This window comes from Erpetoichthys calabaricus, chromosome 12 (assembly GCF_900747795.2).
Source record: "Erpetoichthys calabaricus chromosome 12, fErpCal1.3, whole genome shotgun sequence".
Taxonomy (NCBI): Eukaryota; Metazoa; Chordata; class Cladistia; order Polypteriformes; family Polypteridae; genus Erpetoichthys; species Erpetoichthys calabaricus.
The window spans coordinates 134,235,689-134,379,867 of record NC_041405.2 but is presented as its reverse complement, the minus strand read 5'-3'; the positions used below and the strand labels follow the sequence as shown (position 1 = coordinate 134,379,867).

Genomic DNA, 144,179 nt, shown 5'->3' with positions numbered 1-144,179 from the left:
GTTCACTTCCTGGGTTCTCCTCCAGGTGCTCCAATCTCCGGTATGTGTTCCCTGCGGTGGGCTGGCACCCTGCCCGGGATTTGTTTCCTGCCTTGCGCTGTGTTGGCTGGGATTGGCTCCAGCAGACCCCCGTGACCCTGTAGTTAGGATATAGTGGGTTGGATTATGGATAGATGGATTTATAAACCAGTTATTTTCCTCTGTTCTGGTTACCCCAGTCATAAAGAAAGACTGGGCTGGCCATGGCCACTTTGTGCAATGACACACCCTGCAGCAGAACCCGGGGCACTGTTGTTGATGACGTGGTCTCCATCATTGACTGCAAGCATACCAGCAGCAGATGTTTCCTTTCAGTGGAAGGAAATGTATGCTTTGCTGCAGAGGCCTATATTTGCACTGCTGACTCCACAAGCATGCAGCCCAAAGGTAAATATAGTACATCAGCTGACATGCTCCTCTTAAGTACAAGACATGAGGTCAAAGGGTAAAGAACTTCAACTAGTGTTGAAGTTTTATGGGGTTGTACCTGTTTAGTTTCATCCACATCACTCTAGAGGTAGACACTGTACCCTTATTGTTAGATTTTATTTTTTTGTAGAATACTTTGGATTTTGCGTCAGTCAGATTGAAGTATCTACTTACAGGAAATGCTATTGAGCACCTATGTGACCCTGTAGAAAGTCACCTCACCTGTCAGTCTTACAAATGTGAACAGCAATTAAATTCAGCACTCAGGATTGGTATTTTACTTTGGAGAAATGATAGCTAATTAAAGGTTAGGCAGGGTGATTAAGTGGTTATGGCTTTGGACTTCAAGCACCGAGGTTCTGGGTTCAAATCCAATCCACCGACACTGTGTGACCATGAGCAAATCACTTCACCTGCCTGTGCTCCATTTGGGAACAAAAAGAAATGCGACCATTTGTATCTCCAATGTTGTAATTCACCTTGGATAAAGGCATCAGCCTAACAGATACTGGAAATAGGCAAACGCAACTAATCAACACAAATTAATGTATGCTTCCCTAAAAGCACAAATTAAAAAACTGATCTTAAATTTGGGTAAAATCCATCCACTGGCTTTCTACAAGATGTCCTCTGAAAGACGTGACAACTTCCAATCATTTCAAGATGACTTTACCAGGCAAGACAAAAATGAGTTTAAAAATAGAAGTGTTTATCTCTTGTGCTTAGAAACAATGTGGCCTGCTGAAACACATTGCTCCATATTAAAATGTCTCACATCGCTGGAGCAGCCAGCTCATTCCATACCATCAAGGACAGGTCCTATCTCCACATGACAGCTGTCACAGTTACTGGTGCTCATGATATTCACATTGAGCTACACCCGCTCATTAGCTATAGAGCATACATACTGAAATAGTGGCTGCTCAATATGACATAAGCTTACCGTTGTGTAGAAACTGAAAAATACTTTGCAGAAGTACCCCACAAATGGGAATTTGGGAGTCCAAATGCAAATATGCAGGTACACATATGTAACAAACCTTGCAGATATTAGAGTAGAATGAAAAATCTCAGCAAGATCTCAGATGCCTTGCAGTCCACTCAAGGTTTTCTGCTCAGGTAAATACTGTAGATACAGTACTATGCCAGAAGAGCCAGTCAGTGTTCGAGAGATGGGGAAACCCTAAGTGTCTCACTGGATATCCTTTGTCTACAGGTCTGACTCAGCAGCTGCACTTCTATGAAATGTAGCCTGCTGTGTCACTGCTTTGAGCTTTACCCTTCCATCTGACACTGTGCCTAGACAGGGCAGTCACCCACACCTGTGCCTGCTCATCAAACCTCTAATCTATGGGAGCAAGATTTAAACGCCCAGGGACTTTCAGCCAACAGATAGTAAGAGCCAGGACTGAAAATGGCGACTGCATCTAAAAGTACAAGGTAATTAATGTGCAAAGCAAGTTTGACCTTTGCTTTATACTCATCCTGTACTACCATTTCTTCAGACTTTAATAGTTTATACTAGCAGCCTGTTAGCTTCTAATCTTAACATTGAAAGAAGCTAATTTTCAAATTACACAAGATTGCCTATCTACTTCATGTAGCTACTATCTGATGGTTGAAGAATTCCAATCATTTTGGCCAGACCTAGTAACGCGTACTGTGTGCTTTCACTTAGAAAGCCAAGCCTATTAGGTTTCTGTTGCGTCTGTAGCTTTAGGACACACAATATTACTAAGAACACTAGTGAAATATTCTTGGCACAAACCAGTGTTATTTTCAGTTTTCCTGCATGTTTCACTTGAGCCAAAGACAGAAAATATTGCTTGGAGTGCCTACCAGTAGGCTAGGCATACACACACATCATAGTGACTTGATAGTTTTAATCTCTCACTTCCCTACGCAAAGAATACAAAATATTCATGTAAATTGCTCAGACTTGCTACTCTGAATGATCCCATGGCAAAGTAGTTTTACCACCTATACTCTACCCCTGATATTGTACTTTTACTCTGGAAAAACATAGCAACATAAAATTGAGAGCAGCAGATCCTTCGAACAAAGAAAAAAAGTCTTATGACTGGATGTCAATATAATCTCAAGTGATGCAGATCAGTATCTGGACCAAAGACAGCAAAGTATTGAAGTAGCTATCAAGGTGAACCTCCCCAGTCCGGTCAGTTTAAGGCAGGTTCTCTGTAGCGGCATCTGTATCTGTTGACTCATTTTAGAGGCATCCTGGAATTGTATGATTAGACTGGTAGAAATAACTGCAGGTGACACCATCTGCTTGGCATAGCTTCCAAGTGGCTTTCTTTAAGAAACTTCACAGTATTTACTCTCATTATAAATTCTACATAAACATTAACACCTAAATTCCCTGTTAAATTCAAGAAGTTTCACTTTTCTGTGCAGAGGAACACTTCATTCCTTCTGGTATGTTGTACCAAATGTGTTATTGGTTTGATATTTTTATTCTACAACCATAATATAAAATGGAATTGATAACGCCAACAGACATAAAATACAAGTATTAAATTTAATATAAAAAAAAATCTAAAACTGATCTAGAGATCATATGAATGCAATTAAAAGCAGTTACAGGCAAAGTTTACAATTATTCATATAAACATGACACAAGATAATAAAATATGTCACATTAAAATCATGAGCTTGCAATTTCTTACTTTGATGTATCAAATAAAAAAAATAAAACATTTTCAAATGCAAATGTTTAAAATAAGTTATTCCTCCCTGACTATTTACATCAAGTAACCAAATAGGTGCCAGTATATCTTCACGCTTGACGAACTTCTATTTACAATTCTGTACACTGGTCAGCCACTAGAAAATGAGAAAAAAATTACATAATCAAACTCTGCAGTCAACAAGCAAACCAATAATACCCAAAGCTCCCAGGTATGCTCCTTACCTTTCAGCTATTCAACATGTTCCTAATTGCTTCATAAACCTGATTAAAGAGCTGCTCTCTGGTTTTCAAGCCATCCAGGTACTCTGGAAACATTACAAGTAGGATGGAATGTAAATTCCCAAGCCATATTCACAGACTAATGGATTAATCCTAAGAAAAATTTATCCACTAACCAAAGCAGAGGAGTATTAAAGATTGTACCTACCAACTTCAACAGGACTGCTTTCCATTTCCCTCCTGTATTTGAGATACATTGGCCAAACATGTCCATCAAAGAGGCCAGGAGGATCAGGGACTGTGTATTTTCGTGTGCTGAAAAGAAAATAAATTTATATTAAAGCAGAGTCATAGGCTAGAACATGTTCTACTAAACTGGGATGTCTACGCAGCATCAAGACTGAAGGAGTTTGTCGGTGTAGTTATGTCTTACATGAGTTCCTTTCATGTTGCAATGCATGAACTTAAAATGTTGGGAGAAGTTTAGGAAGTAAGGAATGCTTATTTAAAAAGGTTTTGACAACTTAAAGTAGCATTTTGTGTTCTGTTAAAATGCATGTACACAGTATCAATACGTTAGCATACTCAATATAAATGCAAATTAAGTATATATAAATGCAGGTTAAGTTGATATGCAATTTCAAATGGACTGTTTGAAAGTGTTGTGTTGGGCCTGAAAGACTAACGTCCTGCCTTGCACCTAGTGTAGCTGAAAAAACTTTAGCCCCCAGTGACCCTGAATTGGATTAAATGAATCTGAGAAACTTGTTAAAATTACCTTCGCCTCCTTTTGCACTCTTCATAGGGGACAACAATGTAGTAGCAGTGACTGAACAGCTCGATCAAAGGTCTGTTAAGACAAGAGGGAGAATGTTTAGGGTTTTTTTTCAAGGTATGTCACTTTAACAAAACAGGTAGATCACAACATTTAAACTGGAAAAAAAAAATGACACATTCTTGCATAGATTTTCACTATTGATGAAAAAGTGGAGAAGACAAAGTATTGTAGGCACATAGAGGACATTACCTGTAGTTATACAGCAGAAAACCTTCTACTATCAAAATATGTGTCTGTTCCTCAGAGTCAGGTTCCTCCAACTCTGGGGACACTTGGATACCATGAGAACGGGCAAATTTCACAGGATTCTCCAGCCAGGCTTTAACAGTGTTCACCATTGCTTCCATGTCTAAAGAGGTCATTACTGCAAAGGGACAGAAAAGTAAACATACCTCTCAAAAACACAAACTAGAAAACAAATTAGAAGTGTGATATTTTAACCTTACTTGTTTTATAGGTTATGCTAACAAAATTTATAAAAAGATGGTTTCCTACAGTGAAAGCCACTTCTTACCATCCCATTGCTTAAAGCCGTCCTCACCGACCGGTATCTGATCTTGTGGCTGAAATTACAGTGATCAATAAAACAATGCTGCAACCACACAAGGACCAGTTAGTTCAGACTTGATCACACCCTGTCCACTGGAAGACATGTGATCACTAGAGCAAAAGCAGCTCACTAAAAAGACAGCAGGAAGGATGGATAGTGGGGTCAGAACAAAAAGGACCCAGCAGTCTGGTCAACAGGTATTTATAAAAATGGTCATGTCCATATAAGAAGCACTTGGCGCTTTACAAGTCTTCCGCTCTTTAGCGGAGCTGATAGACAGGTGGCTGCAAGTAATATCATTGCAGTCATTCCACTGCAGTTCAAGTTGTTGAGCAGCTGACTGCAGAGTCCTGTAAACCTAACCCCAAGAAAGGAGGGTGAGCGTAAGACGACAACTGATAAGAATGAGAATTAAAGGCAAAGCTAAAGAAAATGAGAACAAAGTCTGCACTGTTATATTTGGTAAAGCAGAAGTCGTGGATGGTGATATATTTAGCATACAAAAAGATGATATAAAATATCATTCACTTTAATATATTTACTGAATCAGAAAATGTTATCGGCTAGATCTCACCCACCCTCCCATTTAACTGAAGGTATTCGCTAGACACAAAGACTGGACAGCACGATAAGAGCCCTGCACTCCTCAGATATGGAGAGGGAGAGACACTCACCTTGAAGAAATCGTCCTGGTGAACGACGCAACAGCCTGGAAACGCGTTGACAAGCTTGTTCGTCAGAGTGGTTTTCCCACCATTGGTCATGCTAAACAGAAGAATTATGTACATTGAAAAAAGAAATTAGAAATTTGTGCAGAACGAAGTGGAGAGGAGGGGGTGGTGTAAGAACATTTCATATTTGGCACAGGAGAAGGAAATTAGCAGAAATGCGAATCGTAGCACAATTTATCATCTATCTCCTGTTCAGAAAACAAGGCCCTCCGAGATAGGAGCGGGAGACAAATATAAATGACAAAAAAATAAAATCTAACGGCTTCTGCCGCCAAAACGCGACCGCCTAAACAGTAATGCCCGATGAGCAACGGCACCTAGCGCTAAGGGGAATCCGTTTTTAGTAATTATCTTTGGTAACGACACCACTGCTTAAAAATTATGAAAATCCGGCGGCAAAAAAAAAAAATAAAATAAATAAATAAATATTTTGCGCGCGTGACAAGTGCGAGTCCCGAGTGCACGCAGTTGGCGCGCGCCACACTTTCAAATCTCCCGCGCACCTTCACGTACAAATGTTTCACGGGAAAGAAGCCCGACTTGAAATACAAATTACAAAAATGAGAATGGTAATAAAATTAAATACATGCGTAAAAGTAGGAATCACCAACAACAATTAAAAAAGCAATTAAAAATAAACGGAACTACTATCCAGGCCCACGCGTGCAATTAAAAAGTCCTGTGGCTCGTAAAATACAGATGCAGAAATAGGTTGTGACATGCAAACAGTGATATTCACAAACAGCATTACTTTACTTCTTTAAAATTGCAACATGAATGGAAAAGAAAGCAAATCGACTTACCCGCCAATGCCTATAATGTACTTCATGTTTCTTTCTTTTTGGTCTTGAGCTTGAGAGTTAGGTAACTTAAGCAGAGTAAGATTCAAGGTATTTCGATTTTTTATTTAGAAGAGTTAATTACTTGCAGCTAGTACCTTGCCCCCTCTCTCTATTTTGCCAGCACTTTGTGGTCCTTTACTATTTCATTGATAAAAAGAGCCCCCGTCCTTTAAATATATAGCTTTTCCTCGCACCGCGTCATTTTTTTCATCACGCCCCTTTGATGGAGGAAGCCAATCAACGATTGGCGTAATGTTTATGCGTAGCTCTCCTCCCTCTCATGACGTGCTCGCGGCCCAATTTGTCCCCAAACTGAAAGACGCGTCGGGGGGTTTCACGCGTACGTGATACAGGAAAGTAAAAAAGGGGAATGGCATTTAACAAAGGTTGTGGAAGGTATGTCAGTCAGCACTACGATGCAATATTCTAACCTTTTTCAAAATATTCAAATTCTTTTCCCAAAAATCAAAAGGAAGAAGAGGCAGCACCTGATTGCCCTCAGTACGTTATCATCCTTTTGACTTCTGTTGTTGGTGATTGCGTGTGTTTTAGAATGTTAGTTTTTCGTCGCTTTTATGATTTTTACAGATGTAAGCCACAAAAGTTTCAAGGTCTCGGATTCCTCCAGACTTAATGTATAAGCCCGACTTTACCAAATTTTGGTATATTGTAACATTATTACAAATTAGTTGCTATTCGGCAGGCTGCCAGGAGGGGAACATTTGTCAGATTTGCGCTATTATTTAATAACTCGGGGAAGACCTGAAACCACAAATTCTGAGAGATCCCACAAAAGACCAACAGTTTCAGTGGATGTTTTAACAGTAAAGTAAAAATGTGAATCTCTTCAAGTCAATTGTCAGAACACATACTGTATGTTGTTGAAAAGGTAAATGTTGAGATGCACCACTTTTCAGCTATTATTATTATTATATATTAATTATAAAATATATTGTAAATTTTCATCTTAAAGATATTAATCTGTATTCAGCATATGAAATATACTATATAAATTTATTATTATTATCAATGTCACTATTTCTGAATTCACTTCTGTACAAAATATGCTTATGTGAATGGTCATAGCTTTCTAGTCTAGTATGAAATACACTTTACAATAACATCCAGAGATGGCAGCAACAAAATAGAAACATTTTTGACAGATTATTTTCCTAGTGAATAATATTTACATGTCCAATTCAGTTTTTTCCCTGACTAAAGTCCCCATACTTTTTTTTCTACCCTTTTTCTAAAAAAAAAAAAAAAAAAAAAAAAAAAATTTTGTACTAACAACTTACTATTTTCTTCTAGCATGGTTTTGTGTACAACTTGGTCAGCGGTAACTTGTTTAATGACAGTAGATTTAATCCTAGCCTTAAAGACTGAAGAACAGTCGTAGACTACTAAGCACTGTTGTAAGTCGCTCTGGATAAGAGCGTCTGATAAATAATGTAAATGTAAATAAGACTTTCTGACTTTAATTTCTTTCACTGAAAATGCCCAACACATTTGTTATTTCAGAACTGGGGCAGAGGCAGTTTATTATTTTGAGCAACTGAAGAAGTCCGCTGTGTTGACAAAAAATGCAAATCAGATGAGTCTCAATAGAGTTTTAAATATTTTGCCTCTATTATTCAATAAGCCTGTGTAGATAGGCAGATATTTTTATTATTATTATTTAGCTGACCACTTTATTGAAGTGGAACATTTAAGACAGATACTGTAGATAGACAGACAATTATTATTATCAAGGAATTAACCAAGTAAATATAGATAGACAGACAGATAGATTATTTGTCCGAAGGATGAAATTTGCATAAGTCTCAAATCAGCACACTACTAACATCTGTGGTCCTTCAACATAAACGTGTGGTTCTGTTTTGGTGTGACACATTGTGACTTCAGACACAAATGTATGTACAGGTAATGCCTGATGTAAAAAGTCATGAGTAGCTATTTAGACTGTCTTTGTCATTAAATCAAAGAAGCCAGGGTGTTTATGGTGGAGGATAGTTTTGGGAAGCCCTAGTGGTCATGGTTTGAATAGCCGGGATATTATGGCTGACTTTATTTTGAATTGCTAAATTAGCCTTGGCTTGTGTAACACAACTAGTCAGGCACAAGGAAATCCTGTTAATCACAATTAGGATAGTGTATTTAATCAGGTTTATGGTGGCTCATGTAATCAGGATCAGGATGGCTTGGATGACCATTTCCTACATGAGGCTGTAGCAGTGCTGGATAAAGTCTAGAGTAGAGCGACTAGGCTGATTCCAGGGCTATAGGGAATGAGTTATGAGGAAAGATTAAAAGAGCAAGGCATTTTGAGTTTAAGCAAAAGAAGATTAAGAGGTGACATGTTTAAAATTATAAAGGGAATTAGTCCAGTGGATCGAGGCTGTTACTTTAAAATTAGTTCAGGAAGAACAAGGGGACACAATTGGAAACTTGTTAAGGGCAAATTTCACACAAGCATTAGGATGCTTTTCTTCACACAGAGAACAATAGACCCATAGAATAAGTTACCAAGTAGTGGCTTGATATTATTTTGGAAAAATTAACTGTATAGTACTGGTGAACTTTGTTGGCCTGAATGGCCTGTTCTCATCTTGACTGTTCTAATAATCGAATTGATCGAGTTTATGGTGTACTCTCTGATGAAGATCAGGGCGATCTATCTGATGGTTCAGGATTAATGATGTTCAGAAAGTTAGAATTAAAGTGGCCCACCTAATCAGTTTCCGGGTGATCCGAGTAATCAGGCTCATGGTGGCCGAACTACTCATGGTAAGGATCACCTGGTTAATCAGGCTCAAGGTAGATCATCTAGTTTGGATTAAGATGGCTAAGTTCATCAGTCCTAAGGTGACCCAAATGATCAGGTTTTAGGTGATCAGATTCACATTGTTTCAACTATGTTTTCTTAATCTTAGATGGGAATTCAGTCTCCTTTGCAACACAATAAAGGACAAACTTAAGCCATTAACAGACCAGGACACAGCAGCTTAACATTAAAGTAGATTCTGGCACAGTGTTATTTTAATATTGTTTATTTAACTCCTGACTTTGGCCTCCTAAACTTGTGAAGTGGTACTCACATGTTCGCAATTAGTTCATGCGCAGAATGTGTGAAGTATTTTAAATGCATGTGCCAAGGACACACTGCTCTGGTACCCTTGATAAAATGGGGAAATTAATGGGTTAAGCTTAGCGCGATCCAAGTCCCCTCTCGTGCAGAAGCTCTATCTAAAAATAGAAGAGTCCAGTACAGAAAGATTGGCATACTAATCTGGGGGCAGTGGCCCAGGGGGCCTGGCCTGATAGACTAAAATTAGAGACGCACTTATGGCATCCACTCTGTGTAGGGAGACCTGCAAAAAGAATCAGGGAGTGGACCTGCGCCCCAAGTTTTTTATCCAATGCAAATTCTGTCAAGCAAAGTTATAGATAAAAAGCTTAAAAACAAATCAATGTTATGTACTGGTTTTACATTCTCTGATGAAAGTCATGACCAGGTGGAAGTTTGGCTTAAATTCAAGTGTCCTGCTAAAGGTGCACAGATGACCTATGAAGAACACTTAAACACTTAGACTCTGAGTAACCCAAATAAAACTTTTCTTTTTTTTCCTGTGTTGGCACTACCATAGCCCACTGGATCCTGTTAGTGACATATGCCTATCATGCCATACATGAAACACTTCTAAACTCATTTATTACTTTTCTTGAATGGGTCTGATGAACTGGGACCACTTTTCAATTTGAGCTGCAGAGCATTTACTCAGCACTGAATGCACATCTGTGGTAAGACAGAAAAAAACAAAAGAAAAAAGGGAAGGGAGGTGCATTGACACTGGCCTTTTTAACTGTGCCAGAAAAGAAACTCTCAAGAGGACGTGTATGTGCACAACATATTTAATGAGATTTTGTTGTCTTGGAAGCAGATTTTGAGTTCAGAGGACTTTTCCCAGTTTCTCCCAAAAGCTCTTAGCAAAACGCATATATGTTCATTTGTCATAGTAATAAAAGAAATGAGCACAGTTCAAGTTTGTTTCATCATCCATGTGTTTATACATTTATGCCTGTCTATGAAAAAAAGCTTACATTGTAGCCAGGAAAAAAAATGGACAAATAAATAAAGGAGGTTAGTGTCCTTGGCCAAACGAGTGTTTGTCTCCCCACAACATAAGCAATGTTTCCAGGATCATCTAGGATCTGTCCATCGAGCACTGAGATGCAATTGCATATGTGTGCAGTTTGGTGGACTGGGCCGGGTGTGTCTTTTGATGGACTCATGACATTTTTGTGTGTGCTGCTCTCAGTCACTTCTGCCGTCAACTCTGGTTGACTGGGTTCTCCCAATTCTCGACTGTGTACCCTGCCTAACGTCAACTTCTCACCATATGTCCTTAGTAAAACTCATTATTTTCTGTACATTTGTAAATACTCTATCATCATCTTCTACACCCTGTTAATTCTAAACATCCTTCATGCCCATGTAACTCAACTGTACAATTCCCAAAGCAGACTCTGACACCTTACTGCACACTTTTTACTGTACATTCTGTCACAGCCCTACACTCTGAAGTGCTGACCCAGTCCCTGACTGTATATTTTCACCCCGACACTATACTTTACACCCCTTTGTACACCCAGCCACACCCTCTGTTCACTTTCAGCATCCCAATGCTCACACCATACACCCCACGTCCTTCTTATTCATGCCCACTGTTTCCTTAATGTGTATGCCCCTGCGCTCCAATATCTACACACACTCCCCCTATACACCCCAAAATTCAACACCATTGATTACAATCCAGATAACATAGACTCCTTCACACCCCAAGACCTCCCGGTAACAGTGTATGTTGTATCACAGCACACCCGAGTGTACATTTCCATTAAATCCAGTGTCACAATTTATTTTCCCACTAATCCCTGTACATTACTGCATAGTTCCTCTCAAAACCTTAGTGTAGGCTGCCATTGGGCCAACATCTCAGTTTTTTCTGCTACTAATTCAGGCCATTTTGTAGCATATTCTTACCCTAACATTGTCAGATTTAGGCACCCTTTCCATCCTGACACTATTAGCCATGTCACCATGGGGTCTGACATTCTGCCCAGAGTAGGTGAAGACTATCCATAATTTAAGGGAAGCAAATAGGCTACAAACAACCACAGGGATATGTTGTGATGTCACACTGGAAAACTTAAAAAAAAAGTGTGGCTGAATGTCAGAACTTCAATGATTATAGTGTTATTGGAGGGTTTGAAGTATGGCATCTGGTAGGAACACAATCTCAAATGTTTGTGGCAGTGTGTAGGAATTTCCACCGCAGGGGAAGCATTTCCGATGTTTCCAGAAGATGTTTGAATTCCTTGGGTAGAGGATGCGGCCCAGCCATGTCTACCCTTGAATCTGATGGGCCACTGGCCTTGTGCATTGCACAAATGAAAATCAACATCTAGTAAATTAAAAGATTCTTCAAGGAAATAGGACCCCAGGAGGATGGCTGCAGGACACAGGCTGGGTCAGTCATTGACATAAGGAGAGGTCTGATGACACAAACAATGGGGGCTGGATTCATCACGAAGGTGCACTGTATCATCAAAGAAGAAAACACAAGGAAAGTTGGGCCTTTGGCCTTCTCTGTGTTTGAGTCCTGCAGCTCTGTAAACACATACACGCTTATATACAAATTAGCGACTCCTCCTTCTCTTGATTATCTCTGAAAAATAAAATAAAAATCAGAATTAGAAAGTCTGGCACTGATAAAAGGCCGGCAGGTCTGATGGAGTCGGGTGGAGCCTGATAATCCCTTGGTCATGGTTTATCCAGTTATCCCTCCCATCTAACTCTCCTCCTTCTGCTTTTGTTAAAGACTGCATTGTGATAATGGTTCATGAAGTATTTCAGACTGTAAAGGGAGTCATTGAGATGACAGAAACCTGTCCGGATCAGTTGGTATTACCTTTCCCAAACAAGAGGCCAAAATAACAGGGGGACATGAGAAGAGCATAGACAATGGTAATAACCTTGGGCTGCAGAGTGGGGTTCCTTATGAATTGTAGTTTAGGAAGAAACCCTACTTGAACCTCTGGGGCTGCTGTGGGGAGCTCTGGAGATGTGAAGTTATTATCCTTTAGAGGCTCTATCTGATCTGGAATTGCTTCCAGTTTACACTCCTGGAAGTACTCTTTAAGTTGTGCTTTAAAAGAAAGAAATTTTAAAATGTCCCATCATGTGTTTGAATGTTGGTGAGTGGACCATGTACTTCCTGCTTTGCTCCCAAAGCTTCTGGAACAAGCTCCAGCACACCATCACCAAGAGTTCCCATGCTGCTAGGAAATAAACACACACAAGCAAACTAGCTCACAATCCCACTTTGAAAATAATGCAAAATAAAATATAATGAACCACACCAAAAAGAAGGCTGAAAAATACAGCTCTTTTAAAATTAACATACAGTCACAACAGCTTTATTGCTAAAAGGTATAAGGCATGCAGAGTAAATGAGCCCACTCTGCTCCTCTGTGTCCAAATTGCATGCTTTTGCAGTTATTAGTGTTGTGTTTTCTATTAACTGTATTTTTATTTGTAAATATGTAAAGTACTCTGGGTTAGCAAATGAAAGAGTTCAATACAAGAACAAATTGAACTGAGATGAACTGTAAGAATCAGCACACTGTTCTGGGTTGGCTTCCATCTTGCACCCAATGCTGCTAGGACTGGCCCCTATCTCACATCTCCTGACTTTAAAAATGTGTGAGTGGCTAGATGAATTCCAATGAGTGTCACAGAATCCAGAGTCCAAATCCCATTTCTGCTTGTGTGTGGAGTTTGCATATTCTCCCATTTTTAATGTATGATTTTTCCATTATACTCTGTTTTTTCACTCACATCACAGACACCTTCATGTTAGGTTAATTGGCAACTCCTGGTAAAAATGAATGTGAATATGTGCTGGATTGTGCCCTGTGAGGTTTATGTTGCCTGTATAGCCTTTGGTGTATAACACATAGCTCTATTAAGTAGGTTTGAAAAGAAATGCATGTATGGATGGATTTACAATAAGACAACACAGTGGCATAGTTATGAGCACTGCTACCTTACACCTCCAGAATCCAGGGTACAAACATTGTCCCAAACAATGTTTATGCAGAGTTTGCACATTTGTCCTGTAGCTAAACTCAGGATCTTTAGATAGACTTACTGTTTGGAGGAGCAGAGCATTTGCGTTTGATAAAGTGAACCTACAGTATGTGGCCAACCTGTGCATAATAGATCGACAGACAGACAGACAAACAGACAGGTAGGCAGGCAGGCAGATAGGCAGATAGATAGATAGATAGATAGATAGACAGATAGATAGATAGATAGATAGATAGATAGATAGATAGATAGATAGATAGATAGATAGATAGATAGATAGATAGATAGATAGATAGATAGATAGATAGATAGATAGTACTTTATTTGTCCCACTTCTCAAACCTGTTATAGTTTAGTTTGAATGGCAAGTTTAATCAGGTTTAGTGTGAGTGTTCAAACTCTGCAACACTGCCCAAGGATGATTCCTGCCATATGCCCTGATGCTGCTCGGCTAGGCTCTGGTTCTCCTGAAAATGAATGAATTGCAGGACTGATAATTGGTTGTCTAAACTGCACAATGAGGACCTGTGTATCTAGCTTCAGTTTTCTATGCAGCTGACATGTTCCCATAGTGTAGCCAGACAATACTTTCAGCTGTTTTGTGTCTATATTAAAGTAACAGCAACTGTGGATTTACATTGCACAATCAACTTCCATGTTCACAGAATGCAGAATCAAGACTTTTCATTGTTACGTGTTCATATTGCAAACCTGGCCACCATGTGTGTAATACACAATTACCACATTGTAACTGGGCTATACATTTATTCACAAGGTGTCTACAACAAAATGGTATGCACTGTTTGGCACTGACTATCCACTCAGTCACTATGTGTGAAGTTTTCAGCGTTACCACATGAGTGTCCAGTTTAGATAATGATTCTTTGAGTGTCTAGAGTATTTCTCTGTCATGTGTCCTGATAGTACTGTTAGTTGTTTAGAGCCAGAATGGTGGCGGTGGTGGTGCTGTGGTTAACACTGCTACCTCTTAGCTGTAAAATCCTAGATTTGAATCTCAGGCACTGGCACTGTCTGTGTGGTGTTCACATGTTGTCCTCATGTGTAGGTTTTGCTCTAAGGTATGTCATGTAATTGCCAAATTGAATGTGTTAGGTGTGTACGTAAGTGTGCCCTGTAATGGACTGGTGCCACATTCACTTCACATCTTAGTCCACTTTAAAAGATGTTATATGGTCCATTATGTTTAGGATCAGAAACAAGCTTAGCCCTGTCCATTTTTATTACTTTGTTGTCATGTGTTCAAGAGTCATCATTATCAAAGAATAATGCTTTGTCTCTTTTAGATAGATAGATAGATAAATCTAAAAATATCTGTTTGGAATTTGTCAAGACTCATGCTAGGGTTCTTATCTTGGAATTCTCATCAGTTTTTATTCCCAACAAACACCACCTTCTTTTTGAAGGACTTCTGTTTTTTTATATGGACTTTAGCTTGGTGACTGACTTTTTACAAGACAGGATTGAAAGAGTGAAAGTCAATGGTAATCTGCCTGACATGCCCTCCTCATCTACAAGGTCGTCCCAGGTGTGTGTTCTTTCACTTCTTTTGTATGTTCTATGCACTAATTGTGAATTTCCCCTTGGGGATTAATAAAGTCTATCTATCTATCTATCTATCTATCTATCTATCTATCTATCTATCTATCTATCTATCTATCTATCTATCTATCTATCTATCTATCTATCTATCTATCTATCTATCTATCTATCTATCTATCTATCTAATGGATGTTGCAGTAAATCTGAATGTAGGTTCAATAATCCCCTATAAACTCATGACCAAGCTCAGGGACCTGTGCCTAAGAAGTGGACTGAGTAAGTTAGAAAATGGATTGGCAAAATTGTTATCTATTCGGACCACACAACTGACACTTTGTATCCAAACTATGAATTTAGTAGCTCTGTGTCAATTTCAGGCATTTAGAAATGTGCCCATGTTGTTCAGTAAGATGACGTGAGCCAATCAGCTCCATGTCACAGATTTGACTGCTGAGAATCAGCATGTGTGCAACAAGATTGGTTGCGTCCAGCCTCAATGACATTTTGGAAACAGTGCTCACTGTACAAATTAAGTTTGAGTCACCGGGTGAGTTTCTGTCACCTGCTGTCACTGAAGCAGCACATGAACACGTCTGACCTCAAGAATGTCCAGCTGTTTTCCTCCTGGCATTTACACTTCCTCTTCCACTGCAGACCCAGTCCTGTGTTTCAGAAATACAGACATCTGATATATTAGTTCGGTAACTGATATTTACAATTTGGCATATTATACTTTTAAGAGATTAAACAACAATAAAATGTTATAATAAATAGGGGAAGGAATTTAATTGCCTCACAGTTCTGAACAGAAGGAAACTCCACAAATGGTCTGCTAACTAGACTCAAAAGAAGACCCTAATTTACCTTTCTCTTGAAGAAGATTGTTGCTGTGGTTGTTGCTGTGGCTGCTGATGTTGCTGTTCTTCCTCCATCCTGCACAGGGCAAAAAAAGTCACACCTATGTTAGCCACCTGTCATTCCTACAACTACCTGTCTATAGTTGTTTGCAGTCCACACTTAGTGTATCTCTGACTCGTTTGATGACCTGCTTAGCTCATCTTATTCTTCCAATGAACTCCTGAGTATTTGTGAACCAAGTAACGGCACCTTTTACATCAATCATTGAGCTATGATGCCCCATCTCACAGTTTCATCACTTAGACCTGATGTAACACCTCCCCACCCTATTTAAATTATTCAGTTCTGCCATATTCCTCAACTAAGGTCCCTCACCTTCCAGTTCTGTCATTGAACCACAGAATATGTCTCTCAGACAAATCACCTACCAATTCAGTCATTTCATTCCATCCCCAAAATCATATCACTTCTAGTTAAATGTACTTGGTTCAAGTGTATACTTGGTCCATGTTTCTTCAGTACCGAAATTTAAAATGTAGTTCCTCAGTTCTACAGTGTTTCCAGGCCTAGCCCTTTCAACTGCCTCTTCTGATATTCATCTACCAGTGAATCTTTTACCCAGATGTCCTCAACTTCTAGTTCAGTCATTTGTTTTCAAGCTGTCCTTGAAATAAGTCTTAATAGATAAGACCCTCATTTATAGGGTGCATCTGAGCCAGGTTACCACAACCTGAAGTGGAATCACTTGATTCCAACTCTGATTCAAGTCACTTCATCTACCTGTTGGGTCCATCAGTTCTGTTGGGCTACTTGTTGAACTCACTTCATCTCTAGTTCAGTCATTAAACCCTGATGTACCCTTGATTCAACATACTTAACCTCTACTTCCATTTCCTTCATCCTAGCATATCCACTCCATGCAGCAGGCCATTTTACTTCTACCAGTCACTCATTTCTAGTATCTCCCCAAGTTATTTCCCCTTATATTCAGACTAATCTCTTAGTTTGAAAGTGTCAATGATTTGACAATTCAGCCAACTCCTGGGTGTTCCTGCCCAAAGCACATTAACCCTCTAGTTTAGTGTGTTCCTGAATTAAGGGACTTCACGTCCTAGTCCAGTCCAGTGATATCTTCATGTGCCTTCTGTGCCACATCACTGTAGTAATCCCTTTTAGTCATTGAGTATCACAGTGCCACTATTTCAATTTATGTAACCTCCCATTTTAGCCTGTTAATACTAGTGTATCAATTAATGACCAAATGACTGCCTTGTTGTCACTTGTGTCTAGTGTGTACCTGAGTCAAGTCAACTCACGTCCTCCTCCAGCTGGTCAGTTCAGGTGTAGGCTTGAGTCAAGTTATGTCAGTCCTGTGTGTGTGTGTTTGTGTGTGTGTGTTTGTAGGATTCAAGTGTTCTATATGCCAAATCAACTGACACCCTATCCATCCATTTTCCAACCCACTGAATCCGAACACAGGGTCACGGGGGTCTGCTGGAGCCAATCCCAGCCAACACAGGGCACAAGGCAGGAACCAATCCCAGGCAGGGTGCCAACTGACACCCTAGTGTAGTTTAAAGATTGTTACATGGGCCATTATTTTTAAGATCCGAAACAAGCTTAGCCCTGTCCATTTTTATAGTCACATGAATGGATTAATTTGATTCTTTCAGAGTCATCATCATCATTAAAGAATAATGCTTCATAACCTTTTTAACTCTCTTAATTTTATTTTTTATTTTTGGACTTTAACTTGGTAGGGTGGCAGATTGACTTTTAAACAAGCAGGCCTCAAAGACTGAAGGTCAATGGTAATCTGTCCTCATCTACAGGGTCTTCAGGTATGTGTTATTTCACCTCTTTTGTATGTTCAATGCAGTATTGGATGTCAGAGTAAAATTAAAGAATAGGTTCATCTTAAAATTTGATGAAGTCAGTGATTGTCCAGTGATTAATTATTTTGTTAATTGGTGTGATGGGTCTGTTCTACAAGGAAACATTACAAAAACTGAGGAACTAATAACTGATGGTAGGCAAAACACCATTTGTCCACAAGAAACAATTATCAAGGACCAAGCAGTGAAGTCTGTTGATGGTTATAAATACCTTGAGACAGTGAAAAAGAAAGACTCAAAACTATTAATCAAAGTACAGAAGCCGTTTGTAAAAATAGACAACACTTCTGCTGACTGAAGTAGTTGAGACTTTTTAGAGTGAATTCTAACATTATGTAATTTTTTTATCATACTGACTCTGTGTTAACTTATGTTCTACAGGCTGGGTTTGTAAAATCTTAATATCCATCCATTTACCCATTTCCTAAACCCAGTTATGCAGAGCAGGATCACAGGGAAGCTGAAGCCTATCCCAGCAACCATCAGGCACAAGGCAGGAACAATCCTTGGACCTAGGTGCCAGTCTATCGCAGGATGAACACACACACACACACTTCAGGGCTAATTTATCATCATCAATCTACCTAATCCACATGTCTTTGGACAGCACAACTACCACTGCAGAACCAAAGTGTTAATATTAGCAATGAAAATAGAAGATAACAAATCAAAATAACAATCTCCCAAGAGCAAATCTGACAACTCAATTTAATAAGCAACTATTTAAGAAAACAGAGAGACCTCACTGTCTACATTCATAACTGCAGTTGTTGCCATGCTGTCACAGGTTCAGGGTTGCAAGAATTAAAAGCAATTGGTTCAAATACTCCTTTATCCCAACTTCAATTAAGGTTCTAAATATCTTTTATGTTAATAAACAACTACACACTTAAATCATGGCTGACCAGTTATCATTCTTGTCAATCACTAATAATTATGGTTTAATTTTTACATGCAAGAAGTAAGATCTGATGTTACTGTATACCAAAGGTGGGCAGCGTCAATCCTGGACGGCCACAGTAGCTGCAGGTTTTCATTCTAACCAATTGTTTAATTAGAAACCAATTCTTTCCAGTTTCAGACCTTAATTATTTTTATGGCTTGTTTGTCTGCAATTTTAGGTTCTTATAGAGCGGGTTTTTCCTTTCCAAGGACATCATCCAAATGAGTTGAAGCCTAAAACTGATCATTTTCAGTCTGTCACATTTTTCTCTTAAGTGTTTTTATCAAACCAAATAGTGAATGATGAATCCACTCAGGAGTAAATGGAAACATGTTAGACAGAGAACTGCTGGTTCATTTGCATCTTGTTGCTAATAAGGAGCCATTAAAAATAGTGAATGCAGACTGAAGACTGAAATAAGCAATTAAAGGTGGAGAACCTTAACAAGAGAGACCACTATAATGAAGCATCAAAATGTCACTTGAACAGTAAGTGCTTCATCAGCAATAACTGACTTCTCATTAAGAAAATGGGTTTCAACAAAAACCTGTAGGCACCGCAGCCCTCCAGAACTGACACTGTCCACCCCTGTCTTATACCATAAACATTATGTTCAACGTTATATATTTTTTTATTTGTACAAAGGTTATGTTGGATGGCTGAGTTCTTACTTTCTGTGTTGTTAATTTGATATCATGGTGTCTATGTAAAAAAACTTGCCAACAATAACTTGAATTAAAGTGAAACTGACAATGTTAAATTAATAATAGTTTGAGGAAACAGAGGGATTTAATGAGTATTACTATACCTTTCCTTTCGAGCCTTAATCCTCTCCTCTTCGTACCTGAAAAAAGGCAACGGTGAACAACGCTGTTGTATGCAATGACTTAAGCATAAAAAGAATAACGTCAGATTTTCTAACGTTGTGCATTCTCATGGAGGATCTTGAATGCCCTCTGCTGGTGAAAGGTACTTACTGCAGGACACATTCAGGAATCTGCACATGGTCCATAGGGATGATCTGCTCCAACTCCTCCAGGCTATGCACGTATCTGATTTTGTTGATGAACTTCACACTAGACAATTGAAGAGAGGAAGAGGAACATACATCAGTTTGACAAAAGCACTTATAAAGAAATCCGGCAGCTAATCCTAATATGTTTAAGGCAGTGAGTGGTATGACAATAAGAGTTGCCAACAGATGTATGTAGCGAAAAGCCAAGCAAAATGACACCTTTTATTGGCTAACTAAAAAGATTACAATATGCAAGCTTTCGAGGCAACTCAGGCCCCTTCTTCAGGCAAGATGTAATCTTGAAGAATGAAGAAGGGGCCTGAGTTACCTCAAAAGCTTGCATATTGTAATCTTTTTAGTTTAGCCAATAAAAAGTGTCATTTTGCTTGGCTTTTCTCTACATTCATAATGGCTAACATGGTACAACACCCTAGTACTACAACAGATGTATGAAATTAATCAGAAAGGCTGGCTTTGTTCAGGGAGCCAGTCTGGACTCTCTGGAGACAGCAGTGGAGAGAAAGATGTTCGCTAAGCTGCTGCCTGTCATGAATAATATCACATGATCAGCCTGAGGAGCACTTTCAGCCCAAGGCCTATTCTATCAAGAACCTCTCAGGAGCACCACCAGAGGTTTTGTGTATTTTTTTTAGCAACTGCCCTCAGTCCTAACAATCTATCCTCTTGTCAAACAACAATTTTATGCAATTTTAATATGTAAAACTAAATAATTTATGTAAAAACCTATGTATTTCTTTCATTGCTTAGACGTTAGTGAATTAGGTGCAGTTTTTGTTTGCTGTTAATATGTGCGGACTGATGTAACAATGCATCAGTAATGTTTCCCTTTGATATCTACTGCATCTAAATGTTTTATTTTTCTTTTTTTAACATGTGGACAAATCAAGATTTTATCTTTTTATTTTATAATTTAAGCAGTATATATAGATAAAGATAATATACTGTACAAGAAACATCATGCCACATTTACATTTTGTAGTCTATTGTATAATTTAAATAAACATAAATGCAAATTTTACATGTGGAAAAAGTATGTTCACCCTTACATTTATCACTACATCAAAAACCTCAAATTAGAATTGGGTGCACCAGGTTAGGTGCAAATGATTTTTAGAACATAATTAGAGAAGATCTTTTCTTAACTGGTCTTATTTACACGTCAGACATTTACTTTGGTTTTCTCTTTGATGTTGAAGTGTGTGCTATCACCATGCTGAGATCTAAAGAGCTTCTCGCAGGCCTTCCGAAAAATTATTCTAAATGCCTGTGAGTCAGAGAAGAGAGTTTAAAACTAGAACTAGAAATTAACTATTTCACTGTCCAAAAAATCATCTACAAGTGGAGAAGATGACAATCAACCACCAGGCCAGGCAGCCTCAGCAAGTTTAGCCCAAAATCAGACCACAAGAAGATGAAAGATGTCTCTAAGAAGCTGAGAATTTCATCACAGGACATACAGGTAGCAGTTGCCACTGTTGATGTCAAAGTGCACAAGTCTACCATAAAAACGAGGCTGCACAAATTAGACCTACATGGAGGAAACATTTACTCTCCAGAAAGAATGTCAGGGCAAGACAAAAGTGTGTCCATGAACACCTAGGCAAAGAGTGGGAATCCTGGGACAATGGGCTCTGAACAGATGAGGCAAAGGCAGAGTTATTTGATCACAGTACCCCAAGACATATTTGTCGAAAACCAAAGGCTGTATTTGATCAGAAGAACTTGATACCAGCTATAAAGCAAGGTGGCGGGAATATGCTTGTTTGGAGCTACTTTCTTGCATCAGGCCCTGGACAGCTCACCATCACAAAATACACTATGAATTCCTCATTGTACCAAAGGGTGCTTGAGGATAACGTGAGATCATCTCTCAGAAGATTGAAGCTCAACCTAAAGTGGACATTGCAACATGACAGTGACCATAAACAAGCCAGTAAACCCACTAAGGAGTGGCTGAAAAGAAAGGAATGGAGAGTTCCAGGATGGTCAAGTCAAAGCACCAATCTGAATCCAATTGAAGTGCTATGGAGGGATTTCAAGCAGGCCGTGCACCAAGACATCCTTCAAACATCACAGAGCTGAAAGAATTCTGATAGAAAGGTAGATTTTATTTGTCCCAAGGGGAAATTAAATATTTTGTAGACACTGAAGAGAAAAACTTACTTACTTTTTTATGTGACTGTGTAGTGCCTTCCCTATCTGACAATTACAATTTTAGATTTTACATTAAAAAATGAAATTAAAGAACCTCATAATTCTATCTTTACAACACATTGTCTTTCTGATAAGTATACAGTGCCTATTGTAGATGCCCCAGAGGATGAGTGGGCATCCTGCCTATGATGGAGGCGAATTCCTTACCCGACTAGGATGCCATAATGGAATAAGTATGGGTAATACCCGGCCGTGATGCCTTATGATTCCCTTCCTGATGTCCAAAGACGTCAGGAACCAGCAGGGGAGCAATTCATCCCCCACCATTCTAGGCGGTAGTGTCCCTCATGTAGGGCCCCAGTTTTTATACCCGCAGGGCAGCATGGGAGTTGGAGTCCAGAAGTGCAGCCCTGTAGGGTTCCTGGGGGGACAGTGAAGGGTGCTGCTGGGGCAAGATCTCCCTGGCTTTCTTGTAGCCCGGAAGTGCTTCCAACTGATCATGTAATGTTCCCAGAAGTACTCCTGGGTTTGCCTTAAAAAGAGCCTGCTTCCATAGCTCTTAGAGTCAGGGTTGAGAGGAAGTGGGCATCACTCAGCTGGAGGATGGAAGGAGGAAAGATTGAGAAGTTTATTGTGCTTACAACTGTATTTGTAGCTTATGATTGGAAGGACAGCTGGAGAGGTGCTTCAGAAAGAAATAAATGATTATTCAATCAACGTGTGGTGCTTTACTGTCTGTGGTTTGGTGCTCTCTGGTGCCCCCTTGTGGTCACACTTTCAATTTTGTGTGTGGCACAACTGCAGGGTGATTAGGACTAAAAGACTAAAAAAACTTGGCTCAAAATATAATATAGTTTCTTTGCTCAGTAGGTTGTCATGAACACAACTGGCAAAGGAATGAAGATGGGAGACTTCCCTTGTACTACAGACAAACTCAATTTGAATGTTTGCTGTACAGAAAATTGGAAAAATACTTTTAAGAGAAAAGGGCATTCAGAAAAATGCTTACCTTATGAAAGGCCTGGAAATCGCCAAAACGGTGCGAATAAACCAGGAAGGATGAGCAATTATGAGAGACTTCAGATTTTTCCGCAGCCTGTACCAAGGGTTAAAAAATTAATGTGAGTAACCACCTAGCCATTATTTCTAAAGCCACTTTTCCAGTTAATATTGCACATTACATTTACTGTACACACGTCCTCCAACTACCTACCTCCTGTCAATCATCTGATAGCACTTCTTGAGCCAGCCCAGCCCTGGCATCCTGCGTCGTGGTGTGGCTCCATTTAAGTAAATGATCATGTAGTCCTCAGCCACCAGAAGCTCCAGGCTGCTGATCACATAACTGCAAATAAGAGATACAAGAATGCTTTGAGATGAAAGTAATAGATAGATAGATAGATAGATAGATAGATAGATAGATAGATAGATAGATAGATAGATAGATAGATAGATAGATAGATAGATAGATAGATAGATAGATAGATAGCGTGTCCTGTAGGAGGTATAGCAGAGCTTCAAACCCAGGACACAACTGGACCAAAGACAGTCACAGATTCAAAAGGCTTGTTTTATTTTTAACAAAATTCCTTATTACAGAATTCCTTCCTTCCTTCATTCCAAATAAAGCACAGCAGCTTCTTTTATGCTGGTGCCAGAGTATTGCATTTAGAAAGTAATTCCAGGTCAGGGGAAACAGATATAACAAGTGGGTTCCTTTCCTGGCAGCGGCCCCTGAAAAACCCGACAAAATCGCCCTGCACAATGACAGGACCCATGAAGCCCTAAAGGCATCCAAAGTGGAGCCACACATGACACACACTACCACCCATCATGTAGGAGGAACATTTGTCCTGGGATGGCCAGCTCCCTTTGTCCATCCAGCGCTGCTGCCCCCCAACTGAGGCATGGAACAGTGCCCATCCATCCTTGGTGTTGAGTCTCCTCTGATAGGGCCAACTAACCAGACAAGGAAGCATCATGTGATCTGGACAGGACCACTGTCCTTCTATAATTTTGTTCTTGTATAGAAGTCTCATGTCTGTGAGGCACATCAAGCACATCCCACAGATAGATAGATAGATAGATAGATAGATAGATAGATAGATAGATAGATAGATAGATAGATAGATAGATAGATAGATAGATAGATAGATAGATAGATAGATAGATAGATAGATAGATATTTGTCCTAAAGGGGGAATTCAATAAATAAACAATAATAATTCATACACACCAGAATTACTAATAATGAAGAAAACATCAATCTTGGCTAAAGTTAGGGTGGGCCACACAGGAGAGGTAGGTGCTGGTGTTATTTGTTATATATCAGATGGTCAATATTTTAGATGAACTTAGTGAGGAGGGCAGGTTGATGCCAGGAGCCTACCAGTTGAGACACTTTGTTTATGTGTGTTCCTGAATCCAACTGCAGTTTTTCTACCTAAATCAGTCACTATTTAAAAGTAATCACAACTGCAAAACTATTTTGCTAAAGTACAAGAAGTAGGTTGTGATGTTACGCTCAGCTACTTACAGGAAGAGGTTCTCCATGATGTAGTGATAGTCAGGGCAGCTGCTGTCAGGGAGATAACAGGCAGCAAACACGATGATAGCATTCAGACCTTCACCATAATAACCTATAAGGTAAAATAAATAAAATTTTGTTAAATTTGCTACCTTGTCCAGTCTTGTGGCTGCTTGGTCACTCGCTTACCTTTACACGTGCTCTTTTTCTGTCTATCTTGCTATCTCATGTATTTGCTCATTCAATGATTGACTGCCAAGAAGATACTCCTATACACTCATCAATGTCTCTTTTAGTTCCTTACTCAGTGCCACCACTCTTTTACACCTTCACTAGTCACTTATTCTGTCAATTTCTTCCTATTTTCCACCATCAATGGCTCAACATTCAATGATTTTCTTACATGTTCACACACAGTATTATCAATCCATATGTTTAAAAGGTGCTAACGATCTTCTTTTTTAATTAACCTTCTCACTCACCTGCTCACTATGTTGCTTGCCAGCCAATTCACTAAATAGCTCACTAGCTTCTCACAATAACCTTCTTACTTGCTCACTCTCTTGCTTACTGATTATTCACTTTGTCAAGTGCTTGCTCACTAGTTGCTCACAATCTGACTCGGTAGCCTTTTTGCTCAGTCTCGCACTTTTCTGTTTGCTCCTGTCAGTTCCTTGCTCATTAGTTTACTAATATTCTCACTCTCTGCCATTCATTTGTTCACTAACTATTCATTGTCTTTTCTTCTTCATGCACACAGGCTGCTGAAAGTCTTACTTAGTCAGTTTCTCACCCTAGCTGATGCTCACCAGATTACTTCATTTTTTTAGCTCATTCAGTGAACTTCTGACATGTTTGGTTGCTGATCAACTGCTCAGTCTTACAGAGCTTCTCAAGGACTCAGGCTACAACCACATTACTACATTTTTGTTTAAAAATGCAGACATTAGTATTTGTTTTTGTCATTTGTCCACATTTACCTGTCATTTTTAACTCCTGAAATTGGAGACTTTTGAAAATGCTGTCCAGAGCCGTATACTTCTGAAAATGCCAGCTCAGTTTTGAGATGTGAATGGATGAAAACTTTCTAAAATACAGACTCTAATTGTGCTCTGATTTTTTTGTGCTTATAGTGTAGCATTTCCTTGATTGGATCCTGCTCATTACAATGTCTCATTCCCTGATTGGTCACCTTTTACAAAAGAAAAACATATTTCAGCTAGTGGCGTTGTTAGAGGGAGGGTCTTCCAGAAACTTTAGCCACTGATTTCTGTCATCCAGCCCCCAATCCCACTCTTTGATCTGATCTTCATACATGACTTGCTTGAAAACCCCAAACAACCACTAAGGGCTCCTCAGTTTGGGGGGCTAAGCCCATGATATCTCCTGAAACTAATGACACGCCTGATTCCAACACAAAAAACATAGGCAGACAGGGACGAGTTGCTTTCCATGACGCTTGTTCTGTTGTTTATGTGTATCTTTCAAAGTTGCTTTCTGTACAGTCTGAATCATGCATACATGTGAATGGTTCCAGGGCTGGTGGTGTTATTGTCCCTTCAGGGATTTTTCCACTGGTGCACACAGGCACATTGTAGGCGAGTGTCTACAACATATGCATTTTAGTGTGGATGGTGATACTTTGGTAAACAATGTCAAAACACCAGTGTGGACAGAGATTGTTTGAGTTTAAAAGCACTGTTTGAAATGAAAATGTAGTAGTGTAGTAACCTCATGTACTCAACAACTGTTCACATTAACTCACGGGCCTTGCTCACTCCCTTGAGCACTAACTGTCACTCAAAGCTACTCATAATCTCAGTGAGTAACCTTTTCACTTCATTGCTCAATAGCAGTTCACAATTTCATTGGCATCACTCACTTGATCACTAACTGCTCACAATCTTCTTCATTACTAACTTGATCAATAGTTGCTGTCGTCCATGCTCACTGACCTTATGAATCAATTGCTTCATTAAATCAGCAGTTTGTAACCCTTACTTCATTGTTCACTAGCAGTTCTCAATCACTGGCCCTTTCTTTTAATCCTTTGCACCATAATGGCTAACTCTGCAACTTGCTCACTAACTACTCAAAATGTCACTCAGTTCTGGGCATGCACCAAATTAACAACATTTTGGACAAAAATCTTTGCATGCCTATCAGACATCACTCCTAATCCATTAACAGCTGTGTTTGGTGGACAAACAAACTGTAATTTCCTTTACTACACTACTAGCACATAGACTTCTCTTGCTTGACTGAAGAATCCCACCCCACCACTCTTAAGTCAGTGAATAACCGATGTTCTATACCAGGGGTCACCAACTCAAGTCCTAGAGGACTCACAGTGGCTGTAGGTTTTCATTCGAACCATTTTCTTAATTAGTGACCTGTTTTTGCTGCTAATTAACTTCTTTTGGGCGGAGTGGTGGATCTCAGGCTAGAGATTTGCACTGGCACCTCGATCTCCCTAATGTCTTTTGAATTAATTTGAATTGACTTGCTCTTGAAGACTCAGACCACTTAATTGTGTATTTTTCCTTAATTAGCATCCAAACAATAATGACATACAAAATGATCCAAAACAACTGGTGTCCATCATACAATATCTGAAAATAAAGAAAGATGAGGGTCTCAGGAATGTTGATCTGCTCAGGTCCCCAAAATATTTTAACAGTCCTCTGTAAAAAGAGAAAATCGACAATTTCAGAAATGTCTGCTATTGCACAATGAGAGCAGCAACAAGCCACAGAATTAAAGAACGGGTTTAATTAACAACAAGACTTGGCACCTCATTAAGCAACTGGTTGGAGTGAAACTGGTTGGAGTTTGAGACCCTGACTTAGTTGGTCTACTCTTGTCTCACTCACTTCACATTTAATTTCTGTTTGGGTGCCATTTATGGAAAGAAATGAAGCAATTCAGAGGAACAATGAAGAAATTCAGGGGAACAAATCTTAAAAAAACAAGTCAATTAAAATGAATTTACAAGAAGTTAATTAGCAGCACAAACAGGGCACTCATTAGAAAAAGGGTTAGAATGAAAACCTGCAGCCACAGTGGTCCTCTCTAAAGTTTTCACATACTCCGTTCCTAACGGAACAGTTTTCCTCATTCAGTACTAGCTCACCCTTCCATTTATATACTTAGTTGCTTAATCACGCACAATTATGGTGCATGGTGGAGCAGAAAGAGCAACTTACATGCATAGTCTGAAAGAATACTATGGTGTCAATAGTACACATAACAAAATCTAATCATTTCACTTGTAATATCTGATTAAAAACTCAGAATAGTCCATGTAAAGTTCATTATTTAACTCAGTTTGCAATCATGGCAACTTCACTACCTTGCCTGGAACTGCAATGTTCTTTACTCAGAAACCATACCCATCACCATACATTATCCAGTTACAGGAACGTGCGGTCAGGGGAGGCAACATCGTGAAAACTAAAAAAACTAATATTGATAACATAAAATAAATTTTTCCACTGGTCTGTGCTATAAATTTGTTCTCTGTATGATTCCAATAATTTTGATAATCTTTATAGTCAAAATTGCTGAATTTGTGCATTTTCTAATCAAATAAAGAGGAGAAACGTGAGGTGTGACAGTGACAAGCCTCACCTCACCTCGGACTGCACTCTCCCTCTCACACGGGGTTGATACATGCAATTGGCGCGTGCCTTTTGCTGTCTCTCTTTATGTCGCCAATGTAATGCTTGCACACGTGTTAATTATACACCCTGACTTTCCACAGTCTGGATAATATCTTTAATGAATGTGTGTGTGTGACATATTTAGTCTTGCTGATCGGACATAAAACCGCAGTGAAAAGGCACAAGGTGCGACAGACAGTACCGTGCCGCACTGAAGGGGGCGCATGTGAGCCCACCAGGTGCTTGTTGCTGCTGTTCTTCTATGCAAAGGCTCTGGCCGCCAATAAGTTAGCGATATCAGAAAGTGAAGTGCACTGCAGCGGTTTATTTTTATTTTTATTTTTTGTTCCAAATGACTGCCAAAACGGAAGATTAAGACTTTTAAAATTAAAGGAAAATAAGGAGGACTTTTACAAGAAAGTGACAGAGATTTTCGTGGAGAAGGATAAGCGCATGGACATCATTTACAAATAAAGGTAAGACCATAAAGGTTTTCAATTTTATAAAAAATGGAATCAGACTAAGAAAAAAAATTCCAGTATTTAAAAAACAAATTTTGACCTTAAATAAAATATTCTTTTGTTTTTCTTGTTATTCTTTTATTGAACAATCTGTATTAAAATTGAATTAAAATAATTAAAAGCTTTTAAAAACAACTAAATATTTCAATTAAGGTCACAAAATTGAAATCTGTTTTTTTATTTTAAATCACTCTATACTATATACTTTCATTTGTACTGAATGAGTATGAATTGTGGAATTGCAATGGCAAATTTAGAACACATGGAGGGTGAGGAGTAAATGTGCTCTCTCTGCTCGCTCTCTCTCTCTCGCCGCTATACATGTAATGCTCTTTCTTAGCCAAATATGTACCTTACCCATCTGTGTGTAAAGAATGCTGATGAGATATGAAACATAACCAGTAGTCAATGTGCATGCTGCCAACTGCATAGTGAATAAGCTACTCTTTTGGGTTCATATATCTGTAAATCTGACTCTGAAGGAGTCAGTGCCTCACCTGCCATGAACCGCACCGCACTTCCCTGTCCAGTTACCATGTTTATCAAACTCACTCTTTATAGGGCTATAATCGGACATGACCGCAATTTTACTTCAACATTGACCTGCATCCATTTAAGAATCTTCCCAGACAATTGTGATGGCTGCCAATGAAGAAGGGAAAGTCTAGGCTATATTTTTCAGCTTATTACTTCTACAACTTTATCCAGTATAAACTGTGAAGAAAACAGATGAGTTGTATGCCCATATTGTTAGATATGAAATGGTAAAGAACTGCAAGAAAAATTCCCTGAAGAAGAAATCAATTCTATCCATCCATCCATCCATTTTCCAACCCGCTGAATCCGAACACAGGGTCACGGGGGTCTGCTGGAGCCAATCCCAGCCAACACAGGGCACAAGGCAGGAAACAATCCTGGGCAGGGTGCCAACCCACCGCAGGACACACACAAACACACCCACACACTAAGCACGCACTAGGGCCAATTTAGAATTCAATCCAATTCAGGGTCACTGGAAGCATTAGGTGCAAGGTGCCATTTTAGAGTTGCTAATTAAAATTACTTGTGTGTGTCTTGGTAATGTGAGATGAAAGGCAACATCTGGGAGAAAATTCATCCAGACACAGGTGGAATATTTCAACTGCACACAGCTAGTGCCTAGCACCAGGTTTCAAACCTGTCTCTCTGGTAGCACTGTGAGGGAACAAGAAACTTTGTGCCACCTACCTGCACCCGAGTGGAACTCACAGAGGCCAAAATGATCAAGAATGTTTAATTCGATTATTTAACAGTTCCCAAAGGTTTGCCATAGTTTCTATTTTCAGTTGTTTCTAACTCTTGTTGGCCTATCTGGCAAATTTGCTCCAGCTCTCTCCATTTCCTTGGATGTTGCTTATAAATTACAAACTTCTATCTTTCAGTTCATCAACTTGCATTTCATTATTTTCCATGTCGGTATGTATCCATCTTGAAGTCTCCAAGTTTTCCAACTTCCAGAACCTTATCTACAGTACTAAGCCTTCTCCTCTCACACTGTGATCATACGTGACTTGACGTCAACTAGTGTTTGATTATTCCAGTGTGTTTGAAAGGCTGACATAAACTAAATTGATTCATCTTGTGACGCCTGTGTATTAGTCTTTTCTATAACATGAGATTATAGACATCGGTTTTTCTACTACTTTGCTTTACTGACTGCCAGGCCATCACCATAGTACTGTACATTGCTGCTAGAAAGAACATTCCTTTGACTAGAGTCATATCTTAATTGCCAATGCAACTCTTTTTCCAGGTTTTACAAGGCTTATTTTCTGGAAGGAGCTATCTTTTTATTTTTTTGCAGCTGTCTTCACCTAGGAGGATCTTGGAGACCAGAACAATATATTTCTTTAGCAACCACTGTGTCTCTGTTACCTACTACCACTTGTTTGACATAATCTTGATTATCTTAATAGTGAGTAGTAAGCCGACAATGGAGTATGCTTCTATTCTTTAAACCAGGAGGCTTTTCAAAGCTTTTTCACTTTCAGATAGCGAAATGGTGGCTTCTGTGTATGTAAAACTGCTGTTTCTTCCTCTACCAGTTCAAACTTCTTTGTGCAATGTTCTTCCAAAGGGAGTTACACTGAAGAACTGAGTGGTGAGTCTTTTCATACGAGTCCATTTGTTAAAATGCACTCTGAGTGCTGTCATCAGGTAAGAATCTGAACTACAGTAAATCTTCTTTGCTCTGCATTGAAATGTTGCTAGCTCACCGACAAAGCAATTTCTCAGCTTACTTTTCACAATAGCAATCCAGAGCAAAGTGCATTATTGTCTCTTCAATTATTTGTGATACTGCCAGACAACAGTTTTTTTCACCATTGGTAAATAATCTGGTCTCCATCCTGATAATTCTTCTCACTCATTGATTTCTTTATTCCCTTTTCTCAGTTACTGTATTGATTCACTATAGCTGGGTCCCCATGCCATAAATAACAGTGCTTCTAATCTTAGGCTTTAAACTGGATTGGGCATAAAGATCAACAAAAAAGGTATCACCTGAGACACACTATGGTGTAATCGGTCTTGAGTCAGGGCGTTCAGTTTTTTTGCTCCCTCGCTCTCAGGGTCAGTGAATGTTCCACTGTTCTTCTTTGTTCTTCTAGTTACAACTTTCAAGGCCAGTAGACTCCTTGTATTTATTCCTATAAATCTGGCAGTAGGTGCCAATATGCTTTAGGTTTTGGGCATGTTTAATACAATTGGCATTCATTCAATAGGCCATACCTGAGAGCGCTGCACTGCTCACCTCCATGGGTGACGACACGTAGGTATGGCCGAATGACTTGCATGTCAATACGGTGTTCCTGTTCTCCGATTATCACTGTCCTCCACAGCCGCCCATTGGAAGATTGCCCCTCATCATCATCGGCCTTGCACTCTGCTCCATCTTTGGGAGGCCCCTTGGCAGCAGCAACAGGTGTGTCATCTGTAAGAATTAAGGCTCCATTAAATCAAGTATTCTAAAGTTCTCCTTCTGCCCTCCTTCATTCCCTTCATTTATCTCACCTTCCCACTCTAGTTCATTGCCATTACTTATGAACTCCAGGGAATCTGTTTCATCAGGTGTCTCAATATCATCAACGTTGATATCCAGGTCATCAGGTGTGTCCAGGAAATCATCTGAAAGAAGTGATCCTTCACTTTGATCCAGAGATAGATTCATTTCAGGGGCCACAAGTGTCCTTCGTTTCCGGTGAGTTCCTCCTCCTCCTCCTCCCCCTCCGCCTCCCACATTTAATGAAGTCGGGGGAGCTGCGGAAGTGAAAAGACACAGAAATAAAGAGAGGGAAGCATACATTTCACATTTCTATCTGTAGAATTAATCCTGCAAGCAGCATACTCACAGGTTCTGCTGTCATCACCCAGGCCACCCATGGACTCCATGTCCATCTCTTCTGGAAGTGGTCTTTTTGGGAACAAAAATGAACTTGTCAGCACAATTAAGCAATGTGAAAACCTGAATACAGTAATCCAATAGCATTTGAAGCACAAAGCCTACTGAGTGCTGCTATTTGTTTACTGGGTAAAGCTCATTTTGAGATCTTCATGATGCAAATTAAGACATGTAAACAAACCAGAATACTTTTCCTACTGCCCCCACCTCAAAAAAAGAAGAAGATGCTAGCCAGCTATAAATGAGAAGAGACGGATGAAATGGCCTTCATGACCTACACTGCTGGATCATATTCAATCTTAGTCTAGATATTACAGTACCCTTCAGCTCCAGTAATACTTGCTGAATGCCTCTCTTGGCTTGAACAGGTCAGTGACCCTGACAAATGGACGAGTGATTGTTTAATTCAGCCCCAACAGTTCAGCAATCTTCACAAGCGTTGCTGGTAGAAGACTGCCCCCATAGGGCATGGCCTAATCATCATTACAATCTTATACCTTGACTGTGTTGCACTGTAGCCACCTCCTGCAGTAGGCAGCATATATATATATATATTTATATATACATCATCAGTTCTAAAGACTGACCTCTTGTCGAAATGGCTCGGTACCTTCCTGATTAAAACACTGTCCACAGCTTCGTAGTAAATGTGCTTTTCCGTATTGGGCCTCTCAGCCTCCTCCTACAGCTCTGTTGCTGCCTAAATCTCTCATATCTCCATTTTCCTGAGGATCATCTTGTTTTGTTAGTTGCTGTGGAGCATCACATGATGCTCTGTGCCCATATATGGCAAGACCTGCATCACCCCCCCCTTTCCCTCTCTCCCTCTCTCCCTCCCTCCCTCCCTCTTAATCTCACTCAGCCACTGCTTAGCTATATGACTGCCAGAACTGTTCCTCCCTCTCACATCCCTTCCCCAGCCTCTGTTGCCCCCTTGTCTTCCTCATATGTTCCTAGAGTCTTCGCACCCCTATGGATGCCCCACGTCTCTTTTTTTACTCTTTCTCCTCTGTATTTTTGTCCTAATGCTTAACTATCTGTCTCTTCCTCTGCATCAGAGTAATTTTCTCTTCGTGTTGCCATGACAACTGTTTTCTCTTCCTCCTCATCCTGCTCTCTCTCTGTCTTTCTTGCCTGCCTCTAACAACTCATTAGCTCTTCTCATCCCTCCTCCTTCTTTCCCTTGCTTCCCTACCTCCTTCCTCTGCTCCTGTCTCATTCTCTTCACCCTGTAATTTTCCTTCCTTTGCTTTGCATTGTCAGGACAGCTCATATCATTTTCTCTTGTTCCCACTGTAGCAATGCACATTTCATTTAAAAAATAAAGAATTACTAAAGAATTTACATCTTTCTAAGGCAAAAATATGTTCCTTTAAATGTATTTACATTTCACCTGTAGGACAAAAACAGTAAGAATGTTCAAATCTCAGTTTTCTAAAGAAAATTTTGTCCAGCAAAATGTACAAATGACGTCAAATCTTGAAAAATGTTCATGAAAATATTCTGTGTGGTTTCTGTGTTGTTTTTTTAAAGTGGCAATGATATATTGACGATTTAATTTAAAACTATATATACTGCAGTTACATGTGGGTAAATGGTAATGTCTTTCTCAGTTTTGGACATGAGCCTCAAACATAAACCTATGACATTTTATATTAAACTCAAATTCTTGAATTCTCAGTTCTGCTGACTTTTTGGTGGCACTTCCAAAATGTCTTTAACTCTTAAAATCAATTTATAGCAGTCCTGACAGAATTTACTTGCACCACATTGACATATGAAATATGAGCATAAAGCAAACAGATTATGTGATTTATCTTGTGGCCCGTTATGTGTTGGAGAAGAAACTTTGGGACAACTGAGTATTAGTTGCTGAGCTGGAAAGTAATTTAATTCAAAGATATGCTGTGGATCAGCAGCTGGGCCTGGAGGTCATTAGAATCCGAAACATGCCAAGATGTAATTTGTCTCAATTGAATACAGGAAGACAGTGGCTCACTTTACAATATTAGGTTACTGAATTTACACACCAGAAGTGAGTGCATAAACTGATAGGCAAAGAGACTTCTTACGTAAGGGGACCTGTTAGGAGGTAAGATAATTTGGTGGCATGCTGAGAGTTTTGAGCTGAGTTGAGTAGGGAAATGACTCTGCTCTAGTTGAAGCAGCCTTTAAAAGGTATCTGGGTGACATTTTGAGACAGCATAGCTAATAGCTAATCTAATAAGCTTAATGGACTGAATGGTCTCCTCTCATTTCTCAAAATGTTTATTTTCATATGTTCTCCAGTCTCTGAGGATGAGTGAAAGAGTTGTGAGGAGACTTAATTCAGAGAAACAAAAAGGGGTAGTAAATAAGCTTGTAATCTAAGTGAATCCTAATCATGTTGAGAATGATTCAGATGGTGGCGTGCTGGAAGACACTGACTAAAATGATTGGAAGGATTCAGTAACAATTCACATGTTACTGGTTGAGAGGGGATATTGAGGTGACTTAGGGACATAGTAGGATCTGAGGCTGAGGTGGAAAGGAGCCTGATTCAGTGATGCACACGACAACAACAAATCTACAACAACAGGTTGGCCACTCAGTCTATTCTGGAAGACAGTTGTCTCAATCAAAAGTAACCATCAATGGTGGACCTATGATTGGTTTCAAGGACTTTACCTGTGCTAATCTAAAGTTGATGTGGATAATGTTGAAAAGTGACTGCAGTTGGGCATTTTGGAAGAAAGGTGCTAAGATGAGCAGCAAGAAGACTTCATAACACTATGAGTTCTAATGGTTGAAAGGGGATGTAGTTATGATGGACGGACGTACGAGGATCCCAGGCTGAAGTTTGAGGAAACCTGATTCAGTGATATCACCACTATGATTCAGTGATATCACCACTAGTATCATCACTAGCTGAGCTGAAACTGATCTCAAAATCTACAACAATAGGCCGGCCACTCAGTCTATTCTCAATGACAGTTGTCTCAAAGGCACAGCAAGCATCAGTAGTGAAGCTATGACTGTTTCAAAGTGTTTTATCTGTGCCAATGTAAGGGACATGTGGATGCAATCATCTTAATCATCCAACATATGATCCATGACTGAGATGCATGGTAACTTGATTCACTATTGAAAAGGTGGACATTAGCTAGGCTTGAAGGACACATTTCTTAATATGCTGAGAAGTGACTCAGAGACGCAAGTGTTATTAACCACTCAGATGATGCACAAATGCAGTCCTACAAGTTTCAGTCCCTACAGTAGGATGGTCACACAGTTTGCTTTAAAAAATATGAGGGTGCAGCATAATGTGGATGAAAGACACATACTGCACACATGGGAACAATGGCTGAGCTAAAAGATAACTTGTCTTAGAGGCACATTGGTCATCAGTGGTCAACCTGAGGCTGAAAATGAAATCTTAATAGCATCAAAATCTCTTTTACTCATAAAACATCCCCTGAATGATGCAAAGATGCAAATACTCGTGAATACAGTGGCTGAGCTGGAACAGAAACTGAAAGGCTACCAATTTTAAGACATTCTCTGAACCTCACCACAATTAGTATGATGTTATTCTCTGATCCTACCTGGGAAAGTCATCATCTTGCCACTCATCCTTAACCTCCATATTTTCCATGCGAAGTGTAGCTTCTGTAGTCCCCATCCTTCATGCCCTTTGGGGGTTAAACAGATGATTGCTGAAAGAGACAGAGCTGGGTGAGAAATCAAAGCTTAGGTTTGGATCTCCGCTACAATCCCGGGCGAATTTTTGCGTTGGTTTCTACACTTTAGGCTTCTCATGAAGTGACCCACATTTCCCACAAACGAAATGCCATTTGCATTTTTCGGTGGTTTCCATTGTCCCAATCTCTGGGCGCGTCACCTGCGTTTTCTTTGTTCTGATCGCGCTGCCTGCCCCCGTGTACGCAGCTGCTTTCCACCGACCTGCTGGTCAACCCCAAGCAACGGGCAGTTATTTCGGCTCCGGTACTCACTGTTGATCTTTAGATCTGTTCCACCTGGTTCTCCTTAGAATGGATCGTGCTGAACAAAGGCGACAGTCGCGCTTTCTGAATGAAGGCGAAGCATCACTTCTAGGGTGCTCCGGATGCAGGTATGTGTGCCCACGACGTCTGCACCACGGGTCTGCTCCCAAATCGTCCCCCTGCAATTTCCACGTCTCCCCCCACCCTCTGTCGGGTTGGTGGTTTAGCTGGGAGGCATCTGCCCCCTTTAGTTCTGCCCCTCGCGCCTTCTATCTAGTGCGTCGCCACTCTGTTTCTTCCTCCAGCTACCTCCCTGTCCACTGACGTTCCTCTGCTCTCTATTTTGTAAGCTTCGCAAAAGAGCACATCTGGTAGCCGCCCCTTACCAGCGTCTCTCCCCCCTCTTCTCTCTTTCTCTCTCTGACTGACTCCAGCTGTGACTGTGACAGCCAGCAGAGGGGGTCCGCGAATCATCTTCTCAGATCTCATGTCTGCACCAGGCTCGCGGTCCAGCGAGTAGCATCTTGGTGATAATCTGCGACCTTTTACTCGTATGTCGTTCCCGTATGCATCCGGCCATCATGCATTGAACTAGGCAGGTTCAGAAAAAAGAAATCAATGCCCATATGTACAGATTCCATATTTATCAGGGAGGGTTTACGGGATGGGCTGTTACCTTTTCCCGTATTTGTTTGGTTGACTTCTAAATCCAAATCGACTTGCAAATTCATTTCAATTTATTTCCGTATACTGCATTTTTCACTAGACGAGCTCAGAGTGCTGTACACATTTAGTAATATCGCTGATCCCTAGAGGAAACATTATTGACAAGAAGCAGGTCAGTCGTGTGTAAAGATAAAAGCGATAGGAACCATGAAAGCAATAAAATGAGAAGCCCTTAGGGTCATTCTTTCAAAGTGGCTCTTGGAGACTTCACGTGGCTACTGTTTTTTGTTATCATTATATAGTTTGTCCCCGTCGTCAGCCGGCCGTCCGTAAAACGGTTATGACATCTGTTTTTCAAATCCTTATGCATGATCGGTAATTAAGCACAAGTACAAGTGAAGCGACCACCATTTAAAGCAGTGGTTTACAACCTGGGTGCTGCTACATCAGCCCTTGGATACCACAGAAGCACTTGTTCATTAATTAACCCTGTGCTTTAGTGATATTAATTTTACCAGCATCCAAGTCTGTGTTATATGGAGCTTGCAACAAGAGGGCACAGAAAAATAATGGAAATTAAAGAAGGATTAGAAAGATAATATGTATGTTATTATAGTAAGTTGGAGGTAGCATGTCCACTGTGGCACAGGTATTAGTTTGGCTTTACTTCAAAAATTCATAAAAACTCACTAAAATCACTTGATTGACTCTGGGATAAAGGTGTTTTAGTTTCTATCTGGAAGCCTGATTTGCAAGCATGATGGACCCCCAAAGCCACTCCCAATAACAAATCAGCAAGGCTGAGGTGCTGCTGCTTGTCCACTTCCGTGTGTGTCTGTACTTTTGTACACTGTGAATTGTTATGCTGGAAGTATCAATTAGAAGATGGGTAAATAGTAGCCATGAAGGGATGTGCATAGTCAGTAACAATACTCAAATAGGCTGTGGTATTCAAGCAATCACCAATTGGTATTTATGGGCATAGAAAACATTCTCCACAACATTACCTCATCACTACCACCAGTATGGGCTGTTCACACAAAGCAGTTTGGGCATATGAATTCATGCTGTTGGCACCAAATTCTGACCCTATCACTTGTATGCCTCAGCGGAAATTGAAATTTATCAACCAGGCAGTGCTGGCACCACCATTAAAGTCAATTAGGCATTTGCCTAGGGTGCAGATCATAATAAAAACCCAGCCACAAGGGTTAGCTACCGAACATTCGGTTGGTGCACTAATAAGCTTGGTCAACGGCGCAAAATAACCCAATACTGGCACTGCAACCTGGGGACGTTTTTCCAGTTTTCTTTTGTCTAGCTTTGGTGAATCTGTGCCCACTACAGCATCAACTCTCTTTTCTTGGCTGAAAGAAGTGGACTTTGTCTTCTGCTGTTAAAGCCCATCTGCCTCAAATTTGGATATGTTGTGCATTCTGAGAAGCTTTACTGCTCACCATTGTTTTACCGAGTGGATATCTGAGTTATTATAACCTTACATGTCAGCTCAATCTAGTCTGGTCATTCCCCTCTGATTTCATCAACAGTGAGTTTCCATCCACAGAACTACTGCTCAATGGATGTTTTTGTTTTTAGTACTATTCTGAGTAAACTTTAGAGACTCTTGTGCGTGAAACTCCCAGGAGATCCGCAGTTGCAAAAACACTCAAAGCAGTCCATCTGGCATCAACAATCATGCCATGGTCAAAATTACTGAAATGTCATTTTATCTCCACTCACTGGGGTGTTTGATGAGAACATTAACTGAAGCACCTGACCTTGATCTGCATGATTGTATGCATTGTGCTTCTGCCATATGATTGGCTGAAAAGATAATTTTGTGGAGAAGCAGGGGTACAAATGTATGTAGTTTTCAAAGGTCAGAACTTGATGACTTTGGCACATTTCTCAACATTGCTGCTTCACAGCTACAGACAGCGCCTGGCGTGGGCAATCTATGAAGTTTGCACTTCCCATATTTGTAAATAGTGGCATGGTGGCACAGTGGTAGCGCTGCTGCCTCGCAGTTAGGAGGCCTGGGTTCGCTTCCCGGGTCCTCCCTGCGTGGAGTTTGCATGTTCTCCCCGTGTCTGCGTGGGTTTCCTCCCACAGTCGAAAGACATGCAGGTTAGGTGCATTGGTGATCCTAAATTGTCCCTAGTGTGTGCTTGGTGTGTGGGTGTGTGTGCCCTGCCTGGGGTTTGTTTCCTGCCTGTGCCCTGTGTTGGCTGGGATTGGCTCCAGCAGACCCCCGTGACCCTGTAGTTAGGATATAGTGGGTTGGATAATGGATGGATGGATATTTGTAAATATTAGGTGGATGGGTAACTAAATTAAGCATTTGTGGATACACGTATGAGTATGCCCTGCAGAGGACTGGCATTCTGTCTATGGTAGCTTTATAGCCTGATCCCGATCCTGTCAGGATAGGCATGACTCAAAACAAACCTGTTTTTAAACAAAGCATTTTAAAATGGCTGAAAGAATCTACATAGCCTTTATTGAATCAACCAATACTGCAATTCATTGCAACTAGATGAACGTAATTGACATGTCATTTGTCTGAAGGAATGGACAAATACAGTCATCTGCATTAAACATACCAGTGTTCCATCAAGGAAAAAATGTTTGCAATGTGAGTGGTATAAACAAGCATTAAAACTAGGAGCACAGTTATGGTTATAGAATTAGTACCTCGTCTACTGGAACGCTAGTATGTAAATAAAAAATCACTCTCCCAATGAAATCTACCCTTGTAACTTTTAAAGAGTCTGTTTTGCTTATTCTTTGACTTCAGGACCTTTGGAATGCAAGTAAGAAATGCAGAAATGGCAGTCTGAACGCTAGAAATCAAATGGATTTTAGTGAAATGTAAAACATACTGTAGACTTAATTAACAAATGTATTTTTCTTTTTGGTCTAATATGCTAACACTGTAAAAAAATTTATGATAAACAACTTGCAGCTGTGGTTGCCAGAATTTTACCGTAAAAAAGAAGGTGACAATATTTTTAGGTCTACGGTATAACTGTATAGTAAATAACTGTTTTTTCTTTATAACACATTACAATTGAAGTCATTGTTTAACCATAACCTGAAATCCAAGCACTGTAATAAATATGCCAGTCATTAAACCATTAGAAAATGTTGTCATGATCAAATACCAATACACAGTTTGCATCAGTAAAGTAACAACAACCAATAACATTATCTAGTGGAGAAGTAAAGTTTGCTTTTGTGGTGTATGGTGTCCTACAGGTGTGCCAGCTTATCGAATACAACCCACCATAAATCAGCTTCCTTAACCTCAAAAACCCTGCAGCACACAGGGAAAAATAAGTCTGTGAACTGTGTTTAAGTTTTTATCCCTCCTGTTCAAAGGTATGCAGTTCACCAGGAACAATACGGTAAAAGGGGCGTGTCCTTATGCAAATATCGTAACTTCGGTGTTACTGAAACAGTGCTTTACTGTTTTACAGTTGTTTACCTTCACTATTTAAGAGTTTTAAACTGTAAAATTAACAGTGATTTTTTTCAGTGTAACTGTAATGTATCAGTAAATGGTATTAGCATATTTTGAAGGAAGAAAAATATTGATTTGTACAGAACTTGTCTGTAAAAAATAATGAAATGTATTGTTTAAGATATAACCCAGCCTATGAAAGCATGACAGGGTGCCTCGAATGAAGTGGTGGTATTGTATGAGGAAGTCGGGAGTGGCAGAGAAGTACGTAAGAGTTGTACAGGATATGTACGAGGGAAGTGTGACTGTGGTGAGGTCTGCGGTAGGAATGACGGATGCATTCAAGTTGGAGGTGGGATTACATCAGGGATCGGCTCTGAGCCCTTTCTTATTTGCAATGGTGATGGACAGATTGACAGACGACATTAGACAGGAGTCCCCGTGGATTATGATGTTTGCTGATGACATTGTGATCTGTAGTGAGAGTAAGGAGCAGGTTGAGGAGACCTTGAAGAGGTGGAGATATGCTCTAGAGAGGAGAGGAATGAAGTTCAGTAGGAACAAGACAGAATACATGTGTGTAAATGAGAGGGAGGTCAGTGGAATGGTGAGGATGCAAGGAGTAGATTTGGTGAAGGTGGATGAGTTTAAATACTTGGGATCAACAGTACAGAGTAATAGGGATTGTGGAAGAGAGGTGAAAAAGAGAGTGCAGGCAGGGTGGAATGGGTGGAGAAGAGTGTCAGGAGTGATTCGACAGACGGATATCAGCAAGAGTGAAAGGAAAGGTCTACAGGACGATAGTGAGACCAGCTATGTTATATGGGTTGGAGACGGTGGCACTGACCAGAAAGCAGGAGACAGAGCTGGAGGTGGCAGAGTTAAAGATGTTAAGATTTGCACTGGGTGTGATGAGGATGGATAAGATTAGAAATGAGTACATTAGAGGGTCAGCTTAGGTGGAACGGTTGGGAGATAAAGTCAGAGAGGCGAGATTGTGTTGGTTTAGACATGTGCAGAGGAGAGATGCTGAGTATATTGGGAGAAGGATATTAAGGATAGAGCTACCAAGAAAATGGAAAAGAGGAAGGCCTAAGAGAAGGTTTATGGATGTGGTGAGAGAGGACATGCAGGTGATGGGGGTAACAGAGAAAGATGCAGAGGACAGAAAGATATGGAAGAAGATGATCTGCTGTAGCAACCCCTAACGGGAACCGCTGAAAGAAGAAGAAGATTGTTTAAGATATACAGTACAGGTAATTTTCAGTAGAACATAGGGTAACTTTCCTTTCTTTCAGAAAAGGTATTTTACTTTCATTTCTTTGTATAAAAGTGTTCTTGTCCTTGCTTAACTTGTTTGCCAGCTATTGTGCATGTTGCTCAAAGTCAGGATGACAATTGTAATCAACAGTTTTCACTTTGACTTTCTTTATAAATCTTATGTCTTTTTTGTTAATTTTCTTTGACATTTTAATCTGATGATCACTTTACAAATCAAATTTTACCAAACCCACCAAATTTTCTAAAATCAGCCGCATATGCATTTTTGTGCAGCTTTTTGCATTTTGCATTTTTAAGTAAGCAGCAATCCCATATTTTATTAAAGTATATTTTATTAAAGTATATTGCTAGCTGGTATGCATGTTTTTGAAATTCACATTTCTTTCCCTGTTTGCTTTCTGACCCCTGATATGCACAGGACCATCGATATGCAGTCATTTTCAATTCTGTCTTCTTTTTTCCATGCTTTAGCTTTTCTTGGTATGATGTGAGTGGCCACTACAAAAACTTCTCTTTCTCAAGTTAACGTTCAACAGATTTCTACACAACAGGCTACACCCCTACAGCTACCCACAATATCTTGGGCAGTAATGGAACAAAGTAATTGCTACCATCAACAATCCTTCTGCCAGTTCATTCAGCATGAAAGTTTTGAATAAGTTTTAAATGCCAAAGTGAAACTCAAGCAGTCCTGGCCTTAATACTGCAGCATGTGCAAAATCAAGTGTGCTGGGTCTCAAGTGAATCAAATGATCAACAGTTTTGGCCTGTTTTGATTGTATTCAAATATATAAGAAGGCTCAACAACGTCTCTCTCTGTGTGCTGCGCTGCTTAGTTACCAGGAACATTTGAAAGCAAAAAAGAAGGAGAGCTTAAATTAGGAATTGTTTTAAACAATGAACCACAGAGTGCAGATGTAGTTGCAACATGACCTTTGTGAAATCTCCTGCCCAGGCGCTTCTGCAGTCCATATATATGATGCCAAACAAAAGAAGGTATGTATGTGAGCGCAATAATTGCAACCATTTAGGCGAACTAGGAGTTCACCTGAGGTGGCAAGATTTGGGGTTCAGCATTTTTTTAAGCAGTACAGATAATGACTTGTGAACACTCGGTCTCAATACAACTGTCCAGTTCTCAATAAATCATGTACTTAATGTTTGATGACCTGTGTAAGCCGTTTAAGTGTGGTCTTCCTAAATCCAGAGGCACTCTGCTCCTCAGAGGTTCTCTTAGCTCCAAACATTCTTGTTGTTTTATTTTTTTGAGGAACAGGTTTGTAGTTTTTAGTTTTGTTTGTCAAAAACCATAGGCCACAACATATCGTGGATAATAACAATAAAAATGTTCTACAGAATACAATAGCATAGGACACACAGACATGGCAAAATAAAACTAAACAATCAAAACAGCAACAGGACTGCAGCTCTTGAATGCATTACTAAAGGCTGCTTTAATTCCAAACTGGTATACATTCAAATGTATGTTAAAACATGTTATTCTCCATTGTGAACCAACATCTATGACATTCATAATTCTCCATAGTCTGTGTCTTACTTGAAAAACTCTTTGAGATCATGCATTGGTTGAACAGTTATACTGCATTATTTGCATGCATTGGCAAAGATGCTGTAAATTTTAACCATTGCTAAATATTTAAATATAATCATTATACTTGAATGTAATTTAATTTTTGTAATTATATTAAGCTTCTCAATTTATTTCAGTAACCTATGTGAAAAATGTATGTTTATGGAGCTAACTTGGTGAGATTATAGCCAGAATGTCACCATCATCATAGACTACCTACCTAGATAGATAGATAGATAGATAGATAGATAGATAGATAGATAGATAGATAGATAGATAGATAGATAGATAGATAGATAGATAGATAGATAGATAGATAGATAGATAGATAGATAGATAGATAGATGACTTCATTATTGGATTCATATCTTTTTTTTCTTAGAGAAAAATTAAATGCAAAACACAAACAAACAAACCAAAAATGAATTAAATAAACCCTGCTAATGCAGCCCAATTCCTATGTGTTGTCAGAACTGTCACCCCATCCATCCATCCATTATCCAACCTGGTATATCCTATCTACATAGTCACGGGGGTCTGCTGGAGCCAATCCCAGCCAACACAGGGCGCACACACCCACACACCAAGCACACACTAAGGACAATTTAGGATTGCCAATGTACCTAACCTGCATGTCTTTGGACTGTAGGAGGAAACCGGAACACCCGGAGGTAACCCACACAGACACGGGGAGAACATGCAAACTCCACGCAGGGAAGACCCGGGAAGCAAACCCGGGTCTCCTAACTGCAAGGCCACCGTGCCGCCTCTGTCACCCCTCAAGTACATATTTTTCTGAGAAATTGCAAACATTGATGTAAAAAACCAAATGCCCCCCTCATCATTCCCAAACTGTTAATTCACTGTTTTGTATCCCAGTCCTGGCTTCTCTCTCGTGGCTCCAGGTTTCTATGTACAGGTCTGGTAGTAATAATTTCTCTCAAAGCAAATTGGGTGGGGGTGACGCCATTTACAACTTTAGCAAAAATATTAGAGCCACTCTGATTGTGACCAGAGCAGGAGTGGAATAAACTGTCCTGTAGAAGTTAGTAGCTAATACCTCATGGGTACAGGTAGTCATATTTTTGATTGTAGTATATTCAAATGTACTCTGAGTTCAGTAACATTCCTTAAAAGATTTCATTATTTACAAATTTAGTTTTTCCCTCTTTTCAAAAGGGTGTCTGAAGAATGTGTTCAGTGAAGATATTACATCCACAGTCTTTAGTATGGAATTTTTCCACTAATTATTTGGTCCTTGTCTCAATTTTTTTCCATATATCTATGTATAGCAGCTATCCATAAAATATGCAGTGTTGCTTATGCTGACTGAAATGTCCACTCTAACATAACTGCGAATGTTGCTATGCTGCTCCAGTTACCATTAATAGTTTATCTTTTCTTTTCATACTCTTTCTCCACTCTTCAAACTAGGCAAGCAGTGAAGCTGAATACTAAACTAGGAAAAGCCGGCCCCTTCAACACACGCTGTGGTCATGACGTTTGCCACTGTAGCCACACTAGCATGGCAGACTAACCAGTACGGCCTATTGCACTGACCTTTGCTGCAGCAGTCCCAGTAATCCAGTGCCTGCCTTGTCCTGTCTTTCAGAGTCACCTGCAAAGTTAAAGAAAGCATCTCCTGTCAAGATCACATCTGTTGGCACGTTTAATTTATTTTAGCTGCAGATGTTGTACAGAAAGACCCTACTATAGAAATCTATGGGAAGCGAGATAGCTAAGAATACATTTAATTTTTAGAATTTAGGAGTGGCAGTGCAAAAGTGAAGTTCTGTATGAATGAATGATCAGCTGTATATTGTTATATTAATTCCTGCCTTTTGACACTGAATGTAAAGCTGGAACAAGTTAAGTAACACAGAAATGAAGTGGAGCAGGAGTATAATGGAGACAGCCTGAGACTGCAGGATGACATCCAGCTTGTGGGACATTACTGTGTAAAACAGGTAAGCCTGTCAATTATAAAACAGATGGAGGGTGTTTACTGTTCAGTGGAGCTTCATTTGATGATCTTCACTGTTTGAAAATTAATTCTTCTTATATGTGAAGCTTGTGTTCCTCAAAAAATACACATACACAAACACACAGAAAAGCTCTGTTTCATGTTACATAATTCAATATTTACCATCTTATTTTTCCATTAACAGTATGTACCATTTTCTAACCTGGTTCTGCATTTCTACATTTTTAATAAATAACTTTATTTATTTTGGTGCTTTTTTAATCCTTACAATTTGTAGCATCTTTATTTTTGTTCTTCAAACTGAACAGAGCATCAGTGTTATAAAGATTTCAATATAAATGATTTTCAGTGACTATTCATCTTTCTTGGATTCTACTTTATATTATTATCTAATACAGTAGCAGATTCATTTTGATCTTAAAATGCCTCTAGCAGGTCTTTATGCCACATGGCGTTAGTGCTGCTTGAGATAACACATTTTGAATCGTGTACATGACCTTTGTTGATGTTCAGCATTTTGGAGATGATCATTATTCACATTTTTCACTTTTGGTTACTTGCACAGTTTGAAGATTTAACAAACACATAAAAAATTCAAGTGCTGGGAGAGAATATCAGAAAAATTCAGAAGCAGTAGATGGGTTTGCAATATTTACAGAAAGAAAGTCTTGATTTTTATTTTATTTCAGCAAAAATGAATTGCTTTGTGATATTTGGTGCTTGGCTGCTGGTTTTTAGTTATAGCAGCCCCTCATTATGTAAGTGTGAGTAGCCTACTTTCTGTCTGCCATGAAACCATATGTTTAAACACACAGGAATGTGCAGGTGATGTCTTTGTTGTAAAGATGGTCATTACAATAGCAGAGTGTGGATTTTTGAACGTTTCTACATTCCTAAATATGTTAGAATAAAATGACATAGTAACCATGACTTTGCTTTTCCTCTCCTTTAATAACATGCCTTCTTGTTACTATTGCTCCTCAGTAGGCTGCTGGTTTGACTTTAGTCCCAAATGAGGCACATTTCTTGCATCTTTAGCTGTGCTTTTCACGTTTAAAAGGAACATTGTGTGATTGCTGTATGTAGGTGTTGACTGGTGTAAGGTTACCTGTACTGATAACAACAGCCATTTCTAGGGCCTCATGTATAAATGGTGCATATGCACAAAAATATTGCATACACCCATTTCCACGCTCACTTCAAGATGTATAAAAAGTAAACTTGGCGTAAAGCCACGCTTATTTTCACGGCAGCCTCACACCATACGTTCTGAAGTTTCTACTTGGTTTTGTAAACTGGCGGCACAAAGCAACACAACAGTTCCACTGTTTCTGTGTGGTGTTCCTTTCTTTTTTAGATTTGCATCCATGACACAGGATTTATCAAATACACTGAAATTAATTGCATATTGTTTACAAATTTAATTCACTTGATTGTAATAATTCTGTAAAAATATAATGGTACATGGAATGGCCAAACTACATCACAGGACATCACAAATGGAAGAATTAGAAGAGAGAGTGTATTTAAAGATGATGATGCCTGGCTTCTAAGTCGATTTCGATTTCCAAGAGCTATCCTCTTGGAGATGTGTGCTGAACTGGCGCCAGCTTTAAAAAGGCAGACTCAGTTGTGCTCTACCTGCTTCTTTGCAAGTTCTGTCCACCCTTGGGCTTTTAACCACAGGATGTTTTCAACATGAGCTTGTTGATTTCACAGTCATCACTGAGATGTGCCATGCCAGCTGTATAATAAACCCCTCATATTCCTTAGTTCATTGAACACATCTCTTACAGCATCCACTATTGCATTTTGTGACTCAAGATCAGTACACAGCCAAGATGGTCATCCAGTGGTTTCCAATCATAGATGTGTGAGCAGACAGCACCAGAAGATATGCTGGGCACAGGAGCACCATAACCACTTGGAGTTGTGTCCTCGGCACGGGGGTCAGATTTTGTAACCTTGTCTGAAACAGAATAAACACACGGTGCTTTTTAACATTGACTTTGATATCTGCCCACTTCTTTTTTATTTCAGGCATTGCGCAGATTCAATGGAGGCTCTGATCAGGGATTCTGAGCACCTGGGCTTGTGAGTATCCTGGATAAAAACCAAGATCCGGACCTTTAATGACCTGTTGGGTATGGCCATCAGCAGTGTGTCAAGAGGTTTACTTACCTTGGCAGTGACATTCATGTTTCTGGTGACTGTTCCTATAAAGTCAGTAGAGGGACTGGGAGAGTATGGGAGAGGGTCATGAGATACCTGTAAAGGGATGTGTTGCACTCCTGATATCTTTGCAAAAGGATGAAGATCCAAGTTTTTAGAGCCCGTCTCTTCAGAGAATCATTGGGTATCACTGGTTTGACTTTGTGTCAAATTAGTGGTTGCTCACGGAGTCCTGAAGGATGCACATTGTGAGGGAATGTCAGGTATGGCACTACGGCCATGTTTCACAGAGGGTGATCCAGCTTGAAGGATCCTTATTGTTGACACTCACGTAACACCTGGTTGTGGCAGATAGATGGTCATTTACAGAGGGTGGGACTGGACCGCGTGTCTGCCAACCAGGAACCCGAGCTGTTTCGTCATGTCGTGGGTGCAGCAACACGCTGTACTAGTCCATGCTCCCCCACCTGACCTGACCTGATCATGCAACTTTCTGAACTTGAACTTTTTAATGTCTCCTCCACGCTGTATCAGTCCATCACTTTCCTTTTGTTGCTTATACCACTGCTTAAGCCAACAAATTCTATGTTTTTCCATGCCTCCACTTTGCACTTTTTTCCCACGTTCTTTTGCAATTTTCTTTTAACAAAACACTGAATGGAAGGGGCTATTTATATTGATTTGCATATTGAAATATGCAAAATTCAGGGAGGAGTCAGAGTAGGACTGTGTATGTGTGTTAAAATTCACATTGGGATTTATAAAGGGAAACCGCATGGAACTTTGCTTATGCACAATTTTATGCATCTGAATTTTTTTTTGTGCAGACGCACATTTCCACTTTTGTCCCTACACCATGTTTCAGTGCACGGCATTATACATGAGGCCTCCGATTTTAAAGTTGATCTTATACTACATAACACATTTAACCACATAGTGTAAACAGACATAAAACAACATATTTGCATTGTTCTTTGAATCAGAGATCTAGTTTAATTTTGAACCAATTTTCTGTGTTATCTACGCACCAGGGTATCACCAGAAATATTGAGAGCATTTTATATGTCTGTCTCTCAAAGTAAAAACAAGCAAAATGAAGAATAAATAAATATATGTCCAAATTATATTTCTTTGAGAAAGTTAATATCATTAAAATAAATTATGATATTCATTTCATTGCTATAAAAGATTAGTGTGATTTTAGCCTATTAAAATAACACTGAAAATTCCATTTAGCACTTATTTGAAAAAAAAAGTATTTGCTCATTCCTTCACAGAGAATATTCTAAATGTTTGATGTTTGAAGATCTGCAGCCTCATTCAAATTCCATTTCATTTATTAGGATTTTGACTGAAGCTTTGACTGTTTTTCAGATTTTGCCATTTACTTTTTGGCCATTCTGCTGTTGGTATTTTGCATTGTGGTTCTTTTGAAAAATTCATTTTTGCTTACTCTTATTTATTTTGCAGGTTCCTAACAACCAGATGGCCAGGAAATCCTGCCAACTATGCCAGTTGTGGACCACTAGGGGGCGTTGCAGCACCACAAACTCCAGTTACAACAGTCCTGTATGTAAACTAGCTAATATTGTTTGTGTCTGTTCATAGGTGGGCATTTAAAGAGAAAATGGGCAAACTATGAAAACTGCTCCAGCTTCCAGCACAAAAGCTTTCAAATTGGAGACATGATGATTTAATACTAAAATATTGTTCACACAACAGAAAAATCTGTCAGTGCAGGATGTTGCATTTTAAGCCACTACACGCCAATGCCAATGTATCCTGCAAGTTTACATGCTTTAGTCTTATTCACTTGCCATTGTCTTTCCATTGTCATTGCATTGTCTTGCCATTCCATTTCTAGTGGATCTTATGTGTTTTCGCTGCAAAAAGAGCATGTATCGTACATGTCCCCAAAGTCAAACATATGCACCTGAAAGGATGTCGGCACAGACTGGAGCACAAACTAGTCTTGAGTTTGTTCCTCTTCAAGTGAGTATTTAGGGGTGTTGGTGGCAGAGAGTCATTTACTAAAGAAAACACCAGAGAAACACTCTGTTTTACTTTAAAAAAAAAATAAGATGTGGGTTTCTTCTATTTTCAAGTTGAATTGTAAATCTAATCCCAGAATATCTAAGCATGCATGGGATCCTAGTTTGCATTCCACTTCTGTGGTACTACATTTTCAAGTAATCATTTAAAGGAGCAAATTTTGAAAAACAGATGAGTAAAGAAGTGCCTCCTGGCTTTAGTCCTTACTTTCCACTGGTGTCCTCAACTATGTGATGCACCATTAATTTTGAAAGAATTCTTCTGTATATCTACTTTATCAATATATTTGACAGTTTTGAAGACCTGAATTAGGTCCTGTGGAAATACTTTGTAAGAGAAAGTAAAAAAAAGAAGCTCCACAAAAACGAAGTTTTGGGGACCGTCCCTGTATATTGTCCAACAGACAAAAATAAAGCAAAGAAAAGGGTTGTAGTGATCAAAAGTACTTGTAATTCGTAACAATTGACAGTTTACACGAAACAAAATGGCATTTATATAAAGTATCAAAATGGAGGACAAGAAGTGGTTGGCAGGAGATGACATCAAAAACAGGAGACGGAAGTGATGTCATCAGTGGTGGCCGGAAGAAGTTCAAAGTTTACTGTCATGTGCACAGTAAGGAAACATGTTTCCCTGTACAATGAAATTCTTTCTTTGCTGTCCACACCAAATGACAAAACCAACGTATAAAGATAAACATAAATAATAAGTAGCAGACAGATAATAAGTAACAGAGGACGCATAAAGTATAAAACAGAATAGAAATATAAAGTGTAATGTGCAGATAGGTGTGTGATAGACAAGTCAAATACAGTTGTGTGAGGGAGATAGAATGAGGTGAACCATGGTTATAAACTCCAGTCAGTTATTTAGGAGTCTAATGGCCTTGGAAAAGAAAGAATTTTTTAGCCTGGAAGTCCTGCATTTCATACTTCTATACCTCCTGCCTGAGGGTAGAAGTGTGAACAGTTCGTGCTGAGGATCGAGGCAGTTCTCCTGCGGACTCTGCAGTTGTAGATGCTCTGCAGAGAGGGCAGTGGGGTCCTGGTGATCTTCTCAGCAGTCTTTACCACTCTCTGCAGGCGTTTGCAGTCCATAGCAGTAGTGTTGCCGTACCACACGGTGATGCAGCTGGTCAAGATGCTCTCAACAATGCAGCTGTAAAAGTTGCAGAGGATCTTAGTTGACATATCAAATTTCCTCAGCCTCCTCAGAAAGTACAGCCGCTGTTGAGCCCTCTTAACCAGCTGTGTGGTGTTAAGTGTCCAAGTGAGGTCCTCACTGATGTAGACGCCCAGGTATTTAATGCTACTCACCCTCTCCACTTCAAGCCCTTGGATGAACAGTGGCCGGTGAGGTCTCCTCTCCTTCTTCATGTCCACTATCATTTCCTTCGTCTTGTCTGTGTTGAGGGTGAGGTTGTTGTCCCCACACCATGACGCCAGACTGTCCACCTCCCTCCCTCCTGTTGGAAGATTAAGAGATTTGGGTAAGTACCACGTGACAACCAACCCCCTGTCTCGCGATGTTTCACTCACCTTTGGGCTTTTTGACTGCCTCCTAAGCGCATGTGTGTGACAGTCCTCAAATAGTCTGTAATGCTTGAGATTAAGCTGTTGTAATTCTCAGAGTCTGACAGAAATTCACCATGCATCTTGCATCTGTGTACCTCAATAAAATGTTCTTTATTTGCTATCTAGTCAACTTTGTGTTTCATCCATTCAGTTATTTTCATAATTAGTTATCCACATCTTTTGGAACCTGGAGCCAGTCCCAGTAATCATTGGTTGCAAGGCAGGAAGAACATCTGGGCAGGACATAAAATTGTGTTCTTGCACAGCAAATAAATGGAAACAAAGCAATGCCTCTTGTTTGTAAAATCAAAAAGCTAGTGAAGTTATGAAACCCCAGCTGCCTTTTTTTTCACCACTAGAGGGCTGTCTTGCCCAGATAGTCTTTCCATCTATGCGTTTTTGTACACTTCCAGTTTATGACCGAGATGTATTTACCACTGGATACCAAGTCATACCTTCTGTTTCCTACATACTTTTTTGTCTTCTAGGAGGAATGATGTCACTGATGTTGGGTGGTGCTGTCAGGTCTCTTCATTTTCTCTTCTCAGACAATGGTTAATCCTCACCAGTCAACAGAAATGAAGTGCAGCATCTGGATTTACTAGCTTTAAAAAGGCATACTGTGCAAACAGAAGCATATAGTTTGTGGTGAAGGGGTAACGAGAAGCTGCAATGGAGCTCAGTGGAACACAGAAATGAGGTCAGTTCTGCAGCAGCTACATTTATTTTGTCAAAGTTTTGTATGTGCTATGTTTAGCTCAAGCGCTTTGAAGAAGACATTTACCTGAGGTAAGTAGAGAACATGCACATGTACTGCAAACTGTAGTGATGAAGGATACCACAACCCATGCTCTCCCTCCACACTATTTTTGATAATGTTCCTAGGGATGTCAGTATGAATCACCTTTTAACGATACCTGAAGGACAGGTGTCTGCCCAATACAAGTTTTCATTTTAAATAGCACCAGTTCTAATTTGTATCAGCACAGAAAACGTTGCAAAAAATACAACTGAAAAATAAAATTTATATTACCAGTAGATTGTACATTGTAAACAGTAGTATGTTTGAGTGTTAAAAGTGTTATTTTATGATTGAAGCAAGCCAGGTTTCTTAGTTTTGGTACATAGTTTCCTCAACTTTCTCTCTCTCATGATAGCAACCTTGATGCTCAGTGTTTCATACAAAGAGAGTGATGCTTTCTGGGATTTTTACTTAGGGTCTTTTGCTGCACAAAGACAAAAACATAAAGCGCCTTCTGTTCACTTCCCAAACACTCACCATAACCTTTTTACGTACTATATGATCACCAAGCTGGTGCCTGAACATCTGACATGGAGACGTTGTGACTGGCACTAGGACTCATGTCTCGGTGGAGTTCTGGTACATTTGTTTTGGCACTGATGGAAGAAAGACATTTCATGACACAGCTAATGGTATTTATAGTTTTTGTATATTTAGAAAGGTTTTCAAAATGCACATGTGAAGGAAAAGTTGTTTAAGTTAAAAGCAGCATTTGACATACTTTAGCATATTCCTGTGTATTGGATACTCAAATTCAATTTAGGCCAAAGCAAAACATGGCATGGCAGAAACTGCTCAGCATTCAGAGTTTCATTTCCATTTCTAGTAAGTAGCAGTATCAGTATTTAATTTCCACATTGTGTTTACTGCTTTGATTTCTGTTCATGTTTTGAAATGAAACCAGCACTGATAAAAAATATTTTTTTTCCTTTTGGTTAAAACTGTTAATTCAAACTCAGACATAACCCTTTGGATAAGCTGGCATCTCAGATGTTTTTCAGCTTTCCTTTCTGCACCCTGCCTATAGGGCACAGTGGACAAGCTATTGGATAAAATGAGTGAATAAAAAATACTTTTTTTACTTGCAATATATAGTTTATTGAATAACAAAGTTGTCACTATGGTAAAAAAATAATTGCCCTTTACACTTCATAACTGATTTTATCATCCTTAGCTGCAATTGACTTCACTCATCACCTTGATCATCTTTATCGACCAGAATATCAATTGTCAGCGCTCATTCCTTTCTTGCTCTTGCTATCCTTCTCCATGTAGGTGCCATCTGTTTTCGTATCTCATCTTCCCATCTTAGTGGGGGCCTTCTGAATGGTCACTTCCGCTTGTGTAGGTACCACTCAGCAACTGCAAGCGTCCACCGATTGTCATTTAGTTGTGTGATGTGTCCTGCACATCTGAGTTTGTTCTGCCGATACTCCGCAATCATGTCTTTCACTCCAGTTTTCTCTATGATGTCCTTGTTATGGATGTGATCTCTTAACGAGATTCCAAGCATTGACCATTCTGCTGTTGCTCATCCTTCTTCATTGTAGTCCAGGTTTTGCTTGCATATAGCATTGCAGGCAAAACCGTGCTGTCAAAGAGTTCGCCTCCATAAGGAGATCTATGCATTGCGCCGCAACTCCTTCCTTTTCAAGGGATTGAAATATCATTGAAATATGTCAACACCATCAAAGGGTTTCTAGTCGACAAATGTGATGCACACTGGCAGCCTGTAGTGTATTCTCTTGCTCGTTGTAGCAATGGGTCAAAGTAAATATATGGTCCATTGTGCTGTACTTCTTCCTGTATCCTGCCTGTTCTCTACATTGCTGTTTGTCTACATGGCATGACAGCCATTTAATGATGATCTTATTGAACAGCTTATATACGAGACAAGGGGCACATAGGACGATAGTTCTTAAGATCATCCTGATTACCCTTCTTATATCGCAAGATGATTTTCGGCTCTTTCCACTGAGAGGGTATTTGGCATTTTTCAAGATACCAGTTGAAGTGTATAGCAAGGATTTTCCAGAGCTTCTCTCCACTGGCCTGCAGAATCTCAGAAGTGATGTCATCTTTTCCTCAGTTTCAGGGTTATTTCTACTTTGTTGACCAGAGAGACAGCACTCTTTCTCGTTCATGTTCTAAGGGTGGAGGTTCAACAGTCACGGATGACTTGAAAAGGTTGGTGTAGAAAGTTTGACAGACCTCTTCTACCTCCCTCCTGTCTGTCACCACGATGCCTTCCTTATTCTTTAACATCGTTACTGCTGTCCTGTAGAGTGCCATTTCTCTCTTACATTTCTTGAGGCTCCTCCTTTCTTGAGTGGTCATCAGGAGCTTCTTCTTCTTGTATCTCTCTAAGTCTTCCTGCAGATGTTGTCTTATCGTCTTGCAGAGAACAGAATACTTGACGAGGTCTGCCACATCTTTCTTCATGTTTCTCCACTTCTCCATCATCTTCTTTGTCTGTTCTGAGATCCTGTTTCCCTTGGATTTGCAACTTTTTCTTTCCTCAAGCATGCCTTTAGCTTCTTCACCAGTAACTTGTAATCTCCCTCAATTTCCCTGAGCTAGTCCCACTCTTCCTTTCTGATGGTTTCCTTCAGCTTTATTTTATCTGCAACTTTCACTCTATGCTTCCTCTACATCAACTGCAACAGTTTTTTCTCCCTCCTCTCATCCAACACAATCTTTGCTTGCACAAGGCGGTGATCACTCCCAGCATTGAAAGGTGTGATGACTGAAACATCATGCAGAATTTGTTGCTTATCTACCAGGACATGGTCGATCTCGTTGCAGTCTCTTGCATTCGGTGCAATCCAGTTCCATCTCTTATCTTTCCTCTTCTTGAGCAGGCTGTTTCTGATGTATATAGCCTTTTTGCCTCTGCCATGGTAACTAAGTGTTCACCTCTTTCATTCCTGTCTCTAAGTCCATACCTTCTCACAAACTCTACACCTTTTCGTCATTTGCATTAACATCTCCCATCACAACGGTGTAAGTAGATTTGGGGACTTGTGCTTGTTCTAGTTCGTTATAAAACTCTACTATATCAATATCTGTGGCACTTGTGGGAGTGTAGGCCTGGACGATCTTCAAGGTGGACTTTCCTGACAGTTGAATGTTTAATACTCCAGTTCCGGAAGACACAAACTGGCAAGAGGCGATCTTCAAAGCCAATTCCTTGCTCACAATGAGTCCCACGCTATAGACTGTTCAAGCATCTTCTCCAAATCCCAGTCTCACAACGCTTCCATCCTCCCATCTCACACTCAGTGTTTCGCAGAGTCCCAACACGTCACACCTGATATTCTTTTTCTCCTCTATAAGATGGTTCATCACAGTCCACCTTGCCAAACACCTGCAGTTGTAGGTGCATATGGCAAGGTTAATCCTATTCCAGGGGTGGCGAACTCCAGGCCTGGAGTGCCGCAGTGGCTGCAGGTTTTCATTCTGACCCTTTTCCTAATCAGTGACCAGTTTTCACTACTAATTAACTTTTTCCCCATCACTTTAATAGCCCTGTTAGAAGAGTTCAGCCATCTGAATTGATTCCTTTCTTCATTAAATAACAGCCAAGCAGAAATGAGATATGAAATGAGCTAAGAGATGACCAGCTAACTAGGGCTTCAAACTCCAACCAATTTCACTCCAATCACTTTCTTAATGAGAAGCCAATTCTTGCTGTTAATTAAACCCATTATTATTTAATTCCATGGCTTGTTGCTGCTCTCATTCTGCCACAGCACACATTTTGAAAACTGTTGCTTTTCTGTTCTTTCTAAGAGCACCGTCAAAATGTTTTGGTGACCTGAGAGATCAGCCTTACCAAGACCATCACCTCTCCTTAATTTCAGATATTGTGTGATGGGCACAGGGGAGCTGGTCATGTGGTGGCTTGTTTTGTGTCTCATTATTGTTTGGCTGCTAATTAAAGAAAAAGAAACAACTAAGAGGCCTCAGTCAAGTTAATTAAAAGAAGTAATCAGCAGCAAAAACTGGTCACCAATTGAGAAGATGGTAAGAATGAAAACCTGCAGCCACTGCGGCACTCAAGGCCTGGAGTTTGCCACCCCTGTCCTATTCCATGGCGGCTTTTGGTACCTGAGATTCTTAGCAGCCTCTCATTGCTTGGATTACGTCCTGCTGCTGTGGAGCAGTCTGACTGAAGTGCGGGGTACTGAGGCCCACACATGTATGCTGTTTTAGCCATTGAATGATGCCACCCCACTGGCTAGGCAGACAGGCTGGTACCTCTTCAGTTTAGCTGGCTCCCAACTTCGGATGGATGGATTTTTTGCCCGCTTTTACTAACATAGTCCACGAGCATGGTCAGTAGTCTAGTACCTTTGTAGCATGCAGGTATTAATATACATGTGTACACCCTGCTACCATAGCTACTGGACAGCCAGTGTCACTGTTGCGCCACTCTTGAGTCACTGAAGTAGGATTTTGCAACAGTAACTTCACTCATACATTTCCTAAAATTCAGTATCACTCTTTTACATTGCTGTGGAGGATTTTTAGCCCACTCACTCTGGTAGAACTGCTTTAATTAAATAATTCTGCAATGTTTTGAGCAGGGCGGCACAGTGGCGCAGTGGGTAGCGCTGCTGCCTCGCAGTTGGGAGATCTGGGGACCTGGGTTCGCTTCCCAGGTCCTCCCTGCGTGGAGTTTGCATGTTCTCCCCGTGTCTGCGTGGGTTTCCTCCGGGCGCTCCGGTTTCCTCCCACAGTCCAAAGACATGCTGGTTAGGTGGATTGGCGATTCTAAATTGGCCCTAGTGTGTGCTTGGTGTGTGGGTGTGTTTGTGTGTGTCCTGCGGTGGGTTGGCACCCTGCCCGGGATTGGTTCCTGCCTTGTGCCCTGTGTTGGCTGGGATTGGCTCCAGCAGACCCCCGTGACCCTGTGTTCGGATTCAGCGGGTTGGAAAATGGATGGATGAATGTTTTGAGCATGAACTGCAGGTTTCCGATTCTACTAAAGCAGGGGTCTCCAATCACAGTCCTGAAGGGCCGCAGTGGCTGCAGGTTTTTGTTCTAACCCGGTTGCTTAATTAGAAAGCAATTCTGCCAATAATTTAATTTCATGGCCTGTCAGTGCTTTAACTCTGCTATGTCAGGTCATTCTCATATCCTAGACTTTCTTCCCCTATCTAAGGATATCATCCAAATGATTTGAAGGCTAAAATGGACGAGCAATTCTCAATCATTCACTTTTTTCTCTTTACTTTCCTTCCAAGTATTTAATTAAACCAAATAATGCAAGATAAATACACACTGGCGTAAATGGTAACAAGCCAAATGGAGAAATGCTGGTCTCTTTTGTCATTCGCATGTTATTGCTAATTAGGATCCATTAAAAACTGAATGAATACAGCTGTTTAAGATGAAAATAAGCAATAAGCATTCAAAATCTTAATGAGTGAGACAACTAAAGTGAAGCAGAAGTGTTACTTGAGCAATTAATGCTTCTTATTAAGCAATTGGGTTGGAGCAAAAACCTGCAGCCACTGCGGCCCTCCAGGACTGTGATTGGAGACCCCTGTACTAAAGCATCTCTTATCTGGTTTAGGTCTGGAGTTTACGTTTTAGAAAACTGTTTTGCTGCATGATCCAACTATGCTTTATTTTCAGTTTCAAGTCATTGACAGATGACTGGAAATTGTCCTCATGAATTTTTCTGATACAGCGCAGAGTTCATGGTGTCTTCAGTTATGGCAAATCATCCAGCCATTGTAGCTGTGAAGCACCCCCACACCTCAGATTAAATAACCATGTTTCACTGCTGGTATGATGTTTTAATTGTGGAACCATTACCCGACAGTGATGCTGGCTGGGTGGAAGGTCCAAGGAAGAGAACCTGTTTTGGACAGTATCTTCCTTGAGACACTACAGGGCAGCCTCCCTGGGTTGCTACAGCACCACGGGTCCCTGCAGGGTTTGCAGGGAGTTGTAGTTTGGAGCAGCCCTGTTGGGTTCCATGGGCCCCGCCAGGGGGTACTGCAGGCACAGCTGAGTCCTTTGTGGCACCACTTCTGCCACACCCAAGGTTGAGAAACACCTGGCGCACTTCTGGGTGCATGATAAAAGGAGCTGCTTCACCACCAGTCAGGGAGCCAGAGTTGGGACGTGGAGGACAAAGCTTGCGAGGAGGAGTGGAGGTGAAGAAGAGAGAGAAAGGACTGTGTGCCATATTAGCTGGTGCTTGTGTACTGTGCTGTGAAGGGGGGAGCAAATGAAAAACGCTTCCCCACCGGAATAAAATGTGCTATATTGATCTTTTGTCTCAGCCTGTCTATGTCGGCGTTTGGGGAGCAGTACAGCCCCTGGTGGTCCACAGTACTTTTGTCTTATTTATCCATACACATTTCTCTCAGAAGGCCTGGGGATAATCTTAGTGTTTCCTGGCAATTGAGAAATTAACATTTATGTTCTTTTTGATTAGCAATAGTTCCTACCATTCTACTCTACCAAGAATCCCATTTTTGCCCAGCATCTTTCTGATTGTGAAGAATATGAAAATTAGCCTTTGCTAATGAAAGAGAAGTCTGCATTTATTTGGATTTTAGATTAGATTAATTTAGACTGGATAAACTTTATTAATCTCTTGGGAAAATTCAGATGCATATAGCAGCAGAAAAAAAACAAAACAAGGAATGATACTCACAGAACAAATAATACAGCTAATTGATCAATCAATCAATGTATATTGTGCAGATTTTTCAAAATGAACTTAAAGAGAATGTTGGGAGGAAGCATTGAATTGTCTGATAGCAGTGGGCAGAAAAGACCCCCAAGGCCACTTCTTAGCATGCTGTGGTGGAAAGAGCTTGTGGTTAAAAGTGCTCCAAGAGAGCACCTCCCAGAGGGGACTTCTCACAATGGCATCCAATTTTGCCACCATCTTCAGCTTCCAGTGTTTCCAGGGTTCACCCTGTGATCAAGCAGTCCTTCCTGATAACTATATTCAGGCAATGTGCTTCATTTGAGCTCAAGTTGCTTCTCCAGGAGAACACTCTGGAGAAAACCAAACTGGCTACTATAATAATAATAATAATACATTTTATTTATATAGCGCCTTTCCCATGCTCAAGGCACTTACAGAATAAATAAAGAATGGCAGAATATACAGTATATAGCATTGTACAAACCAGATAAATAAACAAAGAAGATTAAGACAGTAAATTCTGAAAAAAAAAAAACACAACATAATTGATGGTCTAGCACACACACACAGGTTACATGAGCATCTTGACAGAGAAGTAAACTGAGAGAAGGGTAATAAAGTCAAGTTGAGCTAAAGGCCTTCCTGAACAGATGAGTTTTGAGTTGTTTTTTAAAAGAATTCATGGAGTCAGCTGACCTGATTAATTTTGGCAGGTCATTCCAGAGTCTGGGCGCTATACAGCTGAAGGCCCTGTCACCCATGGAGTGTAGATTAGTGAGGGGTACAAGATTGCCAGAATCAGAGGACCTTAGTGGGCGGGCAGGCACATAGTGATGGAGAAGGTCACTGATGTAGTTTGGCGCGAGGTCATTTAAAGCTTTGTAGGTTATTAGTAGGATTTTATATTCGATTCTGTAAGACACAGAGAGCCAGTGAAGACGGAGCAGGATGGGTGTGATGTGCTCGCTGCTGCTGGCTCGAGTAAGGATTCTTGCAGCTGAGTTTTGAATAAGCTGGAGCTGTGATATAAGATTAGAAGGGGCACCTGCCAGTAGGGAATTACAATAATCGATGCGGGATGTGATAAAAGCATGGATGAGTTTCTCAGCATTAGAGAAGGAGAGGAAGGAGCAAACACGGGATATGTTACGGAGGTGAAAGTAAGAAAGTTTCTTAATGTGATTTATGTGGGCGGAATAAGAGAGGGAGGAGTCAAAAATGACACCAAGATTTTTTACAGTAGAGGCAGGTCTGATGAGATCACTGCCAAGATGGACTGGGAAGGAGCTCATTTTATTAAGTTGCATTTTAGTCCCAATTTGCAGGAGTTCAGTTTTATTGCAATTTAATTTTAAAGAGTTCTGCTCCATCCAGGTTTTAATTTCACTAAGGCAGGTTGTGAGCTGAGAAAGCTCTGATGAAGTTCCACTTTTAACATTGAAGTAGAGCTGAGTATCATCTGCATAAAAATGATAACCCAATCCATAACTACGGATAATATGGCCAAGGGGAAGCATATAAATACAGAAAAGCAGAGGACCGAGGACAGAGCCCTGAGGGACTCCTTGTGTGACTGGCACTGAGCTGGATCTGCTGTTGCCAAGACTAACAAACTCTTGCCTATCAGTCAGCTAGGACTTGAACCACTGGAGGGCAGTGCCAGAGATACCCAGCATGTTCTCCATTCTGGACAGTAGGATGTCATGTCTGACAGTGTCAAATGCTGCACTGAGGTCTAACAGAATTAATATGCTGGTTTGTCCAGAGTCTACTGCCATACTAGCATATTAATTCTGTTATGGAGTGATAACTCATTTTCAGCAGCTTGCTGCACACATTTAAAGACCTGAGTCTCCCTAGCAAGTCCCGTCTGCTCTGGCCCTTCTTGTACAGCACCACTGTATTGTCAGACCAGTCCAGTTTGTGTTTATATGAACGTCAGGCATTTCAAAGATCTTGGACCACTTCCACATCCTCTCCCTGGATAGTGACTGGTCTCAGAGGTTTCCTCGCACTTTTAAAGTATTTATTTTGGATTCTTTGTGACTTCCTGGATGATTTTACACTGTGCTCTTGGAATAATGTTGTTAGGACAGCCAGTGAAGAAAAAATTCACTGTAGTTGCATTTGGATTTTATGCCTCACACTGCAATTTGGAGAAATCCATCCATCCATTTTCCAACCCGCTGAATCCGAACACAGGGTCACAGGGGTCTGCTGGAGCCAATCCCAGCCAACACAGAGCACAAGGCAGGAACCAAGGAACCAATCCCGGGCAGGGTGCCAACCCACCGCAGGACACACACAAACACACCCACACACCAAGCACACACTAGGGCCAATTTAGGATCGCCAATCCACCTAACCTGCATGTCTTTGGACTGTGGGAGGAAACCGTAGCGCCCTTGAGGAAACCCACGCAGACACGGGGAGAACATGCAACCTCCACGTAGGGAGGACCCGGGAAGCGAACCTGGGTCTCCTAACTCCATTGCACCACCGTGCCGCTGGAGAAATCCTAGAATCTTAAAAATTGTTTTATAGCTCCTTTCAGATTGATATCAGTAACGTTTTCTGATCTCTTCAGAAGTTTCATTTGATTGTGGTGTAATGTGCATGTTGAATCTTTGTTCTTGTAACTTGACTCTTTTGGTAACTAAGTTAGGTTCAAATTGAACAGCGCTGACTATAATCAATCTCGGCTGTATTCAATCAGCTGACTCTAATTATCCCTTAAATGATTTCACTTTAACTAGAGGGCAATTACTTTTTCATAGACCAACATGTGTTGGATAACTTTGCTTTAGATAAACTGAATAAGTTTGAAAAATATACTTGTTCATTCAGTTGTACTTTATCAAATATCAGAGTTTGGTTAAAGACTTTTTAAATATTCAGTGTCAGAAATATGCAGTAATTGAGGAAACAAGGGACAGTTTAAATATTTCCTTTTACAATCCTGTCTACAATCAGGTGCAAAGGTTTGTAAAAAGAAGTTAATACAATCCCTGAAGGCAACAAATAAAGGGATGTCATATTTCTGTAAGTTTTAATACACAATGATACAATGTATTTTTTTTTGAAAGTGACAGATTTGGGGAGTGTGGGGGTTGGAAAGGGGCCAAAATGTAGCATGGCTAAAAGTTGAGACACCATTCAAGTTGCTCCACTAGTGTTTCATTTTTTATTACATCTCAGAACTTAATTGACTTGTACGGCCTTAATGTAAGTAAGATAAAGCAATTTCAGAGCTTAAAAAATCTGTTGACACTGTCAGGATGTTGTACTAACATTCAATAGCCATGGCTCCTCTAAGAGCTGAAGGAGAATCTGAAAATAAAGACAACGGACTCTTAGAAAGTAAGGTAAGGGTACAAAAAACATACCTAATTGATTAAGATTTTCTTTTTCACATTTCATTAAGAAGACGATGTCACCGTCCGGGTGTGCCAGTTTCTTCCACCAGGTCTTCAGTTCCATGTAGTAGCAGTACATTTCAGTGTCTCGTATGTCTGTAGTAGTTGGGTGTCTAATGGAACAGATTACAATGTGCAACCTTTCGAGACCGCAACACAACCAGCTATATCCAAGACACCACTGACTTCCTAAAAAAGCCTGTCTGCTTTAGGCCCCTTACCTGCGGGAACCCTACTGGCCACAATAGATGTTGAGGCACTTTACACAAACATCCACCATGATGATGGCATATTGGCATGTGAAAAGTACCTAAAATGGAATTTACCCACAGAATCAGTTACACAAATGATAAAATTCACTCTAACATACAATTTATTCTCATTTGGACAGGACTTCTGCTTGCAACAAATTGGGACTGCATTGGGATGTCAGTTCACACCTCACTACACGAACCTTTTTATGTAAAAATTAGAGGATTTTATGTCAATGTCAATCTTAAAACCAATTTTGTATCAATGATACACAGATGATATCTTCATAATGTGGACTTACAGTGAGAAGGGCCTCCTCCATTTTCATAATGAATGTAATTCTTTCCACCCCAACATAAAGCTGAAGCTTAATTACTCAAAAACAGAAGTCAGCTTCCTTGACACCACCAATCACCTGAACGATAACACCCTTCTGACCTTTATTTTTCACAAACCAACATATATACAGACATACCTGAGAAGTGATAGTTTCCGCCCCAAGTGCTCCATCATTTTCAGCCTAGCGATAAGTTACAGTCATATTTGCTCAGACTCAACAGACCAGGATAAACAACTGCAGGAGCTTAGAGGAGATTTCATTAGACAAGGATATACTGTACTCCCAAAACAACAGACGCTCAAATGAGAGGAGCTATTGCTATACCCAGAGACAACCTCCTGAAATATAAAAAGACAACAATTACTTCAGCCAATACTAAATAATGATGACATGCTGAGAGATGTATTCCCATAACCTCCCCTCCTGGCATACAGACAATTACCAAACCTGCAGCAACTAATTGTCCGAAGCTCATTTAGTGAACCGACAGATAATGGGACATCTCCCTGCCTACAGAAAAGTGTGCTCACAGATCAAGTACATCCATTCAAATACATATGAACGAATGAACATACGAACATATGGAAATTACGAAGAATATGAACATACATATTGGTTGAGTTATATCCGTTTGGGTATAAATATATATGTATAGGTCAGATATATACTGTACATCGGTTTGAATAGAACGGTTGGGATTTATGGGCAGGCACAATGTGGTCACCCGAGTTTAGCATCACTTTTTTGCTTCATTACTGCTTCACCATTGTTGCCATTATTGTACATATTTTAAACAAGAAGCATAGGCCTGTCAGTCGCATTTTATTTTCTAAGCCGTCTTGGTTGGGGGTCCTCGATTACAAAGCACTTTTTTTCTTTCATTATTTAAAACAGATACCTGCTTCCTTGCCCTGCTCCATCACACCCCCACTCATTGTGCCTGCCTCACTCGTTCCCTCTTGTCCCTCATATGACAGATTCTTCTCAAAGGCCGAGTTATTAAAAAGCATTAACTGCAGGCTATGTATGTCCCATTTTTTCACCTCATCATTGACCGAAAGCCGCATGGTGATTATGGTATTCCTTTCATTAAAGGGTGTACTAATTCAGGAAGGATGAGCCCATCTGCTGAAAGGACGAGCCTCTTTATGGAGGAAAATACTGGAGTTATGCTGTTTTTTCTCAACGCTGATCAGGGATCAGAATGATAAGAATATTCCTGCTTCACAAACAGCCAATGTTTAACTTTTTTATAGTTAAACTGCCCCAAAAACACACACTATTGTTTTCAAGGTTCACCCTAGAAAACTCAATACAGTGTGTCCCATCGACAGTTGGAGTGTCCAGATTCATTCCACCACCACAGGTACTTTGATCAGATGATAATGCTACAAAATGCCACCTTGGAAAATTGGAAAAGAAAACAGAGGAAATTAGAATTTAATTAGAGGATAAACTGTTGTTGTTGGGTGTCCTCATTGCACTAGTCTATCCTGGTCATGACTATCGATGAACCAGAGTCAAAAAGGTGCTACGGTATTGGAGCATGCCAAGTAGACAGTTTCAATGAACAAATTGATTTATTTGCATTTTTTGAATTTGTTCCACAAACTGCTGACTTTTACGAACATGATGTTAACATCTGCCGTCTTGCATTATGTGGACTTGCAATTGCATGTGACCTCTGTTGGTGCTTTTCAACCTTTTCTTTTTCTTTGCCCAGGAATTGTCCAATCTGTGATGACTTTGTAGATGAATTTTAAGATTTGTGGGGTTTTTATCCTTAATCAGTACACCACACAACAAATGCTGGTTCAAGACAATGTTGTATTCAAAAAACTACCATACAGGAGTTTGTTGTTTTCTGCTCGCAATTGTTGATCTCAGATATTGTCTCAGTCAGAAATGCATCACTTATAGGCTCACAAAGGTCTGACAGATATAGTATGGCAGGGGTGCAAAGCTTGAATAATTGTTAAGGCCTCACCTAGCTGTATTGAGATACCCAGAAGGGTGAAAGCATGCAATTGGTGTAGAGAAATGGTACTCAAGATTACAAGAAATGTCAAAGAAAGTATAAAAAGAGAGAGGGAGGGAGAGAAAGACAGAGAGATTGAAGTATCATACATTAAAATTATACAACATAAGAACAGCTAGTGATCCCTCAGCAGAGACAGTATGATAAGTCATACAGCATGTTAAGAACAATGAGATCCTTCGACTGTTTGTTTTGAGGGAAAGTGAAAGAGAGAGAGGGAAAACAGTTAAAAAATGTTATTCTGGCATTTAATTACTGTATATACTCGCATTTAAGATCTCCCGCGGATAAGTCAGGGCTTGATTTTACTGTATATTTTCCAGTATTTTATAATGTCGGTCGTATAAGTCGAATGCGGAAAACTCACTCTATTGGTCCAAGAGATTATGATATGCTAACATCCACCTGAGAGAGGAACCACGACGCACACAGCCTTTTTATCTATGTATTGTGCCTACGTGACCACATGGTAATACCCGAACTATTCCGAAGCAACATTTCCACCGTTTTGTGTTTTTTATATCTCACACCCTCATACATCTTTATCGTAACAGCATCCCCTTATCTATGATAGAGTCTTCAATTAGAAGAAAATATTAAATATTAAATTAAAAGTCGTTAAAAAGTGGCGAAAGAAATTGGTAACTGCGCTGCTGCGACAAAATTTGATGCGTCTGAGAAACTGGTGCGAGATTGGAGGAGGCAAGAAGATATAAAAAAAAATGTAAGTGTAGCATTTCTGAATGGGCATTTTGAGTTTATGATCAATTTTTCAGGTTTCAAGACCCGAATTGTACACGAGTATATACGGTATATTTACAGTATCAGATATTTTAAGCTTTGAGTGTAAAAATAAGAAAAAGTAAGTACAAATACATTTAAAAATAAAATTAACATAAAACACACCAGCAGGTTCAGTTTTTCACCAGTTTGCAGTATCTAGACACTTTTGTCAAACTACCAATAAACTTTACCTCTACAAGTTGAGGTACAAATTTTTCCATTAGGATGTCCTTTCCAAAGAATACAATAAGTGATTTGTCCATATCAACATTCTGTTCAGGTATGAAGTGCTATTATATTTTCAAAAGATATTTCTCACTACACTGTGAAGTGACAGGTAAGTTGTTGTCAATAAAATACAAAAACCTGAGAAGTGAGCAGAAATGTCTTTCACTGGTGATCCACTGTCCATGAGGTGTTTCACGTGAAGGTTTTGTTGATCAGCACAATTCAGATTCAGACTTCTGAATTACGTCTTGATATGCAAGAAGTGTAAAGAAAGCCAGCAGTTCACAATAACTAACATCACATCACAGCTGTACTCTGTAATTTGGTTAGTTGCTGTGTTGGGCTCAGTAACAGTTACATTTAACACACTTGTCAACAGGCAGGTATCTGATACATGTGTCTTGAACCCTGGAGATCCACTGAACTGCAGCTTCAAAAGTTGCCCATCACTCTTATGATACCATGCACATTCAGTAGTGACATTATAGTTTACCAGTTGAGCAAAACCATTATCTTTGAATGCTTCACCATAACTAGAACTAGAATATATTATGTTATCAATGTTTATTTTTGAATAACCATCACTATTTTGTTGAAATGGCTGAAATGGGCTTTCACCACAGGATGGCTGGGCTCTCCTTAGAGAGGGTGAGAAGCACAGACATCCCCAGAGAATCCAAGAGTACAACCACTGACTCACCACATTGAGAGGAGCCAATTGAGGTGGTTCAGGCATCTTATATGAATGCCTCCTAAACACGTTCCTGCGGAGATTTTCCATTCATAACCAGTTGGGAAAGAGACCATATGAAAGACCTAGGGTTCACTAGGATGGTAATATCTCCCAGATGGCCAAAGGTACACCCTGGGATTCCACGGTATGAGTCGGCAAGTGTGGTTGGGGATAGACACGTATGGCCCTCACTGTTAAGACTGTTTACCCTGGTCTCAGAAAAGTGGTGGAAAATGAATGAATGTCACTATTATAACCTGATGGATCCCTTTCTTTTTCAAGCACTTTACGCTCCAACAGCCCATATTCAGCTCGGTCTACTGCCAGAAATGTTTTTCCTAGCTGCTGTTCAATAAGGACAAGTAAACTCAGGATGATAGTGTGCATCTGACTAGTGGTGAATGAATAATCATAGGTATAATTATAAAGAGGGTGGCACAGTGGGTAGTGCTGCCACCTCGCAGTTATGAGACCCGGGTTCGATTCCCAGGTCCTCCCTGCGTGGAGTTTGCATGTTCTCCCCATGTCTGCGTGGGTTTCCTCCGGGTACTCCTGTTTCCTCCCACAGTCCAAAGACATGCAGGTTAGGTGCATTGGCGATTCTAAATTGGCCCTAGTGTCTGGGTGTGCGTGCCCTGCCCGGGGTTTTTTTCCTGCCTTGCTGGGACTGGCTCCAGCAGACCCCTGCGACCCTGTAGTTAGGATATAGCGGGTTGGATAATGGATGGATAATGCTAAAGAAGATAAAGAGGACACAATCAGCATTTCTAGTGGCAGGAATATTTCTTTCATAAACAAAGAACAAATATTTATTCATATATTTTGAGTAATTGCAGGGCGACTACAACCCTTGGGCTAATAACCAAGGCTAGCCTACGTCTGGCCATGACGAAAACTAAAAATATTTGCTATAATTTATCATTTTAGTCTTTTCAGCTACTGTAGTAGTTTTGTATAGTTGACGTTTTTCATCTTTAGTTTGTTAATTATTTTAGTTCCGTCAACAAAAATGCATTTTTTGTTAATAGTTTTTTTCTTTGCTGTTGTTTATGATAGATGGATGGACCTGATTTTGTTAATCCTTGCAATCTTTATTAGGATGGAATTTATCAGGTTTCTAAGTTCAGTGGAAATATACCTAAACAGCTAAACCTAATTCAGACATTTCACTTGCTCTTTAAGGGACACTCAGAGACCATATTCCTGCATGTTTGGGATTCAAATTCTGAGGAATATGCCACCATGATGTTATTTGACAGGCAGGACAAAAATAAACACCCTTTTTGGGGCAAGACATATAAATTTGATGGTGCAGTGCAAAAGAATCACTGTTATATTCATCCTATCTGAACTATGTTTCCATTAATAAAGCAAAAAAGCAATTAAGGTATATCCATCTTATTTAGTTTTGTTGAGGTTTTTCAGATACAACAGAATTTGATGTCAGAGGCACAAACAGTTTTCTGTAGGGTTCATAGAGGTTTGATTGCTTCTTAGCATACCTGTAAATGTCTCTTTAGATTACTACAGTAAGTGTGCATTGCAAAGAGTGTTTAGAATTAACTGATTTCTCTGGGTCAAATGAACTTTGTTGGATCAATGTGAAAAGGTTAAAACTAATATGTTTGATAGTATGAGTAACTGGGCGTTGAAAGTATCACTTCTGACACTTCTGAGGTATGGAGTGATTTGGAAATTCTAGAGGGAGAAGTACTTCTTAGAATAAATAGGATGAAATCTAACAAATCACCAGGATCAGGTAATATTTAACGTTGAGTACTTAAGAAGGTTAGTGAGTACATATTGTGACAGATAGGGGGTGCTGTCGTCCCCTTGAACCCTCAGACCACTCGTCAGACACCAGGTAAAAGTCCAGAAGTATTATTTATTATAATAATAATGTACACAAAGCACCCTCCACTCCACAATACTCATAAACAATCAATAAATCAATACAATATCACAATCCTCCACTCCCAGCAGCTCAGTCACCCTTCCTCCCAACTCGGCTCAATCTGCTGGGGTTTCCCACAGTCCTTTTATAGTCTCTGACCCGGAAATGCTTCTGTCCTTCACTTCCGGATCAGATGAAATCTTCTTCTTTTCTTCAACCCGGAAGTACGTCATTTCCTCTGTCCCTGTGACTGGGAAGTACTTCCGGGTTATACGGAAAATATAAGTCTCTGAGCCTCCCTGCAGCGTCCCCTGTCGGCCCCCATGGTATCCAGCAGGACTGTGAATTAAAACTCCAAGGTCCATGATGCCCTGCTGGAATTCGGGGCATCTCCACGTTGCAGGAAGGGCTCCACCTGTCGGCTTGGGGGTATTGGCCAGGATAAACTGCCGGCCATATATCACAATATATAAACCCTTGACACATATTTTAAGGAAGACACTGTGCATGGGGGAAACTTCTAAGGACTGGAACATAATAAATATCACCCTTTTATATAAAAAGGGGGATCGGGAAGATCCAAGTAACTATAGGAGAGTAAGCTTAACTTGCATCACAGGTAAATTAAAGGAATTACTAAGAAAAAGACTGAGCAACACATGTCTAGAACAGGAGTACTAATGAACAGTTAACATGGGAGGTCATGTTTCACTAATATGCTGGAATTCTATGAGAAGCCAACAAAAGGATATGATCAGAGTGCTGCATATGATATTATTTATGTTGACATTCAGAAAGACCTTGATAAGGTGGCATATGAAATATTGGGCATCACACTAAAAGAAGTGGGAGTTCAGGGAGTAGTGTGTAGATGGGTGCAAAACTGGCAAAAACACAGGAAGCAGAGTGTTATGGTGTTAGGAACCTTATCAGAACTGGGTGAGGTCATAAGTGGTGTCTCACAGGGGTCAGTGCTAGGGCCACTGCTAATTTTAATATACACATATGATTTGGAAATGAATATAAACAGTGTAATGAGAGACAAAACAGAGAGAAAAGGGTTTGGGGATCCACCTAATTTTCTCCAATCTATCTCAAAACTGCATGATATACTCCAGTGTATTTGTAGATGGGAGGGCCACTTCCTCCGAGCTTTCTTTTAGTATATCTAATATCCCTCAAGGCTGATGTCCATACAATAATTCAAATTGGAAGAACCCTGTGGAGGCTTGTGGCTCCTCCTGGTAGGCAAAGAATATGAGGGAAGGTAACTGGTCCCAGTTCCTTCCATCCTCACTGAGCACCTTGCACATCTTTTTTTGATTCTGATTGAATCTCTCAACCAAACCGTTGATCTGGGGATGGTACACCGAGGTCTTTAGATGCTTTATTCTCAGTAACTTGGCCACCTCCTTGAACATTTCCAAAATAAATGATGTCCCCTTGTCTGTTAGGACTTTTTTGGGGATGCCAACTTGCGCAAAGACCTCTACAAGTTCCCGTGCAATAGTCTTAGAATTAGGTGAATGCAATGGGAACAGCCTCTGGGAATCGGGTGGCATAATTGAAAAGGACTAAGATATATTTATGTCCTTGCCGCAAGGGTTCAACGGGTCCTACGAGGTCTACCCCAATACACTCAAAGGGGATGTCAATTAAAGGTAGGGTAACTAGAGGAGCTCGGTCCCTCCTTGGGAATCTGTCACATTTGACACTCAGGGCATGAGGTACAAAAGCAACAGACCTCCTCATTGATCCTGGGCCAATAGAAATGGTGCTTAATGTGTTCTAATGAATTTTCGTTTCCCACATGGGCACCTAGGAGGTGTGTGTGCGCTGGTTCAAAAACCTCCCACCGGAAGGTCCATGTGACTAGGAGCAGGGATCGCATGCCCCCCTCATGTTCAGCAACCCAATATAGGAGATTGTTGTTAATTACAAAGTGTGGTCCCTGAGGCATGGGATGCTGCGTGTGTTTGCCATTTATGGATACAACTGCATTAATAGCATTCCTTAGGGAATCATTATTCCATTGCTCCCATTTAAAGGAGCCCAACATTTACCTGAATTGAAAATGTAAAGCATTAAGTGAATTGGGGCTACCCTTGAGGGGCGTGGTTTTGGGATGCCATGCCACGACACCATCTGATGATGGGAATGACGGCGCAGGATTGTGCACCACATCACACTGCACAGCCACATCAACTCTAGTTGCTGGTAGTGAACACAGCATGAAGACAATCTGGGACATGTTGTCACCATCCATGGTTAGGTTCTACTGTATAGCTGGAGTGGTAGTCTGGTTGCCGCATATACTTTTTGACCAGTCATGACCTAGTTCACGGGGTACGCAGATCAGGCATAACTGCCATCATGAGGCTTCGGGGATTATCCCCAACACTAACTACACAGGAGGCCGTGCCATATTTCCTCATCTCCCCATGAATACAGATTATACTGGTCTTTTCATCGAACCATTGTCACGACAACACGAGTCAGTGAGCAACAGTGGAAATGTTACTCCCAGAATTGTACAAAGCAGAGACTTTGTATCTATTTATTATAGCCACTCCTGTGTGGAGAAGAGACAAAGGGTTGACAAGGGCACGATACCTTTCTCCCCGGGGCCAGCCACAATCCATCAGTTCGCCGAGAAGGGGCAGGCCATCACGATGTGTCCGGGCTCCCCACACTTGAAACAGTGGGGAAGTGCCAGACTCTTCTCTTTAGGTCTTTCACCCGGGTCAGGATTGCAGCAAACCTGTCGGGCTTGGGGGGTGGGCCGTTCAGATCTCTTGAATTGGGATGCCGCATGATGATCTCAATGAGGGATTCTGGAAGGCCATTTATAAGCATATTACAGGCCAACTGCTCGACAATTTTCTGGGTGCCGGTTTTGCCCCAGATTTCAAAGGCCTGTGTGCAGGTTGACCGCTCCAGGTCAAAGTGCCACTCATGCCATTACCTCACCTGCTGGTCTGTGGATACATCGAACCGTTTGAGAACCTCTGCTCTGAGCGTGTCGCAATCGGTGGTGTCTTCCTCCAAGAGGTCGTAATAGGCCAGCTATTCCTTGCCCTTCAGGAAGGGCGCCAGGATGTTACCTCATTTTAAAGATCAGGAAGAAGGATTCAATGTCATCCTGGTCTGTAAGTGGAATGAGCACCTGTGATGGCATCCTGGCTTGATCCTTTTCTAAGGCAAGCCACGTCTCGATCTCTGCCTCGGATTCAGCCACCTGCACCTGTACGAACTGTAGCGCTGCTGCCAGATTAGTCAAAATGGAGTGCTGGTCCTACTCTTCCGACATTCTGAGCACGATTCTGCTGACTATAACACTGTAATAAGAGACAAAACAAAGAGAAAAAAGTTTGGGGGTCCACCCCATATACTGTAGTAAGCACTAGAATATTAGACAAAATCAAAGTAATCAATGAGACTGAGTCCGAGTGAGACTGACTGGAAGGTGAAGTGGTTGGGTCTTTTATAGGTGGTGTGCAGGAAGAGGTGGGTCCTTGGTGGAAATAAGGTCAGTAGGATGGCATTAGCTGGAGCTCTAATTGGTTATCTCTTCTGGGGCCTCATGTATAAATGGTGCATACACACAGAAATGTTGCGTACGAACGCTTCCACGCTCAAATCACGATGTATAAAACCTAAACTTGGCGTAAAGTCACGCACATTTCCACGGTACCTCATACCATGGCGTATGCAATTTTTCCGCTCGGTTTTGCAGACTGGCGGCACCCAGCGTCAAAGCAGTACTACTGTTCCTGTGTGATCACCCTTTCTTTCTTAGATCCACATTCCTGACGCGGCTTTATAAATACACTGAAACTAACTGCAAATTGTTTATTAGTGTAATGCATCTGATTGTAATTAACCTGCAGCAATATAATGGTCCAGGGAATAGCTACAGTATTCCAAGTACCATAACTGCTTTAGCGTTGTTACGCTCACTGCATCTTCTTCTTCTTTCAGCTGCTCCCGTAAAGGGTTGCCACAGCAGATCATCTTTTTCCATATTACTCTCACTGCACCACTCGGAGTATTTATATCACTGTATCTGAGTGGGGAATCACAGCAGCAGTTGATCGGAAAGAGAATTATCGGTATACAGCATGAAGCAGACGCTGCCTGAACCACGGCAAAACGCTTCAGAGACTTCCCTGTACGGACTTCGCGGTTTATAAAAAGTTTCACAACAAGAACTATAAACGCACTCAATCAATCCATCAAGTGCTCCTTGTAGAACTGTTTGTACTTATAAGTACAATCACCTCACTGTAAACTTGCACTACAGTTATAATATTGCACAACCTGCGCCACTTTATAAAGCGCATATTTACATATGATGATGATATCATTTTTAAGATGAAATGCAGCAAAATATGTTGATTATATTATACAGATAAAACTTTAACTTCATTTAAATAATCTGTATTGTTAATAATTAAACATGTGAGGACACGGTGCCGCAGCGCTAGCTAGTTCATGGATTGTTCCTGCATTGCGTTGTATTCTTGCTGGTGCTGACGCGACACTGGAAGGATAGACGGATAGAATAATTAAACATGTACTATGAAGATATTTCAATGTTCCTTAAAAGTTTTGAAGAATCAGCGTTTTAAGCTTACAGATGGCTTCACATCTATTACATAGCTGATTGTGTAGCGATTGGGTTTTTGGAGAAAGAAAAGTAAGGACAGGAACTGGAGGTTAAAAGTGCACATGGAAGTTATTTAGAATATCTGGAAGAGTGGCATTGATTTTGCAGACAGGTGGTGTGGTCTTATAGCCTGTGATGGCTTGCACTCCATGCCACAAGCATCATGTATCTCTAGTGTCCTGAAAAGAGGCTGTGCATTTTCTTGCCATATTTTTGTTTAGTCCTAAATGCTACCTCGTCACCTAAAGCAGCATTACAGGCTTTTAATTGTTCACGTACCACCAATGTCAACCACATTTTCAAATTTGCACATGTTCTGATGGTCTTTGATACAGGCACATCTACAGGTATGCACCTGTTAATGTTGCATGTGACTGATAATGCATACTCCTCTAAGTTAATCTCATGGCTATATGTGGCAGCTGCTTTAAATGTGCCCCAGCCCATGTTATCAAATCAGTCCTGCAGAGCTGAAACAGCTCCCTGTGATCACACCTGGATTTCTTAGAGGTTTGGTTTGGGCTGTTTAAGCAGTGTTCTATATGCAGGCAGTAGCATAGGAGGAACATAATCAGATAGGCCAAGATGGGTGTGGCTACGACTTTGTAAGCATCTCAAGAGTTTGTACACACAAGATCCCATTTTTTCTATCCTCTGGCTGGAAAGTTCACAAATGGATAAAAGTTGGAGAAAACAGTCTTCAGATTTACGTAATTAAAATCTTCAGCCCCAATAATAAAATCAGTGGGATGTACGGTTTGCAGCTCTGTAACATTTCGGTAAAGTACACTCAAAGCTTCTTTAGAATTAACTCCCAGAGGGATGTAAATGGCCGGAATAAAAATAATGGTAAACTCTCGAGGCAAGTAAAAAGGACAGCATTTTAGAGTTAGACATTCCAGCACTGGAGTATAAGCAAAATGAGATTGAGATGTGACACAAGTGAAGTGTTTAAAATTATGAAGAAATTAGTACAGTGGAACATTGATTTAAAACAAGTTCAACATGAATGTGAGGATACAATTGGAAAATTGTTAAAAGGTACAACTCACAAATTTTAAGAAGTTCTTCACACAGAGAACCACAGACACTTGGAAACAGTTACCAAGTAAAGTGGTTAACAGTAGAAATTTAGAGACCTTCAAAACTAGACTTGATGTTGTTTTGAAGGAATTAAATGGATATGATTGGCAAGGTTTGATGGGTTTAATTGCCTATTCTCATCAGTTTTTCAAATGTTCTAAATAATAAGGTGTGTACCACCACACAATATATGAAAAGTAAAAATGCAATGAACATACAGTATGTTATGCTTAATACACACAATTAATTGCATACATACTTTGAAATGAGAAATGTCTTTAGGTAAAATCTTGCCTTGTCAGTAATTTGCATGTTCTATGATTCTCTACTCAGCTCCCAGTTTATCCACTCATCCTCGTGTGCTTCAGTCACCCCTTCTCCCATTTCTGCTTCAGACTTCCAGGGCTTCCTCAGCTGTGTGTCCTCAGCATTTTGAATGCCCCAAAGCCATCTTTACCCATTATAGACCTTAACTGTCAGTGTGCCTGGGAGTCAAATTCCAGTTCAAGACTTGACTCCCAATCTGTAAGTTTAGCTTACCTGTCCGTTTTTCTTTACAAAATAACTTACATTTACTGGAATTCTAATAGATCCACAAGAAGTTGGTAATGGACTGTGCAAATGAAAGCTCTCAACTGACAAAGATGCAAAGATAGCTGCTACTCTTGAAGGGTCAGAGGGTGAAAAACAAGAAGGAAGACAAACAAAGCCTAAACTAATGCCCCTAACATTATCTGCATGAAACAACATGAGGGAAATTTACAAAAATACTAATTTTAAATTAATACACATACTGTGTTTGTTTATATAATGTGTTTAAGTATAAGTGTGTATGTTTCTATTAACATATTTTAGTGTGAAAGGGGACAGGAGGAAAGGGTTCTTGTGCAAACATTCATCTTGGACAGACTGATACCTTCAGTGCGTTGCTACTGTTCCCTTTTTTGATGTTGTATAAACCTTTATACATGTTTCTCTGAAATTGTTTTGCAACATAATATTTCATCACCATGCTAATGTGGCATTGCTCAAAATAGACTTCTGTGTTCAGCCCCTCAACCACTCATCCCATCAGACTGGAAGTTCCCTGACACAGACCAAAAGTGGCTGTTTTCTATTTGCTGTTGCACACTTTTTTTTTTTATTTCTCCAGCTACGCCTCTGTGTAAATGATTAAAATAAGCGAAATACACTGGTTTCTTTTATTACTCATGAGCCTACGAGTTTATTTCAAATCCTTTATTTCACACCAGAGCATGTTTGTCAAAGAGAGTCTTAATGACTTTGTTGTATTGATTCCCTGGTGCAGACCACCGACAGATAATCCAACAAAAACTGCTGACATTAATTCTTTTTTGCTCACCTCCTTTTCAAAGAACACAATGGTGTACCATCAAAATCTAGATACTCATCCATCCTGATGGACCCAACAATCAAAGCTGTTACTTCAGTGAGGCTTCAAAGTGGAAGACCACAATACATTTTAGAGAGTCACTGCCTGTTTTAGACCAGATCACACTGTCCATTTATTTTATTTGTGTGAGCTTACATTTAGCATCTTTGTGGTTTTTTCTGTAGCTCACGGAATGAACACATCAAATGTCTGGTGTTCGGCTAAGCTGCCCCGATTGTTGTTTGATTAAAACTTTGTTAATTAAAGAACTGACATTTACATTTGATAGAAAAAAAATGTATATGAAGCCCAACTATGCACTGTAACAGTTTTCATTATGATATGTCGAAAAGACAGTGTGTGTGGATGTGTTAGCCTGGAGCAGTGGTGTTGCTGTTGCCTTGTACTAAGGAGATCATGTGTCCACATCCCAGGTCCTCCATGTGAGGAGTGCTTTGAATAGTGAGAAAAGTGCTATATAAATGTAAAGAATTATTATTAAGTAATAATGTGGTTGTTCTAAAAACAGATAATTAAACCGACTCATCCTAATTTGTTGGGTGTATTTTGTTGGAGACAGAAATGAGAGAAAGAATACCCAACAGGCTGTAGGCTAGGTCTTTGGTCTTGTGGCTCACTTAAACACGCATTACTGTAAAAAGCCTGTATCTGCAAGGAACTGTAGCCTTTGGTATCCTTGTTTATGCAAAGTGTGAGAAAAAAAATCTCCACTCAACTAGCTCCCCTTCTATCAGCAACATTTACAGAAGCTAGAGAGATTAAATTTCTACCTCAAACTTTTAGCCAAGCACTAATTACCGTCTTTCCTAAACAAAATAAGGACTTATTAAAGTGTGCATCATACAGACCAATTGCAATTCTGAATAAAGATGTTAAGATAGTCTCCAAAGTCCTAGCTAGAAGGAAGGAGAAAGTGCTGCCTTCAGTAATATCACAAGACCAAACTGGATTTATTAAAGGCCGACACTTAGCTTCCAATCTTCGACACCTGTTTAATATAATATATTCACAGACAAAGTCAAACACCCTGGAGATATTATTATTGTTGGAAGCAGAAAAAGCATTTTATATGGTCGAATGGAACCGTTTCACTACATTGGAGAAATTTGGGTTTGGCCCGAACATTTGTGCATGGATCAAACTACTGTATACCAATCCAGAAGCTTCAGTTTGTTTTAACACTATTTAGAATACTTTAAACTAAAATGTGGTACCAGACAAGGATGCCCCTTGTCACCACTGCTTTTTGCAATTGCCATTGAGCCACTGGCAATTCACTGTCAAAATGCTCATGAGGTAAAGGGGATTATTAGAGAAGGACTGGAACAGAAAGTTTCTCTATATGTATGTAGATGATATGGTACTGTATATAGCAGATCCACAAAATACTGTGCCTGCAGTCCTAACAGCACTAACAGAATTTCAAAAGATTTCTGGTCTCAGAATTAATTTGAATAAAAGTGTGCTCTTCCCAGTGAATTCTCAAGCATACAATATTAGATTAGACACCTTCCTTACACCTAGGGGTAAACATCACAAGTAAACATAAAGCTCTTTATCAACAAAATTTTGCCATCTGCATGGAAACAATTAAGCAAGACTTGCATAGATGGTCAACCCTTCATCTCACTTTAGCTGGAAGAATTAACATTGTTAAGATGAATATCCTTCCTAAGCTTCTCTTTTTATTTCAAAACATTCCAATATACATCAATAGATCTTTTTTGAAGAAATTAGATTCAACCAAAACCTCATTGATTTGGAGTTCATAACATCCACGCATCCAAAGGGCGACCCTACAAAGACCTAAGGCAGAAGGTGATATGGCTCTACCTAACTTTCAATTTTATTACTGGGCAGAAAATATACAAGCTATAAAAACCTGGACATGGACACAAATAGATGAACATACACTACTTGGTCCGCAATAAAAATAAAATCCTGCAGTACTGCTTTATATTCCTTGCTTTGCACCCCAATAAATACAAGATATCGCCAATATACTAACAACCCAATTGTGCTTCACTCACTCAGAAAATGGAACCAATGTAGGAAGTATTTTAAGATAGAGAAGCTTTTATCTGTGGCATCTCTGCACAAGAACCACCTTTTTCCACCCTCTCAAAAGTACGCAGTTTTTAACGTCTGGAAAACATTCGGATTAAATCATTTAGAGATCTGTACATAGACAACATCTTTGCATCCTGTGAACAATTACACTCCAAATTTAAATTTCCAGCAACACATTTCTTTCACTACCTTCTAATTAGAAACTTTGTTAAACAAAACTTGCCCAGTTTCCCTCACCTTCCATCTACCTTTATGCCTGAAAAAATATTGATCAGTCTTGAGGACTCAGACAGCATTTCCGTAATATATAAAACTATTTTACAGTCCCTCCCTTTCAAAGATCCAAGAGGACAATGGGAAAAGGATCTCAAAAAAGGAATGGAAAGTAGCAATGCACAGAATTCACTCAAGCGCCATATACACAAAGCATAGAATTATTCAACTAAAAATTATATATCGAGTGCATCTCTCTCGTTTAAAATTGTCCAAAATGTTTCCAGGGCAACATCCAACCTGCGAACGCTGCAACAAAGTTCCGGCCTCATTGGGTCACATGTTTTGGGCCTGCACCAAATTAACATCATTTTGGACCAAAATCTTTAAATGCCTTTCAGACAGCCTCCTAACAATCCCTCCTAACCCATTAACATCTGTGTTTGGTGGACTCCCAGATGGGCTTAAAGTGGAGAAGGACAAACAAATTGTAATTGCCTTTAGCACACTACTGGCACGTAGACTTATCTTGGTCAACTGAAAGAATCCTTATTCTCCGATTCTAAGTCAGTGATGTTTTATATTATTTAAAACTGGAAAAAATCAAATTCAACTTCAAGGATCTGTACAAAACTTTTTCAAAACCTGGCAAGATCTAATCAATAACATTTTAGAATAAGCATTTAAATTGAGGAAGCAGATTCTCTCCCCTTTTTTACTCCATTTATCTTTATTCATTTATTAACTTATCTATTAACTTATTTTTACTAGCTTTAAGTTTTACTCTGCTGGCCTGGCTCTCAAACAAGTTGATAATTAGATTTTTGCACTAAGATGTTTTTTTTATGGTGTGGACATGCCAAGAGCTACTTTGGAGGGTGGCTAGGTGTCTCTTTAGGGGCTGGGTTAACTGGATGCACTGGCAGTCATTGCATGAGCAATGAATGTGACACAGTAATAATTTGTCTGAAGTAGGAAGTGACTGGGTCACACTGTGAGTCAGTGTCTTAATAAGAAAGTGACGGAGTTAGCTCATGAACTTCCTCATGCATGGGACAGTACTGAGGAGTTTGCATAATCTGGAAGGTGACTGAAGTCACTGCATTAAAGTTGCCACTTGAGCTGGAACGTAAGTTACCAGTCTTTTAGTTGTATAAAACAGTATTTTACTATACATTTATGGAACTGGTCTGAAGCACTACTGCTTATCTAATCTTCAGCTTGAAGATTTTGTACTCAAGATTGTGCACTTCCTTTGTTTCTATTTTAGTTGTTCTCTTTGTGGTATTCAGTTGTGATTGAGATGAAAAGGGTACTTAAATAACAATGTCTTAGCATTACTCTGTATGTTACCCTCTTCAATTTATAGTTACCTGTTCATCCGCCTAAGCATTTAAGACCACAGCACTATATCTTCCATCCATCCATTTTCCAACCCGCTGAATCCGAACACAGGGTCACGGGGGTCTGCTGGAGCCAATCCCAGCCAACACAGGGCACAAGGCAGGGAACCAATCCTGGGTAGGGTGCCAACCCACCGCAGGACACACCCACACACCAAGCACACACTAGGGCCAATTGAAAATCGCCAATCCACCTAACCTGCATGTCTTTGGACTGTGGGAGGAAACCGGAGCGCCCGGAGGAAACCCACGCAGACACGGGGAGAACATGCAAACTCCACGCAGGGAGGACCCGGGAATCGAACCCAGGTCCCCAGATCTCTCAACTGCGAGGCAGCAGCGTTGCGCCACCGTGCCGCCAGCACTATATCTGCTTTTTTTTAACTAGTACTGAAGCATGTGAGTGCCTGACCCAATATGCAGAAGACTCTTGTTGTAGCTTCCCTTTCATAAAATGACATGACTTTGCTACATTTCAATCAAGGTTGTGTTTCTTTTCCTGCCACAAAAAAAAAAAATTAAAAACAGCATGCCTTTTTTGTAACAATTTTTCACAGGTGTAGTATCCAGAATAGTGATCCTGCAGACCTGGTCCCAGAAGAAACTGGCTGGAGGTTCCAGTCTGTGCCCTACCAATTTGGAGTTATTTTGAGGGTAAACGTGGCAGAGTGTCATGGGTGAGACCAGGAGTATGTGAATTGAAGACTGTTTGTCCTTCCAGTTGTTACAATTTTGGAAGCTGAGTAGGAACTGAGTGGTTGACATTCATGTATGACCAGAGAAGACTAGGTCAGTGAAATGTCTTTTATTGCCTCACTTCAAAAAAACTCTGAAGGATTAAGTCTGCAGCATAATAATTTTTTCATCTCTTGGAAACAACCTGTGGAATTTCCACAACTTCAGGTATTTTACTTGTAGGGGGAAGCTCATCTTGTTCACATCTGTATTGCATCACTTAATCTGGAGAATTTATTTCAAATTATTCATTGCTGAACAGTGTAAGATTAAACAAGTATTCCTTGTTAACCTTTTTTTCCTTATTACACCTTCTTATGCATATGGTGCAAAGAAGAGGGGCACTAGTTGCTCCTTAGGTCAGCGTTTCTCAACCTTTAAGTATTTGCAACCCGAGTTTTCATAACAGTTTTAATTCCGCCCCCCTAAGGTTTTTTTGAAAGGAGCCCACTAATACCAATTTGTTCTTTTTTAATTAATGATATATCATAGATGCACATTTAATTATACCTACTTAACTTTTATCGTCATTTATCTTACTCTATATTTATTTTCTAGTATCAGAATGCAGTTTAAGTTAATTTGTTTTGGTTTCAATAGATGTATTTTTCATATTTTCGATTCTTGTTTTCTTTATTTCACATCTTCGCGCCCCCCCTAGGGGGGCCTGCCCCACAGTTTGAGAACCACTGCCTTAGGTGGAGGTAACTCCTTTATAGTTTTTTGGATCTTGGAACAGAAGTTGCATGTTTTAAAAATTTTCTATAGGCAGTGAGCTTGATCAGCATATTTCACACTAAGACTGATAAGCAGGTTGTCGAGCATGTTGTCTTCCTGGGTTTATAAAATTAAAAATGTCTCTTTTTGGTTAAATAATTACCTTTTCATAGTTACATTTTAAATGCCACACAAACAGGAAATGTCTTTTAATAAACCCAAAAACACATCCCTCCCTATGGGATCTCTCAGTGATGTGTCAAAGTCAGGGCGGAGCTATTGCAAAAATTACCACAGCTAATGTAGAGAAGTTCATTCTACAGCTTGTCGAGTAAATTATACTACTATTACGAACTGAAGAGGCAAAAGTAAAGGTAAGTTTGGGATTGGATCAAATGGTTCTAAGGTTCTAAACATGCTAACAAGAAAGTTGGGCAGTAAAAGTGGAAAATGAAGATAAGATTAAAGAGGTTATTTTTGTAATAGATCTGTGCCATTGGAACATTTGAGTGGCAGAAGGAGTAACAGTTTACTAGATAAGCCGTTGCCTGAATTCAGAGAGAGTCCACTGCTTTCATCAGACCATTTTTCAAGATGCTGAAATATTTTTGAAGCTCCGGCTTCAGAAAGGAAATAAAAGTTATCTAACTGCCAGTAACAGAATCCTCTGCACTTAATTGATTTTTTCAATGGAAAGATCAATTAGTTTGTAAAGTTGATGCAGCATCATTATACAGGTGTTTGAATAGTTGATTGTTTCTTTTTTGGTTAGGGTTATCTCTCTACAGTCTCTTATTTATACGTGTGTGTTTGACACCTATGAACTCAGTTTTAGCATTGCTCTTCCAATTACTCTGCACACTGAAAAGAGGAATAGAAGACGTATCTGTGAATCTGGTTTTAGACTGTGTAGGTTATGTCCAGGGCCTATTTGTACAAAACTTCTCTTTTTTATTCTAGTTGACCTGCTGATTTGGTTGCCTCTGTGGTTACAGTGTTTTTTTTCTCTTTATCTTTTATATTTTCATTTGTTTATTTAAATCAAGCAGATAACAGACATTTCCTTGCCATTTACAGACAGGGGCTATAATATCTATGGACCACAAACAGAGCAACTGAAGTGCAAGAAAGAATATTTCAGGATGTCTATGGTAAGCCTACAAAATGGACTGAATACTTCTGTGCATTTTGTCAGCTTGTGTTTTCGGCTGGTAGGAGGTAGCTGTTTTTGTCTTTCATCCATTCCCCTGTACAAAGGTAAACTATGTGTACACTGCATTCAGAATTCAGTCTGATGGGTTTAAGTAGCCAGTAGAATGTGTGTGTGTGTGTGTGTGTGTGTGTGTGCGTGTGTGTGTGTGTGTGTGTGTGTGTGTGTGTGTGTATGGTCAGGGCTGCACACAGCTGAGATCAGGGCAGGAAGTGCTTAATCAGAAAGCTCAGGAAACTACTAGCTAGCAGCCACCATAGCTAAAGGATCACCAGAGAAAGAAAGTACTGCGTATACTTTGACCAGGCCAGACTTTCATGCATGTTCAGAATTCAGGTTGTTCAGATGAGGAGGAATAGGTGCTCATTTTTGGGCTAGAATCTGAAGGTTTGGTGTTATAGCGGTCAGATTATTTGTTTCTTTATCTAGTTAACTTTTATTGTATGTAGCAAATGTCTCAGAAATTAACATTAAAAGTGCTTAGCAAAACAGACAGACAGCATAGTTTCAAGAAGCTATTACAGTCAGTAAACCTGTCACCTTCTGGATAAAATATCTAATCTTTTTTAGGCTGTTAATTTTGGGTTAACAGGGTGGCTTATACTTGGCGTATCTCCTCTTGTTACAAAGTACTTCTCATTCCCTTCACAAGATCCAAGTACAATATGAACACAAACAACAATCTGTAGTCCCACAAGCTCTGGACACTGAAACTGCTGGGTGGACAAACTCCGACTAGAGAGAGGAAACTCTTTGAAGGCAGCTCTATTAGTCTGATGTTCTGCTGTCACGGGACACAAAGTGTTTGACTGTATGCTTCATTTCTGAAGTGTACTAGCTTTAATATGGGAAATGAGACATGCTACAATTCATGTCACAAAAATAGCAATCCAAATCTGCTACTAAGAAAACACAAAATAATTGCCCGCTGTGTATAGCCAGTCATCTCTTCTCTTGAGCAGGAGTGGGGGTTTTTGTGATGCCCCATCTGAACTACAGAAAGAGTTTTGTTTAACAGCCATGGATGTGAGCCAAAATCATACAAAGACTAGACTCATGCTGCAGCTAAAGGAGACATAATTCAGATTTTTGGCTCATATGAAATTATTTTATTTGAATGTTCAAATTAGTTTTGCAAGCAATCTAAATCTAATATGAATATGTACAGGTGTCTAGTCTTAATGTGTCCCGCAGGCACAAAATTAACAAAAACAAATATGTCAGGAAAAATGCAACCTAGACCATCATGAACACCAACAGCATGCTGGGATTCTGCACTATTTCACATTATTTTCAGGGCAAGATGTCTCAAAGTCATCAGCACATAATGACATTGAAGAGAAGTTGAAAAGTAAAAATCACAGCTAATACCTTGAATGCAATTATTACAGCCATACCAGTTCGTACAAAACTGTGAATATGACGGTGAAGCGAAGGCTAGTAGGGGGTGTTTAATTACTTATGTCCACATTACCTGTAAAAGAAAGAAGGATTGTATGCTAAAACGCTTGTTAGAACAATACTTGTATGCTTAGGTAACTCCATACTGAATAAAATAACATTTTTAAGCAAAAATTACTTTCTTATACACAACATGTTGAGTAAACACTCTGCCTTCATTGCAAATTAGTTTTCATTACTTTTTTGTAACAAGAACGTCTACTATAACTTTTGCTCTTTTAGATCAGGTAACATATGATTGGCTATGTATAAAAGCTGGCAATAATAAACAAATACCAAAAACGACTAAAGTTTGTTGAGCAATGGAGATGAAGGAAATGGCAGATATGCTTGCATGCTGAGATGTAGTATGAAAATCAATGCAGTAACGTGGTTAAAAACAAACATATCTGCATTAGCCTTAAAGTCAATATTCTGTAAGTGGGTTAACCAAATTTGGGTTTCTGTTGTGTGTTTCTTATATACATATTCACTGCATTTATTTTTGCATGTTCCACACTGCATTCATTTCTGGATGTTGCGTAGCTTTGTGCTTGAGAGTATGAAGGACATGCAAAGTTCAAAGTTGTAAAATGTGAAATGCTATTCATGAGCTTTGCTTGGATAAAAGGATCTGTGTGCAAGACTGATTAAAAAAAAAGTCCACAGCAACCAGGGTGTATTGGGAGTGAACAGTTACCACAAATGCTTATTAAGTCTGCCACCTTGCTTCCTTTTTATTACCACACTGAGCCTCTACTGCCATCCAACTTGATTTTCAAAGCAGATGAATGAAGAGGGTCACATAAACAATGATGTCAAACCAGTTGAGGACATGTACATTTTTGGACAATTCTGATTTTAGTGTTCAAACGCAGTCACACTTAAGTCACTTGTGTATTTGATTTATTAATACCTAAGAAAGTGGCCCAAATCAATAAATGTACTATTTGATCTATTAATACCTGCAGAAAGAGGCCCAAATTAATAACACATGAAGAGGGCAACATTTTTATACCAATGCACTGTTTTGAAGAATAGTCTTCACAGTAGTATTGGTGGCAGGACATTGTAGCTTTTAATCTCATTTTTTTTAAATATGAAAGGGAATGTTTCAAAACTTCAACATTGGAGACTGCTATGAGCTGCTGCTTTGACCATCCTTGCAAAGGTCTAAGCTGTCTGTGTTTTAAGGTAAGAATTGTAGGCTAATCAAAATGTAAGAATTCACTTTAGTAGTAGTAGTCAGTGGTAGCGCTGCTGCTTTGCAATAAGGAGACTGTGGAAGATTGTGGGTTCGCTTCCTGGTTCCTCCCTGGGTGGATAGCGCTTTGAGTACTGAGAAAAGCGCTATATAAATGTAATGAATTACTGTTATTAGTAGAAGTAATAGCAGTATGTCACATGTACAGAGTACATTGAAATTCTTAGTTGCAAGTCTGTCTAACATATCGCCACTCCCTGGCACCATGATAAACACAAATGCATTAAAATACACAATTTAATTTCACCCTGAACCTAAAGGCTCTGCCACCTAATGTTATTAAGACTTGCACGTTTTGATCAAGTGTAGGCACTGCAATACAGACATTACTAAGTTTAGTAAAGTAAAGAGCTAAAAGTATTTACACCTTTTTCCCACTCTGTATTCTCTTGTTGGACAAAATGATACACAGTTTGTTGTTTAAGGAGTAGCTTGATGGCTCAGTATTTCCTGTGTGGCGAGCGGCTGGGGACGGTACCCAGCCGGCACGCCTGGAAGGACCGGAAGAGGGACTACACCTCCTCCAGACCATGACAGGGCAGCTGCACTGGTTGGTATGGGGACCACGGGAACACAGCATGGAAGCTCAACCCTGTAGGGGCCCGTTGTCACCGCCAGGGGGCGCCCAGATGCCTAAGAAGCCCTGTATGTCAGCACTTCCGCCAGCAGAGAACCAGGGACACCTGTAGTGCTTCCAGGTGCTCGTGCAGCTCTTCCGCCACACCAGGACGTGCTGTTGGAAGCTCATTGGGAGGCACCTGGAGCACATCGGAGGAGCTCGGAGGGGAGTAGTGGAGGTGGTGAAGGAAGGCAAGAGAGAAAGAGGCCTGGACTGAGGGTGCTTGGTGCAGAGGCATTGGGTTGTGTGTGATACACTCGTAAATAGGAAATGTATAATGAACGTGTGTTTGGGTGTAAACCATCAGTGTCTGTCTGTCTGTGTCCAGGCTGCTGTCCACACCAGCTACTGACTCCCTGCACTACAAACCAGTTTTGGGCTGTATACCCTGTCATTTTCTGACTTTTCTTCATTTTTCTCCTTGATATTTTTTTGGGGGTTCTCTAGTTTGTTTCAACTTTCAGTGACATGAATACTAAGCTAATTTGTGACTGTAAACTTCACTGAGTACAGGTTCAGAGCATATTCAGAAATGTACAGCTATAATGCATTAACAGTAAATGCTCTGCCACATGATATACCTGAACACATAAACTACATTAAATACACATCAAGCATGAACATACCTTGTGATGGACTTGCATTTTATCCAGTGTTAGCTCATGTCCTTCATTGTCTTAATTCCTGCATTAGATAAAATGGATTCAAGAAAATGATAGATGATTGATCACATAAGATACATTTTACTGAAATGCTGTGAAAGTTAAGCCTATGAAAGGTTGGTGCACAAGTAAATCTAATTTATTGAAAGTTTACTTATTGATTGAATGATTGGTTTATTGATTTTTGCTGTCTAATGAATGAGAATAATAAAAGCTTTCTCCGACTTCTCATGGTCAACTACAAATATTCTTTTTCTGGTTGCACTTTCAGGTATTGGTAAGTCAGATTATAGAGAAAAATATTTTCAATGATTTCCTTCAAACCTATAATACTAGGGTGTTGTACCGTGTTAGCCATTATAAATGTAGTGAGAAGTCAAGCAAAATTACACCTTTTATTGACTAACTAAAAAGATTACAATATGCAAGCTTTCGAGGCAACTCAAGCCCCTACTTTTAGACATGATGTAATTTACAACATCTTGCCTGAAGATGAGGCTTGAGTTGCCTCAAAAGCTTGCATATTGTAATCTTTTTAGTTAGCCAATAAAAGGAGTCATTTTGCTTCAAACCTATACAAAGAATGTCAGAGTTGCATAGTAAGACTTAAGTTGTTGCACAAAATACAGCAGCTGCACAATCACAGAATCATAACTGTATAATACAAAAATGTATTTACCTCTCTTAAATGTTAGGTCTTAAAGTATAATTCAAGCATTGGTCTGTACTTTCGCTTAAAGCTTTTCTATCAGATTTAATCACTATGATATGGTTTGCCAGTGCTTCAAATGTAGTAGTATGGAAATGATTGTACTGTACAATTGTGAATTCTAAATTGCTTTGGATAAGAGCTTCAAAATAAATTCTATTTTGCAAGTAAGAACTTACAAGATATTTTATAAACAGGAGAGCACCATTCAGTCTCTGAAGCATTTTTGAACTAACCCACAATTAAATGATCCCAAAATCATGACCATATGCTTCATACATTATGAATCACAAACAAAAATTACCACGTCATATTGTTGAAGTGGAGACCTTAAGTGTCTTTGTGTAATTTTCTGGTTATCATCTTGAACATCTTGAATCCTGCAAAGGTTCTTTTGGAAAAACTTCTTCCTTGCCTTAAAGAAATTCTAAATATTTGAATTAGGATTTTACATGGTCTTGTTTATTCAGTGTTAATAGATTATATTAAATTAGATTAATTTGGTCTTAAGTTCCATGAGCCAGTTGACTCAGGACATAGGCTCAGTACAAGAGTGCACTTGGGTCCTTCAAGTTGAAGTTCCTTTTGCCACCTTGACGTTTTGTTAACTTAGTAACCAAAGCATCCAATACTTCAAAAAGGTTTTAACAGAAAATTGAATTTCATAATTAGGTTCCTTTTAATTTTATTTTACCTAAATTTTTTATTCAACATTATAGTTGTTTTTTAACATTACCTGGAGGATAAAAACATTATACCAAAATAAAACCCTAAATCATTTTCATACTTTCTGCTTCTTTTACTTTATTGTTATCTGTCCTGTCTTTTGAAGAGAATAGGTTTCAGGGTGTATGATGAAGTAGGACAACACTTTCTTCATTTTGGTCAATTCAGGCTTAAAAGTTAACAACATATGCTTCTCACTCATCTTGCAGGTGCACAGTTCTTGGACAAAGGGTGCAGGTACTCTCTTAGTGAATTTTAAATCAGACAATGGAGAAATAAACACTGCCAACCAAGTTCCAGTGAGTTACACCTGTTGATTGAAAAGCTAACTCAGAATGAGTACAGACAGAGTAGTTTAAGCATTATATATGCATTTTACACAAGGGTTGGGGAAAGTTTGTGATCTCAACTAAGATACTTTAGTTAGTCAACACCTAATCATGCTTTAGCTGAATGCAATAAAGGATAAACTATGTCTTTTCAGGTAAATTCATACTAATAGCTTGATCTTACTGGTTACAGTGTATCAAATCAGAGAGAGATAATTAACATAATACTTGTTTTGTCTTGGTAAAGTAATATATTGCTCTATTATCCCCTTTTGTATTATTAATATGTAGCCTTTGTCAGAATGCCTCTAATCTCACAGACTTTCCACTGTTTATAAGGTATTATAGTATATACAGTAACTTCTCCCCACCTTCCCTTCTACATCTATAACCTCAGGCAATTAGGTGTAGTAAAAGACAAGCAGCAGATAAGTTACAATTTAAACAATGTATTATTGATAATATTCATAAATAATAACAATATGCAAATGTATATTTGAATATTGGCAACCATAGAACCTGATTAAATGATCATGTGTAGTTTCAGGCGGCACACAGACTTGTTAGTTACTTAAAAATGTCTCTATTTAAGGCATCATTTGTGGTAAACTTTCTTCAGAACAGGCCACATGCCTGTCTCAATATGGCTGCCGAGCTGTGCTCTTCATTGTGTTGTCCTTTTCAGATCATGGTGTGAGATGGACATTCATCAGTTTGTAAGAGAGAGAGTGAGGTTAAGCAAGCAAATTTATAGATTCTCTGTCCCACCCCTACAGCCAATAGGACGTCACGGTACTTAAAGGCTTCTGATACAAGCCAGTTCCAAATAGCCATACTTCAGACCAATGGGGGAATTGAACATCTTCACACCTGCCACCCCCAAAACCATTTGTTGAGCTAAAGTTTGCCAGTTAGGCAGCCTGGCTTTCCTATGGGGGTTGAGAGACTTCAGAGAAACATTAGCCAAACTTGTTTAAGGCACTTCCCCCCAACTCTGTCATAAAATTCAAAAAGACCCATCCCTAAAAGGCAGGGTAAATATGAATGCTTCTCACTAATGTAACACTAATATTACATTGCTTTGCCTAAATTACAAATAAAGATATACAAAATATTCATCAACTTGTATGCAAAATCTCACATCACAACAATACTGTAAGCTTAGAAAATGTGGGAAACCATACTGGTAAACTTAGCAAGTAACATAGAGAACACACTGGGCAGAGACAAGATCTCGTCTCATAATTTCTTGCTAAAATATTTTATGTGTGTTATCATTTCTTTCCTTTCTTGTTTGGTTTGTCTTTTAAGTCAGTAGCATAAATAAAAAACTTGGACATTTGTGCTGAGGTAGTGGGTTTGAATACTGGTGGAAGTGAGATTTTGTGGTGCCAATAAGATGAACAGTTATTAGGCTTGCCTAGTAAATGCTGTTAATGTAGTTTGTTTGTGCCTACTGGCATTAAGGAAGCATTTCTTTTTTGAACAAAGTGTGCAGTAACCGATAACATAATGGAAATGTTACTGTTTGTACAAGATGAATTTCCATTGTGGTTTTCTGATTGACAGTTTGTGGTTGTTCTGTGCACAACTTACTCTTGAAGAAATGTGTGTATGGCGGGCTTATGCCAAGAGCCAGTAATTCAATAATTCATCTTGCTGATACTTTATTCACCAAGAAGACTGTTTTTATATGTTATATTACCATGGGTTCATATGGTTCTAGTGTAAGTCTTTGTCCTAAAGTCCAAGCTTCATTCTGCTGTCGTCTTCGGATATTATGTACAATTCCAAAATATTTGTGAAACTGAAATAACAGTAAGCTGGCAAATTTCAAAAAACTGTCTGAATAATCTCTCCATTTCTTTCTTTCTTTGTTTAGTGGAGGGGGTGTAACGTGGAAAACAAAAGGTAGATAATTTCCGACATACACAAAATTATGTATGGAAACGGCTCACGGGCAGATTTTTTTCGAGATACAACAAAACTTATGCGACAGTTCGTTTTGGGGGGGGGGGGGGGATGACGTCATCACGCACACCATTTTATCGATAAAAAGCCAGTTTGATGGAAACAGGCTGGAGACAGCAAATTTCGCACATTTTTTTTACGTATATTCTGTTTGTCGATAACAAAACGTCGCAAAAAACTGGATGGAAACTTAGCTTATGATATATCATTGATTAAAAAAGAACAAATTGGTATTAGTCCGCTCCAGTGTTCTAGTAGTAACCTGATCTCCTGTGTGGATTTTACTCTATCTGTTGCCCTCATTATGTATTACCTGCATCAACCCAATGTCTGTAAAAAAAACTCAAAATAGAACTAAAATTATTGCAAAAGATCAAAAAAATGGAAAGAGTTAGAAATAACTATTTTCTATTTCATGTCTCCTGTGTATCCTTTTATTTTTTCAATGTCCGTGTGTACTTTTTCATTGTATGGTAATTGCTGCCTGAAAATGTGGGCTAAAATCTCTTCAAAATCCAAGTGCCAAATCCAGCATATCTCCTCAGACTGACCTGTGTTCTATTTTGAGAATCTTCACACTTCTGTTTCTTTTAGTTACAGTGACTTTTACAAGCTGCTGTCTCTCTGACAAAGAGGCCCAGTTTGCACATTTTTCATCTTGGCTGTACCATCCCCCACAGCACACATCTTCAGACATGAAACGGGACATTTTTCCTTTTCCCTCTTGTCTTGTTTCATTCAAACTAACTGCTTAACTGGTGCACTTTCTTTCCAACTCAGCTATTCTTGCATTTCTTCAATACATTTCACACACAAGTACTTGAATTTCTTTCATTTCCACTGTCCCTTGTTTTAATTCCACACTTTCTTCGCTCAGTTCCCATATTTTATTATCCAGTTCATACCCTGCAGTTAACAATGGTTATTCAAACTCACCAGCTTCTCTGCCTTCTACCTGATTTCTTTTTCCTAAATCAAATTTCAGTGCAGCAGAACAGTCGCAAAATAGCTATCAGTGTAGCATGTTCTTTAAATACTGGATGGAAATCAAAATTATATGGAGAATATGGTACAGTTAAGAATAATGGAAGGAAGCGCCTTTACTGTTTTTCCTTCCTTTCACTCCTCTCCTTTTGCTCACTCTCACTTTCCCACTCTTTATCTGAGATCTTAATATCCTTAGGTAAGTCAATTCCCCATGTGTTAGGGTTCCAGTAAGATCCTGTTACTACTGCTCTAACTTTTACAATGGGTGGTTTACACTCCTTTTTTCCCCTGCTTTCACAGCTTTCTGTTTTAACAGTGGGTGTTCTACATACTAGCACCTTACATTTTTTATGCCAACTGTTACATTTCTCAGAACTTAAACATTCACACATCATTCCATTTTCACTTTCAACCACTTTGCTATTTTCCTTCTCATACTGTTCTTCCTTATTGCCATGGACCCCGTGATTATCAGAGGTGACTGTGTGCAGAGGGTACAGACCTATAAATACCTGGGAGTGCAGCTGGATGATAATTTGGACTGGACTGCCAATACTGATGCTCTGTGCAAGAGAGGACAGAGCCGACTATACTTCCTTAGAAGGCTGCCGTCTTTCAACATCTGCAAAAAGATGCTGCAGATGTTCTATCAAACGGTTGTGGCGAGCGCCCTGTTCCACACGGTGGTGTGCTGGGGAGGCAGCATAAAGAAGAGGGACACCTCACGTCTAGACAAACTGGTGAGGAAGGCAGGCTCTATTGTAGGTACGGAGCTTGACAGTTTGACATCCGTGGCGGAGCCACGGGTGCTGAGCAGGCTTCTGTCAATCATGGAGAATCCACTGCTTCCACTGAAGAGTATCATCTCCAGACAGAGGAGCAGCTTCAACGACAGACTGCTGTCACTGTCCTGTTCCACTGACAGACTGAGGAGATCGTTCCTCCCCCACACTATGCGACTCTTCAGTTCCACCTGGGGGAGTAAACATTAACATTATACAAAGTTATTGACTGTTATACCTGCCTCGCACTCTCCACCTTGCACTTTTTAACTTGCACTGTGTTTTTATCACTCTTTAATTAATATTGTTTTTATCAGTATGCAGCTGCTGGAGTATGTGAATTTCCCCTTGGGGATTAATAAAGTATCTATCTATCTATCTATCTATCTATCTATCTATCTATCTATCTATCTATCTATCTATCTATCTATCTATGTGTAATGTCATTTCATTCATCTAATACAAGGTAGTATACCTCTTATAACAGCAGTTGTCTTCTGGCCCCCTTCCATTTTGTGGCATGTTCGGTTCAGCTTCTGCTTTCTCTACCTAAACTACAGGTTTCCATTTCCTAGCTATAGCCTGCTGGCCTTTGCCACTCCACTGGAAGATGGCTGCTTTTATTATGAATTTAGGAATTTCTGAGTCCACAAAGCTACTCTAATACAATTTGGCAAATTCGTTATGGTTTATACTTTTGCCCTTTTAAGCTAACACCCACACAAACACCATTCCTATCCACACAAGCACTTGCTATGAATGACGCCTACAATGCCAGTCATTCATTAGTACTTTGCATAGGATTCATTAAAATTCCATACATTCAGGTTTATGTGGTTGATGCTCGCACAGCCTCTCACATACACAGTACTCCAATTAGGGACTCACTACCAACATCACTAACAAACATGCGGGTGTCCTCGGTGACACACAAGAAGTCTCAACCCTTTTTTGGTTATACAGTATGCCATTTATCAACCAAACAATGTTTTACTTCCACTGCATTTGTACACTGGATGCCCTACAATTCACATACATACACACACACATACATCAAAACAGTATTTGCAAACAGGGTGCAAAACATGGTTACCCAAAACCCTGCCAACTACGCCAAACTGATTTTAGGCACTTCCCCCAACCCTGCAATAAAATTCACATCCTGAATCAGTCCTAAAGACTCAGGAGGTTGGTTAGTTAGTTAGACATGAAAGCATTGCTGTTCTCATCAATTAAATCCTGAAACACTAACAATACTCTTGCTTTGTCTGACTCACAAATAAAGACATACAAAATATTTATCAATTTATATATAAAATTTCATGCCACAACATATACCAAATAATTTTGAGAGTTCAAATCATTATTTAAAGTTAAAGTTAAATTCAGCACTGAGGCACTGATCTAGGATTTAAATTTACTGCTCCATCTTTACTGTCTGACCTATGTAATTTAGTTTTTTCTTTATTAGCATATTTTAAAAAGCTAGGAAGAAAAAAAAATATTAGCACATTAGATATTTATCCTTCCATCAATTTCTTAAGTGAATGTTTCTATTGTATTGATACTAGGTGGCAGAGGCCATCCCAGAATTATCAAGCATAAGGCCAGAATAAACAACATAGGTGGCATCAATCCATTGCTGAGCTCAGTTACACACAAAATACAACTATTGTCATAAAGCATGTATCATAGAAAAACTTAAAAATGTAATGTGTGTACACAGTTAACTTACACTGTAAAATTAAAACACTGAATGTGCTTCTTCTCTAAGTTTCTTTTTTCATTTCCTATAGTTGAAATTTAATGGGGCAGCATGGTGGCGCAGTGGTAGCGTTGCTGCCTCGTAGTAAATAGACCTGGGTTTGCTTCCCAGGTCCTCCCTACATGGAGTTTGCATGTTCTCCCCGTGTCTGCATGGGTTTCCTCCGGGTGCTCCGGTTTCCTCCCACAGTCCAAAGACATGCAGGTTAGGTGCATTGATGATCCTAAATTGTCCCTAGTGTGTACTTGGTGTGTGGGTGTGCCCTGTGGTGAGCTAGCACCCTGCCTGTGATTTGTTCCTGCCTTGCGCCCTGTGCTGGCTGGGATTGGCTCCAGCAGACCCCCTTGACCCTGTGTTAGAATATAGCGGGTTGGAAAATGACAAACTGAAATTTAATGACACATTCAGTAGATGTCTGATGCTTTTCCCTTCAGAGATACACATTAAATCAAGAGAGGAGTAGTCTTTCAAAATTTACACATCCATGGCCTTTTAATTCCATGTTTAGAGATTATGCTTCCATCTGCAGAGTCAGCACTATACAGTAGCCAAGTGGTGCACCAGCAGCTGGCTTCAACTGTTTGAGAAACAAGCATCTTTCAATATACAAAGACACCCACTGGTTGGGGATACTAAAAGCTTAACTGTTCCTCCTCCTCTAGCAGATGGCAGGATGGGACTTGGGCTTCTCCACTGCCCTCTGCTTATGTCCAGTTTAACTTGTGGCTCCTCCTGTCCATTTATTTTTCAGCTACATGAGGGTAAAGCCAATGGGGTAATAGAAAAAGAGAGTCTTTGCTGTAGCAAGGGGCTTAATGTTTGTGTAACAGACTTTAGCCGAGTCTCTAGTGTTTACTGATTTAGTTCTTCTTCACCATTTGCCTATGTGCAGATTCTATTTTTGTCTTGTGGCACATTAATGACTGTTACTTGTTCTTTTTTATTTGTCAGTCTGAACTACTCTCCCTTTGTCTACATATTTAAATAACAAAGCAGAATTTTTATTGTCTTATTAGTTCTGCTTCTTTTCCTGTCACCTTGTCCGGATCTGCATTCTCATCAAGGACCACTTTACCGGACATGATGTGCTACCAGATCTTTTGGCTAGGGTTCCTTTCATTAGAAGATGATACTAAGGTTTTTTGATGGATGGGCAATTCTCTTCTGAAGCTGCAGTTGAGCAGTGTGTTGCTGACGGAATGCTACAACCTCTGCTGCAGAACAACACAACAGGTTTCCGAGTTACCTTGTTGTTTTTGTTAAGAAATCCTGCAATATTTTTATAGACAAATGAGAGGCTTGTTTTATTTATCCTCTGTAGAGAAACACCAGTCTAATGTTGTCTCATTGTTATCTGTATTTATCAAATCTATTATGTTTGACAAATTCAATATGAAAGTGGATATTGCATGTCTCTACCTAGTTTACTAGTTTAGGATTCCCTCTGCCACCCACTCTATGCCAGGTAGAAGCATGGACTCACAGACCAGAAGGTTTAGGGTGTAAAATCCCCTGTACCAGGGGGAGGGGGATTGCATTAAAATATGAAGGTTCACTATGCTAATCATATCAATTCCTTCTTCTATCTTTTTCTGAAGCTGCAAGGAAACATATTATGCAGATACTTGACAACTAGGTTATAAAAGAGCGTAGCAGTCCTTTTTCACCCCGAGTTCTGCGAGTGACCAAGAAAGATGGAATCAAGAACACGAGTGTTGTTTACACACACACACACACAAAAAAACAGAGAATGCACCGGGGTCAAAACCAGAGAGACAAATAGATCTTCTGCCAGAAACGTAAGACAAGAATCGATATCACAATTAAGAATTGGAATTAAGATTAAGTACTTATATTCAGTCACTATTTCTACAACCTCCCTCAAAACAAAGATGGATGAACATTTAGATTTCTGTCTCTTAAAATCAAATATCATTTATTTTGTCTTTTTGACATTCAGATTAAAATTTGTTTTTATTGCACCAGTTTACCAAACTGTACACTTGATTATGGTTTTCATTCTCAACAGATATGCATCCTATCAGCACAATGTCATCAGCATACTTGATAATAGAACAGTGGTCATTGTTAGGTCTCAGGTCACTTGTGTAGAGAGTAAAAAGTAAAGGAGATAAGGCACATCTCTGCAGACTTTCGGTGTTTGAGTAAATGACTTTTGAAAAAGTGTCCTGTACTTTGTCAGTCTGTGAGCAATTTAAAAGGAAGTTCAGAATTCATCATGTAATAAATGGGTTAACATTCATACTGTTCAATTTTTCAATCAACATTTGGATGGTACTGAATGCTGAAGAAAAATCTAGAAATAGTGCCCTAACATAGGAACCAAGCTTATCAAGAAAAATGCAGCTTTGATGTAAGGCAACCAGCAGAGCATCTTCAATTCTTCTGTTTGCACAGTGAGCAGTGAGTTTTTCACAAAGTGTTCAAAGCATTTCATCAGAATGTAGGTGAATGCCATGGGTCTATATTTATTCAGACTGTTTGACTTGGAGACCTTGGGAACTGGGATAATGACTGACTGTTTCAAAAGCCCTGATACAATTCATAGGTCAAGGACCAGTTCAAAAGCAAGTAAAAAACTGGAGAGAGTTGTTTTAAGCAGGACTTAAGGAGTTGACCTGAAATGTCTTCTGGCTGCACTGCCCTGTTGGTTTTTATCTGCTGCAAACTTTTCTCCACTTCAGTTCAACTGACTTCCATCCCAGTAGTATTCCTGGTATTTTTTCAAAGCATCTCCCTTACTTCTGCATTTTGGACACTGAAGTACATACCTACAACAGCAAGAAATAATGAAAAATGCATTTTCAGGGAGATGTAAATTATTTGCAATTTCAGCAATTGAGAAATGACTGACTCATCAGGGCTTGACCAACCCATCTATCCATCCATCCATTTTCCAACCCGTTGAATCCGAACACAGGGTCACGGGGGTCTGCTGGAGCCAATCCCAGCCAACACAGGGCACAAGGCAGGGAACCAATCCTGGGCAGGGTGCCAACCCACTGCAGGACACACACAAACACACCCACACACCAAGCATACACTAGGGCCAATTTAGAATCACCAATCCACCTAACCTGCATGTCTTTGGACTGTGGGAGGAAACCGGAGCACCCGGAGGAAACCCATGCAGACACGGGGAGAACATGCAAACTACACGCAGGGAGGACCCGGGAAGCGAACCCGGGTCGCCTAACTGCGAGGCAGCAGCGCTACCACTGCGCCACCGTGCCGCCCTACCAACCCATCTAGCAGAGCTAATCTCGTTTTTGGATTTGCAAGTTATTGCCACAGGTTTGTGGCATAGTTTGCCAAAATGGCAAGTCAACTGCATTGATTCATTAGCCCAGTTAATTTGGCCCAATGGGTAAAAGCTCCTGAGATGAAGTTAGCTTTCATCTGGGATAAAATGAATGAAATGGGACTGATTTCCTGAGCAAAAAACAAGGGAGCAAATTACCCTGACAAGCAAGAAACTGCTGCTACAATGGGAGCACCCAGTAAAATGAGAAGGGGATCCATCCTTGAAAGTCAATATCTACTGGCAAAAGGCCAGCTATGGTCTTGTTTGCACTGAAACCCTGACTGACAGAAGGCATCTTAACTGGCAATTATCATACTATAATATCACTGAAAGAGCATGTGTTGAATGAAATACCAGGGGCCTCATGTATAAGCAGTGCCTATGCATAAAAATGTTTTGTATGCCCATCATCAAGAACGCAGAGGATTATTGGGATACAGCAACTGCCCTGGAGAATGTTTATAGCACGTGCTGCCTCAGCCATGCACACAGAATATTTGAATTTTTCCCATTTGGCAAATGCTTCAGAAACAGCTTCATCCCAAGAGCTATAGATGTACTCAATCAGTCCATCAAGTGCTCCTGGTAGAACTGTCTGTGATAATAATAAATACAATTACCTCACTGTAAACTTGCTCTACAGTTGTAATATTGCACAACCTGAACCACTTTATGAACCATTTGCACTATCTGCACTATATGTACATGTATACTGTACTTATGCTTTTATATTGTATATTTTTAAAATATTTTTTAATCGTATTATTATTATTATATTGTTTTATGGGAAAATAAGTTTATGGAGGATTTGCATATTGAATCTCATTGTATCATACAAATGGATAAAGGAATAATAATAAAGGAGTTCAATTCAATACAATAGAAGAGAGCGCCTATTTATAGATGATGACAAAGTATCATTTTTAAGATGGAATACATTAAAGTATGTATATTACATTATACAGATAAACTTTTAACTTCATTTAAATAATGTATACTTTTAATAATTAAACATGTGGGGACACGGTGGCGCAGTAGTAGTGATGAGCTGGCACCCCATCCAGGGACTGGTCCTGCCTTGTGCTGTATGCTTGCTGGAACTAGTGTGACCCTGGATGGATAGATGGATGGAATAATTAAACATGTACTACAAAGATATTTCAATGTTCCTTAAAAGTTTTGAAGAATCGGGTTTCTAAGCTTAAAGATGGTTTGACATTTATTACAGAGTTTATTGCGTGGCGATTGGTTACATGAAGAAAGAAAAGAAAGGAGAGCAATTGGGGGTTGGTACGTTTGAAACAGACAATACTGCTGCAGTAAATTATTTAATCAAGTGTCGCGCACATCCCAGCAAGCATCTTGTGGGAGGCATTAACAATCTCTGGATGGGGTGCAAGCTCATTGCTACCACTGTGCCGCCATGCCCCCATGTTTAATACATGCATGAAAATGATATCAAGTGTACATCTTAGTATTTAAATTGTTCAAAAAGTTGTAATATCATGAATGTAATGTGTTGTGTCCTGTTGGCATAAGAGAAAGCCCGTTTAAGAAGCACATAGTAATTCGCACACATAGAGCACATAGAAGAACACATAGAATACAAAGCATTTAATGTGCTACTTTAGTTACAATGGGATCTGAGAAACTGTACTAAATTAAACATTGATTTTAAGATTAAGTTTCCGATGTTCTACTTTAATGACAAAATAAACTATGAGATTAAAGTGGACATTTAGACCTTTTTTTCACTGTGTCCCCATTTTTTTTCTTTTCTCTGTACACCAATACGCTTCCTTATGACACTCAGGCAGTAAGATACGACTCGCCTTTTCACAGCGACTTTGATATCTGACCACTTTTTTATTTTGGGCACTATGCGACTTTCTGAACTTGACCTTTCGAGTTTCTCCACCACTCTGTATCACTCAATCGACTTCCTTTTGTTGTTTATACAACTGCTTAAGCCAACAAATAATACATTTTTTCCTTGCCTCCACTTCACATTTGATTCAGTTCTTTTTTTCACGTGCTTTTGCCATTGTCTTTTAACCAAACATTGACCAGAAGGTGAAAGTTATATTGATTTGCTTATTAAAAATATACAAAATTATGGGAGGAGTCAGATTGGGACAGCAGGCTTGTGCACATGCGTCACTTTTCACACTGACTGGGATTTATGGAGTGTAAGGTGTGTAGAAGTTGGCTTACGCACAGTTTTGTGCATCTGAATTTTTTTGTGTGTACGCACATTTCTACTTTTGACCTTACGCCATGTTTTAGTATGAATTCTACGCACAATGTTATGCGTGGGGCCCCAGATGACTGGATCGCTTGCTTGTAATGGGTGATATGCTGTCCAAAGGAATCTTTTTAGATAGATAGATAGATAGATAGATAGATAGATAGATAGATAGATAGATAGATAGATAGATAGATAGATAGATAGATAGATAGATAGATAGATAGATAGATAGATAGATAGATAGATAGATAGATAGATAGATAGATAGATAGATACTTTATTAATCCCAAGGGGAAATTCACATACTCCAGCAACACCATACTTTTAGTATCTAGATATAATAAAATCTCTGGATACTTTAACAATGACAAGGAAAAGATGCCTGGTAGTGCCACAATACTAATCTTATTGTTTGCTGAGGGCTGAACCATGCAAATGAGGGACCATAGGCTGCACACTTGCTGTAATGTTGCTGTGTTCAGTTATGCCACAGTGTTAAAAAACGGAAATTATTTACTTCATAAGTTGTGTAAACCTATTCAATTTCTCAATTTAGTTCATCAAAACAAAAAAGGTAACATCCAACTCTTTGGCAATGCGTTTGCTTCAGGTCTATTCCAGATAGTTTCCACTACAATATGAAATAGGTCTTTAAAATTGGCTAGAACTATTAATTTTTATTCAACATTTCTAGCTAAGAAACTAAACAAATGGAGAATAACTAGGTTATCTGAAAAACATGGGTGCTGCAAGTTGTCTTCCTGTCTCAGGCTTGTGCTTTTTACTCCTCTTATTCTGCCTTTACAATTGATGACTGTGCATTTAGAAGCATGCAGTTGCATGTGCAGTAGGTCTTAAGAATTCCCTTGTTTACCAGAATAGGCCTTAACAATATGACAAGATGCAAAATCATAAAAGTATGGGTATAATTTTTACTATTACGAGATTGTTGAGAATTAGAAATATACAGATAGCAAAGAATGTGAATTGCTTAATTATAAATTTTTTGTATGTAACGCTATGTTCTCCAGTTCTAATGAGTGCCATCTGAATGTTGCTCAGATGTTGACATTTTTTTTTATTGTAATACAATTTAAAGACAGTCAGTCAAATGCAGTGTTTTTCCACGCTCTTTATGTTATGCTATACACTGTATTATTTTGTCTCTTAACAAACAATTAACTGGTGACTAAAGTCAACCCACTCACAGAATGTAAGCATTATATAATTAGGAACACAGAGATCATTTGTTGTTATGTCTATCTGTGGGCAGCCACAGAATTTACCATGCTGATACAAGATGATAATTACATAAGGCCAGCCAGCTGTGTACATATATTTCATGTAATGGTCAACACAAATGAAAGAAACAGTACATGCCCTAGATAAAGGCTATCTGGTTGTCTGAGAAGACATTATTTTTTAGAGAGGAATTGTTTGAGTGCTTTGCCAAGACCTCATCTTTAGTGCTTAAAAGAGAAATAAGTGTGAAATATTGTCAATATATCAAGTTTTACTTATTGATTTGTTTTTTCTGGTTAAAACACAGAAGCTTTGTGCAAGGCTTTTGATAATGTCTCATCGCTCAGAAATTCTTTAGAAACACAGAAAATATTATTAGTAAAAATTCTGAATCAATACATGTGAATGTGGGGATTTTCCACTCTATATTGATGTTATAGGTACCATAATTTCATAATGCTTTAATGGTTTATCTAATGACCTTGGAAGTTTGGCATGTAAATCCTGTTCAAAGCAGTTTATTTGAGCTTGAATATTGCTGGAGCTTGAATACTGTATTATATTAAAAAATCTGGTAGCTTTAAGTACAGAAGCCACTAGGATTCTGACACACGATCTGATACGTTCTTACAACATTGGCTGTCCTTGTCGTGGTCTGCATATCCACAAGGACCAGAGATGTAAGAAATATTCTTTTTAGAAAAATCTTAGCTTCATTGGTAGCTTTTTAAGAAACTGCTTTTAACCATTACATACTAGATACCGATAATTAGTGCTGTGACTGCAGCAATGTTACATACCAAAGTGGTAATGAGATCAGGAAAATACAGTATGTGAAATAAAGTGATATGATTGCTTTCACACAAGGAATCTGAAATCCTGATTCACTACATGGTTTTTATTAAATTTGTCTTCAACCATTTTTGTACTGTTGAGATATAGATAACATTAAACATTTATATTTCCTGCAGTCAACATGGAATTTGTATGTTCTTTCCATGTCTGCTTGACAGAAACACAAAACAAAAATGGTAAAGCTTGTGCTATTTAAATAAACTTTGAATATGTCTGTTATTTAAATTACAATGTTGCCCTATTAGAGTAAGCCTTGGTATTTCATCTGTTTATGTTCTGCTTTATGTGTGATCATTCAAAGTTTTTTAATAAAAATATAACCTATTGATCAGTCATGTCGACCCCATGTAGAAATGAGAAAAGATTAAGAGGAAGAAGAACATGAAGCTCTTTCATCTTTCCATCTCTTATCTGAAATCACTTATCCCGTAACAGGCTTGTATGGAGACAGTCTATCCTAGGCATCACTGACTATAAAGATAGAATACAGACACCAGCTGTGGTAGGAAGACAGTTCATCACAAGTTTCCACATAGAATGTGCTCTGTGCTGTTATGGGGAAAATGTCTAGACCTTTCACAGACGTCATACCCTTGTTTTGGTATCAATTTAAAAAAATGACAATAGTATAGCGGACTAAAAATATCAAGCATGAAGCACACAAAGTGTAACTTTAAAGAAAATGACAGATAAACCAAAATGTTTGAAAGGCTCTTAGTTTCTTTTTTCAAAACCTAAGCTTTTAACGTAGACATTCTTGTCTTTCACCATCATTAGTCTCTACTTTCCACTGTGGTAAATCTTTTGATCACCGTATTTATAATGCAACTTTTTATATTGTAAGAAAGTCACATTTACAATAACAACAGCTACACCAGTTCATGTTTTTCATCTTAATCTTATGTACACTTGATTAAGATCAGTGTCTAGTATAAGAACGTGTCCTTCCTCAGAGTAAGACATGAGAAGCAGTTACGAAGCTTGCCACTCCTAGCAAGGAGTAGGATGCCACATTTGAAAATGAATGACATAACAATTTCATGGCCTCCCAAGCTGCAAGTTGACACTCTTTCTAACGTTTTGTTGTTATTTGATACGAACACTAAGGCATCACCAAAAAGATAATAATAATAGTAATAATTAATAATACAGTATTCAAAGTAGTAAGAGAGAAGACGAAGATAAACATAATAAGGTAGGATATTGCTCTAAGATACACATAATTGTTGCCACAACATCAAAAATGATACTGTAATGAACACTGAGATGGCAAGACCGAGACACACACACACTGAATGAGAGTAAAGCTTGACAATGGGCACATTTACAGTATTTAACAATGAATGACCCATAGCCATTCTTTCAGAAAAATCACCCGCTGTTATGGCCATGGAAAATGCCTTGCAAAGTTACTGAAATAGGCCACATTCTTCTTTAGTGTTCAGTTTAGTGTTCTTCTGAAGTCACATTCTATTGTTTCTCTTTCAGACTCATGTTCCGTGTACCTCATCAAGATAAACTTTTAACTTATGTGAGGCTCTATTCATCTCTCGTCCTGGAGGGCTCCGCCTAGCTTCTTGAACCTTCTCGGGCTCATAAAGAGTAATGCAAATATTCCAGGGGTTCATGGAATGCAGAACCCAGCATGCCTGTTTGACATTTTTGACAGCATGCCCATCCAGCCCCACTTATCTTTAGGGTAATATACTGGCTGTTACAGTACAATTTGCATTCATATGCACCTGTGTGTTGATGCGGTGATATTGTTTTGATATTCACATTTCCATGCTCATCCACACTTAGGGCAAAGATCTTTATACTGTATGTGTGCTGATTTGCATGAATGCAGCATTGCTTCAAAATTAGCCGACATGGATAATGGGGCATGTATAAACCTCATGTGTTGTAAGGGCATTCAAATTTTGGTGTAAAATTCAAGAAGGGGTTGGTTGCGATATATCCAAATCACAAAGGGGCATTTTCCCTATGGCAAAACAACATAACGTTACCAACACTTTCATTTCATCCGAAAGCTCATGGCTTCTCCACTTAGATTGATCAGTCATACACATTGTTACGAATATTATTCCATCTATATAAGATCTATATCTTACTGCAAGTTCATTGTTGTCTAATGCTTCCAAAACATTCAGCCTTTCACTTTCATCTGTCAGCTCCTAATGACTTTGGACAGCCCACGAGCTCTGCTGAATCCCAGTGAGGTTAGGAGTAGTTTCATAAATTAGGAAAACTGATAAAAGACTTTTACTCCTACTCTTAAGAGGAGGACTAAATTTGCATGTGTTGAGATTTTTGAGCTAGTTAGCGCTGTTTCCCTACTCTGATACATTTGATGAATATGAGTACTAGGGGAATTGTTTTGGCATATTAGTCAAGTGAGGAAGCACAAATTATACAGCACCCTAGCCCACATCCTGAAGGACTTTTCTACAGAATGATAGTAAGTAATATTACACATTGCAAGTCACAGGCAAAATATACATATTGTAAAACTGTCCCTAAAAAATTCTTCTTCCTATAAAATATATGGTATTTTATAGAAATTTCACTGTGTACTTCATTTGCTGCATATCGTTCAATCATAATGTGAAATGGAATCAAGACAATGTTATCAAGATTTGAGCAAGGGCGGCAAAATAGTTAAGTTATAGCTCCAGTGTCCTGAGTTCAAATGCCAGCCCAATTGTAGGTTCTATTGTTTGTCTTTGTGGGTTTTCTCTGGGCATTCAGGTTTCTCTCCCATATCTTATAAATGTGCAAATAGGTCTGAATGGGAATGTTAAACTGTCTGTATTAGGGGAGCAGGTGATATATTTATTCCTATATAGCCCCTGATGTTTCCTCTCATCCAAAGAAACCACTGAAGTAAAGTGTAATTTAAAATTAACTATACACTTTCGAGTACTATTTATGATTTACAATAAGTATGTTTAAAAGTTATTTGCTCTGGTTTTCCCAGTAATAGAATAATAATTCTTTATAAGATGGATTTTCATAATGCACACACACACAATTACCACTATTTAAATGGAAAACATATTTCCTGGTCCCAAAAAATTCTTCTATTCTTGTTTAACTAACAGTACATTTCTTAAAATTGACAGAATTAGCATAATAGATAGATAGATAGATAGATAGATAGATAGATAGATAGATAGATAGATAGATAGATAGATAGATAGATAGATAGATAGATAGATAGATAGATAGATAGATAGATAGATAGATAGATAGATAGATAGATACTTTATTAATCCCCAAGGGGAAATTCACATACTCCAGCAGCAGCATATTGATAAAAACAATATTAATTAAAGAGTGATAAAAACACAGTGCAAGTTAAAAAGTGCAAGGTGGAGAGTGCAAGGCAGGTATAATAGACAATAATCTTGTATAATGTTAACGTTTACCCTCCCGAGTGAAATTGAAGAGTCGCATAGTGTGGGGGAGAAACGATCTCCTCAGTCTGTCAGTGGAGCAGGACATTGACAGCAGTCTGTCGCTGAAGCTGCTCATCTGTCTGGAGATGATACTGTTCAATGGATGCAGTGGATTCTCCATGATTGACAGGAGCCTGCTCAGCGCCTGTCGCTCCGCCACAGATGTTATGATGTCATAATGATAACATTAGTAATCAGAACAAACCCTAATAAGACATTAAATACAGTTTAATAAAGCTGTTTAGTTATGCTTAATCAAATCATTCAAAAGAAATGCCCTTCAACATGTCTTGGGCTTTTCCAACTATTTGAGGAGCTATGATTTGTATTATGATTCTCATGATATCATAATAAAACATGTGAGTTACACAAGTTGCATGAACCCATAGCGAGTGAATGCACAAGTACACCTTGTTACAGCCTGTATTTGCAGCTCTATCCTGTTAGGCAAGCTGCCGCAAGAACAGTTTTGAACAGACAGTCTCGGCTATAAGAATGACTGTCTCCAATATTAACAACCTGCAACTCTGAGCTCCTCAAGTTGTAGCCTGGAACACTTGGAATGACAGTGAAAACAATTGGGTGTTAGCACCAGTGGCACATATCTCAAATTGCTCCAAACTTGATCACCATAATAAAAAAATGCTTTTTTTTTGGTTTGTAAACCATAAAAGGGTATTAAATTTCTTCATATATGCACATTTTTTGTAAATCAGATGCTTATAATTTGGAGAAAGCCTGTATATGGATCACAAAGAGTCACTCTTATAAGCATCCTTGTACAAAAGATAAACACAAAATGAGGGAAAATGCAAGGTGTCAAGAAAAGTACAAAATAATAAGAAAACAACAAAAACTGCAGCCTCTTTGGGCAAGCTGCATATGTGCTGAACATGTCTAATGGAATAGGATAACTTGTCCACTTGCCCACCCACTTCATCTTCGGTCTTTTTGTTTCTCTGTACAAAGTAGCTTCTCTTTAACTCTCTAGCTGCACATTTGTCCTGTCCAACTCCTGACTCCACAGTTTCTAAATCTGTGAGCTTAAGGCACCTTTCAACTCCACATTACACTCACTTCTGGGATCAGGGGAGATGCTGCACTTGCTCCAGCAACATCACACTAAAGCTTTCTCCAGCGACATGTATCTCCGAGTTGTTGAATAAGCCTCAAAGTTCCACATCTCCATGACTGTAACTACACTATCTGTTCTGCTAAGGGTACAGCATAATGATAAATATTCTAAATTGGGGCTGTATGCCCTTTGTCAGCCCCAATTTAGAATATTCTCTTTTTGCTAAGGGCCAATTATTCCTACCAGTAGCAGGGTCACCTCTTCTCTGATATCATGGGAAAGCACAACATGCTTCTGTCTAGTGTGTCTCTCTCACCCCCTCTCTCTGCCTGGTCTGGCACATCCTGCTTCTTGATTGGCTGGGATATACAGCATAAATATAAAGCATTATCTGTGCGTGGAAGTGCCTATTATCAGCACTGGCATAAGACACATGTTGACATTATCAGCCTGTTTTCCTGTTCATTTTTTATGTTGTTTTGCAGGGCCCTGTATACAGTTCTGTAGCCCCAACTTTAACTTGTCACTGAACATTTTATCACAATAAAACTAGCCAAAAGTAAGTTAAAAATTTAAGAAACAATCAAAAATGATATTTGATTGCAGAAATAATGAAAAAGACATCCCTGGTGAAAAAATATTCAATTACGAATTATTTATGCCAGACCACACACTTAGAAGCCTGCCTCTTGCCTTCCATAACATAAAATAATATAACATTCTCCAACTTGCTTAATCTAATTCTGGTCTGTGAGCAAGCTGGAGACTATCCTGTCAGCACTGGAGCACAGAAACACAGTTCAGGTTAACATAAACAAATAAACATTAAAAACGGAGTAATAACTGAAAATGCAGGACTAGAGTTTACACTATATTGAGTAGATTTATTCTATTGTATTTAAAGGACAAGGTTTATTAGAGATAAGCTGTAATAATCAAATAAACATGGGCATAAAATTATACATTATATTCTAATGTTTGATTTGATATTCTTTAACAATTATGATTGAAAGGTATGTTTTTAAAAGTCACTTGTCAATTTGTAACAGTGACTTTCAAGAACTTTGGTGGCTTTTCACAACGGATTCCATCAGTGAGATGAGCCTAAGTTTCACTGACTTCCTAAAAGCTCTGTAGACAAACTACAGCATGTGAAAGCTTTCAGTTCTTCTTATTTTTGTGAGAGCTTGTGTATCTCAGATTCACCATTACATATGTGGCTGACAACTCTCTAAATATGGAAAGAGGAAATAGAGATAAGGCACCTTTAAAAAAAAGTGTAGAAAGAAAAAATATGTTATTTTAAGGTCGTGTCTGAGTGCACCATGTGATGGAAAATTTAGGCAGTACAGCGAATGCAAAGAAATCTGAGGTGCTAATGTTAACAACCTGTATGGGAGTGCAAAAACTCTGACCAAGACTGTGGTACAAGTCTTGTACCATTTGTACCACAAATTAAATTCATGCCCTGTCTTGTTAAATGATTATTTTTGTACAGTCATTTCCCACAATACAGCAGTAAGGCACTCATGTCAGATAAAAGACTCTGCATACATAAATACATACACTCTCAATTCTTTTTAATACAATTCAGGGTCAAAACAGGCTGAAACCTACATGTAGAATTTCACACAGTGAACGTCAAATTGCTGATAAGATGCCTTTGCAAATGGAGAAGGATGGGCAACAAATACTTTTCAAAAGTTGTTAAAAAAAGAGACTCATACAAGAAATACTGATCTTCCCTTTAGTCTTTTAAAGGAAACATCTGCTCAATACAAAAAGCAGGTGAGGTCCACCAATCTTGTTATCAGTGCATCTTTGTTGTAGTACGCCTTATAACCTTTCTTCATGTTCTCCTTTTAGAAAAGCTGGGTTCCTGGTACTCAGTGTGTTGCTAAGAGTGACCACAGTAAGCCCAAGCCTGGTGAGTTGGCCTACCGCAAAGGTGACTTTGTGACCATTATGGAGGTCAGTCAGGTGAGCATGTTGCAATAATGATCATTTAAGGGAAAGGCATTATCTGCATTTTGTGAAAGGTAATGAAAATGTGCTTTCTGGTTCAGACTAAGGGATTCTATATAGCGCAACACAACCAGAGTGGTGAAGAAGGACTCATCTCTGCTAGCAGTGTGCGGGAGAGAGAAGCCATCCGAGTGGACCCCAATCTCAGCCTTATGCCGTAAGTAATCCAACCCATACTATTTCTTTCTTTCCTAAATTTTCTGTTCTGATAAAACTTTTTTGAGTGATCACTCAAATAGCTACTGTAAATGACCCCATCTAATATACCAGCCATGTATGACCCCCCCGTATTTCCATATTTCTACCTTCAGTGAAGCTTTTTGACCCTGCTGGCATCTCTGAGTCATGGAGAGAAGCAGTCTTCTGTCTAAACTGAGTTGTGTCAACCTTTCTGCAGGTGGTTCCATGGGAAGATCTCAGGTCCTGTGGCTGTGCAGAAGCTGCGTCCCCCTGAAGATGGTCTTTTCCTTGTGCGAGAGTCCATTCGCCACCCCGGAGACTATGTGCTGTGTGTGAGCTTTCAGAATGAGATCATCCACTACAGGGTCATGTATAAGGATAATAAGCTGACCATTGATAATGCAGAGTATTTCTACAACTTGATAGATATGATTGAGGTACTCACCCTTTGACCAATGTGCTAATTCATAAATACTGATGTTCATTTTGTCTTGCGCTGAAATGTAATGAAGCAGCAATTGGGATAATGATTCCTTTCAGTTAAATTGTGCGGAAGGATCCTGAATAAGCAGCACTGTTTCCGTGTGTGAGATGAGTTGATATTTTACTTGGGTGTCTCTTGTTTTACCAGTTCTACATGAAGAACAAGGGTTCAATTGCTACCATTTTATTAAAGCCCAAGCAAAAAGAAGGTACAAAGTCAGCTGCTGAACAGCTCTCTAAAGGTAAGTGAGTTGGAGCATACAAGTCAAATCTAAATAACCCTTTTCAGTACAGTTTGATTTTTTTTTATTCTTCTGTTCACATTTTCCCATAGCTGGCTGGCTGCTGGACATGGAGAAATTGATCTTAGGTAACAGTATCGGCGAGGGAGAGTTTGGGGGTGAGTAAGAGGGGAAGGATGGCATACTGTAACAAGATAAACCAAATAGAAAATGTGACTGGCTTGATATAAAAGGATGAACTGAACCAAGAAGAAAGACATCCACCTCCTGCATTAGATTTATGCTGACTTACCTTGGCCTGCAAAACTATCAGAACTTGCAAGCATTCAGTGCCTTGTTTTTACCAACAGGTGGTGGTGTGACCTCAATTGCTTGTTACATTCTTTAAATGGAGTACCTCTGCTCATTTTATTCTGTAATTTCTTGTCCCACAGCTGTATATGAAGGTGAATATATGGGCAAAAAGGTGGCAGTGAAAAACATCAAGTGTGATGTCACAGCCCAGGCTTTTCTAGAGGAGACTGTTGTCATGACGTAAGTACATCAAGGTTGCTGGACAGCATTCAGTTTGATTTGTTGCAGGATAGACATCATGGCAAAAGCAGAGCTCAGCTATTTGGTGCTGTGATCATTTATAGTACTGGTGGCCCTTTCAGATGTTCTTATTCAGGATTCGTATTGATACTGCTCATTTATGTATCTCTCTTACAGAAAGCTGCAGCACAAGAATCTTGTGCAGCTACTGGGGGTCATCTTGCACAATGGACTTCACATTGTCACTGAATTAATGGCCAAGGTAGGCTTCTGTACTCAAAGATAATATAGGATGAGATACTAGCAGTAGCAAGTGGGGTATGGGGTCCAACCAACTGACTTCAGATATAAACCAGTGGAAATTGACATCAAGCTGCTCTGTCTCTTTCAGGGTAACCTGGTGAACTATCTGAGATCAAGAGGGCGCTCTGTTGTGGATGTTAAGCAATTGCTGCGCTTTTCACTGTGAGAATCTTATTGTTTTTTATTAAGAGAATGTCTGTTATTTTCAAGTACCTCCACAAATTCATTCTCATTGCTTTCCATATTTAGTCTCAGCTTCCTAACAAACAGTCCTATGTCTACTGTTTTCAGTGTGACTTGTGGGTCTCTTCTGATAATTTAGATGATAGCACATTGGGATTTAGCCACTCCAGCATTGCTCTTTTAAGTATGTGTGCCAAGTCTGGACATTAGGAGATAGAAGGATGTGTTTTGACGTATTTCTGTTCGTGTACATATACTTATTTTGCACTGATATCCTGTTTATACTTGTCTTTCCATATATTTCTAATTCACTAAATGTTTTGGGCCTGCACTGCTTCTGTGTTCCAATGAATAGAGATGTTTGTGAAGGGATGGAGTATTTGGAGTCCAAAAAACTTGTGCATCGAGATTTGGCAGCTCGTAACATCTTGATCTCCAGTGAGAACACAGCCAAAATCAGTGACTTTGGATTGGCCAAGGCAGAACCTAAAAGCACAGACAATGCCAAGCTTCCTATCAAGTGGACAGCCCCAGAGGCTCTCAAGAAAGAGGTTAGTGGGCTCATAGCTTATTTGTGAGACTAAATAGGCGTGTCAAGTTTAATTGGCAACAGCGGAAGCAGAGTCTGGCCCAATTGCACTCCTGATGGATTAAGGTTTTATTCCACCTTTGAAGTGCCAAGCTATAACACCTTTTCATTTTCTTTAAGCCAGCTATTAGCTTCTCTCTTTACCCGCTCCACCCCAAACCAGAAAGCACTGGCTATCTCCATTCATGCTATGCATTTAAGCCTCTGCCTCTGTGAAGACTCCCAACATCAGGCCTGCTAAAATCAAAGGGAAGCAGACCTGCTATTAGTAATCCAATATCTGAGAATCAGCATGTCACCTGACATACACTGTATAGGGCAGTAAAATAGAAAATGTCTGAGTGGTTTCCGTTCTTTTCTTTAATTTATTTTGTAGAAATTTTCAACCCGCTCAGATGTCTGGAGCTATGGTATCCTTCTCTGGGAGATTTACTCGTATGGTAGGCAACCATATCCTAAGATGGTAAGTGTGATGACCTACTGTATATAGGCACTGGGTCACGAATAAAGATATGCTACTATTCCTGCAGCAGGAGTTTGTTGACATCATGCTGCAAGATTTTATGTCCCTTTGTGCACCCAAACTTGCAAACACTAAATTACTAGTGTTTAGCCTACAAACACTAAATTATGCCACTAAATAATGATGTTTACGGGAATATTAGAACAAATGCTGCATTTAAGGACGGTCATGCAACAGGTCATATTATCTCACAGGTTAGCCAGCCACACACTGTGGTCTGCTTATTGGTGTTAAATACAATCTTAGCAAAAACATTTTGCATCTTGCCATGAGTATGCTCCATGTTTGTATTCAGTTGGAGGGTTTGTTTTAAGGCCAAGTGACACCTTCTCATCATTAGATTGTCTTCTTAATAACATTCAGTTTCTACATGCAACTTAGTCATGTCTTCTTCTTACAGGCTCTGAAAGATGTTAAGGAGAAAGTTGAGCAGGGTTACCGTATGGAAGCTCCGGATGACTGCCCCCCTGTAATCTATACTCTGATGAGGTCCTGCTGGGAGTCCGACCCAAGTAAACGACCATCCTTCCGGAAGTTGCGTGAAAAACTTGAGAAGGAACACCGTGACTGCAAATCAACCTCAGGTTCATGACGCAGGCCACTGCAGATAGCATTATGGCCACAAACTAAGTTTCTACTATTAATTGAGTTGGAAAGTTCTGCTTCTAGACTATGTGACTTTGTATTTTGAAAAAAGAAGAGTGAACAGTATACACTACTCTGCTGACTTTCCAATTTAATATTAAAGCCTCCTACAATACTGAAGTCTGATCAGTTGAGATACACCCAATGGATCCAGCACACGTTTCTGATCATCTACTACAAAGGTGACCAGCTTCAAAATGTTATGTCACCACTGCAGTCAAAAATGCTTCAGAGAAAACATTGTCAGTGGCCAGAACGTCAGCAGAACATTTTTCACCCACTAGTTAAAAATGTTTCAAAGAAGACATTGTCACTGGACAGAAGGCCAGCAGAACATACTTCACTGACTTCAGTTGGCCTTGTTTGGACCATAAAGGTACTGCAAGTCATAAACAGAGTTGTTTTATCTGATGGCCACACTTCCCTGAACTCATGATGCATGTGCCCTGGACCAAATACATCCACCACCAGAATCAGTAGTAATAGAAAAGAGAGTGTCCACTTTCAGTTGACCAGATGTGAACAATCCTCTTTGTAACTTCTTTTACTGTTCACTTACCCATGTGACACAATAGATTTGCATTGTTGAAAACACATATGCTGTCCAAATCTGAATTTACCAAACCCCTGTCTTAGCTACCACTTACCTCAGAATGGTTGACTGAAACAGAGGAAGGAAATTAAAGGTTTGCACTTTGAAACCTGTACTGTTTTATTTACTTCAGCTAGTGGAAAGAGTTTTAACTTGTTTGTTTCTTACTTTAACATTTTTGGATATGATATTCCCTGTAAATGAAATATGTTGGTTCATATTTTGGTGCTTTGCAAAAGTACACGGGTATTTTACCAAAATGAGGAAGGAAATTTTATAATGCTTAACATTAATTATGCTGACCAAAAACACAAAAAATACTGTGATTCTTAGTCTGCTAACATATCAAAGCAAAAATAAATAGTGTATGAATTTACAGGATATTAAGCAGCGGGAGCTGTGGCCAATATGATAGAAAAATCAAACAGTCCTGATGTCCTCTTCATTTGCTTTGTAGACTGGAGTGGGCATTTACAAGCTGCCACCTAATGACTTATAGAAGACCAAAAGTGAATTAAACAAAGGTGTTTTATTAAATAAATATCTAATATAGTACTATAAGGAGAGAATAAGGAAGAACTCTAACTATCAAACAGAAAAGGAAAAACAATAAACCCACTGGCTGTTCTGGCACTTTTTAATGCCCTTGATCCCTCCGTATCAGATAAGGTGCTTGTGGAACTTAAACCACAAAAACACTAAAACATACCTCTTTCTCACCTCCTGTCTATATTCTGGCTTCTCTTTCTGTATCCATTTAAACCCTTTTTTGTCTTTCCTCCCAACTCCCAGCCCAACGTTCCTTCATCTGTAAGGGATTTTTAATCCCCCAGCCCTTGACTACTTTTGGCGTTATTTCCAGGTCTGAGGCTGGGCTCTTTTTGTGTCAAGGACAGCAGACTAGAGCCAACTGGCTCCTTGTGTCCCTGTAATCCCAACATAATATTGGCCTTAAAGGAAAACTCCACCCATAAATTACACATACTGTATATATTTTTTTGCCTGTTGCTTACCTTATGTCATTTGTAGTGAGATGGGGTAGGGAGTAAATAGAAGACGTTTTGGAAGCTTCCACGGAAATCAAAGATGAATCAAGTGAAAATGTCTCTGTTCAGTGACTATCCTGCAGATTAGAGATTAAAAGAAATATTCTCAGCCATCACTACAATCAGGAGAGGTAAACAAAAGAAGGACATTCCTTCTAAAGGATTACCACACTGGCGATCTTCTATAACAATATGAGGATGCTATCCTGTAATAAATGAGATTTCACATTCCAGCCCTTACCCAAACCTTGTCCAAAGATTGATTTCAGTTGGAATGCATGTTCTAACAAAAAAAAAATTCCATATGAGAGTCAATGTATTCTATACAATTCTATCTTGTGAACTCAAAAGTGTCAAAGTAGATTGGCTTGTAGTCTTTGAGGCTGATGAGTGGCTATTCTCTCTGCAGACAAATACATTCTCATAGGGGAGTTGCTGATACAATTTTCATGTGCATCTCAATTCAATTACTATTTTAACGCCTGCATTAACATTCAACTTTCCAACATTCAGTGCCCCTGCCTTTGTGGAAGGGTGAGGCCGGGGTATATAACTGAACCTCATATAGCACACCTGCCTCTAGCCTAGTCTCTCCTCTATGTGGCAGATAACCCAGGTCTATTAGCTCCTTTAACCAAGGTGAAACTGGCCAGCTGACAAGAGCTGCTTCTAATGACTTAAGCTTCTTACATGCTTTCAGTTTTTTTTTTCTCTCATTTGGAGTAACGCCATCCACCCAGTATTATCAGCATTGAAACGGTGAGTGCTGAAGTGCAACTGTCTTCCCAGTGCTACTGAATTTTGCAAAAATTGCAACTTTCTAGTCAATGCTGTAGAACTCTAAACAGTAGACAAAAACTAAACAGGGACTAGCCAGCTTTCACTTGATTCATCTTTCATTTCCAGGAAAAGTTTCCACTTCTTCTCTTTACTCCCCACCCCCACCCCCTCAAACTACTCAACCACAGACAAGAATGTCATTCCTACTGAAGACTTTGGTTGGGGGCCAAATGAAGAACCTGAGTGGTGGAGGGAGTGAGGAAGAAAAGAAGGAGGAAGGAGATGGGAAGGAGACGGCTGCATCCAAAGGGATGACTCGTGAGGAGTTTGAGGAATATCAGAGGCAGCTGGTGGAGGAAAAGTGAGTACTGACAGGGAAGGGGATGGGGTTTAGTTTCATTTTGAGAGAAGAATCTCACCTGAGAATGTATATGTGAGACTTGAGCTTTCATAGTGGACATAGCAATCAGTTCACTATTACCTCAGAGTCTGCAATTATAGCTCTTTGTGAATGCATGTACATGGATGATTACATTTTCTTTTGCTCTAGTGCATGGAATAGTGAGGTATGTCTAGGGATATACCTAAAAATGAGTATGAAACACAGGTGGCACAGTGGTTTCTACTGCCAAAGATGTGCATGTCAGGTTAATTGGCAATTCTTAGTTAGCTCTGTGTGTGTGTGCGTGGGTGAGTAGTGTATGAGTGAACCCTGCAATTGACTGTCACCCTTTACAGGGTTGGTTCCTTCCAAGTACTTAATGCTACTACGATAGCCTCCGGCCCTACTTGAATTTTACTGGATTAAGTAGGTTTGGGAATGTTACAACTGTGTCATTGTTGTGGTGTTTTGCAATTTCTTCCTTAATCTGACCTCAAACAGAGAGCCACTGGCCACATAGCTTTATAGTACAAGCTTACTGCAATCAAGCAAATTTTGTTTTGTTTAGCACCCTTAGCAACAAGTGACATCCCAAGATAGATAGATAGATAGATAGATAGATAGATAGATAGATAGATAGATAGATAGATAGATAGATAGATAGATAGATAGATAGATACTTTATTAATCCCGATGGGAAATTCACAAGATGTTTTACTCAGTGAGAAAGGTAAAACAGAAGAGAAAACAATTCAAACTACTTTGAATCAGTAATTGTGATAAGTAGTGCTAGTGTTCAGAGACATGAAGGAAGTTGAGATGTTATTGTCTTTTGCCAATTTGAAAGAAGAGACATCACCTTAGTTAATGTCCAGACCAAAGTCCATAGTCTGGGAGGTCCACAAAGTGCCTCACTATATGAATGAGTATCTGCAGAAATCACAGGTGTTCACATCGTTCAGTCTGCTGCTTTTTTAACAGGATTGAAAGAGACAAGGCATTTGCACAGAAGAAGGCTGAGAGGGCCAGCTTACGGGTTCTCATGAGAGGCAAATATCGGCTACCGCAGGTTGGTATCACCTACACCAACAACAAATGAATAAATAAACAGCTTTGCTGGGGACTGAGGTGGGCCACTAACACATGTTCAGTTAGTGCAGAAGAACTTTTAAAATGCTATTGTGTTCATTTAAAAATGGAACTAGGCATAAAGGAAGCTGTAGGATGGGATCTAAAGAAGTTACCATTGTCACGTAAATGAAGCAGCCATAAAAAGGGAATATGTGCCTATTTGCTACCTGTCCCCAGATTCCTGATTCCAGCTGCCCTTCTTCCCACAGAGTGAGCATGATGAAGCACAGATCCAGATGGCTGGTGGGGATGTTGATCTCCCTGAAGACCTTGCGAAGATGGTGGAGCAGGATGAAGAGGAAGAAGAGGCCAGTGACAGCTTTTTTGGAAAGATACAGAATATGGACCTGGACCTGGACTTAGAGGTCATCAAGACTAAGGCTCAGACAACCATAACTGAGATGAAACAGGCTGCTGAGGAAAAATGTGCCCTAATGTAATGGGTGTCTTAAGTGCACTATTCTCAAAAATAGAACTATCCTAACAACTGGTCATCTTTATTAGGGCCAACATGTGCTGTGCCTATCCGATGCAGATAACAAAAGAATTTTGGGGCCCTCTATGGGACCTGCTCCTCATTCTGTATATACACCTTTCTTTGTGCACATGTTCACACATGTGTGCCTGCATGACTGAGATGAGATTTAAAAATTAAAAAATAGCAAGCTTGCTTTTTATTTACTATAAGTTGCTGATTGAGAATGCCAATGATTTTTATCAGGTCTTGGGCACTCAACCTGTGCCTAGGAGCAGGAGCAGCGCTAGCTTTGTTGCAGATTGCAGAGTGGTGGGGTGTAGTAATCCGCTTTGAAGGTTTGCACGAGTCATACATGGATGTCATATCGACAATCAACTGTTTCCTCAAGAGGGGATTGGAATGCGTCAAAATGCATCCTCCTAGTTTACCTAGATGGTAGAGCTGGGCCTAGTCTATGATTCCTTCTTATTTAAAAGTATTACCTCACATTAAGATCACAAGGAAGAAATCAGGCCATTTCTATTGTCAGTATATGAGTTTTCCTAACAAATTATCACTCAATAAAGTTAATACATAGGGAGAGGAAAAGCATTAGGGTTTGCTCATGACTGTGCAAATTCTGCCATGACAGATGCAGCACACAGATAAGAACAACATAAGTAGGCCCCAGTATAAGCCAAGAAAGTCTGTGAGGATAAAGGAAGTATTAGGCCTTGAAGCATTCAACACTGCCCTCTAGTAGTCACATGGTAGAAATACAGTTGCAGCCTGTCCAGCTGGGTCACTAGGTCACAGTGCTTAAGAATTTATGCCCATCTGTGGCATTGCAGGATGGGTCTGTTTATCACCCTATATGATCTTGCAATGATACTTTGTGCCCTTAGCACCAGTGAGCTGGTGAGCCAAACTACTAAACTACAGATTTATGGAACTGGAGACTATCAACGTGATGGTCTAGGACATGCTGTCCAACTCATGGTCAAAGAAAGGCAGTGGCACACAATATGCCTTATAGAAATGAACAAATCATAGACCAGCATGTTTTATATTCTCATTTTAGGTCTGTCCAGGTAACAAACAGGGCTTGGAAACACAGCTAAGCAGGTAAAGCAGCTCACTCCAGGGGGCTCAGCGTGAGAGGGGCAGCAGATTTGATTGGCATGTATGCTAACTAATCAGAGGATTAAGGGCCTAAGTACGTCAGTGTTTCCTGGAGCTTGGGTTAAGAGTATCGGATTAAGTGATAAGGAAGCAAGGTAGGGACGAAGAGATCTTGTGTCAAAAATAAGTAACTGGAAAGAGGTGAACTGCCTGTCATTGTTGTTTTGGCATTCTTTTAGTAGCAGTAGTATGTTCAGTTTTCTTGACAATTACATAGTTTTATATTTTAATCCATATAATATGCCTCTCCTTACAAAATATAATACTTGAATCTACACAGAACACATCTCAAATGGATTTGATAAAGACTTGTGGGGGGAATGGGGATAAGCCCCTCAAAGCTGCAGATTCTTGTCCCACTTCTGCAACACTCTCAATGAACAGGATTAGCTGCTATTTATACATGTTAGAAACACCTGCTGTTGAAGGCACAGCAGTGTAAATGAGTGCCAACTCTCTCTCACTACAGAAGTTTACTTTGTAACCCCAACTGTTCCTCCCACTGAGACTCAGCAACTCAGGTACTGGATGCCACTCCTACCTGAGACCCACAAGGATAAAACTAGTTTGCAAAAACTGGTGGATCCTCCAATTACTATCTCCATTCAGTTCTGCTAAGGACAGATTCTTTTAATGGCAGACTCAAATTGGGTACCAGCACATTTTCTCAATTACACTTTTTTTATGTATTTCTTATGATTTTACTTGAGCACCCATGCTTTATTTTAGTGCCTGTACTCATTTACTGAATGCTTCTATTCTAACCACCTGGAGCTTCATATAATGCCATCTTTATTTTTTATACTGTAATACTGTTTTCAAATGACTCTATTATAATGTTTAAAAGACTACAATTTGGGCGGAGTGGTGGCTCTGAGGCTAAGGATCTGCGTTGGTATCCCGAAGGTTGCCGTTTCGAATCCCCATCACTGCCAAAAGAGATCCTACTCTGCTGGGCCCTTGAGCAAGGCCCTTAACCTCCAAATGCTCCAGGGGCGCTGTACATGTAATTACATAAATGTAATGAATTATTATTATTACAATAGCCGACCCTGCACTCTGACCCCAAGGGGTATGCGAAAACTAACAAATTCCTAACACGAGAAATTGTATAAGGCGAAATAAAGAACAAAAAAAAAATAATATATATATATATATATATATATATATATATATATATATATATATATATATAAAGCTACAATACAAGGCAAATGACAGGAAAATGATAATGAGATAATCAAACAAATCTAAAATATACTGAAGTCAAATCACAATATGAAATACAACACTGGGAAATCCTCACCAAATGAAAGGACCCACAAATCAAATTAACATAAGTACAATATAAGTACAATATATAATATAAGTAACATACTGTAAGTATTATTAAATGTGCTTAACCCAATTAAGAGTCACAGGGGTCCAGAAGCATCAGGCAGAAAGAAACAACAACCTTGAATATGGTGCCAGTTCTTCACAGGGCACAAACACACACAAGGTCAATTTAGAATCACCAGTCAGCATAACATCCAAGGTTGTAAAGACACATGGAGCTAATGGGGGATTCTTTTGTCTGTTGTCCTTGGTTCCAATATAGGCTAGTCTCTGACCTGGAAACGACCTGAAAAGTGGTTATAGGCTGGGGCTGAAAAGGCCCTTCAACATATTAGAAATGGATTTAACACTGAAGCCATGAAGAACTTCTTTATGCAAAGAGTTGTGGGAATCTGGAACAAACTACCAAGATTTATAACTGAAACATAAATCTTAGCATCCATTAAGAAGGATCTAGATAAAATATGGGAACAACTTAGCTAAACAAAATGCTTGATGGACTGAGTGGTCTCTTCTTGTTGGTAAAATGTATTATGTTCTAACATTTAAGAAAGTAGGACATCTGAGGAAATCCCACAAAGCCAAAGGGAGAATGTGTAAACTTCGTTTAGAGAACAAGCTGGCACAGTGGTTGAACCCAGTTCAATTACTGCTCACTATGACTTCATGTGACAAATAGTGCTGAAATGATCACACATTCACAACTCAATACTGACTTAGTGAAGTGTATTGTTGGGATTTATTTAATGGGAAATCTGAATACCTTTATGGAGTGTCCTGACAAGAGTGGCAGTTCCAAGAACTTTTTTTAATCTCCCTAGGTGTGTATACAGACACACACATATAGTGAATGGCCACTTCATTAGCTATACCTACCTAATAGCAGGATTGTCTACTGTATGACTTGAGAAACGTCCAAATTTGCCAGGACAATGGCCCCATAGCAAACACCAAACCCCACTACAGCCCCCAAAATATACAGAGAGTGTGCCTCAGGTGATTACCATACTGACTGCAGTGTGACAACGTGGCCTACAATTGCTGAAAATGAGCTATGAAAATGAGCTGTTACTGGATTGCATACATAATATTCTCAAAACTGTTTAATGTACTTGATGGTCACAGGGACAACAGCCTATAAAACAGCTTCATGAATAAAACAGGAAACAGAACTGGATTGGGCTGCAGTTAGTTGTAGGACCCATTCACTCACATTTCTGCCCTCACACAGGGTAAATTTAGGATAGCCAATTGACCTAAGTCACATCTATTGGATGAGGGATAAAAACTCAAAGCAGGCATGGGGAGACAATTCAAACTCCACATATACATCAAAAAGGAGAATTTGAACCCAGGATGATAGATCTGTGAGGCAGCTGTGCTAATCATTGTGCCACCATAGAGATAGATCTTTTCTCTGGAAGGTTGTTTCCATCTTGTCCCAAAAAGGATACAGTGGACTAAGAAAATAAGCAAGGAGTGCACTGCATTAAGTTGACTTCAGTGTCATGTTCCTAAAACTATATGGCATATTAGTACTATCGTCTTGTTAAAGCCAGATTGCCAAAGGATGCACTAGTGCTATAAAAAGGGGTACCTGATTGCAAACAATGTTCATTTACCCAATTGCACTCAGACATCAGTCTGCTCATATCAGGAGAAATAATACCCACCACACAAGCAGACTCCATAAAATAACACCATTAGCACCAGCTTTCATTGCTGACAGCTAGAAGGATAGACTATTGCTGTTTTTAATGATATCCTGATTCTCTCATCTGCATTAATAAGCAAGAAGAAGGAATCAGCAGCTTCATTTATTTTCTAGTCCTCTAGTGTTCCTGATCTTCAGACTACTCCAACTGCATCTTTTTCTTATTAACTGAGAGATGTAATTTGTCAAATGCCAAACCCCACCTCAAATGACTTGCAACATCAGGACACAATACACTTTCTTTAAATTTCTTACAAGTTGCCTGTACTCAAGGTAAGAGACATGCTCTGGACCACTCAATGAATTAGGGATGGGCTTTGATCTTCCTGCCTTGTGGTTTAAAGTCAGTAGTCACTACACCTTAAGGCTGCAATTTGTTTCTTTTAACACCACTGTTGTACTCTACTATTCATTTACTGACACTGCACAAGCTGTGCCATTTTCATAAGCAGGCTTCTTATGCATTTGCTAGATATTTTCTGGAAGGTTCACCCTGTAGAGGTTTGCTGAGAAATAAGCAAGAATACCTGAACAAGCAGTCACAGACAATTGGGAACAGTACTAAAAGTGTATGGGTGGGCTAAGGACTAACATCTGGGTTCCCTACAAAATACCCCAAAGGCCCAAAAAAAAAACCCCTGCAATATGGCTTGCATTATCTGTTGGCAAAAAGGGTTTTGTCTGCCAAACTGATGTCCATGGGTCTCTGGGTTTTCTTGTCCCAAATAGTAACAGACTCTTTTTCTGATGGTTATCGGAATACATGGCTCCAAGCAGCTACTTGCTCATGATAGCAGCCACCTTCATTGCTTATCCTGGTATACATAGGAGCACAAGCAAAATGGGTTGTTGAGATCATTAGTGTGATCCTAAAGTAAAGACTAGAGTTCTGTAGTGCTCTTGTACATAACAAGAAACAAGGAGTCATGGCCATCCACTGCAGCCAAGGAGATCAGCAGTTTTAAAGGCTTTTAATTCACTGAAAGTTGCCTTCTGAGGACAAAAGGGTGGGTCTGCCCATGTGCAAAAGTTATTGAATTTAAAGCTATCCTACAGAGGTTCATTTAGGCAGCTTACCATAAAAGCCCACCCTAAGTGGGTTGTGGCCATAGAAGAGTGGCAGAACAACAGGTGACTGTAACCATTATCAGTTGTAGCCAGAACCTCCATGTTAGTGTCATGGTAAGTTTGGTCATTCACAACTGACCTTGGGATAACTGAGACATTCATCATACCCCAGGTGATGGAGCTACCCATTAAGGACAGCACTGCATCACCTTGGATAACAGAAGGTTCAACAAAACATGTCCCAAACAAATGATGCCCCACAAAAAACTGAATGATAAGTGCTTGACCTGATTAAAGAAAGGTGGATACATAGCATGAGAGCTAAAGCAATACATCACTAACATAGCAGGTCTGAACTAAACCAGACTTGCAGATGAAGGGCCAGTTTTAAAGCCCAAAGGCAACCATAAATTCGTCTGAATAAGGCAACAGGCAAAGATTGGAATTGGGGTGATGGGTTTGCTATCAAAACATCACTTATGCTTTAAGTGCCTGACTTTCTATCATGTACAAATGTTTAAACACCCTTTCCCACTTAACCACTCTTTACATGTCAGTTATCGGTGTCGGAAATGATTCAGGTGTGAAATGATTATGCCACACCTTCTGATCAATGGTCAACTATTGATGTGGTTTTGTGAAAAACACAACTTGAATGTTAGACTGACCACAGGTTAGAAAGGTCGATCATTAGGTTAAACATCATCCAAGTGTATTACAAGAAACCTGAAACTATCAAACATCCACTTAACCATGAAAACCTGAAGCACACTCATCACAACTGACCTTGGCAACTAATACAAATTCCATGGATGTTTGCCTGGTAACACAACAGGATTCACAATTGCATTTCTTGGACCAAACGTTATGTGAATGTTACCAAGATTTTGAATAATAGGTGTGACACATTCATTTCATTGCTGAATGATCTATCCTCTACTTCAAAACTTGACTGTATTAAATACCTCCAATGTCAAGTACACACCATGCTGTGTGTGTAGAACGCAGAATGAGTGGTGTGAGAAAAAGGCAGGGGAGGTCCAGCATTATATTGACGCAAGTAACAGAAGCAGGTTTTTCAATGCCATCAAAACTGTATATGGACCACCAAAGCCAAACAACACTTTACTTGTGTTTGCAGATGGTGATGAGGAAAGGGCGGGATTAGAAAGAGATTGTTGGTGCCCTTTAGTAACCTAATCAACAGACCCTCCACAGTAGACAGTGCTTTAAAAAGGGGGGCATGGAGGTACAGGTAAGACATACTTGTGCTATACATTGGTATAACCGGATAATATTCTTCCATATCCCTTTGTACTTCTTATTTCTATCAGATATACTAAACTGTTGTTCAATAGACAATTACTGACAGGACACAATTCCCATATGTACTGTACAATGTTTGGTAAATATTTATACATATGAATGGTGTATGGTTATATCAGAAAGAGGTATATACACCCACCCAAATATTTCCTAAATGGCTCTTTCTGGGAGGAGTTCCAGATATACACACACTTTATAACTTTCTAACTGCCATGATTGATTTGTGTCTGTTCAGTATCGTATTAAGATAAAAGATAGTTCAGCTTCAATACAATAAACATCATTCCCATAATTTCAATGATAAAATATCATATCTATCTCAGCAGCTACCTCAAAAAGCTTTGTCTTTTGTGATTCCCCTAATCTGTTGTTAACAGTGTCCACAAACACATGGTGGAAAACATGACCATACTCTGTATGCTAGCACATTTAGGTGATTCAATTTGTTTGAAACTGTATACAGCAAATAGAAAATTACTCCGGCACTTGTAATGGACATATGCACATTCACATTATAAATCTGAAATGTACAACACAATAATTTAAACTCTCACACCAGACAATGGGAAGCAAATTAAACACTGACAGTGTGTGAAGAGTTGCTCAAATCAATCCCTTAATGACTCTGATTAATCCCCCAAACATCATTAATTTGGTCTCCATGAGCCTGACCTCAGCTTGCTGTCATAAAACCACACTAGAAAGGTTGAGACCTGACATGCTTGGGGACTGCTACCATAACAACTCTCTGGTAAAGAAAATCAATGTTTGTGAAGCTGTTATACTACCAAAAACAGGAGGGAAGCTCCTGAGCCACAAGTCCTGAGAAGAAACTGGTCAGGGTGGCATCACGTGGGCCCACTCCCCCTGGTCTGGTAAGCTGACACAGCGCCTTCATAGTTAGCTGCTTTGACTCTAATAGGATCGGAGGCTTAAACTGTCATCTGATAAAACTAAGTGGCTTGAGGGCTGCACTGCACCTTATTAACCAATTTGTACTCAATTAGGATAATAAGGAAACTAGCAAAAGAGTATAGTCTTAAACTGACTCTGAGCTCTACCCTCTATTTGGAGCACCAAGTGAAACCCACTAGCATTACATTCCCAGGAGGCAATTATATTAATTTATTAAGTTGCTGCTTCACTTAAACAGTTTAGGGTTTGTAATTTGTTGACATTTTAAAGCCACTAATCTTTGTACCAAGCTGTAAGGGTACAATGATTTGCCTGGCAGTCTCTGGATTGAGTGATGTGCCATGACACTAGTTCTACCTCTTTGCGACAATTTGATGATAGGTCCTCATCGTTTGCAAGATAACAAGCATGTCTAAACCATTCCACTGAGCAGTCAAAACAGGCCAGTACATCGAAAGGTGAACAGGGTAGACCCATCTCGCATTATCAATTTAGGTTAATACCATTACTTTCCACAGCAGACGGGCTTGATTTGGGAGACTGAGTAATCCCTCAGTGCTGATCAGGACTTTAGAGTTAACATTTTTGAAATTTGACTGTAATTTTTCATTGCTACAAATCACTAAATTGAATTCTGCAAGCTAAAATATAGAGTCCAAAATAACATGAGGGAATACAAGGTGCCAAAGCAAAAGGCACAATGAGCTGATTTATTGCACTTACAATTTGAGTGGAGGATACTGTACTGTTTACTTTTCCTTTAATTCTACAAGAAAGCCACTTCTCCAGTAGCTGCTACAGAGGTGGCCATCACGCTTCAGTCCTCCTTAAGCCACCCCAAATTGCTCCTAATGCAGGTGTGCCTCAAAAAAAATCCTAGTTAATTTTGTGGCAATATCATAACTGGAGACCTAGATCATTTTCCTAAACAACACACAATACCACCAGCATGTCACAGAAAGCGACAGTTTCTTGCAATCTGGATGGACAGCAGGGTACATTGCACACCTCTCAAGGTCAGGAAGCATGACTTAGTTACTAATGCAGTGGACTGTAAACCTGAAGATTGGTGGTTCTACCTCACTTCTGGCTCACTATGTAACCATAATGTTGATACTTCACAAGCACCAAGATACCTGAGTGAATCTGGAGGCCTAATTCCAGATGTTTTCCATTACAAGTAAGAAGAGACCAGAGATTAAGAGAGAAATACTTGCTTAATAAAGAAACATATGGAGGAATGCAAACAATGCTATTCTCCCTTTGTAGTGATATATACACCTTTGCTTCAGTTTTTACAATTTTTTCTCAGTATTGCTTTATTTGGCACACATTTCTTCCTGTTTATTTGACCTTTGCTTACATAGGTTCTTGATACCGATCAATCTTTTCAAGTCATACTGAAAACTGTCATGAAATTAAACTGCAACCCAGTATTCAGTTTCTCACAAATAGAAAGAATTCACACAGCTGTAACTTTCAAGTTTCAAAACTGCACAGATGTTTTGAGGAATCTCTGGAGGGAAGGCAGTGGAATTAAATAAGAATGGCTCGTGGTGCTAGTGGAAAAGTGGCATAACCTACCAGCTTTCACACTGCAGACACAGAGAAACAATTTTACCACTGGTATTTAAAAAAGGATTTAGAAAAAAGTACCAACCAAATAAGGTAAGGTAAATATAAAAAACAAAAATGACTAAGGTTACATTTGCGATGCCTCATCAGCCACTATAGTGATTTTTGTCATATGCAACACAGTTCTGATTTTTTCACTTCTTTGTAAGTAGCAAAATGACACATGGAATCTGATCCTTTCCAAGTTTTCAGATTATAATGCATCTGTAAACTTTCTTCAGATTATGGAAGTCAAACTGACTTATTTCAGAAATTCTCTTTGTGCAGTGATTCTGATTAGCATCTTCATCTTGATGGTTGATGAACAGTGACAAATGATTGAAAATACATATAACTAAAAAATGAATTTTTCCGAAGTTACAATGAAGCTGTCTGTTTCATTGTGCCTTGGGAAGCTGTGTCTCTATACAAAAAATAGATGTGTGTTAGAGAAATAAAAATGTACTTGAAGAAAGGGCTAGTTAAGGACTGCAGGTTAACTGCTTGAAACACCAAAAAAGCTGCAAAAAAGTTAGTCTAACGTGCAAGAAAAATGCTTTGTTGTTATCAGTTTTGTTTACATACTGTAGATCTTTATGATGGACTATTGATATAAATATGATACGAAGTCTAGGTTCTCATTCATTTGCATCTGACTATCATTTCAGAATGTTACCTGCGTCACTGAAGAGATCAGCTATTGCCACATGCAAATATAAGAATAAACAGACAAAATGTCAGATCAACAACAGCATACTGGAATTATGGTTTTTGCCCTAATTTTCAAACATAGCGTATAATCTGATATGTTGAAGAAGAACAGGACTTAAAAGTTTGTTGAGGGAATACACAAAACATAGGATGATATTCAGCTTCATTAGAAGCCTAGCAAAGGAAATTAACCCCTGTAAAAATGCATTTTTGAACGCCCCCCCAAGCCCCCCTCCACATAAAGCAGTGATTATAGGCACAAAAAAACTGAAAGGGTGACTTTGAGAGGCAGACAGATGAACTGACTGGCAGATGATTTAAGATAATTGATAGAAATCCAAGAGAGAAAACAAGAATAGCAGAATATCCAGATCAGGCTAGGTCACACCACCAGGCAGAATGCTGTTGGGGTAGACAGCACTCCATGGGAACAGTGACTCTTTTTCCTGCTTCCACAGCCACAGAGAGCTTCTTAAAATTATCTTTAGACTCCAGTGAGGTCAGAGGAAATCTGCAGGAGGTATTTAGCCTCTTTAAAGGTAAAGTTCATCTCACTGACACTTAGCTCTCTTAGCACAGTCAAGACCTTGCAGTGCTGAGCTCACATTAAAGGCAGTGGTACTCATTTTAAGACAATAACATGATGGAAGGTCAGAATGCCACTTCTTTTGACTTGAACGTTTATTAGTTAGAGCCTAAAAAATAAACAGAAAAATATTTCACAAAAAAATCTTAAAACTTAACTCCTCTTAAGCATTGCCTTGGCAAATCTTAAGGTACCATTCTGAACCACAAGTATTGGGGATAAGTAGTACTAATCACTGTGCCTGTATTCCTTTTATGTTCAGCTTGTTAGACAACATAAATGACAGGACAGGTGTCAAACAGGGAGAGGCCAGATAGTCATTGTCATTGGTGCAGAATAATCTGAAGTCAATGCAGCAAGCAGGTGGCAATGGAAAATGTACATAGGTTTTAACAGACAACTCAAATTTAACATTAAGGATATAGATTACTATCAATCCATCCATCCTTTCTGTGAACTAGATAATGTCAGAGTCGCTGGGGGTCAGAGTATGTAAAAAACTATGAACAGGGCTGCCGACAATCGTGCACTTACCCACACAATGCCATTTCAAACTCGCAAGCAAAGCAAAATTATTATTAAACTGCAGCCGCTGCAATCACAGACTGCAGCAGTGTCCGTCTGTCGCCTTCAGTCTGTAACCAGATTAAAATAATCCTCAGTCATGCTCTATATTACATTATGTCATGAGGTGCCATGTTTTTCAGGAACAATCAGAATGCACCTGCCCCCTTAGGAATGAGCATGACATTAACCATGCTTTGTTCACAGATAGTTGACACCTTTCCGACTATAACATTTTTGAAGTGAACCCAACTATAAGGATAATGCAAAAAATTGGAAGAATCAAAAATCACTTTGATATGGCACTATTCATAGTGTGCATTGTAACAAGGTGTTAACAAAGCAAAAAATAACAATTAAAATTACAAGAAATTGCATCCTCCAGAAAATGACTAGTGCAAAACACTGAAATAATAATGAAAAAAAAATCTGGAAAAATAAATTAGTAACCAAATATACATTGATTTCAACATTTTTTAACTGACAACCAAAATCACCATACAGAGAATGAAATAAAGGGATGGGGCTCAAAAAACAATTTAAATATTATGGCCAATGGAATTTCAGGGCCAGACCAAAGGTAAAAGTTCCAGATAGGTCATTGTTTGAGGATTCCTAATTTCTCCCTTACGATTATGTAGCAAAGACAGTGATTTATAACGCGTCACAACATTCTAATTTAGTAGAAGGTTTTGTTATGGGCAATTAATAAGAATAACTCCATACCTGTTCTCAAAATTTAGAATTCAAAATGTAGATTCTACAGATCTCACGTTGGGCTGTAATAATAATACTTTTTATTTACATAGTGCCTTTCCCATTCTCAAGGGTGATGGTAAGGGAAGGGGTATAGTAACTCAAGGTGATTGTGGCTATCTGGGATCCACTAGATATTTACATTTTTTATTTGGCTGACACCAATATCCAAGGTGACTTACAACATTTATGATACAATTGGTTACATTTCTTTTGCTTTTCCAATTGGAGTATAGGCAGGTGAAGTGACTTGCTCAGGGTCACACAGTGTCAGTAGTGGGATTTGAACCCACAACCTCAAGGTTTGATGTCCAAAGCCTTAAACACTAAAGCACAATGCCACCACCACCACATTTATTGTCCAGGGACATCTGTATTTCATACTTCTGTGAAACACTACTGTGTACATGAATATGATATCAAACTACCATAACAAAGAGACCTTGACAGTCCCATTTTCTTCATTATATTTTCAGAATGGTTGGACATATAGTGTGTTGGCTAAGGTACTTGACTTTAAACTACAACTTGCTAGTTCATTTCTTGCCTTTGACTGTCTGTGCTATCCTTAGCAAGTTGCTTAGCCCTCCAGTGCTCTTCCATCCATCCATTATCCAACCCGCTATATCCTAACTACAGGGTCACGGGGGTCTGCTGGAGCCAATCCCAGCCAACACAGAGCAGGGCGCCAGCCCACCACAGGGTGTCTGGTGCTCTTATTTCTAAAAAAAAAAATGTATGCAAACAATATTGCTGTATTCTAGCTGGCTCACCTTCTGGTTTAGCAGAAACTAATAGAAACAGTTGTGCGCCAACATTCCTACCCATCCACCCAGCAAGAAGTAAGGTTAACATATCACATACAGGGAAGTGCTGAGCATGCCATAAAAACATTGATTTATGCTCTCTCTCCTATGAGATTAATCTGAGACTAGATAGATAGATAGATAGATAGATAGATAGATAGATAGATAGATAGATAGATAGATAGATAGATAGATAGATAGATAGATAGATAGATAGATAGATAGATAGATAGATAGATAGATAGATAGATAGATAGATAGATAGATAGATAGATACTTTATTAATCCCAAGGGGAAATTCACTAGAAGCAGGGATGGCAGACTGGACCAACTGGATTTCCTCTTATTCTAATTAATATATGAAAAGGGACTTGTTGCAAATGTCTACATTTCATCTAAAAATGTGTGAAAATACGGCATTAAATATGGATGATCAACACAAGCCCAAAATAAAGCAAACCAATTGAAATATTCCTCTTTGGAAGCCCACCAGGGACAAAAAAAATCACCCAATTTGAGAACATTTCCTAGATATATCAAACATAGGATCATTCTAAATGTAAGGTCATTAATCTGTACGTTTGAATCACAAAGCTCACTGAAACTTATACTGGCACTAATAGGTGCAAGGTAAGAGGCAGCACTGTTCAGGACACTTGTGCTTACACTTACACTGGGACATATTTCTAACTTTGTGTTTTCAGCAGCTTTCATTAAAATGAGCTATGTTAACCCCATTCTCAGTATTCAACCACTAAACCACCTTTAGTTATATTCAGGACTGAGGAAAGCTAGTGGCAATGGTAACTTTAATGATCATAAAGAAAGCAGCTCTAGTTGGGCTAAAAAAATGAAACAAAAAACTAATTTTTAATTCAGATGCTGTGCTAAATTATTCTAGACTCCTTTTATCAGATCGGGTTAATTTACACAAGATAAAGGTAGGTGGGTATTTAGAAAAATAAATAAATAAAAGATATTTTTTAGTGTTAGGTGATGGTATTTAGCTTCTAGTTTGAAAACCCAGCCCAACCTAAAATACAGAAAAGGCAGACACTAAAGACCTAAAATAATAGACAGAAGTACAAGAAAACTGAGGAATGTTCTTAACACTGCATAACCACTTACACATAGTGACAAACAGTTCATACAGAGTCACAATTTTAGAGAAATCCATAACAAGAGACTGGGTAAAACTTGTTTTGTTTTTAAGAAACAATACGTATTTGCAAGGCTGCTGTGCTCTGCCTGACTTAACAGTACAAACAAAAAATGAAAAAAATAATCAGTGCTGTCTAGCTCCTACTTAAAAAGAAGGAACAATTTTTATATTTTGATATATATTTACAGGAAGGTTGCTGGAATAATGATGGATTAGTACAAAGTTTCTGCAGGCTTTTGTCTCTAAAACAATAGATTTCTGAAAGCAAGTCTTGTTACTGCTTCATTTAGCTCTGCCCCCTCCTGCGGGGTGGATAGAAGGTACATTTAGAGCAATTACTTGACCAGAAAACAACTGTCAATCACTCTTACAGGGAAGGCCTCCAATTAATAAACCCCTTTAATCTGTTGGTCTTACTTCCATTCTTCTGAGTACCTCCGGCATCTAGACAGCTTAGAAATCATTCCACAAAACCTTCTTGGGGCTTCATCGTGTTGCAGTTGATATTACTATTTTTTTTTTATTTTAAGAAAAGAAATACATGCAGATTAATGGAATTGTTGAGCTTGACCTCTACTGGCAAACAATACTAGGAGTTTTGGGGTAAAAGTAAAAAAAAAAAAAAAAGTGGCTTCTAAGGGAAACAAGTGGAGCAACTTAGAGCAAATTAGGACACAAGGTATGGTGAAGCTTGTTATTTATTTCTTTTCATGTGTCTGTTTCTGTCTGCCTGTTTCAGTTTCTTCCCTTATGTTTTGTCTTAAGTTATCCCTCAGATTCACCAGCTGTAGCAACAGATACTGTAAAAAATCTTAAATGCATGGAGGCGGCAAAAGATCTCCAGTTAAGCTTTATGTAAGGCAGAAGTCATTCAAGTTCTCTACTTTAGTAAAGCTACTGTACTGCAGTATAATAATAACACATAAAAAGTATGAAAATAATTACAGATGATCAGGCACATGTAAATATAATGATAATGTAGCTCATATTATTTGAAAATACTGTAAATAAAAATTGTCCTACTGATACCAGTTACTTAGTAGGTTAGTAGGTAGCTTCTGTTATGTACATTTGCAAAGTAGATAGATAGATAGATACTTTATTAATCCCCAAGTATGTGAATTTCCCCTTGGGGATTAATCAAGTATCTATCTATCTATCTATCTATCTATCTATCTATCTATCTATCTATCTATCTATCTACTTTGGATATGCACATAACGGAAGCTACCTACTAATGACATCAGGACTAACATTTTTACACAATCACAAAACACTTATTTTTAGACTTCAAAACAAGTTGCATGTTAATGCAGTTTATGCATTACATTCAAATTTCCAACATTTCATTTACTCTAGTTTCTTTTGTGAACTTTTGTAAAACATTTTAGTATCTAAAATAATTTACATTTGTTTACAACTTGTCTATGCTCAGTTACAAATGAAAAGCAATTACACTTTAATAGGGTTAAAAGGTTTTATGAACTTGTTATATATTCTGTGTATTTCAGTAAAATGCCACTGAAAATTAAACAGATACAAAAATAGTACTGTATATAGCTATTATCATTTAAATACTCATGCACTTCAGAATAATATTTGTCCTTTCTTCACACCATTGAAGTTACTTAGCACATCGCAACTTTCAAAATACTTTGCATACAAGTGTACATAAAATGCAGTTAGATAGATACATGAATATCCACAACCTGCGTATCTTACTTTATAAACATAAATGTGCTTTACTATAGTTGTTTACACCAGCTCTTAATATTATTACATTAGATACCATACAAATTAATGGTATATCTGTTTATGTATATGTTTAATAATAAGTACTCCGATGATCAGATGATAAGTAACCATCTGTAAATCTACCTGTCAAATTTCTGAGTTTGCCTCATCTAATGCAAGGTCACCGTGAAACTGAGGCCAACCCCAGCATCACTGGATGTAAGTCAGGAACCAACCTTGATCTGAAATAACACATCATGCCACATTAGAGCCACCAATGAACCTCACATGAAAATCTTTCTTTGGGATGTGTGAGAAAATGAAATATACCTACATAAATAAACACACACACACGCATATACACAGTATACTGTATATCACTCCTTACAGACACAAAGTGTGAAGCAGCAGCACTATCAGTTATATCATGGTGCCACCCATTTTTCATTATTAAATTATTACTTTAATATGTTTTATGTATTTGAATTTGAAATTCTACATAGAAACCTGGGCCAACCTACTTTATAAGAATACATTGAATTTAATTGAAATATACAGTATATAATTGTTTGTGTAAAAATATCAGTCCAGTAGCTGGCCAGTACTGAAAACTACAGATGATGGTTTGGTGTAAACATAATTTTTTCACAAATATGTCTAGTGTTAACAAAACAAGTAGGACAATATAAATTATATCTTTTCTAGAAAACAAATAAAAAATGTATGTATAAAGACATATACAAAAAGGACTAAATACAGTATACACTAACATATTTACTGACTGATATAGTTAAAGTGAAGTCAGCTCTAGCAGAACTAAACAGGAATTTATGAAAACATCCATTTATGTGTTTTTAATCCCCTTTTTTCTGGCAAGACAGTAAAGCATGCAATCCACAGATGGGACATCAGTCCATAACAGTGCACATTTAAACACACCTTAGTCTTCTTTAACATATCTTTAAACTGTGATGGAAAAATCTGAGTTTCAAAATGGGTTTGTTGCAATGCTGAAAAACTGTTATTAAAACATTTAAAGGACTTTGTTAAATGCTGCATTGACAAAGATACAAAGCTAGGTACAGTACATAGATGTTTTTTACAAGTTTCGAGAAAGTTTATTCTACGAATTCGACAATACTTAAAGCCTTCTTAAAAAAACAGCAATGTTATTCTCCTAAAAATTGTGATTAATATTTATTGAAAATGTAAAAGTATTTTTTTACTAAGTGATGGTAAAAAAGACTTGACAGCTATGAGACAGCACTGGTGTCGAGAGTCCCTTTCTTTACTGTCCTGCCCTTGTACTCTTTATTAGGAACATATCCCAAAGATGTCAGCTGTCACCTTCCTTTGCCAAAGATTAATAACAAAAAAGTCAGTAAAGCTAAAAATGTTGAAATCAAAGTAGGCCAACCTCCTATTGTGAACTAACAAAAATAAAAACTGATAAAATTACTTACTACCACTAGGTGTGCACACCTTAATTTAGAGCTTTACAGAGTAAACTATATTATAATGTTCTTTCAAAATGAAAAACACAAAAACAAAAACTTGCACTACAGTTAGATAAATGCTTTATTTCAGCAGCTCCTTCTATTGTTACTGGGACAGTATGGTGGATGATAGCACACTCTCTGATGAAGCATTTTGTACTCTGCACCATACTCTTACCTGTTCGTGTCCTCATTTGCTTGGCTCATCTCAGTTCAAGATATCAACGATTCTGGGTTCAAGTGGTATCAAGGCTGATGGAACCAACCCGGATCATTACAAAATACTCAGCTGGTTTTTCACAGCTCCTGAGATCTGGAATTAAATACTAGGACAGTGGAGTTTGCACATTGTCTCCTGGTCTGTATGGGTTTTCCCCTTGGTACTTTGGTTTGCTTCCCACATTCTGGGATACATTTAATGGAAACTCTGTGATGTCCTGGAAAGAATGCATGTGGATTTACATGTGTGCACTGCAAAAGGCTGTTTCCTACTTTGTGCCCGACGCTTCTGGTATAATCTCTGGACCCCAGTGGCCCTACATTGGATTAGGAAGGTTTTGGAATTGACGGCTGAATTGAAAATTAGGTTTTTTTTATTAGGTTAAGTGATTTACTTACTGTAGGATCACCCAAAGAGTCGGTGATTAGAACTAAACTAGCAACAACTCAGTTTACAGTCCACCACTTTAAACACTAGGACATATGCACAAACACTAACAGTGCCATGGAAAAGACCTGACTACAGAAACAAAAGCAATACTCTGTGGAAATGGTCACATACAGAAGAGTCTATTTCAGAAATCTAATGGTAGCAAAACATTTCCAGAACGTCAAAATGAAGAGTTAGGGCATTAGCTTTGATTTAAATATGACAACTGAATGAACCTCACAAATAAACCATAGCAGTTTCAGATTGTAACTATGGAACAGAAAAAATATTGGTGTCAAGACAAAATTATTTCCAATACTATAAATCAAATGCATATGGAAACTCAGGTGGCATCATAATGGCATCATCTGAGCAGCTAAGAGACTTGATTGTATTCTTTGTTCTGTAGAGTGCCTACATCATCTGTAAAATAATGACTGATTGACATTTTTACTTTCCCTTGAGGAATTTTAGATTGAAGTGACTTGTCGGAATTTTGTATTTCACAGCGAAGCTTTAGCCAAACAGGCCTCTATGATGAATGAAGTGTTACTGCGTGACACTTTGGCTGTGTACATGAAATGAATACTTTGCTGCAATGCTTCTAAACTCATGATTTATCCTCATAAAAACTGACCTGGAACATCTTTCCATGCATTCAGCTAGTCCTGTAGGCTCAAAAACTGCATGCCTGATGAAATAGAAGAGCAGTCAAACACTTCTGCATCTCTTTCCCAAAAAGCACCAGAAGTTTTCCACTCATGTGTCTTAACGCGCCAAAATGCTTCAGGACCTTTGGACAAATGCTGATGGCTGAATTGAACAAGAGGCCCTGTAACCTATAGCTTCATGTACCATGAAACAGCCAGGGTGTATGGCAAATAGGTATAAAAATAATTTTAAGACAGCAGAAGGGCCTTATTTGCTCCAAAATGCTCACTTCTATGTAGTATCAATATTCCTCCTCCAAATCTGCACTGAAACATTTTAAAGCAGATTTTGAAAATTAGCTCCACAAATGGAAAGATTACAAGCGCCTAATGTTCTTAGAAGGCTGTCCTGCCGACTAATGCATTTTTAATGCGTGAAAAGGATTTGCCTTCATTTATTATATTAGACTAAAATTCGTTTAACCTTTGAGCGGCCCTAATGCTAAGTATCTTTGATGGTGGTGTTTCATTTATCCAATAATATTACGAAAGTTTGATTCACTGATACTCTGACCCACTGCTTGGAGAGAGAAGACAGCATGGTGTATTATGGGACGCAAAAGTTCTCAGCAAATGAATGAAGTGTAGTCAATATGATGGCCGTTTCATTCACATTTATATATATATATATATATATATATATATATATATATATATATATATATATATATATATATATATATATATATTTATATATATATATATTTATATATATATATATATATATATATATATATATATATATATATATATATATATATATAAATATATGTACTGTATACATTTATATATTTACATTTATATATACAGTATATATATATATATATATATATATATATATATATATATATATACACACACACACACAGTGTGTAAATAAACATATTATATTCATTTAAAGAAAACAAGTCTACTGTAAGTACAAATGGAATACGCAACATTAAAAAACATTAAAAAAAAAAATATACAAACCATAGGGCCACAGAAACACTTTACATAAGCAAAAAAACTTTGTTACATAGAAGTTGATACATATATACATACATATCACACACAATTATTACATATATTATACTGTATATATACAGTACATATGTATATATATATCTATAAAGATAGATAGATAGATAGATAGATAGATAGATAGATAGATAGATAGATAGATAGATAGATAGATAAGAAACATATCTGCATTTAAATGCACAAATCAATCATTAGTTAGTAAATTTATTTTTATACAAACACACTTCTATATGAATTAAATACCTACATCAATTTGGTATCATGTGGGAAGCCAGTGTCCATCCCAGAATCTGTGAATACACAAAAACCAGCCCTTGTGAAGATAATATACATAATCTTATTCAGTTTCACCCTGCTGATTTAGAAATACCAAATAATTTGACACCCATTCTTTGCGTTATGGGAGAGCACTATAGTTCAAGGAAGAATGGCGTAAATAGGAATACTGTATTGCGAAAATATGTGATTTCCACGCATAAGTCATTTGAATCAAACCAGAGACCTTGTGTGCAGAGTAATGTGGTATAACCGGTTCCAGACCTACTATGTGGGCTAAACATATTACTTATACATGAACATGAAATTGTGATATCAACATTCACTTATGCCAGAGCTAAATCGATATCTTGACTGAGAACAAAGAGGAATCACATAATAGAAGATGGCAAGACAAAAAGACGGCATATTTGTTTTTATTTGTAGAAGTATTTTTCCTATATCAAAATTAAATTCTTCTGTGTAGATTTTGTTTTAATCTATTAACTTAAATGTAATTCCTAAAGTACAAATATGGTACATGTAAAGATTGATCATGTGTATGAAAATAAATCATATTCTATTCACACTTTAGCAGGATTACACACTATGTTGGATCAATCTAGATCCTATATACACCTGAGTGTAAAAGTAAACCAGAACGAGGTATAATCTTGTAAATGTCATGCAATATTACAAATGCAATTAATTAAACTATAATGTTACTCTCAGTGCTTGTTATGCAAAACAACAAAATCCAAAGCTGCACCATGACCCTAAATTTTTATAGAGAGAAAGTGATTTTGCTCTGTCAGGCTGTCAGGATAACCTCTGCTTCCTAGCAAGCTTGTACTAGAAAACATAGGTGCAGGAAATAAATGGTAATGAATAACAGAGATAGGGTGTGTAGCAATATAGGTGAATTTTGTAAAGCATGTTTTTCTGAAGTCACTGTTATCCTATTATTATTTTTAATCCCCATCTGATATCAATGTCTGCATGAAAAGGCACTATATTATATCCAGCTATATACACAAGTAATATTGCTGATGATGCATTGACACCAACGACTTATTCAGCACACATTTAATAATCAAGAACTTGTACATATTAAACTCTAATTAATTTCTCTTGTTCAGCACAGTTTCCCATCTGCTAGTGCATCTGCTTGGAATCTCTTTGTGAATTATTGAAGACAACAAGCTCATCATCCACCAGAGTGATAATGACAATGACAACAGGCGCTAACAGTTAAGAACTAACAAATGCTGTGGCTGCAGATCTGCAAGCTGCTTTGTACTTTCAGCACAGTATGGAAGTTGCAGGTCTGGAGAACTACAGACTCCAACAAGCAAGCGAAAGCCAAATATGTTTTAAATAGTATAAATGGACACTCTAACAGCAGAAGAGGTCTAATACCATTAATTAAGCAAGATAGAGAACCCTGCTGAGGTACTACACTGCCTAATCAAGTTAGACAAATGCAGTGATAACCCGGCAAACTCGCCATCTACACCCAAAATAGCCCTTTTGTTTTTCCAGGGCTGCAGGGGGGCTGAGCTAATTCCAGTAGCATCTGACGCAGGACAGGAAGTAAACTTTAGTGGGACACCAGTCCATCACAGGTCACACATACATTCACACATAGTAGATTATATTTATAGTTAATTAAACTAAAATGAAAAAAAAAAAGTACAAGGAGAAAATTGATGGTGGAACCTGGAAATGCATTGATACAAATTACTGCACCACCTTGTTGTCTATCATTAATGAATTGCACATTTTTGTTAATGTAATGTATTTTTATGTATTTTGCAAGGAGACTTAGGAAACCTTTATAATGATTCATTTTATCATGTCCTTCCTTGTTACACCCCGTAAATTTATTTTTTAAGTTGCATAGACTTGTTTTTTTTGAAAGATTCCCATTCTGACAGCAAAGTCTAGGTAGGGGATAAAAGCATCACACCTTCCATGAATTTCATAAAGACAGATAGCAAGATTGATTATTAAAGCACAGCACTTGGCTTTTTTTTCTGGGCATAAAGTACAAGTCTAACAGCGAATGTGGATGTTATGTGTGCCTCATAGAAGCTCCTGAGACTAGACTTAAAGCTTTGATTTTAAAGAAAACAAAATACTTGCAAGTGCTTTGTGACAATTTAAAGACACTGTAAATTGTGCAGTTAGAACAAAAGAATTATGGGGCTGACCATACTATAGTGCCTGGCATGTTATTCAAAGTCAAAAAATTATATATGTTTTTGAATTCTCCATTATTTTCTCCTTTCTCTTATATGTTTTTGATTTCTCATTTGATTTCTCTTTTATTGCAGGTTTACTCTGCCCTGCAATTCCATCCTTACTACCTAACATTAGAGAAGTTTGGGGTTCACCAGCAAACATACTCTGGATTTTGTTTTTGGCTTGTGGCAACTCCTTTCTTCTTTTTCTCTCTCTCACATAAAAATATCCTGAGCCTCACACTTTGGACAGCTACAGACCCCTGTGTTCGAATGCATTTGTCACTGGATACAATTAGTATGGTGGATGACAGCTGCCTCTCACCAGGGAACTTTCATGAGATGGTGAAAGGTGGGGGTGCTGCCTCTGGGGGCCGTGTACACAGTATTGATGTCATCCTTGGCTTCAGCAAGGACCAGGACCCTCTACTTAACTCTGCAGGAGCTGGTTCTCATAAAGTTGTTGTTGAAAGTTTGGGAGAACCAGGAAAAACGAACCCAACCCATCCATTTGGTCATCTGCACTCACTCAGAGAGAGCCAGGAACAGGCTGCCTTCCATGGTAAGGAGCGATTCCAGTGATTTGGCACATCTTGACCAAAAGCTGCTTATAAATGACCTCATTTTTGTGTCTGTTTGCATGAGCTTTGGTGGCTGTAACAATCTAGCAACACAGAGAGACTGAAGTCAAGCTCAGAATGAAGACGATGATCTAAAGTTGATGAAAGCAAACAAATATGATTGTGAGAGAAGAAAAGCAGTACAGAGGGTGTAAAATTGCAGAAGCTACTACTGGTTAAAATTGAGTTAGGCATACTTTCTTAAAAATATTTTTAATGTCTATTTTTCTTTTACCCACCTCAATCTGAAACAATAAGAGATATAAAAGATGGGGATCCCAATTAATGCATTTCTACTAAATAATGAGAGTCTCTGCAGCACCAGCAGGTCTTCATGTAATCACCTAAGGCATGTTCTACATGTACTCTCTCTCCATCCCTTGATACATTATAGTGCCCTCTGATAAACTACAATATTTTCAAAACATGTCAAAGTTTCACTCAAAATAAAAATGTGCCTCTGTGTTCACACGAGTTCATTTGGGCAATATTATGAGACAAGCGAAGAGTGTGTTTGAAACTAGTTGTTTCCATCTTGACAGTCAAACATGTTGTGATGTCCAATTTGCTCTAAGCAAAGACCTTAAATCACATTCAGTTAGTCCACTGCCCCTAAGTGTTTCCTCCTTAGTTGACCTGTACTAATCCAACCTAACCCACATACTAAAAAGGGTCATACTATGACATTTGTAGTGCTTATTTTGTTGCATCATCCATGTTTCTATAATAAAGAACATCTGAGAAGGCCAAATACTCCCCTTTTGTAACCTCTATTCAGATCAAATTATATACCAAAGGCAAAGCTTGTCCAAATGCCATAAGTGTGTCAAAAAGTTTTATAAAATAATAAATGCTGTCCCTAAGGAAAATCTGCATGAAGTTAAATCCAATCTCTCTTACCAAAAATAAAAGCAGGTCCCTGCCTAATACCAAATGTAATTCAGCAATCCCCAAAATTAAGTTCTGCCAGACCTGAGAAAAAAAATTAAATTTAAGCACTGTTGGCAATAATTACACACAATCATGAACTGTGATTTCTTGACATATCGACTCAATTTAAACCATGGATACTTGTGTTTCACGTTTCTGCACTTTGCTCTGACAGTTGGTGTGTGGCACTGCCTGGACAGAGTGGCTGAGCTGATTGATCTTTTATTTGAATCTATTTGTCTCCATTTGTAAGCATTGGAACAGCAGAAATAAAGCAACCTATGAATGCTGCCTTTTTGGGCAGCACAATCTCTGTTCTACAGCTTGTTCTTATTGTCATAGTCTATGCGGCACACCATGTTTTTTGAAACAGTTGTCCTGGGGGCCAAATTCTTTCCAAACCAGCTGGTCCACATCCAGCGCTTCACAGTAACCAACCTCAGTGAGCTTTAATAAACCATAATGGAACGCTGGTAACCCCAGGATGTCTGCAAAATCTGCAGCTGGTTAATTCAAAAATCCAACAAATCTAGTCTTGCCAATCAAACTTTTCTTAACAACATTTTTTATAGCACACCTTCATACACTACGTGTGTAGCTCAAAGTGCTTTACAGCATGTCCAAAATAATTAAAAAGCAAATTAAACTTAGATAAGAATAATAATGATTACATAACATGCAAGAAATAAATAATACACACTTACATAAGACAGATATATAATTAATACAGACATAGAGACCTTATATATAGAACTGTTTTTAAGTCTATAAAGATGAGTCCAATGACAAGGTCAGATGGCAGTGAGAGACAGTAAAACAGCCATCTTCTGACTTCTGTCGTTAAGCTTCTAGCAATATAAAATGCAGTTATATGCCTGAAACAATTCTAAAATGGTAAATTAAACAGAGTTTAGCTTGAGCAACCTTTACAGTATTTAATTCACCGTAAAAGATCAGACTTTATACTAATACAAATTAACAATTGAACAAACTTCATTTTATAGCACACTGAATTTTTTATAGTGTTTTTTTCTAGGGGCACACCACCACTGAATATATTTCTACAATGTGAGCACAAGCACCTGAAGTCAGTCTCTCAAGATCACAGAGATTGTTTTGCTGGTGTCATAGGAAAAGGCAATCTGTAGAACTGCCTAAATGTCTCCTCTTCACCTCCCACTAACTCATCAAATTAGATAGTATATTTTGCAAGGCAAAAATCTCAGTTTAATCAGATCATCTTAAAATCACTGAGCTCAGAGTTTGATGTTAAGACTCAAATTGCTGCTTGCACTGATATTGGCTTATATTTTGTCCCTTATCCCTAAGACTCTAGCCTGTTCTCTAACAAGTGTGACAGCGATCTAACGGACCTAAGGAAGAATGTTGAGAATGACTCCAAATCACCTGATCTACTAGAGGATGAGCAGCCAAAAAAGAAACACAGGCGCAATCGAACCACCTTCACCACGTATCAACTGCATGAACTGGAACGTGCTTTTGAAAAATCGCATTACCCGGATGTGTATAGCCGTGAGGAACTTGCCATGAAAGTCAACCTCCCAGAAGTTCGTGTGCAGGTCAGTCATAAGCAATTTCTTTTGCCTAAGAAAATTTCACTTTTTCTCCATTCTTCTTATTCCTCCAGCTAACAGATGCCAGGTGGTCTGAAGTCAGTTGGTTAATAGAAGTCAATAAGACCCCAACCCAGGCATATGCTTGTTACAGACCTGGTTTGCTCATAAAATAAGTCCTTTGAACTTATTTTGTCAGTTTGTATAGTAAAGAAGCAGTAGATTTTCATATGCATCTCTTCAGTAATGTTTCAGGTTAAGACTTTTCCCTTACCACTGAAAGCTCAAAATTACCTGTTCTATTCAAAAGTATGCTTCAGAGATTCTGTAATTAGCTCTAATAAGGCTCTGCCCTTAGAGTAGGGATGCTCAGTAAATAAAGCAATTACAAAGTGATCCTGTTTTGCTTCTCCTCCTCTTGTTACTTTAGGTATGGTTTCAGAATCGGAGGGCCAAGTGGCGTCGGCAGGAAAAGATGGATGCCAGTACCATGAAGCTTCATGATTCCCCTATGCTGTCTTTCAACCGAACACCAATGCCTGCCAATGTGGGCCCGATCACCAACTCCTTGCCCCTGGATCCCTGGCTCACCACACCACTGTCAAGTGCCACTTCAGTGCACAGCATACCTGGTTTCATGGGGCCAGCTCAAGGGCTGCAGCCTGCCTATCCCAGCCACTCCTTCCTGAACAGCCCTCCTGCTATGGCACAAAGTATGCAACCCATGTCTGCCCCTCCACCCTATCAGTGTGCAGCAACTTACACAGAAAAGTACCCACTGGAGGATGTGGACCAGAGGAGCTCCAGTATAGCCTCATTGCGCCTGAAAGCCAAGGAACATATCCAGTCTATGGACAAGACATGGCAGCCCATCTGAAACAACGGAGCGCAACTTTGCGATTCATGGAAACAACCATCTCACACCTTCATTATATAATACTACCTTCTAACCATAATCTAAAACAGTGCCCTTAATATTAATGGTGACGGGACAAAATGACACTTTATGGCATGGAAATGAGGCTATGGAGATATGTTTAGTAAACAAAATAAGAATTACTTGAGTTCTGCCAGCTAAAGGTGTCTAAATGATTCCATTAGAGAATTCACCGGCACTGACTGAACTATTTTATGCAAAAAGGTAAACAAGGGAGGGAGGAGTTCAGAGTGAACTTCTAACAGCATCTTCCTTTATTGATTTCACTGCACAACAAAGTTTTTGCTTCTTGAACACTGTTGGATGTTTCTTATAGATTTTTGGGTGCTGATCACAAATATCACATCAAAATTTACCCATCACGTACCGTTTCAGAGACATCTTCAGTTTTGTCATGATTTTTTTCTTATATTTGTATCCAAACGTTTTCGCTCCTGTAAGTGACTTATCAACAACGGTTTGTGCAGCCTGGGCATGTCCAGGCATGGAATCAGGCCAGGATGGAAGCTGTTCTGTGGAAGTTGACATCCTGGGCATGCCTGGGCAGGTCTGAACGAGCTTGATGCTGTCTCAGCATGCTATAAAGGTGGCTTGCATACAACGATCCTGCTCATTTGATGTCAGGCGATATGTCTCGTCAATGTTGTAACAGCCACGATTCATTCTGGTATATCTGTAATATACACTTAATATACACTTGCGCCTCAGAGACGTTGGATGGCTGCTCTTGTGAAGAAAGCTTATCATCTGTATTTCGGCTGCAAAATTGGTGATCAAGACAAGGAATGGGCGCCTCACATTTGCTGTGCGACATGTGCTGTCAGTCTGAGAGCCTGGCTCAGAGGCACTCGAAAGACGATGCCGTTTGCTGTTCCGGTGATATGGAGAGATCAGAAAGACCATGTGATGGACTGTTACTTCTGTTTGACTAATGTGTCTGGTTTCTCTGCCAAAAAAAAGAAGTCAACTGAATATCCTAATCTGCCTTCAGCAATAAGACCCATGCCACATGACGACAGTCTTCCAATTCCGAAACCACCAGAGGATTGGACCTTAGACGAACCAGATGAAGAAACTGCAATGCAGGGTACTGACAATGACATTGACCCGGATTTTGAACCGTGCTCATCAGGCGATCCACATCTGATAACACAGTCCGAATTGAACGATTTGGTCAGAGATTTGGGTCTGTAAAAAGCAAAAGCCAAGCTGCTGGGTTTGAGACTGCAGGAATAGTGTTTGCTGTCACCAGGTACAAAAATCTCTGTGTTTCGAGGCCAACATCGTGATATGACCAAATTTTTTGCACAAGTCGACAGTCTCTGTTTCTCTTGTGACATTGAAGGATTGTTCTCAGCTTTGGGTTGTGATCACAACCTGGAAGAGTGGCGTTTCTTCATTGATTCATCAATGTTAAGCCTGAAAGTTGTTCTGCTACACAATGGCAACTTTTATCCTTCAGTACCTGTTGGCCATGCAGCACACATGAAAGAAACGTATGAGAATATGGACTGGGACTCATGAAGAATTTTGTGAAAGCACTGAACAAGGAAGGTGAAGGTTTTCATTATTTAAGACAGATGTTCCCAAGAATAACTGATGCCAAGATCAAAGAGAGCATTTTTGTTGGCCCTACAGATCAGACATGTTATGAGTGAAAAGCAGTTTGAAGATCTGTTAGTTGGGCCAGAAAAAATTGCCTGGAAAGCCTTCAAAGACGTTGTTGACAATTTTCTGGCCAATTACAGAGCCCCAAACTACATTCAGCTGGTAGACAAACTTCTCAAAGCATACAAGACAATGAAGTGCAACATGTCACTCAAGATTCATTTCCTCCACTCACACTTGGACTTCTTCCCCTCAAATCTCGGTGCTGTCAGTGACGAACACGGTGAAAGGTTTCACCAGGACATTGCTACGATGGAGAAACGATACCAGGGCAACTGGAATCCATCAATGCTTGCTAACTACTGTTGGGACACTGCAACGTGATGCACCAGACATTGAATACAAAAGAAAATCAGGAGCAAAACACTTTTAATTCTGTTGAATTTAATAGCTTATGCGAAACATAAACATGACTAAATACGTTATTGTCAGTAAACATATAAATGTCTATTTCTCAGAGTTCCTACGTGATGCAGTAAAACCAAAACTATATTTGTGAATACCCCTTAGGTGCCTGTCACAATCAGCAAAACCTTTTCAGGAAGCAAGACTTTTCAAAAAAATTGTTGTACAGTGATGGTCCTCTCAGAAACCATTTAAATTCTGTGTCCAGGGCACTGCCACAATAAGGAGGCCCTTCTGGATTATAAATCTAAGTATATGGGCTGACTCAGAAAGGCTCTACTTAATGAAGCTTTGCAGGCAATTCAGTAATATCAATCAAGTCCTGGACAGCAGGATTCAGCAGAAGGCGCAACAAGGAACTCATGCTAATGTTTTACTGAAACTCCCTTCGAGTTCTGGAATTAAAATGACAAAAGTGCAGGAATTACTACCATCCTGGATAATTAGCTGAAGACATTAGCTAGTATTACCTCTATGCACAATTTTCAAAATTAGCAAAGAGCTTAGAGAACTTCTGAATATACACAAGAGATCTGCAGAACAAGATACTGAAAATGTGAAGCCAGCAGGCACCGCTATAGAAGCTAATACTTGCCTAAGCTTGGCCTTTCACGTAGAGCAGACAGAAAAAAACAATTTATGCATCACATTGAGCAAGTTTCCACATACTAGCTATCAATCAATGAATAATCAATGGACACCAATTAAGTTAACAATGACACTTTCAATGAACTTTCTGTTCTGACTGGAGTAGAAAAAACTAATACATAAGTTGATGGGCAAACAGGGTCAAAGTGGTTACTGGTGGATGATACTTCCCTATATGGAAAAGAAAAGTTGTAACCAAATGATGCCTCCATAACTCATTAATGCGGGGACCTCACAATAATCATTGCAGTTTCACATGCACCCCTAAGCATTCATCCATATACTAAGTGTAACCTGCAAAAATCTGGGATGTACAAGAAGCCAGAAAACATAAAGAAAACCTGTGGCAAAATGAGCACAACATACTAGGTCAACAAAGACAGGATCATGGCCCAGAATCAAAGCCAGGAAGCTGTAACTGTAAGGCAGAAGTACAAACCAC

At 39.1% G+C, this 144,179-nt stretch overlaps 5 protein-coding genes across 11 annotated transcripts; 3 read left to right on the top strand and 2 right to left on the bottom strand.

Annotated features, from left to right (window-relative positions):
- Positions 1 to 2,988: 2,988 nt before the first annotated feature.
- Positions 2,989 to 6,494, bottom strand: mibp (muscle-specific beta 1 integrin binding protein). 2 transcript variants are annotated; one of them, XM_028816296.2, is made up of 8 exons: positions 6,320 to 6,494; positions 5,460 to 5,550; positions 4,750 to 4,798; positions 4,425 to 4,599; positions 4,176 to 4,247; positions 3,606 to 3,712; positions 3,401 to 3,483; positions 2,989 to 3,312 (listed from the first exon to the last, which is right to left on the bottom strand). In XM_028816296.2, the coding sequence occupies exons 1-7, from the start codon at positions 6,343 to 6,345 to the stop codon at positions 3,404 to 3,406; spliced, it is 600 nt and encodes a 199-aa protein (XP_028672129.1). In that variant the 5' UTR covers positions 6,346 to 6,494; the 3' UTR covers positions 2,989 to 3,312; positions 3,401 to 3,403. The 2 variants fall into 2 exon arrangements, with proteins under 2 accessions (XP_028672129.1, XP_051790315.1); XM_051934355.1 differs by lacking the exon at positions 4,750 to 4,798 and having other exon boundaries at positions 6,320 to 6,357.
- Positions 6,495 to 10,402: 3,908 nt separating this feature from the next.
- atcaya (ATCAY kinesin light chain interacting caytaxin a) lies at positions 10,403 to 36,688 on the bottom strand. 4 transcript variants are annotated; one of them, XR_003718018.2, is made up of 13 exons: positions 36,099 to 36,467; positions 35,691 to 35,801; positions 32,057 to 32,118; positions 31,719 to 31,964; positions 31,459 to 31,638; positions 24,494 to 24,596; positions 23,171 to 23,302; positions 22,967 to 23,053; positions 19,745 to 19,843; positions 19,576 to 19,611; positions 15,936 to 16,004; positions 15,634 to 15,733; positions 10,403 to 12,087 (listed from the first exon to the last, which is right to left on the bottom strand). XR_003718018.2 is itself a non-coding variant. In XM_051934354.1 (13 exons), exons 2-12 carry the CDS (start codon positions 35,765 to 35,767, stop codon positions 15,703 to 15,705), a joined length of 1,122 nt encoding a protein of 373 aa, XP_051790314.1. In that variant the 5' UTR covers positions 35,768 to 35,801; positions 36,476 to 36,688; the 3' UTR covers positions 10,403 to 12,087; positions 15,670 to 15,702. The 4 variants fall into 4 exon arrangements, 3 of the variants coding, with proteins under 3 accessions (XP_051790314.1, XP_028672127.1, XP_028672128.1); XM_051934354.1 differs by lacking the exon at positions 36,099 to 36,467 and adding an exon at positions 36,476 to 36,688 and having other exon boundaries at positions 15,670 to 15,733; XM_028816294.2 differs by having other exon boundaries at positions 15,670 to 15,733.
- Positions 36,689 to 80,623: 43,935 nt separating this feature from the next.
- Positions 80,624 to 111,425, top strand: matk (megakaryocyte-associated tyrosine kinase). 3 transcript variants are annotated; one of them, XM_051934353.1, is made up of 14 exons: positions 80,646 to 80,712; positions 81,299 to 81,326; positions 81,416 to 81,489; positions 106,875 to 106,988; positions 107,075 to 107,190; positions 107,431 to 107,650; positions 107,845 to 107,938; positions 108,031 to 108,096; positions 108,373 to 108,472; positions 108,650 to 108,734; positions 108,864 to 108,937; positions 109,314 to 109,509; positions 109,924 to 110,010; positions 110,471 to 111,425. In XM_051934353.1, exons 3-14 carry the CDS (start codon positions 81,481 to 81,483, stop codon positions 110,660 to 110,662), a joined length of 1,353 nt encoding a protein of 450 aa, XP_051790313.1. In that variant the 5' UTR covers positions 80,646 to 80,712; positions 81,299 to 81,326; positions 81,416 to 81,480; the 3' UTR covers positions 110,663 to 111,425. The 3 variants fall into 3 exon arrangements, with proteins under 3 accessions (XP_028672124.1, XP_028672125.1, XP_051790313.1); XM_028816291.2 differs by lacking the exon at positions 81,299 to 81,326 and having other exon boundaries at positions 80,624 to 80,712; XM_028816292.2 differs by lacking the exon at positions 81,299 to 81,326 and having other exon boundaries at positions 80,624 to 80,712; positions 81,388 to 81,489.
- A 299-nt stretch (positions 111,426 to 111,724) lies between these two features.
- On the top strand, positions 111,725 to 115,314 carry cplx4c (complexin 4c). The gene is made up of 4 exons (XM_028814692.2): positions 111,725 to 111,816; positions 113,260 to 113,494; positions 114,497 to 114,584; positions 114,856 to 115,314. The coding sequence occupies exons 2-4, from the start codon at positions 113,328 to 113,330 to the stop codon at positions 115,084 to 115,086; spliced, it is 486 nt and encodes a 161-aa protein (XP_028670525.1). The 5' UTR covers positions 111,725 to 111,816; positions 113,260 to 113,327; the 3' UTR covers positions 115,087 to 115,314.
- A 13,950-nt stretch (positions 115,315 to 129,264) lies between these two features.
- rx1 (retinal homeobox gene 1) lies at positions 129,265 to 140,977 on the top strand. The gene is made up of 4 exons (XM_028814691.2): positions 129,265 to 129,524; positions 137,049 to 137,517; positions 139,835 to 140,085; positions 140,510 to 140,977. The coding sequence occupies exons 2-4, from the start codon at positions 137,229 to 137,231 to the stop codon at positions 140,954 to 140,956; spliced, it is 987 nt and encodes a 328-aa protein (XP_028670524.1). The 5' UTR covers positions 129,265 to 129,524; positions 137,049 to 137,228; the 3' UTR covers positions 140,957 to 140,977.
- Positions 140,978 to 144,179: the final 3,202 nt, after the last annotated feature.

What these genes read in the sequence shown, in the direction of transcription:
- mibp (XM_028816296.2), bottom strand. Translation starts at nt 6,345, where the DNA reads ATGAAGTACATTATAGGCATTGGCGG. An exon ending in TACATTATAGGCATTGGCGG is followed by an intron (nt 5,551 to 6,319) that starts GTAAGTCGATTT and finishes TCTTCTGTTTAG; the next exon opens with CATGACCAATGGTGGGAAAA. An exon ending in ACCAGGACGATTTCTTCAAG is followed by an intron (nt 4,799 to 5,459) that starts GTGAGTGTCTCT and finishes CTGTAATTTCAG; the next exon opens with CCACAAGATCAGATACCGGT.
- atcaya (XM_051934354.1), bottom strand. Translation starts at nt 35,767, where the DNA reads ATGGGGACTACAGAAGCTACACTTCGCATGGAAAATATGGAGGTTAAG. An exon ending in CAAGATGATGACTTTCCCAG is followed by an intron (nt 32,119 to 35,690) that starts GTAGGATCAGAG and finishes GTTCCCAAAAAG; the next exon opens with ACCACTTCCAGAAGAGATGG. An exon ending in ACGTGTCGTCACCCATGGAG is followed by an intron (nt 24,597 to 31,458) that starts GTGAGCAGTGCA and finishes TTTACCTTATAG; the next exon opens with GTTATTATGGTGAAGGTCTG.
- matk (XM_028816291.2), top strand. An exon ending in CGGCGAGGGAGAGTTTGGGG is followed by an intron (nt 108,097 to 108,372) that starts GTGAGTAAGAGG and finishes CTTGTCCCACAG; the next exon opens with CTGTATATGAAGGTGAATAT. An exon ending in CAATTGCTGCGCTTTTCACT is followed by an intron (nt 108,938 to 109,313) that starts GTGAGAATCTTA and finishes TCCAATGAATAG; the next exon opens with AGATGTTTGTGAAGGGATGG.
- cplx4c (XM_028814692.2), top strand. Translation starts at nt 113,328, where the DNA reads ATGTCATTCCTACTGAAGACTTTGGTTGGGGGCCAAATGAAGAACCTG. An exon ending in AGGCAGCTGGTGGAGGAAAA is followed by an intron (nt 113,495 to 114,496) that starts GTGAGTACTGAC and finishes CTTTTTTAACAG; the next exon opens with GATTGAAAGAGACAAGGCAT. An exon ending in GCAAATATCGGCTACCGCAG is followed by an intron (nt 114,585 to 114,855) that starts GTTGGTATCACC and finishes TTCTTCCCACAG; the next exon opens with AGTGAGCATGATGAAGCACA.
- rx1 (XM_028814691.2), top strand. Translation starts at nt 137,229, where the DNA reads ATGCATTTGTCACTGGATACAATTAGTATGGTGGATGACAGCTGCCTC. An exon ending in GGAACAGGCTGCCTTCCATG is followed by an intron (nt 137,518 to 139,834) that starts GTAAGGAGCGAT and finishes CTTATCCCTAAG; the next exon opens with ACTCTAGCCTGTTCTCTAAC. An exon ending in TCCCAGAAGTTCGTGTGCAG is followed by an intron (nt 140,086 to 140,509) that starts GTCAGTCATAAG and finishes TTGTTACTTTAG; the next exon opens with GTATGGTTTCAGAATCGGAG.